The sequence below is a fragment of the Oncorhynchus gorbuscha genome, linkage group LG14, assembly GCF_021184085.1.
Source record: "Oncorhynchus gorbuscha isolate QuinsamMale2020 ecotype Even-year linkage group LG14, OgorEven_v1.0, whole genome shotgun sequence".
NCBI lineage: Eukaryota > Metazoa > Chordata > Actinopteri > Salmoniformes > Salmonidae > Oncorhynchus > Oncorhynchus gorbuscha.
The window spans coordinates 53564211-53708389 of NC_060186.1; the positions used below are offsets into that span (position 1 = coordinate 53564211).

The 144179-nt window shown below is 43.6% G+C and overlaps 4 protein-coding genes and 2 long non-coding RNA genes across 13 annotated transcripts in view; 3 read left to right on the forward strand and 3 right to left on the reverse strand.

Annotated features, from left to right (window-relative positions):
- Positions 1 to 11320: 11320 nt before the first annotated feature.
- Positions 11321 to 72665, forward strand: LOC123995106 (androgen-induced gene 1 protein-like). Of its 5 annotated transcripts, none has more exons than XM_046298438.1 (8): positions 39736 to 41365; positions 41759 to 42408; positions 42520 to 42560; positions 42669 to 42764; positions 48997 to 49098; positions 66406 to 66521; positions 70700 to 70863; positions 71877 to 72665. In XM_046298438.1, the coding sequence occupies exons 5-8, from the start codon at positions 49009 to 49011 to the stop codon at positions 71909 to 71911; spliced, it is 405 nt and encodes a 134-aa protein (XP_046154394.1). In that variant the 5' UTR covers positions 39736 to 41365; positions 41759 to 42408; positions 42520 to 42560; positions 42669 to 42764; positions 48997 to 49008; the 3' UTR covers positions 71912 to 72665. The 5 variants fall into 5 exon arrangements, with proteins under 5 accessions (XP_046154393.1, XP_046154398.1, XP_046154394.1 ...); XM_046298441.1 differs by having other exon boundaries at positions 39736 to 41256; XM_046298439.1 differs by lacking the exon at positions 39736 to 41365 and having other exon boundaries at positions 41397 to 42408.
- A 9319-nt stretch (positions 72666 to 81984) lies between these two features.
- On the reverse strand, positions 81985 to 85258 carry LOC123995107. The gene is made up of 2 exons (XR_006831782.1): positions 85204 to 85258; positions 81985 to 83761 (listed from the first exon to the last, which is right to left on the reverse strand). It is a non-coding gene; the product is annotated as an uncharacterized LOC123995107 (long non-coding RNA).
- Positions 85259 to 85876: 618 nt separating this feature from the next.
- Positions 85877 to 116577, forward strand: LOC123995108 (cyclic AMP-dependent transcription factor ATF-3-like). Of its 4 annotated transcripts, none has more exons than XM_046298443.1 (6): positions 85877 to 86723; positions 86832 to 86888; positions 112461 to 112544; positions 113619 to 113873; positions 114150 to 114257; positions 114578 to 116577. In XM_046298443.1, the coding sequence occupies exons 3-6, from the start codon at positions 112500 to 112502 to the stop codon at positions 114848 to 114850; spliced, it is 681 nt and encodes a 226-aa protein (XP_046154399.1). In that variant the 5' UTR covers positions 85877 to 86723; positions 86832 to 86888; positions 112461 to 112499; the 3' UTR covers positions 114851 to 116577. The 4 variants fall into 4 exon arrangements, with proteins under 4 accessions (XP_046154399.1, XP_046154401.1, XP_046154402.1 ...); XM_046298445.1 differs by having other exon boundaries at positions 112464 to 112544; XM_046298446.1 differs by having other exon boundaries at positions 85900 to 86723; positions 114602 to 116577.
- LOC123995109 lies at positions 97078 to 108618 on the reverse strand. The gene is made up of 3 exons (XR_006831783.1): positions 108412 to 108618; positions 105470 to 105919; positions 97078 to 97137 (listed from the first exon to the last, which is right to left on the reverse strand). It is a non-coding gene; the product is annotated as an uncharacterized LOC123995109 (long non-coding RNA).
- A 6476-nt stretch (positions 116578 to 123053) lies between the features above and the next one.
- On the reverse strand, positions 123054 to 124227 carry LOC123995897 (basic leucine zipper transcriptional factor ATF-like 3). The gene is made up of 3 exons (XM_046299565.1): positions 123966 to 124227; positions 123639 to 123749; positions 123054 to 123446 (listed from the first exon to the last, which is right to left on the reverse strand). The coding sequence occupies exons 1-3, from the start codon at positions 124038 to 124040 to the stop codon at positions 123261 to 123263; spliced, it is 372 nt and encodes a 123-aa protein (XP_046155521.1). The 5' UTR covers positions 124041 to 124227; the 3' UTR covers positions 123054 to 123260.
- Positions 124228 to 141032: 16805 nt separating this feature from the next.
- Positions 141033 to 144179, forward strand: part of LOC123995110 (feline leukemia virus subgroup C receptor-related protein 1-like) — an 8799-nt gene continuing 5652 nt past the window's right edge. Inside the window, exons 1-4 of the mRNA XM_046298448.1 lie at positions 141033 to 141916; positions 142093 to 142237; positions 142611 to 142751; positions 143315 to 143382. Of these exons, the coding sequence (XP_046154404.1) occupies positions 141254 to 141916; positions 142093 to 142237; positions 142611 to 142751; positions 143315 to 143382 (1017 nt within the window). The 5' untranslated portion in view covers positions 141033 to 141253. The remainder of the gene's footprint in view (positions 141917 to 142092; positions 142238 to 142610; positions 142752 to 143314; positions 143383 to 144179) is intronic.

Consider the following 144179-nt stretch of genomic DNA (forward strand, 5'->3'; position numbering starts at 1 on the left):
ATTTGTATAATGAATATTACTAACCCGATTAAACAACTTTTGTCCAATTGATCTCTGGAATAAGTTTAAAGTGTGTAATACAGTACTTCCGGCGCCGACTGAGATGGCCGCCTCGCTTCGCGTTCCTAGGAAACTATGCAGTTTTTTGTTTTTTTACGTGTTATTTCTTACATTAGTACCCCAGGTCATCTTAGGTTTCATTACATACAGTCGAGAAGAACTACTGAATATAAGATCAGCGTCAACTCACCATCAGTACGACCAAGAATATGTTTTCTGCGACGCGGATCCTGTGTTCTGCCTTACAAACAGGAAAACGGAATGGATCGCATGCAGCGACCCAATGAAACGACTCCGAAAAAGAGGGAAACGCGGCGGTGTTCTGGTCAGACTCCGAAAAAGGGCACATCGCGCACCACTTCCCAGTATTCTTCTTGCCAATGTCCAGTCTCTCGACAACAAGGTTGATGAAATCCGAGCAAGGGTGGCATTCCAGAGGGATATCAGAGACTGCAACGTTCTCTGCTTTACGGAGACATGGCTTACTGGGAAAACGCTATCCAGGGCGGTACAGCCAACGGGTTTCTCCACGCATCGCGCCGACAGAAACAAACATCTCTCTGGTAAGAAGAGTGGAGGGGGCGTATGCCTCATGACTAACGGGACATGGTGTGATGAAGGAAACATACAGGAACTCAAATCCTTCTGTTCACCTGATTTAGAATTCCTCACAATCAAATGTAGACCGCATTATCTTCCAAGAGAATTCTCTTCGATTATAATCACAGCCGTATATATCCCCCCCAAGCAGACACATCGATGGCTCTGAACGAACTTTATTTAACTCTTTGCAAACTGGAAAACATTTATCCGGAGGCTGCATTCATTGTAGCTGGGGATTTTAACAAAGCCAATCTGAAAACAAGACTCCCTAAATTTTATCAGCATATCGATTGCGCAACCAGGGGTGGTAAAACCTTGGATCACTGTTACTCTAAGACGCATATAAGGCCCTGCCCCGCCCCCTTTCGGAAAAGCTGACCACGACTCCATTTTGCTGATCCCTGCCTACAGGCAGAAATTAAAACAAGAGGCTCCCACGCTGAGGTCTGTCCAACGCTGGTCAGACCAAGCTGACTCTACACTCCAAGACTGCTTCCATCACGTGGACTGGGACATGTTTCGTATTGCGTCAGATGGGAATATTGACGAATACGCTGATTCGGTGTGCGAGTTCATTAGAACGTGCGTCGAAGATGTCGTTCCCATAGCAACGATAAAAACATTCCCTAACCAGAAACCGTGGATTGATGGCAGCATTCGCGTGAAACTGAAAGCGCGAACCACTGCTTTTAATCAGGGCAAGGTGTCTGGCAACATGACTGAATACAAACAGTGCAGCTATTCCCTCCGCAAGGCTATTAAACAAGCTAAGCGTCAGTACAGAGACAAAGTGGAATCTCAATTCAATGGCTCAGACACAAGAGGCATGTGGCAGGGTCTACAGTCAATCACGGACTACAAGATGAAATCCAGCCCAGTCACGGACCAGGATGTCTTGCTCTCAGGCAGACTAAATAACTTTTTTGCCCGCTTTGAGGACAATACAGTGCCACTGACACGGCCTGCAACGGAAACATGCAGTCTCTCCTTCACTGCAGCCGAGGTGATTAAGACATTTAAACGTGTTAACCCTCGCAAGGCTGCAGGCCCAGACGGCATCCCCAGCCGCGCCCTCCGAGCATGCGCAGACCAGCTGGCCGGTGTGTTTACGGACATATTCAATCAATCCCTATACCAGTCTGCTGTTCCCACATGCTTCAAGAGGGCCACCATTGTTCCTGTTCCCAAGAAAGCTAAGGTAACTGAGCTAAACGACTACCGCCCGTAGCACTCACTTCCGTCATCATGAAGTGCTTTGAGAGACTAGTCAAGGACCATATCACCTCCACCCTACCTGACACCCTAGACCCACTCCAATTTGCTTACCGCCCAAATAGGTCCACAGACGATGCAATCTCAACCACACTGCACACTGCCCTAACCCACCTGGACAAGAGGAATACCTATGTGAGAATGCTGTTCATCGACTACAGCTCGGCATTCAACACCATAGTACCCTCCAAGCTCGTCATCAAGCTCGAGACCCTGGGTCTCGACCCCGCCCTGTGCAACTGGGTACTGGACTTCCTGACGGGCCGCCCCCAGGTGGTGAGGGTAGGCAACAACATCTCCTCCCCGCTGATCCTCAACACGGGGGCCCCACAAGGGTGCGTTCTGAGCCCTCTCCTGTACTCCCTGTTCACCCACGACTGCGTGGCCACGCACGCCTCCAACTCAATCATCAAGTTTGCGGACGACACAACAGTGGTAGGCTTGATTACCAACAACGACGAGACGGCCTACAGGGAGGAGGTGAGGGCCCTTGGAGTGTGGTGTCAGGAAAATAACCTCACACTCAACGTCAACAAAACTAAGGAGATGATTGTGGACTTCAGGAAACAGCAGAGGGAACACCCCTATCCACATCGATGGAACAGTAGTGGAGAGGGTAGCTAGTTTAAGTTCCTCGGCATACACATCACAGACAAACTGAATTGGTCCACTCACACTGACAGCCGTGAAGAAGGCGCAGCAGCGCCTATTCAACCTCAGGAGGCTGAAGAAATTCGGCTTGTCACCAAAAGCACTCACAAACTTCTACAGATGCACAATCGAGAGCATCCTGGCGGGCTGTATCACCGCCTGGTACGGCAACTGCTGCCCTTGCAAGGCTCTCCAGAGGGTAGTGAGGACTGCACAACGCATCACCGGGGGCAAACTACCTGCCCTCCAGGACACCTACACCACCCGTTGTTACAGGAAGGCCATAAAGATCATCAAGGACATCAACCACCCGAACCACTGCCTGTTCACCCCGCTATCATCAGAAAGGTCAGTACAGGTGCATCAAAGCTGGGACCGAGAGACTGAAAAACAGCTTCTATCTCAAGGCCATCAGACTGTTAAATAGCCACCACTAACATTGAGTGGCTGCTGCCAACACACTGTCATTGACACTGACCCAACTCCAGCCATTTTAATAATGGGAATTGATGGGAAATGATGTAAATATATCACTAGCCACTTTAAACAATGCTACCTTATATAATGTTACTTACCCTACATTATTCATCTCATATACATATGTATATACTGTACTCTACAACATCGACTGCATCCTTATGTAACACATGTATCACTAGCCACTTTAACTATGCCACTTTGTTTACTTTGTCTACACACTCATCTCATATGTATATACTGTACTCGATACCATCTACTGTATGCTGCTCTGTACCATCACTCATTCATATATCCTTATGTACATGTTCCTTATCCCCTTACACTGTGTATAAGACTGTAGTTTTGGAATTGTTAGTTAGATTACTTGTTGGTTATCACTGCATTGTCGGAACTAGAAGCACAAGCATTTCGCTACACTCGCATTAACATCTGCTAACCATGTGTATGTGACAAATAAAATTTGATTTGATTTGATTTGATACAATGTCCTATTATCCATCTACAGGCTCACAGGGATATTGGTATCACACAGTACTCCACCACTAATTATACATTTTATTATTCCCCTATTTCTATTTTTAGATTTACATTTTAGTCATTTAGCAACAGGAGTAATTAGGGTTAAGTTCCTTGCTCAAGGGCACATCGGATGATTTTTCACAGAGTTGTCTCGGGAATTCGAACCAGCGACGTTTCAGTTATTGGCCCAATGCTCTTAACCGCTAGGCTAAATGCCACTTATTTTTTTAACATAAATGCAATATCAAATTAGCTTTAAAACGAATAAGTTTGTCTCTTTGCCACAAGGCAAAATGTGTAGAATTGCAGGAAATTGGCTTCAAAACTGCAAAATGTTCTCTCAGATGGTGGGCCTTTGAACTGTTCTTTCCCCGGGTCCGAGACTCCAGCCATGTACTGTAGACGTCACAGTGAAAATACCTGTAGGCTATTTTCATCGCACATGACTTGTGTTCTAATTATGAGGGGGTCCCGGATGAAGGGGTCCCCGGACTCAAAAGGTTTGAGAATCCCTGACATGCAGTACTTTGAGCTCCTACACATAATGCTTATTGTTAACTGATCCCTTCACAGATAGACCCTGAGACAAGCCCCTTGAAAGGCTTCGTCATTGTCTAATGGCCGAGACAGAACACAGCCAAGTCACAGCTTGTCCATTGAAGGCCTGTCCAAACACAGCATTTTGTACACAGTCATCAGACAGTCCACTTCCTGAAGTACACAGTCTCTGGAGCACATATCCTGCCTGTTGTCCTTCCCCACCATCATCGAAAGCATGATAGAGTTCCTGAGTAATACACACACACACGTGCACGAACACACACACTCTCTCTCCCCCTCAGGCACATCCCATGGCTGTAACCAGTGCCTCTGGGAGACAATGAGACCTTGACAGCTGATGGATTGCCTGTGCTTACCCACTTGGCATAGCCGCTCCCCTGTCAGGCTCCACACCTATTTGTACCCAGCACTAATCTTCTGCTATTGTGCAGCCTTCAGCTCCTCTGATTAACCCTAACACTTAGCACTGCGCCACTCACTGGAAACCCAGCGTCAGCGCCTCTCTCTCTTGCTGCCAGGAAATTACATAAGGAAATGTATGTGTTACACATGACAAAGGTCCGTTTATGTGAGTGATGAGGCAGGGAGCTAACGCAGCATGACAGGCATCCACCGGTGAATCCTCAACGAAGAGCTGCTTTCATCTCCTGCGCCAAGGCTGTAAAACAGCCAGTAAAAACTGCGCCAAGCGGACGGGTGACTTTGATCAAACAACCCAGGCTTCATCAGACATGCCTGAGAGAGTCACGTAGGCACATCATTTCTCACTGATAGGACAGACACATACAGATATGAGAAATAATTTGTTCCCATCATACTTAGTTTCCCTTACCACAGTTGTTGTTATTGAATGGGGTAATACTGTACCTGTGTTACCAAGAGTCCGACACATTTTTTTTTTATTCAACCCTATTGGTTGTATGGCAAGTGCCTCATTGTGTTAAGTCATGTAATGACACTTAAGAGAGTGCTCTACAGTTCTATGTAGTTTGATATAAGGCCTGTTGAAAGCTTCTCAGCTGAGGAGCTGTATTCTCTTCCCTATGGTACCAGACGGAGCTAAACAAAGACCCCTGGTGGTCAACTAGAATACTGACTCTGACAGAGCTCCAGTACACTTCAGTTCAAAAGAGGTACAGAGTATGTGTTTACTAGAGCAATCCCAAACAGTGTAAGTATGCCTGACGCGACTTAAAACGCCGGAAATAAAACAATAAATTGACTCAGAATTTGCTGGAGGTTGATAGCTGTTCACTTCTGGTCCGAAAGTTCTAGCGCTCCAAGAATCAACAGACCTATTAATCAAACTCTATGCTTGTGGCGATACTGGTTGTTTGTTTGAGTGGGGGAAGATTTGACGTACCCATCAAGGTTCTGAGGTCAGAGGCACCCGCTTCTGTTCTGGGAGCCAGTGTACCCCCTATTCCTCGGAAATTAGGTACATCTCGCTTTTCACGACCTCAGGACACTGGGGCTCTTGTGCCGACGCAAAGTTTTCCACAGTGGAACATTTGCGGGAGATAAAACGCTGGGCTATTGCAAGCACCTCTTAAACCCCTGGGACTATGTTTGTGTGTTTGAAGTTGGAAACTGACAGAAAGTGGTAAGAAATTGCAGCCTGGCAGAGGGATGCTTTCCACCCAGGACTTGGCACACATTTGACAGCTTGTTCTGCTTTCCTGGGCTCAGCGGGGTCAAAATATTCTCCCAATTACAGGCCTCTGTACACAGCCACTGATCCTGCTATTATTTCCCTTTCCTGTCAAATAGTTCCTGGTCAGAGTTTCCCCCCTTCTATTTAGGATTGTTTAACCTTAATTTGCAACACACTGAGTTTATTATAATATATAGTCTGTCACTACACGGTGTTAAACATCCTTCAGCTCTATAGGAACCGTGTGAATATTAGATATTGGTTTTAACCAGCTGTTTTTTCACATGGTTTATGAGCTTCAGTCAATCAGAGTGGCTGCTATGAAACCAGAACAGTCTAGGCAATAGGACCCACTTAGGTCATTTCTGTGATTTATACGAAACAAAATAATTGAACATGGCACCCGTCGTTGCAATCCTCTCAGTGAGCATGTAAAGCATGATACCGCAATGTTTTGATCTATGCGTAGTAAAGTTGTGTGCACTGCCGTCGACAGTGATGACTGCTCTTAACCAGTAACAGTGACCAGTGTACATTTAGCTCACGGGATCTCTTCCTTTATTATCCAGGTGGAATTTGTAAACGTGCTATCATGTCATATCGTGGTTGTAGAGTGCATTTTGACAGACAAAATGCACCCTGTCGCTGTGAATAATGTTTCCCTCAAAGTGATCTCTCTTTCCAGTTGAGCAATTCCCCGGTTTTATTAGGAACTTTGCCATGCTAAAATGAGGATGTTGCGGCTATTAGGCCATACAACCCAGCCGAGTAATTGAACAGATAAAGACCCAGCCCAGTCCAGCACTGCTCGGTAATCAGATACGCTTCTGTCGTCATACAGACACACGCGCTAGAAGGTTTGATGTCACGGGCAGGTTATGAGAATGCTATTTCCATTCAACCCTCACCTGTCAGTGTGTCTTTGTGGCACATTATACGTGCCACCTTTGTTTGCTTGTCTCTGAAGCTTTCACAGCCTGGTGTTTGTACAAGCAACACTTTCTTTTTGTGGTGCTCTTGTGTTCTCAGCCATTGTCGTGCGCAAACACACGCGTTTACCTTCCTAACGGCAGCCTACGGCCTCTTCACACATCACCATCAAAAGCCTGGCCTATAGACACGGTCCTCTGTCGTTGCCTCTCTCCATTCTCCACAACAGGTACATGGCTGAGCCCCCTTTCCTCTGGGGTCATTGACAGTCTTCTGTAAAGAAACAAATAAACGTGGAAATCGTGGCAAAACTATGGGTCCAGGAACACAATACAGTGAGCTTTCTTTAGAAGCCACATCCTTTAAACACAGTCATCAGAACAATGCTGAAAGTAGACAGAAGTATGTACAACATGCAACACTCCCATCCAGGCTAGTCAGAGGCTTTGGGACAATTAGCGGTTCTGCTCTGCTGTTCGTCTCATGTCATCTTTATCTAATCAAATGATCCATTCTAATCAGAACACGAGGCAGGCAGGGAGACCCTTGGCAGTGCTCTTTAACACTAATCCTACCGCCACTAGGTTAGTGATACTAATATCACTAAAGGTTGCAAAATACAAACAGGCAGAGATGAAAGCCATGATCAAAGTCAATCGATAAAACCATAAAAAAAACACAATCCCTCTCAATATCAAAAAGCACTTACCAACCTACAGGATTGTAATGCCGTAATAAACCAACAAACAGTGTAGCAAGTCCACATGGAAGACGCTTCCCGTTGGGCTGGACTACAGCCACTCCACTTAGATGACTAGCTTATCACCCATGTTTCCTCAGCCAACTGCCAGATGTGTTATTATGTAAGCCACCGATGTTTAAATCTGGAAGCATTTTCCCCCGGCTAAATAGATAGATAAATAAATATTTGTCATTACTAATCTGGATTAAAGCAGCGGTTTTAGCATGGGGACATCTAATTGCAGAAATGAGGACAATGGTAAGAGAGAGGCGGGAGACAACAGATGCGTGTCCTCATTCTCCTCATTAGATTGATTGGCCAGACTTTGATGTTTGCAAACAGACACAAACACCCAGGCCCATGGATGCCAGCGTTTGTATATGGGCATTATACCGAGGCAAACAAATTTAGGGCCTTAATGAGGCTTGGTGGCCTATTTCTAGGCCCTCGCCATGACGTGCCAGCTAGCCAGCCTGCCAGCTCACAGAGAGAGCTCAGTCACTCGCATGTTATAAGTGTGTGTTGAAATCTGTGTGAAATAGTGGGGGAAGAGAGGAGGGTTAATGTGCTGTAGCGTCAGACAAGATGCAGCCTTACCCTGGCTGCCAGACGATTAACTTGACCTTACATATACAGCTAAACTAGTGGGGGATAAGTGTCCATCTTCTGAAAGAGGACTCGGGTGAGAGGGACACCCTATCATGTGTTGTTTGAGGAGATTTATCGGCGGCAAGGGGGAGTCATTAAAGACGGATGCTTGGACGAGGACAGACGTTGAGTGGATTAAGGACTGAAACTCCCAGTTAACCCGACGGGAATTTGTGACAGCCACATTTAGGCTGCACAACACCTATGGCGTAATCCCAGTCTGTTTCATGTTGCGTGTGGGTTGGGTATCTACAGTCAACATAGAATGAAAAACATATTCAAGGAGAAATAACTGGATGATAGAAAGGCCACAGTATGTGGATGTGATGGACAGTTTGGAGTCTTGACTGGTCTGTGCTAAACCCACTGTCCTTTATAGTCCCAACATATAACACTCCTCAGAAGTGTTCCACTTCTTTAAATGCCAATGGTTACACTAGATCCTATCCAAGCCTGAGAGGGAGGGAGCCCATGCTGTGTTCACCCAGCACAGGCTACAGAAGCCTCTCACTAGCCAATACGTCACAGTGAAGAGCAGGCTGATTTTCTACTGTAGCCACCGAGTGTACTGAGAGGGCACAGCAAGCTGGATGAGTGTGAAATAGCTTGCTGTGAATCAGCTCTCCCACTTTAGGCAGACAGTGACACTGGAAACTCTCAAGCAAACACCCAACAGCTAACCACAAACCGTCAAGAGCCTGCACTCCAGCAGACCCCTGCAACTCTGCAGCAGGCCAAGAACACTTGCAGAGCAATTCAGAAAATGTTCTACACTCTACATGAAGTGAATGTACCTGACAGAATGTGTGTGAGTAACTCAGTCTACTGGAACAAAAATGTAGAAATTGTGCATTTATGGTAGTTGGGAGCTTTTGCGTTGCTGAATGAGGCAGGACTCAAATGCATACCCACAAAGCCTCTCACTAGGGTTATACCAGGATAGCCCATCCATACCATCTCTGCCTGCCCAAGTCCTTCCGTCAGCCTTCAAATCTTGTGCTGACTTTGGGAGGGACCGAGGCCAGAACCTGTAATCCCCAGCTTTCTATCCTCTTAATAGCTGGGATTGGAAACCATTTGTCTGCCTCCAGTCAGGGATTTTTACAGAATAAACCTCTTTGGCTGCCTTATCGCAACATAAAACTGATTTTAACAGGGGGGAGAGTTAGTCTGCCGCCTGACATCGCTCAAAAAGCTTAGAGACTGGAGCTGGCAATTATAGATTACAGTAATACTGTATGACGCAATGAACGTCTCAGTGAGAAATAACCTGGGTGTGTTTCTGTTCCAGAATGGTGTCTAATCTGATGCACTTGATTCACTCCTGATAGTTCCCAGGCCTATTCTCTTAGCTTTACAGATCCATTCAGCACTTTGATGTTCCTCCTCAGGTGATTCCATCACTCCCAAAATGGTGTTTTGCTTTGGTTAAAGTACTGTAGTTTTACAGCATCGATCAAAGATAAGAACCCGCTGACGGTATGTATAACACAAATATCAAACTTATAAAGAGCCTTGGGATCCTGAAGACTGCCAGTAAAGTTGTAAACAGATATAATCTGAACACCATTTGTATTTTTTTATTTCACCTTTATTTAACCAGGGAGGCTAGTTGAGAACAAGTTCTCATTTACATCTGCGACCTGGGCAAGATGAAGCAAAGCAGTGCAACACAAACAACAACACAGAGTTACACATGGAATAAACAAACATACAGTCAATAATACAATAGAAAAAGTCTATATACAGTGGGTGCAAATAAGGTAGGATAAGGGAGGTAAGGCAATAAATAAGCCGTAGTGGCAAAGTAATTACAACATAGCAATTAAACACTGGAGTGATATGTGTGCAGAAGATGAGTGTGCAAGTAGAGATACTGGGGTGCAAAGAAGCAAAATAAATCAAATAAATAACAGTATGGGGATGAGGTAGTTGGATGTGCTATTTACAGATGGGCTATGTTCAGGTGCAGTGATCTGTGAGCTGCTCTGACAGCTGGTGCTTAAAGTTAGTGAGGGAGATATGAGTCTCCAGCCTCAGGGATTTTTGCAGTTCGTTCCAGTCATTGACAGCAGAGAACTGGAAGGAAAGGCAGCCAAAAGAGGAATTGGCTTTGGGGGTTACCAGTGAAATATACCTGCTGGAGCGCGTGCTACGGGTGGGTGCTGCTATGGTGACCAGTGAGCTGAGATAAGGAGGGGCTTTACTTAGCAAAGACTTATAGATGACCTGGAGCCAGTGGGTTTGGCAACGAATATGTAGTGAGGGCCAGCCAATGAGAGCAGTATATGGGGCTTTGGTGACAAAACGGATAGCACTGTGATAGACTGCATCCAATTTGCTGAGTAGAGTGTTGGAGGCTATTTTGTAAATGATATCGCCGAAGTCAAGGATCGGTAGGATAGTTTGTTTTACGAGGGTATGTTTGGCAGCATGAGTGAAGGATGCTTTGTTGCATAATAGGAAGCTGAATCTAGATTTAATTTTGGATTGGAGATGCTTAATGTGAGTCTGAAAGGAGAGTTTACAGTCTAACCCGACACCTAGGTATTTATAGTTGTCCACGTATTCTAAGTCAGAACCGTTCACAGAGATGATGCTGGACGGGCGGGCAGGTGCAGGCAGCGATCGGTTGAAGAGCATGCATTTAGTTTTACTTGCATTTAAGAGCAGTTGAAGGCCATGGAAGGAGAGTTGCGTTGTGTCCCAGAGACCACAGTAAAGTTGTAAAACTCTTCTAGTGATAGTAAACTCTCTACCAAAGTATAATGTATTAGAATGTCTCCGCTGGAACTACACACATAAACCTGTAACTGTCTCTGTTCTGAAACTAAATTTATGTCAGAAGAAATATATTGTTTCTTATTAAAGAAGTCTGGTGTCAGGTCATAAATGGTGATTTTGTGTTGCCACATTCTGGTAGGCCTTCTATTGCTTAAAACTAACCCCCAAAATAAAAAAGACATTTCTGGTTAAAATATTATTGTACACATCTTAGCTAGCCTACACCATTCACTAGGCTATGAAGACATAATTGAAGGAGCCTCTTTATGCATGCAGAGCATCAAGCCGTGGTCTGGCCTCTCCTCATCTATGAGAGGCTGAGGGCTCTGTTTCTATGGCAACACCCCTCCTCCCCCCTCCCTTCCCTCACGCTCTGCGCGCACAACTCGTACGCACCCTCCTCTCTGTCTGCATCCCTTCTCCGAGGCAACGACCCCCATGCTCTGTGCGAGACCCATAGCAGCGTCGCTCTGTCAGGAGGATAAAGCAGGAGACGAGACAAGGAAACAGGGGAAAAAACATGGCGCTCATCCCATCTCAGGTGCTAAGGGTAGCCATCCTCCTGTCCTATTTCTCCATCCTCTGCAATTATAAAGCCATTGACATGCCCGCGCATCAAACATACGGCGGTAGCTGGAAGTTTTTAACATTCATAGACCTGGTAAGTGTAATATTGTTCTATAGAACGGCTCCTGGTCAGAAATGGTAGCACGTCATAGTATGGTATGCTACAGACGGTCAGTGACCTATCTCCAGTTGTTGATACCGCCCACCCTCGGTTGCGAAACGGGCCTAATATGTCTTATTATGATGTCCGCTACAATATGTTTTTTTTCCAGCGTTAATACGGATTCCTCACATTTTTGGGCACGTGTTAGACATAAAAAGCTCACACCCACTAAAAAGTGCCCCTCTCTTCTCGGCTGCTGCTGATGCGCGCAAGCGGTTTGCCTTCTGTTGCAACATTGTAATCATATCATGAATCACAATTAAGCAGCCAGCCGTGCCCCGTGGGTAACCGAGATGATGTTATTAAGATAACAAGGTCCCGAGCTCAAATTATTCCCCTGTTACATTATCACACAGCCGTCATTTTAACAGAATGTGGTTTGGGTAGTAAAACATGTTGTATGGAAACACCCAGGACGTTTTCTTTATCTCTCTTTCTGTCTTGCTTGTCTTTTTTTCTAGGAGCGGTTGTACTTTTGTTTTCTGAAATTAATTGTAATTTTCAGCTTTACTACTACTGCAGACCCACACACACACACACACACACACACACACACACACACACACACACACACACACACACACACACACACACACACACACACACACACACACACACACACACACACACACACACACACACTTTTATTGGGCCAGTCATTTTTTTTTTACCAATGACTCATGTTTTCCACATTAGAAGCCCACTGCTGAAGTATTTTACAACTATTTTTATGGCAATAGTGTTACATGCAATAACAGCGATAAAATGTGTTGTTATTGTGCATTACAACAGCTATTGATTTTGCCTGTCATAAATCCTGACACAACAAAGTAGGTGCGTGCGTGTGTGAGAGAGTATGTGTTTGTGAGAGTGAGTGAGTGAGTGAGTGAGTGAGTGAGTGAGTGAGTGAGTGAGTGAGTGAGTGAGTGAGTGAGTGAGTGAGTGAGTGAGTGAGTGAGTGAGGGTGTGTGTGTGTGTGCGTGTGCGTGTGCGTGTGTGTGTGTTCAATATTCCATCTTTAATCGTGATCCTACAGTAATAAGAAAAATGACAATATGAAGTCAATATGCAAATTCCAGGAATAGTCCTTAAATGGCCTCCTCTATTTTGCTTCTTATTTACTGTAATTAAATTGTACAATGTCTCTTCCCTTTATAATGGATCCTCTCATTCTGGCATCAATATGTTTTTTTCTTCTTCTCGGGAATACTTGTTTTAGCTCATACAAAATTTCCATGACGAAAATAATCTAACATGAAGTGACTTAGAGGTGAAAATATATTGACTTTGACATGAAACAGCTACAGTATGTACAGGTCTTTTAAATAACTGGTTTGGTTATTGGTAAGGATTACAATTGCTTTAAGCATTTCTTATTCTAAATGTTCTCAATTCTAAATTGAGTCATATTACCTGTTAGAGTGGTTGCTATATGGAGAAGTTATTGGAACAGACAACAAAAACATATCATCACAGCACAATCTCTATCCACAATGAGACATTCCACTCGCTCGCAGGCCGTTGTGCAGCGAACCAGACCTTTCCAAGGGGGAATGGGAAACTCTAGAAACAAGCTGTAGGCCTGTCATCCATGGATCTGTCAACACTAATTCTGTAACACTTCACTTACCTTGCTGTGATTTTAACCTGTAGATAGATTTTCATTGGGACTCAGTCATCCATTATTGAGTGTTTGGGTCAGATTTAGGTTCCCATCAGGGGGATACATTAAGAGGAGAACACAGGGCTGTCACATGGGGTTATACCACCAGTGACAGCTGGCCTTTGTCCACATCAATCAATAGACAGAACGAAACCTCTAACCCCTGTGTTTGGAGGAATCAAATGATCTGAAAAGGCTCGCTGCGGTTTAACATAGTGCCTCCGGCGCCTAGCAGACAGATTGTGAAACTGAACGTCTGTTTGGGTCATACCTTTGGTTTAAATTGTTCTCTCACTTCCAAGTTGTTCGTTGAACTTATCACTTTTAAGCCAAGTAAGTAACCGTATAGAGCAAGTGTCATCTACTCTATGTTATGTGTCACATGCACACACATAAGTAGCATCCGATAACTGCGCTGCCAGTGCAGAACCCCCCTGCCTTGCCCCACAGAGTCAAGAGTGTCAGGTGATGCTTAGAGTGGGGCAGGTGTGGACAGAGATATATTCTGTCTGGCTCGTTAGTACATATGAAGTGTGTCCCCGTCCCTGGGAGCATCCAGTACAGTTCTCTCTCTCTCTGCCTCTGGCCAGCACGCTACACAGCACGTGTAAAGAGGGATAGGGGGAGTGTAGGACAGTAGCTAATGTCTACGTTAACTAAGGAATGATGCACTACTGTACTCTCCTGTCAGCCTCTGCTAGCTGTGGAGGTAATTAGGTTCCTATATACATTACATTACTTCCCATTGTTCTATAAATGGCTAACTGATGTTTCCATAATGCTCTTCTCTAATGTAATATAGTTAATACACACTGGATATGTTCAGGCTTGTAATTATTGTATTGTACATGCGTCATAACTCCTATAGCTGGTTGTAAAGATAAACTGGCTCGCTCTTGTTCATGCAGCGTCCATTTTCTCCTTCCCAGATTCCCTCTGGCCCAGCTGTATACATTTGAGCAACACTTTATGACTTGCGCTCCAGTCCAGGAATTACTGTGGTTGCACCTAAGTGCCTGCGATACAGGGTAGGGAAAAGAGCCCGTAGAGCTAGTAAAGGGTTTTATACTTAGCAATTGGCATTCATTCCCTGTGAGAGCTCTGTTTTTCAAACCTGTTGCATTTGATCTTAGTGAAAGAGACCTGGAAGGCATTCGTTTTTAGCATAGCCTCAGGCTAACATGCTGTTACGGAGGCAGAAAAAACGAAGTAGAGGATATAAAGACAACTAAGAACTTCTGAGAAATTAAATACCTGTCTTGCGTGTTAGCTAGGTGTCATACTAATGCCGTTGCTGGGCACTACCCTGTCCTCTTTGCGAGGCAATTTTCTGACCAAAAAGATGTGGGTTCCTGGAATCCTAAATTAAACAGTGAATTAATGAGAATTAAAGTCACACTTTCCAGTCTGTTGGATTTTTGCTGTGGAGATAAAGACACCCTGTTATGTTCTCTTGCTCTTAATTTAATGCATTAATAATCTCCACCACTGCCACAGACTGCTCTTAGACTCACACAAAATGACATATGCTAGCTTAAGGGGATAGACATTGACAGGATGGGGTTTATGCAATTGTTCAGTTGTTATATAATGCTTATTTAAATACAAAATACCCTCTATGAATGTATCTATCTCCATTTTTTGTATTTATCTCTATACTTAACATGAATATTCATCGTATTTTAGAGAGCACCTCAATTGAACTCCTTTGTGATATACATTCTGTACATTGAGCTCCAAAAGTTTTGGGACAGTGACACATTTGTTGTTGTTTTGGCTCGATACTTCAGCACTTTGGATATGAAATGATACAATGACTATGAGGTTAAAGTTCAGACTGTCAGCTTTCCTTTGAGGGTATTTTTATTCATATCGGGTGAACCGTTAGGAAAGTCACCTTTTGTGTAAAGGCCTGTCATGGCTGGCTAGGTGTGTAGCGAGGAATCAGGAGCAGAGAGCAGAGAGGTCCAGGGGAAAAGTGCACTTTAATAAGGCACCAAAATGAAATGCCCGACACGCAGGGTGCAAACACTGACCAACCCAAGACAACGGGTAACAAGGTCCAGAGCACTAACAACAACATCAAAATAATCCCGCACAACAAAGGGGCGGTAAATAGGGAAGAAAATCAAGCACACACAAAATAGGAACAGGTGTCGCGCGGCACTCGCAGGCTTCGAGGGCGGCCTGGAGGGCGAGGTGCCGGGCGATCCGGGTGGAGGCAGTGGAAGTCTCTCAGGAGTGAAGGGTCCAAAATGTACCCCACCGGTACCCAGCACCTTTCCTCCGGCCTACAGGCCCCTCACCCGGTGTCTCGAGTCCAGAATGCTATGTACTGTGTATGCCGGGGACCCCCCGTTGTCCAGAGGGGGCGGAGGGACCTCAGGCACCTCACCTTCTTGTAGGGGACCAGCCACCACCGGCCTGAGGAGAGACACATGAAACGAGGGGTTAATACGATAATAAGCAGGTAGTTGTAACCTATAACACACCTCGTTTATCCTCCTCAGGACTTTAAATGGCCCCACACACTGCGGCCCCAGCTTCCGGCAGGGCAGGCGGAGGGACAGGTTTCGGGTCGAGAGCCAGACCCGGTCCCCCGGTGCGAACACGGGGGCCTAACTGCGGTGCTGGTCAGCGCTCTTCTTCTGCCGTTCCCCAGCCAGTCTCAGCGATTCCTGGACGGCTTTCCAGGTGTCCTTTGAGCGCTACACCCATTCCTCCACCTCAGGAGCTTCGGTCTGGCTCTGATGCCATGGGGCCAGGACCGGCTGGTAGCCCAACACACACTGGAAGGGAGACATGTTAGTCGAGGAGTGGCGAAGGGAGTTCTGAGCAAGCTCTGCCCAAGAAACATACCTCGTCCACTCCCCTGGCTGGTCCCGGCAATACGACTGCAGAAACCTGCCCACATCCTGGTTTACTCGCTCCACCTGCCCATTACTCTCGGGGTGGAAACCTGAGGTCAAGCTGACGAGACCCCGATCCTCTCCATAAACGATCTCCAAACTCTGGACGTGAACTGGGGACCCCGATCAGAGACGATGTCCTCAGGCACCCCATAGTGCTGGAAGACATGGGTAAACAGAGCCTCCGCAGTCTGCAGGGCCGTAGGGAAACCGGGCAACGGGATGAGACGGCAGGACTTAGAAAACTGATCCACAACGACCAGGATCGCGGTACTTCCCTGGGACAGGGGAAGGTCGGTGAGGAAGTCCACCGTCAAGTGTGACCACGGCCGTGGAATGCCGTGGAATGGGGAGGGGCTGTAACTTTCCTCTAGGAAGGTGTCAAGGAGCCTTGCTCTGAGCGCACACTGAGCAGATGGAGACATAAAACCTCACATCCTTCGCCAATGTGGGCCACCAGTATCTCCCCCTAAGACTCCACACTGTCCTCCCGATGCCAGGATGTCCCGAGGAGCCCAACGAATCAACCTGTCACGGACACCCCGCGGCACGTACTGAGCCCCCGCTGGACACTGAGGGGGGGCAGGCTCCAACCAAAATGCCCTCTCTATCTCCGCGTCCACCTGCCATACCACCGGTGCCATGAGACGTGAAGGTGGAATGATGGGGGTCGGCTCGATGGACCGCTCCTCGGTATCATATAGGCAGGACAGCGCGTCGGCTTTAGTGTTCTGGGAGCCTGGACGGTATGAGATGGTGAAACAGAACCGGGTAAAGTACATGGCCCATCTAGCCTGACGTGGATTCACTCTCCTCGCTACCCGGATATACTCGAGATTACGAAAGTCAGTCCATCTGAGAAAAGGGTGCTTATCCCCCTCAAGCCAATGTCTCCACACCTTCAGAGCCTTGACTATAGCTAACTCCCGGTCCCCCATGTTATAGTTTTGCTCCACCGGGCCGAGCTTCTTCGAAAAAAAGCACAAGGGCGGAGCTTTGGTGGCGCGCTTGAGCGCTGGGACAGCACATCCCCGACCCCCGCCTCGGACGCATCCACCTCCACTATGAACGCTAAAGAGGGGTCCGGATGAGCCAACACTGGTGCATTGGTGAACAGCCCCTTCAGATGACTGAAAGCTCTGCCCGCCTCTGCTGACAAGCGCAAGCACGCCGGTCCTCCCTTCAGCAGTGAGGCAATGGGAGCAGCCACCTAACCAAAACCCCGGATAAACCTCCGGTAGTATTTGGCAAACCCTAAAAACCGCTGCACCTCTTTTACCGTGGTCGGAGTCGGCCAATTATGCACGGCTGTAACGCGGTCACACTCCATCACCATCAAAACAGCTTGTTTGGAGAACACCCAGTTCTCAGCCTTGACATACAGGTCATGCTCCAGCAGTCGCGCAAGTACCTTACACACCAGAGACACGTGCGCGGCGCGTTTGGCATAATAGATCGGGATGTCATCGATGTACACCTCCCTGCAGTTCTCAGAGAATTTAATCTATGAAAGATTGGAAGACGGCTGGAGCATTCTTCAATCTATATGGCATGACGAGGTACTCATGCGCTTTTCCACTCATCTCCTCCCTGGATACGCACCAGGTTATACGCACTCCTCAGGTCCAGTTTTGTGGAGAAACGCGCCCCGTGAAATGATTCCACCGCCGTAGCGATGAGAGGTAGTGGGTAACTAAACCCCACTGTGATTGAATTTAGACCTCTATAATCAATGCACGGATGCAGACCTCCCTCCTTCATCACAAAAAAGAAGCTCGAGAAGACGGGTGATGTGGAGGGCCGAATGTACCCCTGCCCCAGAGATTCAGTGACATGTGTCTCCATAGCCACTGTCTCCTCCTGGGACAATGGGTACACATGACTCCTAGGAAGCGTTCTCCAGGAGGTTTATCGCGCAGTCCCCTCGACGTTGGGGTGGTAATTGGGTCACCTTCTTCTTACATAAGGCGATAGCCAAATCGGCATATTCAGAGGGTATGCGCATGGTGGAAACCTGGTCTGGACACTCCACCGTAGTCGCACCTACGGAAACTCATATACACCTGCCTGAACACTCCTCTGTCCACCCTCGAAGAGCCCCCTGTCTCCATGAAATCACCGGGTTGTGATGAGCTAGCCACGGAATTCCCAGCACCACTGGAAACGCAGGTGAATCAATAAGGAAAAGACTAATCCGTTCCTTATGACCCCCCTGCGTTACCATGTCCAGTGGCACCGTGGCCTCCCTGACCAGCCCTGACCTTAATGGTCGGCTATCTAAGGAGTGCACGGGGAAAGGTTGGTCTAACGACACCAAGGGAATCCCTAGCCTTAGTGCGAGCCCATGATCCATAAAGTCCCCAGCTGCGCCTGAATCGACTAGCGCCTTATGCTGTAGAGAGGGAGAAAAACCAGGAAAAGAGGTTAGCCGACTGGAAGCTCTGGGTGAGTCTGGTGCAGACTCACCTGGGGTGATCGAGTATTGCTCTGCCTGCCCTCCCGACTCCCAGACGAGCTCCTCCAGCACCGGTCGGCCGTGTGTCCTCGCCGACCACAACTGGTGCAGGAGGAAACTCCTCCTCCGGTCCCCCTCGTAGCAGCCCCCCCTAACTCCATGGGGATGGGAGCAGGAGGGCCGGGAGGTGGAAACGACAGGGCCTGTTCCGAACGCCCGCGGGCAGCCAGCAGGTTGTCAAGACGGATGGACATGTCCATCAGTTCATCCAATGAGAGAGTAGTGTCCCGACACACTAGCTCCCTGTGGACGCCCTCCCTGAGGCTACAACGGAAGTGATCCATCAAGGTCCTGTCGTTCCACTCAGCTCTTGCGGCCAAGGTCCGGAACTCCAGGGCAAAGTCCTGCATGCTCCTCGTCTCCTGTCACAGGTGGAACAGCCGGTCACCCGCCGCCCGGCCCTCCGGTGGGTGATCGAACACAGCCCGGAATCGGCGGGTGAACTCAGGGTAGTGATCTCTCGCCGAGTCGGGTCGGTCCATCGCCGGGTCGGTCCATCCTCTCCATCATTTCATCCATGGCGGACCCAATCCGGTGAAGAACGGTGGTGTGATGGAGGACCCTCTCCTCCATCGATGGGAGAGGAGGTGTGGCTGCTCCTGCTGATTCCATATTAGCAGGTGCGGGATTCTGTCACGGCTGGCTAGGTGTGTAGCGAGGAATCAGGCGCAGAGAGCAGAGAGGTCCAGGGGAAAAGTGCACTTTAATACGGCACCAAAATGAAATGCCCAACATGCAGGGCGCAAACACTGACCAACCCAAAACAAGGTCCAGAGCACTAACAACACCAACGATACAACGTGAACGTCAAAATAATAACGCACAACAAAGGGGCAGGTTCCATACTCGAAATAGGGAAGAACATCAAGCACACACAAAATTGTCATGCAGGTGAAGGAGGACCCAAACGCGACTTAACAGAAACAGAGTTTATTAATGTTCAAAACCGAATAACTGAAATCCTCTAGATTAGTAGAGGGGAAAACAACTGGAGAAGCCACAGACTGCATTCGGGTGGCAGGCCGTAGTCAACTGAGACACCTGCTCACACGCAGCGTCTGAAGAAGGCACAAAACACGACAGGACAGGGTGATACACAATCACGGCAAAAACACGACAGGACAGGGCGAAACGCAATCACAGCATGGAATACAAAACAAGGAACCGACGGAACAGGAACGGATCACAAAGGATAGGGAGTCTAATCAGGGGAAAAGGATCGGGAACAGGTGTGGGAAGACTAAATGATGATTAGGGGAATAGGAACAGCTGGGAGCAGGAATTGAACGATAGAGAGAAGAGAGAGCGAGAGAGTGAGAGAGGGAGGGGGAGAGAGAGGGATAGGAGGGAAAGAACCAAATAAGACCAGCAGAGGGAAACGAATAGCATGGGGAGCACAGGGACAAGACATGATAATAAATGACAAACATGACAGTACCCCCCACTCACCGAGCGCCTCCTGGCGCTTCGAGGAGGAACACTGGCAGCAACGGAGGAAATCATAGATCAAACGGTCCAGCACGTCCCGAGAAAGAACCCAACTCCTCTCCTCAGGACCGTAACGAAAAACGATAAAAAGGGAAACTAGGGTACTACTCTAAAAAAAAAAATGAGAACTAGGGACAGACTGAGACACAGCAAGGGCAGGGACAAGAACAGGAGAGATGCGATGGCAGGGAACAGACTGAGACCCAGCAAGACCAGGAGCAGAAGCAGAAAAAAATTACCAGACTTCTTCTGCGCGCAGTCTGAACACGCAGCCACGAAAGCGCGTGTCACGCTCCTGAGTCGGCCACCAAAAGCGCTGGCGAATAGACGCAAGAGTGCCTCGAACACCGGGATGACCAGCTAACTTGGCAGAGTGAGCCCACTGAAGAACAGCCAGACGAGTGGAAACAGGAACGAAAAGGAGGTTACTCGACGCAGTGTGCGTGAGTGCTTGCTTAACCTGTCTTTCAATTCCCCAGACTGTCAACCCGACAACACGCCCATAAGGAAGAATCCCCTCGAGATCAGTAGAAGCCACAGAAGAACTAAACAGACGGGATAAGGCATCAGGCTTGGTGTTCTTGCTACCCGGACGGTAAGAAATCACAAACTCGAAACGAGCGAAAAACAACGCCCAACGAGCTTGACGGGCATTAAGTCGTTTGGCAGAACGGATGTACTCAAGGTTCTTATGGTCTGTCCAAACGACAAAAGGAACGGTCGCCCCCTCCAACCACTGTCGCCATAGCGGATGGCGAGCAGTTGCCACGGTTACCCACATCAGTTGCGCTCCAGATGGCACAGGCGATGAGAAAAATAAGCGCAAGGATGAAACAGACTATTCTGGGATATTCTTATCTTACAACCTCGACAAAATTGTCTAGTGACCCAGGAGTAACGAGGATAGGAACGTAAAACGTTCTTTTAGAAGATCAAAAGCTCCCTGGGCGGAACCGGACCACTTAAAACACGTCTTGACAGAAGTAAGAGCTTTGACCGAAATTACGAATGAAACGATAGAAATTAGCGAAACCTAAAAAGCGCTGCAACTCGACACGTGACTGGAACGGGCCAAAACAACCTTAGCGGAATCCATCTGAATGCCTTCAGCGGAAATAACGGAACCGAGAAAAGTAACGGAGGAGACATGAAAAGAGCACTTCTCAGCCTTTACGTAGAGACAATTCTCAAAAGGCGCTTTAGAACAGTCACGTTGAACATGAATCTATGACGGAGAAAAAATCAGGATATCGTCAAGATAGACAAAAACAAAAATGTTCAGCATGTCTCTCAGAACATCATTAACTAATGCCTGAAAAACAGCTTTAGATACGGCAGAACCCGGTATCAAAATGCCCTAACGGAGTGTTAATTCTGATGCGCACGAGATGGTAATACGAAGGTCCAACTTAGTGCACCTGGCTCCTGCAGAAAAGGCTGATGACATGGGGATTCTTAACGTTATGTCATTCAGCCCTCGATAATCCACGCAGGGGCGCAGAGTACCGTCCTTCTTCTTAACAAAAAGAACCCCGCCCCGGCCGGAGAAGAAGAAGGCACTATGGTACAATATGAGTCAAGAACACAGACAAATAAAGAACGTTCGGGAGCCGACAGAGAGTATAGACCTCGAGGAGGCGTGGTCCCTGGAAGGAGATCAATACTACAATTACGACCGGTGAGGAGGAAGGGAGTTGGCTCGGGACCGACTGAAGACCGTGCGCAGATCATGATATTCCTCCGGCACTCCTGTCAAATCGCCAGGTTCCTCCTGAGAAGTAGGGAGAGAAGAAACGGGAGGGATGGCAGACATTAAACACTTCACATGACAAGAAACGTTCCAGGATAGGATAGAATTACTAGACCAATTAATAGAAGGATTATGACATACTAGCCAGGGATGACCCAAAACAACAGGTGTAAACGGTGAACGGAAAATCAAAAAAGAAATAGTCTCACTGTGGTTACCAGATACTGTGAGAGTTAAAGGTAGTGTCTCAAATTTGATACTGGGAAGATGACTACCATCTAAGGCAAACATGGGCGTAGGCTTGTCTAATGGTCTGAAAGGAATGTTATGTTTCCGAACCCATGCTTCGTCCATGAAACAACCCTCAGCCCCAGAGTCAATCAAGGCACTGCATGTAGCACCCGAACCGGTCCAGCGTAGATGGACCGACATGTAGTACAAGATCTAGATGAAGGGACCTGAGTAGTAGCGCTCACCAGTAGCCCTCCGCTTACTGATGGGCTCTGGCCTCTTACTGGACATGAAATAACAAAATGTCCAGCAACTCCGCAATAGAGGCACAGGCGGTTGGTGATCCTCTGTTCCCTCTCCTTATTCGAGATGCGAATCCCTCCCAGCTGCATGGGCTCAGTCTCAAAGCCAGAGGAGGGAGATGGTTGCGATGCGGAGCAGGGAAACACCGTTGATGCGAGCTCTCTTCCACGAGCCCGGTGACGAAGATCTACCCGTCGTTCTATGCGGATGGCGAGAGCAATCAAAGAGTCCACATCTGAAGGAACCTCCCGGGAAAGAATCTCATCCTTAACCGCTGCGTGGAGTCCCTCCAGAAAACGAGCGAGCAGCGCCGGCTCGTTCCACTCACTAGAGGCAGCAAGAGTGCGAAACTCAATGGAATAATCCGTTATGGACCGTTCACCTTGGCATAAGGAAGCCAGGGCCCTAGAAGCCTCCTCACCAAAAACTGAACGGTCAAAAACCCGAATCATCTCCTCTTTAAAGTTCTGGAATCTGTTAGAGCAATCAGCCCTTGCCTCCCAGATAGCTGTGCCCCATTCTCGAGCCCGGCCAGTAAGGAGTGAAATGACGTCTCTCTCTAGAGTATGTGGGGTTGGAGAGAGAACACAATCTCACACTGCGTGAGAAAGGAGCGGCACTCAGTGGGCTGCCCGGAGTAGCAAGGTGGGTTATTAACCCTGGGTTCTGGAGGCTCGGCAGGCCAGGGAGTAACAGGTGGCACGAGACGTAGACTCTGGAACTGTCCAGAGAGGTCGGAAACCTGAGCGGCCAGGTTCTCCACGGCATGGCGAGCAGCAGACAATTCCTGCTCGTGTCTGCCGAGCATGGCTCCTTGGATCTTGACGGCAGTGTAAACAGCGTCTGAAGTCGCTGGGTCCATTCTTTGATCGGTTCCTTCTGTCATGCAGGTGAAGGAGGACCCAAACGCGACTTAACAGAAACAGAGTTTATTAATGTTCAAAACCGAATAACTGAAATCCTCTAGATTAGTAGAAGGGAAAACAACTGGAGAAGCGGCCACAGACTGCAGGTCGCTTTCGGGTAGGCGCAGGCCGTAGTCAACTGAGACACCTGCTCACACGCAGCGTCTGAAGAAGGCACAAAACACGACAGGACAGGGTGATACACAATCACGGCAAAAAACACGACAGGACAGGGCGAAACGCAATCACAGCATGGAATACAAAACAAGGAACCGACGGAACAGGAACGGATCACAAAGGAATAAATAGGGAGTCTAATCAGGGGAAAAGGATCGGGAACAGGTGTGGGAAGACTAAATGATGATTAGGGGAATAGGAACAGCTGGGAGCAGGAACGGAACGATAGAGAGAAGAGAGAGCGAGAGAGTGAGAGAGGGAGGGGGAGAGAGAGGGATAGGAGGGAAAGAACCAAATAAGACCAGCAGAGGGAAACGAATAGCATGGGGAGCACAGGGACAAGACATGATAATAAATGACAAACATGACAAAAATAGGAACAGGTGTAACAAATGAGACAAAACTAACCGAAAAGAAAAAGGGATTGGTGGCAGCTAGTAGGCCGGTGACGACGACCCGAACTGGCACATCACAATGACAAAGCAACTTCGGCAGCTGCATCTGGTCCTGATTGACCCACACTGCATTCCTGTGATCGTCCTCGAGGCCAGTGTCGTTGCGCTGCTGGTGCAGATCCCTCTGGAACTTTCATTATGCACACCTGCCCCCCTATTCCCACTGATTAGTACCTGTATAAGTGTGGCCTTTGGTTTCCATTGGGCTGTCCATTATTGTTACAATGTCCGTTGGTGCGTGTGAGTACCTTTGCTATGTGTTTTGGCTTTCGTGCCTTTGTGGATTGCGCAGATTACGGGTCTCGTCCCGTGTGTTAATCATTGTGCGCTAGTGTTATTTATTCGAGGTACTCCTCGCTCTGTTGTTTTTGGTTTCTACCCTGTGTTTTGTTATGTGTTTGTTTGATCTTCGTCCCCGTGCCTTTGCACGGCACACCGTAATGTGGGCTTAATAAAATAAAAAAATTACACATTCCTGTGTCTGTCTCCCGACTCATTCATACCTACGTGACAATTATCCACAAAATCCTTAGTTTGAAAGCAACTGTTTCCCCCCACGTGGGCCAGCTTTTAGAAATGATTTCTAGCCAATGAGCTTCAGCCCCTTGCCATTTGAGGTACAGCTAGCTAGATGTACACACAGTAGAGCGAGAGGGAGAGCAATGGCGTGGTGCACATATCTATAATTTTCGAGAACTACTTTTGGTTCATGGGCGCTACTTTCAGAATTACTGGCTAAAAATGATACTAAAGTACCGGTGAATCCCTTTAAAATGTGCAGAAAATGCTTTTCTGTGACAACTCCTGGAGCAGCTATACTTTAAAAAAAGCACTAACTATTATGTACTCTGTGTGTGGCTGATCTGTCTGGAAGTACACATGATGTGATCTACATGTGTCTTCTCCTCCCCTTTTCTAGGTTATCCAGGCAGTGTTCTTTGGCGTGTGTGTGCTGACAGACCTGTCCAGCCTGCTGACCAAGGGAAGTGAGAGCCAGGAGCAGGAGAGGCAGCTTAGGAAGCTCATTGGCCTGAGGGACTGGATGATGGCCGTGCTGGCCTTCCCTGTTGGAGTGGTAAGTAGTAGTCACAACACAACGCGAGGCCTAGGGCATTGGAGTCTGCTCTCAGATCTGTTTGTGGTATATCGCCAACTCAACGACCATTGGTGTATAGCACACACAGATCTGGGACTAGGATATAGCACAAAATCTGAAAGTTAGTTCAAAGAGAAATGAGCAAAAAACACTGTGAATGTTCTACATTGTAAATAACTATGTTTCTTACTCTGACTGTCTAGATGCTTGAAACCACAGATCCACAACAAACAGATGCTTCCATTCTCATTGCCTTTTCAAGCATTATTCATGGGTAAAATTAAGATTTTAAAAAATTAAGATATTTGAACAAACAGATGCACCCGAATTAGCGACGTAACGATTCCCCCGATTCAATTGTTTAAGATGCATGTCACCAATTCAAACCTTACTAATCACCAGTTCAGTTTTTTTGCTTCATATTACATTCTTTCTAAAAAATACCTAATCTTTTGTGACAAATGATGCTTCTTCTGTTTCAGTGTCGAAATGCATGTAACTGTGTTGATCTACAAGTAATTTTGCGTGCCTAACAACACCAGACAATATCAGGAGCCTAGTCAAATTTCGCACTGTGCCCAGCTTCACGGGCTGACCAATGCGAGGTAGGCGGCCTGTTCCTGATCTTGCCCATCTGCGCGGCACCTTCAGCATTCAAATGCTAAAATGGCTGTTGTGGTTTTAGGCTTTATTAGTTGTGTAACAACCTAAGTCATTTGCTAGGTCATTGTTATCTATGAGTCATTGAAAATGGTGTTTTACCAGAATTAAAGTAAACTACCAAAGACAACTCATCTGGCAATAGCCTACCTGCTGAACAGGGCTTACAATAGCGGTTATTTTGATTGTCCAGGTTCAGCAATAGTTTTGATAGTTTTGCTTTAAACAATTGTTGTATATGTTCATTTTTAGATATATACGGTAAAGTGAATCATTTCAGAACAAGCAATCACTTTTGCGAGGTGAACTGTATGGCCGAATTGAAAGAAGAGAACATCTCTGTGTATATTTCTAAACGGTCAAAACCATTGAGATGTTGTGCCTGACTATGTCATAGCTCATTTGTAAACAATAATTATTGATATATTACCAGTGGTGTAGTGCTATTTGTTTTAGGTGAGGAAGAGCATTTTTCCTCAAAGTTTGTACCGACAGATGTAGCCAATGTAATGGCCTATCATTATAGAAAATGCATATGCTCCTTCGATAGCAAGGTCTGCATGTGCCCACACATATTGTCTCAAGAAAATGTTCTATTTGTAATACCCTCAAACGCCAAGTTAGGCATAAGCTACCTAATTTCAAAGTAGGCCATCATCACTGTCCATCGTACATTATCATTCTTCACATTTGACAAGTTTAACTTTCTACTTCCAAACTGCATCTCCATGTTAATAATTTGATTGATCTCAATCAGTTTCATGCATTTAGATCTTCTTGAATTACTGTTTCATGAGCGAATTAGAGCAGATGATGATAACACACTATTAGCCTGTCTTGTATTTTGTTTCAATCAAATCATATGTCCTGTCTAGTGGCACAGTTTTGGCACATTATATTTTTTTGTCTGACTACTCTGCTTCAGCTAACCATCCTGAAATCTCATTAGAAATGAAGAGGTGTTTTTGGTGGAACAGTAAACGTTACAGGCCTACGCTATGGTATTATATCTGGTTCTGTTATGTAAAATGCGAATTCATCATTATGTGATCTTGCAAGACATTGATTCAGCTTTGATCTAACTTTACTAAACGAGCACCATTGTGAGAAGTGATGATCTTCTGTTATAATAATAACAAAATATTACTATTATTATTATTAAGAGATGAGAAGGACTATTAGGCATAGGCAAGAGATCTTGATGAGTGTTATTTTAAGCGATTGGAGTGCCCTTCGGGGTACTGAAAGGATAGCGCCAGGATTGCGTAATGATGTTAAAGAAGTTGAACCAACTTGTGGTGCTGAAGGATAGCGCTGCCATTTGGTTCAGAAACAACAATAATTTGCAGTAGGCCTATAGCCTAATAGGCCTGTGACTATATGGTATAGCTATTTGTAGGCTATAGCCTAATGTAAATACAAATACATATAGCTTAATATCATTACACTGTTTGCGAGGAGAGCTTTATTGTGTGTTGGCATTTTCATTGTATTGTGTACCTTACACACGGCATCATAAATACACTTTGATTTGATTTGATTAGCTTAAACCCATGGTTACAATATACCCTATTACAGAATAAAACAGAGGTGAACTATCACTTCATATAATTTATTTGCATAGATTAAACATGCTATCAAATAAATTGACCAAGTAGTGAACATGAACCATTACTACGTAGAATTACAGGCCCTGCATCTCAGCCAATAGTCAATATAGGTTAAAGATCCAAAGCAGGGCTACAGCAACTTCCAGACAGGGTCCGGCTTTACAGTGGCCACTCTGGTTTGGGTGTCCTCGGCAGAATGGTACCACTGTAACCAAGAGGTCGCATATTGTTCTGGGTTCCACTGTGCAAGAGGGGTCCGCTTTTGTGAACATCAAGACAGACACACAGTGAATTTTTTTTTCAACGTTCTGATTGGCCAAAATGGTCAAGCCGACGGGCCTCCGCAGTGCACACACACAACACAGCCTGTAGTTTTTCCTCATTCTCACCACCACCAGAAAGAAGACAGGGGAGAAACCACCATTCACCTCTAGGCTGCTATACATATTTATTTGGTTTGTCACTCTATCGTTTTTCATGGAGTTTTAGTGGTAATTAAATATAATTTATAATTCATTTTCCAGAAATAGTTTTATCAGCTCAGTGTATTCTCAAATTGAAAAAAGTGAGGGCAGCACTACTCCCCTGTACATTACTAGCTCAAACACTTAATCTGCAAAAATGAATAGTTAATTAGTGGGTGATGGTAATTTCAAAACCAAAGTGGGGAGACAAAAAACAAGCTACATTGCCCCCTCTAATCTGGTAGTGGGGTGGTACAGTAGATGCCTAGTCTCCTGTATGGCTCAGCTCAGGTACCTACATAGTACATGCACCATAGACAACTGGTCAAACATGTCATTTGGAAATTTTGCACAGAAAATCTTTCCAGGTTTTTCTTTTTAAGAGTTATTGCTTTTTTTGCGAAAGAAGAAGAGTTGACAGAACTTAATTGAAGCATTCATTCTATCTTTATGACATTTATGACATTGTGGTGAGCAAAGGTTTATATTGTTTCTAGGACAACATATGACAGAAGAGAAGCTGCATGTATCTAATTACAGTATAGACAAGTTGACTAACAAATAACCATACTAAAATGTCGGAAATTATAAGCAGAAACATATGCTATCTACAGTGTATTTGGAAAGTATTCAGACCCCTTCCCTTTTTCCAAATCTTGTTATGTTACAGCCTTGTAAAAAATAGATTACATTATTATTTTCCCTCGTCAATCTACACACAATAACCCACAATGACTAAGCAAAAATAGATTTTTAGAAATATTTGCAAATGTATTAAAAATAAAAAACAGAAATACCATATTTACATAAGTATTCAGACCCTTTGCTATGAGACTCGAAATTGAGCTCAGGTGCATCCTGATCATCCTTGAGATGTTTCTGGAAGTTGATTGGAGTCCACCTGTGGTAATTTCAATTGATTGGACATCATTTGGAAAAGCACACACCTGTATATATAAAGGTCCCACAGTTGACAGTGCATGTCACAGCAAAAACCAAGCCATGAGGTCGAAGGAGTTATCCGTAGAGCTCCGGGACAAGATTGTGTTGAGGCACAGATCTGGGCCAGGGTACCAAAAAATGTCTGCAGCATTGAAGGTCCCCAAGAACACAATGGTCTCCATCCGTCTTAAATGGAAGAAATTTGAAGACTCTTCCTAGAGCTGGCCGCCCAGCCAAACTGAGCAATCGGGGAGGTGACCAAGAACCTGATGGTCACTCTGACAGAGCTCCAGAGTTCCTCGTTGGAGGTGGGAGAACCTTAAAGAAGGACAACTATCTCTGCAGCACTCCACCAATCAGGCCTTTATGATAGAGTGGCCACTCCTCAGTGAAAGGCACGACAGCCCGCTTTGAGGTTGCCAAAAGGCACCTAAAAGACTCTCAGACCATGAGAAACAAGATTCTCTGGTGTGATGAAACCAAGATTGAACTATTTGTCCTGAATGCCAAGCATCAGGGACTGGGAGACTAGTCAGGATCGAGGAAAAGATGAACGGAGCAAAGTGCAGCTAGATATTTGATGAAAACCTGCTCCATGGGCTCAAGACCTCAGACTGGGGCAAAGGTTCACCTTCCAACAGCACAACAACCCTAAGCACACAGTCAAGAGGGGTTTCGGAGGGGTTTCGGGACAAGTCTCTGAATGTCCTTGAGTGGCCCAGCCAGAGCCCAAACTTGAACATCTCTGGAGAGACCTGAAAATAGCTGTGCAGTGAAAAAAAGGAGAAAAAATAATAAGGCTGTAACATGTAGAAAAAAATGTAGAAAAGGTCAAGTGATCTGAATAGTTTCCAAATGCACTGTATATCAAAAACATCCTGCACCCCCTGTCAAAAAATCATTCTGCAGTCTGACTGTAGCCTACAGCACATTTTCTATATTTTCGGATTAGGGTCGGGTGTACATATAGTTGGGCGGTTGCCGATGGGTTATTCCATATCTCGCATTTTCCGTAATTGACACATATGCTTCGCTTTTCAACTAGCTAAAAGCTAGCTAGTTCGAGTCTGACTGTACAGTACTTCTGTTTGTACTACTGCACGGTAAAACAATGCACGAGTTGAAAATATTGAAAGCATGCAGTACACAGAACGCACCACAGCCTAGTGCGGCACCCCCATTCTTCCACGAGAAATTCCATCATTTGGAGCACCTCTCCAAAATCTCACATAAGTGTTGAATTGGGTTGAGATCTGGTGACTGAGACGGCCATGGCATATGGTTTACATCGTTTTCATGCTCATCAAACAATTCATTGACCATTCGTGCCCTGTGGATGGGGGAATTGTCATCTTATGGGGGAATAGTATGGTAGCCAAAATAATGTCCAAAATAATGGCTTGCCCAGCATTTTTATACATGATCCTAAGCATGATGGGATGTTAATTGCTTAATTAACTCAGGAACCACACCTGTGTTGAAGCACCTGATTTCAATACACGTTGTATCCCTCATTTACTCAAATGTTTCCATTATGCTGGCAGTTACCTGTATATGAGAAATAGAACCGAAACTCAACATCTCCAGACCTAATAACATATAAACAAGTGTCTGTTTTCCTCCTACCTCGCCAGACAAATGCTAGTCTTTAGTCTATATGTAGGTCAGACAAATCTAGGGTTGTCTCACACCTCGCAGGTGAAACAGCAAGGCTGGCGGAAAGGAAAAGTCCCCTAGCTAGCCTTCCGTCTGAGTTAGTGGACACTGTCGGCATTCTTTCCCTGCTGCATACCGCTGCCTGTGGCCTATCCTGGACTGCACTGTCCTCTGGGAGGGCCTTTGCATAAGCCTAGTAGGGACACCGACACACATTGTCTTGGATGCAGCACGGCCAATTTGCTTTGCAAATGCCAAGTCATCTATCTGGCTGGATGTCATGCTGTGGCCTTGGAGGCAACGGGCAGCGAGTAGCGGGACCAGAGGGCGGAGCCCTGGGAGAAAAAGGAAACACTGCATGTTTGTCTTACTTTTATATGCCCTTGTGTCCGTGATGGCCATCTGATAATTACTCGGAAAATATTTAAATTGGTTCTTTGCTGCTGCCTCTTTTCCTGTTAGCAGGGAGAGGTGATGTTTTAGTTTTATATAGTGAGGTGATGGTGGTGAGGGGCCAGGATGCCCAGGCAGCAGGTGCTGAGGGGTACATGCAGGGATGTGAATTTATAAAGTACTGGGTAAATATTTGAATTATAGTGGAAAGGTACTGGTTGCTAGTATACAGTTTTTCTTCCAGGCCTCAAGCCAAAAGAGAGGGAAATAAATTCATTTGTACTAACTTTGGCTTAGTAACTATGTAATAAGGAAGAACATTGCATGTCGTGTCATCATCATGATATCCATTTTTTACCATGACCTACAGTGCCTTCGGGAAGTATTCAGACCTCTTGACTGTTTCCACATTTTGTTACGTTACAGCCTTATTCTAAAATGGATTCAATTGTTTTCCCCCCTCATCAATCTACACACACTACCCCATAACGACAAAGCGAAAAACAGGTTTAGACATTTTTGCTGAAATATAAATAAGAAAGAAATTAAATATAAAATGTACATAAGTATTCAGACCCTTTACTCAGTACTTTGTTGAAGCCTTGAGTCTTCTTGGGTATGACGCTACAAGCTTGGCACACCTGTACTTGAGGATTTTCTTCCATTGTTCTCTGCAGATCTTCTCAAGCTCTGTCAGGTTGGATGTGGAGCGTTGCTGCCAAGCTATTTTCAGGTCTCTCCAGAGATGTTCGATAGGGTTCAAATCCGGGCTCTGGCTGGGCCACTCAAGGACATTAAGAGACTTGTCCCGAAGCCACTCCTGCGTTGTCTTGGCTGTGTGCATAGGGTTGTTGTCCTGTTGGAAGGTGAGCCTTCTCCTCAGTCTGAGGACCTGAGTGCTCTGAAGCAGATTTTCATCAAGGATCTCTCTGTACTTTGCTCTGTTCATATTTGATTTCATCAGACCAGAGAATCTTGTTTCTCATGGTCTGAGAGTCTTTAGGTGCCTTTTGTCAAACTCCAAGCAGGTAGTCATGTGCCTTTAACTGAGGAGTGGCTTCTGTCAGGCCACACAACAATAAAGGCCTGATTGGTGGAGTGCGGCAGAGATGGTTGTCCTTCTGGAAGGTTCACCCATCTCCACAGGAGAACTCTAGAGCTCAGATTTACCATTGGGTTCTTGGTCACCTCCCTGACAAAGGCTCTTCTCTCCCAATTGCTCAGTTTGGCCAGGCGGCCAGCTCTAGGAAAAGTCTTGGTGGTTCCAAACTTCTTCTTTAAGAATGAGGAACATTTGTAATAGATTTTAGAATAAGGCTGTAACGTGACAAAATGTGGAGAAAGTCAAGGGGTCTGAATACTTTCCGAAGGCATTGTACTGAAATAGGGACATGCATGTTATATACATCACAGGCCCTGCTTAACAGAGATCATGTGATGTGTGCTGTGACCTGTGTTCTTCTGCGTAGGTAGGCTGTAAGACATGAGTCATCAGAGCAGCAGAGCGGAGAGTGAGACGACGTGCTGCTCCTTAGATATCCTCCTAGAAACTAGGGACCAGTTGCTACACTCTTAGAAAAAACACATACCTCTGTGTAAAGGGTTATACCTGGAACCAAAAAGGGTTCTTCATAGGGTTCACCTATGGGGACAGCTGAAGAACCCTTTTATCGTCACCGTCACCGTCACAGAGCAGTGCAGTGTATGATGAGCCACTTGGCACCAGTCCCTGTCTGAGAGTTGGCCACACAGTTCAGTTTACACACCACACAATGGATGTCATGTGCACCGCAGCTAATGCCGGGAAATGAGCGCTCATTAGCGTTGATGCTGGATAATGGTAATATGCGTGTATCTGTAGTCTGCATGCTGCTCTGGTTTGTGTGTGTGTGTGTGTATTCTCACTGCATTGGTCAGGTGTGAATGTATCCCTGGCAGGGTCGAGCGCACCCCTCCATTCTTCCCACCTCTCCACATGATGATGAAAGAGGAGTGTGTGCCATCAGGGCACAATAGCGGGGACATTTCACATGCATCCATCTGAGGCGCAGATGGCAGACCAGGTAATTCCATCCCCCTCGGCTGGGCTGTGGATGGTTTGACTCCTGGACAGGCCTAGAGGCCCCTTACGGGGCCAGGTGTGGTTTCCCTACGGACCCGACGACATGGAGCCCATGCAGCTAAAAAGGCTGAGGGTGTGGAAATGTGAAATGTCTAAATAAACTACCTGTGTCAGACTGAATCCATTTACTCACACTCTGCACCTCGGAGAGGAAATAAGAAATTCTGTTTCTCACTTTCGAGGGTCTGTAATAAGCTGCACCCTCAGAGTCAATGCTCTCCATTCAGCAGACCTGTCTGCTTGCTGTGGCCTTGTAGTGCAGCCTGTTTATTTGGCCACAGTGGCAAGAGACTTACGGGAAATCGTAGATCCAGCTAAATAATGTGAGTACAAAGCAAAACAGGATTCTGTCAAATTCCTAAACGAGGTCGATTAATGCAAATAGGTTGGGTAGTTTGGTAGGGTCGGGAGCAGTTACAACTGTCTGGATCAGAAGGATTACAGGCAGAACTGGAATTCTTTCATCGAGGAAGCTGCTCCACTCCACAGAGCTGGAACTTCAAATACCCCTTTTCAAAGCCTGTACACTCGACAGTAACATGCTTGTTTTTGCTGTGCATTTGATCTCCTCACAAGCTTACCGCTGTCCTTCTTACAGGAGGCATACAGGGCTGGTGGAGAAGCGTCAGGATAAGAGACAAGGAGCGGCGAAGAAGTCACCTCTTAGGGATTAATTATGGTATGCTGATATTAAAACATTAGCCCCAGAACTGTCGCTTCGCTTCGCCTCACCCGGCATGGCAGGCTTTATTGCTAGCTCGCCTCGGTGTTAGTCGGAGAGTGACAGGCAACCTGGATGAAGGAGATAGCTAGTGCTCAGGTCACAGGCTGACATCTTTATGCTCCAGCACTGGTCCTTAGAGGGGTAGACTGTGGGGGCAGCAGGGTCAAGCTCAACCCAGGCCAGGCCAAGCAGGAAACCTCAGGGAGAGACAAGAGAAGAGCCAGGCCACAGAACCAGTGTGTTTCCTGGGTATATGATGACCTGAGGTGAATGGCGTGTCCAGAGGGCATAAAACAAGGGCGGAAAATGGTCTGGAAAACCCCAATAGACCATTACATTGCCTGTCAAATTATGAACATACTGTATTTGACTGAAAATATAATGTACTTCGATTTGTATTTTTATTACACTCATAGCTATTATGCATATCTCTTTTGTGGATAGCTTGACCTATATTATATTGGGATAACATGGGCAGCATGTAAACATTCATGGTTATTTGACACCCTGGGCCAAAAGCATCTCCGGCTCTCTGTGATATATATCCAAGTGGGCATACGACCTGATAAAGACGTATTTTTCTGGTTGAAATCTGGTCGGGACGTCTATAACTCGATCACAACCAGATTAAGACCTCTTTTCCATGATGTCTTTTTGACGTCATGAAAAATAAATCTTATTTTGGTTGAAATATGTTTTTTCATTGAAATCTGATTGAACAACTGATCAGTTATCTCAATGCTACTCAATTAATAGACACCAATCCATATAAATATGCACAGTGCATTCGGAAAGTATTCAGACCCCTTGACTTTTTCTGCATTTTGTTACGTTACAGCCTTATTCTAAAATGGATTAAATTGATGTTTTCCCTCACCACCCTCCACATGGTGGAAAAGCTAAAACTGTTTTTTAGAAATTTTAGCAAAATATATAAACCCCCCCCAGAAATATCACATTTACATAAGTATTCAGACCCTTTAATCAGTACTTTGTTGAAATACCTTTGGCAGCGATTACAACCTCGAGTATTCTTGGGTATGATGCTTGGCACACCTGTATTTGTAGAGTTTCTCCCATTCTTCTCTGCAGATCCTCTCAAGCTCTGTCAGGTTGGATGGGTAGCATTGCTGCACAGCCATTTCTCTCCATAGCCATTTCTCTCCAGATCCATTTCTCTCCAGGTCTCTCCAGATGTTCGACCGGGTTCAAGACCGGGCTCTGGCTGGGCCACTCAAGGACATTAAGAGACTTGTCCCAAAGCCACTCCTGCATTGCCTTGGGTGTGAGCAAGGGGTTGCTGTCCTGCTGGAAGGTGAACCTTAGCCCCAGTCTGAGGACCTGAGTGCTCTGGAGCAGGTTTTCATGAAGGATCTCTCTGTACTTTGCTCCATTCATCTTTCCCTCAATCCTGACTAGTCTCCCTGCTGCTGCAAAACATCCCCACAGGATGACGCTACCACCACCATGCTTCAACGAAGGGATTGTGCCAGGTTTCTTCCAGACGTGACGCTTGGTATTCAGGCCAAAGAGTTCAACCTTGGTTTCATCAGACCGGAGAATCTTGTTTCTCATGGACTGAGAGTCTTTAGGTGCCTTTTGGCAAACTCCAAGCGGGCTGCCATGTGCCTTTGACTGAGGAGTGGCTTCTGTCCTTCCACACTACAATAAAGGCCGGATTGGTGGAGTACTGCAGAGATGGTTGTCCTTCTGGAAGGTTCATCTTTTATTTTTTATTTTTTTTATTTCACCTTTATTAAACCAGGTAGACTAGTTGAGAACAGGTTCTCATTTGCAACTGCGACCTGGCCAAGATAAAGCATAGCAGTGTGAACAGACAACACAGAGTTACACATGGAGTAAACAATTAACAAGTCAATAACACAGAGAAAAAAGGGGAGTCTATATACAATGTGTGCAAAAGGCATGAGGAGGTAGGCGAATAATTACAATATTGCAGATTAACACTGGAGTGATAAATGATCAGATGATCATGTACAGGTAGAGATATTGGTGTGCAAAAGAGCAGAAAAGTAAATAAATAAAAACTGTGGGGATGAGGTAGGTGAAAATGGGTGTGCTATTTACCAATAGATTATGTACAGCTGCAGCGATCGGTTAGCTGCTCAGCTAGCTGATGTTTGAAGTTGGTGAGGGAGATAAAAGTCTCCAACTTCAGCGATTTTTGCAATTCGTTCCAGTCACAGGCAGCAGAGTACTGGAACGAAAGGCGGCCGAATGAGGTGTTGGCTTTAGGGATGATCAATGAGATACACCTGCTGGAGCGCGTGCTACGGATGGGTGTTGCTATCGTGACCAGTGAGCTGAGATAAGGCGGAGCTGTACCTAGCATGGCCTTGTAGATGACCTGAAGCCAGTGGGTCTGGCGACGAATATGTAGCGAGGGCCAGCTGACTAGAGCATACAAGTCGCAGTGGTGGGTAGTATAAGGTGCTTTAGTGACAAAACGGATGGCACTGTGATAAACTGCATCCAGTTTGCTGAGTAGAGTGTTGGAAGCAATTTTGTAGATGACGTCGCCGAAGTCGAGGATCGGTAGGATAGTCAGTTTTACTAGGGTAGGCTTGGCAGCGTGAGTGAAGGATGCTTTGTTGGGGAATAGAAAGCCGATTCTTGATTTGATTTTCGATTGGAGATGTTTGATATGGGTCTGGAAGGAGAGTTTGCAGTCTAGCCAGACACCTAGGTACTTATAGGTGTCCACATATTCAAGGTCGGAACCATCCAGTGTGGTGATGCTAGTCGGGCATGCGGGTGCAGGCAGCGATCGGTTGAAAAGCATGCATTTGGTTTTACTAGCGTTTAAGAGCAGTTGGAGGCCACGGAAGGAGTGTTGTATGGCATTGAAGCTCGATTGGAGGTTAGATAGCACAGTGTCAAATGACTGGCCGAAAGTGTATACAATGGTGTCGTCTGCGTAGAGGTGGATCAGGGAATCGCCCGCAGCAAGAGCAACATCATTGATATACACAGAGAAAAGAGTCGGCCCGAGAATTGAACCATGTGGCACCCCCATAGAGACTGCCAAAGGACCGGACATCATGCCCTCCGATTTGACACACTGAACTCTGTCTGCAAAGTAATTGGTGAACCAGGCAAGGCAGTCATCCGAAAAACCGAGGCTACTGAGTCTGCCGATAAGAATATGGTGATTGACAGAGTCGAAAGCCTTGGCAAGGTCGATGAAGACGGCTGCACAGTACTGTCTTTTATCGATGGCGGTTATGATGTCGTTTAGTACCTTGAGTGTGGCTGAGGTGCACCCGTGACCGGCTCGGAAACCAGATTGCATAGCGGAGAAGGTACGGTGGGATTTGAGATGGTCAGTGACCTGTTTGTTGACTTGGCTTTGGGTATGGACCTTAGATAGGCAGGGCAGGATGGATATAGGTCTGTAACAGTTTGGGTCCAGTGTGTCTCCCCCTTTGAAGAGGGGGATGACTGCGGCAGCTTTCCAATCCTTGGGGATCTCAGACAATATGAAAGAGAGATTGAACAGGCTGGTAATAGGGGTTGCGACAATGACGGCGGATAGTTTCAGAAATAGAGGGTCCAGATTGTCAAGCCCAGCTGATTTATACGGTTCCAGGTTTTGCAGCTCTTTCAGAACATCTGCTATCTGGATTTTGGTAAAGGAGAACCTGGAGAGGCTTGGGCGAGGAGCTGCGGGGGGACTGGAGCTGTTGGCCGAGGTAGGAGTAGCCAGGCGGAAGGCATGGCCAGCCGTTGAGAAATGCTTGTTGAAGTTTTCGATAAACATGGATTTGTCGGTGGTGACCGTGTTCCCTAGCCTCAGTGCAGTGGGCAGCTGGGAGGAGGTGCTCTTGTTCTCCATGGACTTCACAGTGTCCCAGAACTTTTTGGAGTTGGAGCTACAGGATGCAAACTTCTGCCTGAAGAAGCTGGCCTTAGCTTTCTGACTGACTGCGTGTATTGGTTCCTGACTTCCCTGAACAGTTGCATATCGCGGGGACTGTTCGATGCTATTGCAGTCCGCCACAGGATGTTTTTGTGCTGGTCGAGGGCAGTCAGGTCTGGAGTGAACCAAGGGCTGTAGCTGTTCTTAGTTCTGCATTTTTTGAACGGAGCATGCTTATCTAAAATGGTCAGGAAGTTACTCTTAAAGAATGACCAGGCATCCTCAACTGACGGGATGAGGTCAATGTCCTTCCAAGATACCCGGGCCAGGTCGATTAGAAAGGCCTGCTCACAGAAGTGTTTTAGGGAGCGTTTGACAGTGATGAGGGGTGGTCGTTTGACTGCGGCACCGTAGCGGATACAGGCAATGAGGCAGTGGTCGCTGAGATCCTGGTTGAAGACAGCAGAGTTGTATTTGGAGGGCCAGTTGGTCAGGATGACGTCTATGAGGGTGCCCTTGCTTACAGAGTTAGGGTTGTACCTGGTGGGTTCCTTGATGATTTGTGTGAGATTGAGGGCATCTAGCTTAGATTGTAGGACTGCCGGGGTGTTAAGCATATCCCAGTTTAGGTCACCTAACAGAACAAACTCTGAAGCTAGATGGGGGGCAATCAATTCACAAATGGTGTCCAGGGCACAGCTGGGAGCTGAGGGGGGTCGGTAGCAGGCGGCAACAGTGAGAGACTTATTTCTGGAGAGAGTAATTTTCAGAATTAGTAGTTCGAACTGTTTGGGTATGGACCTGGAAAGTATGACATTACTTTGCAGGCTATCTCTGCAGTAGACTGCAACTCCTCCCCCTTTAGCAGTTCTATCTTGACGGAAGATGTTATAGTTGGGTATGGAAATCTCTGAATTTTTGGTGGCCTTCCTGAGCCATGATTCAGACACGGCAAGGACATCAGGGTTAGCAGAGTGTGCTAAAGCAGTGAGTAAAACAAACTTAGGGAGGAGGCTTCTGATGTTGACATGCATGAAACCATGGCTTTTTCGATCACAGAAGTCAATAAATGAGGGTGCCTGGGGACATGCAGGGCCTGGGTTTACCTCCACATCACCCGCGGAACAGAGAAGGAGTAGTATGAGGGTGCGGCTAAGGGCTATCAAAACTGGTCGCCTAGAGCGTTGGGGACAGATAATTAGAGGAGCAGGTTTCTGGGCATGGTAGAATATATTCAGGGCATAATGCGCAGACAGGGGTATGGTGGGGTGCGGGTATGGCGGAGGTAAGCCCAGGCACTGGGTGATGATGAGAGAGGTCTTATCTCTGGACATGCTGGTTGTAATGGGTGAGGTCACCGCATATGTGGGAGGTGGGACAAAGAAGGTATCAGGGGTATGAGGAGTGGGACTAGGGGCTCCATAGTGAACTAAAACAATGATAACTAACCTGAGCAACAGTATACAAGGCATATTGACATTTGAGAGAGACATACAGCGAGGCATACAGTAATCACAGGTGTTGAATTGGGAAAGCTAGCTAAAACAGTGGGTGAGACAACAGCTAATCAGCTAGCATAACAACAGCAGGTAAAATGGCATTGACTAGGCAACGGGGCCGACAGATAAAACAAACAAGCAGAATGGAGTACCGTGATTAATGGACAGTCCAGCGTGCATCAGCTATGTAGCCAAGTGATCAGAGTCCAGGGGCAGCGGTGGATGGGTCAGGAAGAACTCTGGAACTCTGTCAGATTCACCATCAGGTTCTTGGTCAACTCCCTGACCAAGGCCCTTCTCCCCGATTACTCAGTTTGGCCGGGCGGCCAGCTCTAGGAAGAGTCTTGGTGGTTCCAAACGTATTCTATTTAAGAATGACGGAGGCCACTGTGTTCTTGGGGACCTTCAATGCAGCAAACATTTTTTGGTACCCTTCCCCAGATCTGTGCCTCAACACAATCATGTCTCGGGCTCTATGGACAATTCCTTCGACCTCATGGCCTGGTTTTTGCTCTGACATGCACTGTCAACTGTGGAACCTTATATAGACAAGTTTGTGCCTTTCCAAATCATGTCCAATCAATTGAATTAACCACAGGTGGACTCCATGTAAGTTGTAGAAACATCTCAAGGATAATCAATGGAAACAGGATGTACCTGAGCTCAATTTTGAGTCTAGTAGCAAATAGTCTGAATACTTTTATAAATATCTGTTTTTTATTTTTAAATATTTTAGCAAAAAAATTTTTTTTTAAACTGTTTTGTCATTTATGGGGTGTTTAATTTAATGAATTTTAGAATAAGGCTTTAACGTAACAAAATATGAAAAGTCAAGGGATCTGAATACTTTCTTAATGCATTGTACATACTGTATTGTTTGGGATCATTCACCCATTGGATATAAGACACTAGAACCATTAAAATGATTGAAATTGGAGTAAATGTTATTTTTCAGCAGGGTTTGCATGATTCAGCTTAAAACATTTGGCAAACGACAGCTGGCAGAGCGCACCAAAGCGGGTTAAGGTCTCATGGCATACTGGACCCAGTCAACACGTTGGGCTCGTGCCTATTCCATTTTAGACTTGAAGGACTCGGCATGGACTTGGGGGGCTTCGTACGGATGAGCTTTTCCCGCGTCCTGCCGAATCATATTACTCTGGGCTCCGGCTAATGGTACTCGAGCCGAGCCCATTTCAGGTTATCCGGCCCGATTAACTTTTTCAGGAGTAGGGCCATTTTAGGTTTTTATTCGGCAAGGGATGAAATACCAATATAAAAAAATATTTTAAAAAATATATATATTTCACCTCTAAGTCATCGAATTTTCTAGGTCATAAAATTTGTGTCAGTCTCTGCGTCCTATAGCTATCAGAGATGGTCCCTAATTTAGAGAATATTCATCCTATAAATGCTTTTGCTTTTACTAAAGGCTATGGCAGCTTTTGTTTTACAGTCCACCCAATTAAAAAGTGCTCATTCCTTTCCATAACATTGTTTCTAGGTTACCAGCATATAAGATATACATGCACAATAATAACTTTACAAAAATGATCTGCTAACTTGCTGTGTGTGTTGGCTTCTATGGTCATCTTTTGTCTGTGTTAGCTAATTGCACTGTTTATTGTGCTGCACATGTTCTTCTGTTCCACTGTATGCCATTTTGATGTTCTATTATGACTAACAAAAAAATATCTGAATTTAACAAATAACACACAGGCCTATTTTTTTCTATATCCTACTACAATTTACCAGGATTGACAAAATCCTATTTTTATCGCATTTATTTTAATCACTAATTAGTCAAACATGATTGCACCTGAATTTGATCCTGAAAATATGATTATAATATTTCCCCTTAAAGCTTTTAAGCAATTAACATAATGCAGGCAGTAATTGTATTTGAATTTCAATGGCTAAATAAGGAGGTAGGCATATCAGTTCCAGCTGAAACTTGGATTGGAATCTGTGCTTCATGTGCAGCAATAGATCTCTCCGTGCAGCAGGCAGCCTGCTTGCTTCAGCATCAACATTCCATAAGGCCGTTGGGACAGAGCACCGGGCAGGCTACACAACAACACAGCTGGAAAAGAATGACAGTTTCTCAATGTACACCAAAAATATATATATTTGACTGCTAAGTGGCAGTCCCTGTTCTCCGGCATTTCTGTTTTACTGCTGTAAGTAAAGCGGTGGTTTGTTGGGGAAAAGAACGTCAAGGAAAGGTTCGCATGCTAGCTAACTTTAGCTAACTAACATTATCTCTCTGGCTAACCCTCCGTTGACATGGTACGTTTTCATTTTGATAAATGTTTAGTTAATGACAGTAAATGTGCGTGTATGTGTGTTCTCTGTGTGAGAGAGTGTGTGTGTGTGAGTGAGAATGAGCGAGAGAGAGAGAGATGATGATCACAATAACTTATAGAAAATATAGTTGTCATGTCAACATTGTGACATATATAACAAACATTGATTGTGTGTGTGAGACATTGCAAGCTAGTCTAATTCTTGAAATGTGTACCCCCCCATATGGATTTACATTTTTTCTTAATTCATCAGAGATCCTTGTATTTTGTATTTGACAATATGATACATTTTGCTATACCTGCTCCCCCTTAACACTCATTCACATGTTGCACCTGTCAACTGCCTTTTTCAATTTTTGATTCTCTTTTTTTGCAGGAATGTTCCCACTGGACACACACTAGTTGAATCAATGTTGTTTCCACATCTTTTGAAATGAAATTACGTTGAACTAGCGTGAGATAGACGTTGGATTAACGTCTGCTCCCAGTGGGGTCCAGCTTGGATGGAAGGGTAGAGGTGGTAACAAAGGAAAGAAGTACAGAAGTTACCCAGCCTGCTGACTAAGACATTTAAATGGCCTATCTCTCACTCTCCATCTGTCTGCCTGACTGCCAGATTGCTGAGGGGCAACATAGTCAATGTACTTGCTAAGTCTAACTTAGTGAAGACCTTAGGCAATGGTTAATCATGATTTGTCTCGGTCTTTAAAGTTCCTGAAACATGTCAATGACGTGATGCACGGCTTCTACACCAGTGCTTGGCCACACACTCAGTTACCAGTGACCTATTCTACTACATCCCAGGGATAGGAGTGAGCAGACCAACCCGTCTGACAGTTTTGTGTGGAAAATTTTGTTTTTGTCTATTTGAAACTCTGATATTCAATGTGAATTGATTCCTACTAATCAGCTTTGTAAGAGCTAGGTTTGTACTAGCTATGCTGATGATGGTTAACATTTTTTCATTAAATCACTGAGACTGGATTCCCCAAGAGACATGCTATTCAGCTGCCCATGATTGCCTGAGTAAGTAGATCCAAATTGCTGTCAGTAGATCAAATTGGAATAGCACCACTTCTAATAATAGAAGTTTGTAAAGCATATAAAATCCTATTTTAACGAACTTTTTTTTTTCAGGTGCAAAACTGTTCTGATTCAAGAGATACCTACCTCCCTTGGTGAGTCATGTAAAGTTTCTACCATTTCTCTCTTGCTCATTCTTAACATTTAGAGATATTATCCAACTACTGTTACATTTTTCAGTCCTTTTTCTTAAAATGTTTCAGATTAATTCATTGGTCATCAATGTTCCACTTCAATATAAGGGCCAGAGGAGCAAGCATGCCTTTGCTACCACTAGTGTGTGCTCTTCATTGTAGTTGGTAAGTAAATATGAGCAGTTGAGACATTTGACATAAACAACAGCTATATTTACATCAGATTTTCATGTGAATATTTGCAAATACACATAAAAACAATATGCACATTTTCCAAACAGAGTTTAGTTTCCATCAAATTGACTTTTTGGTGATGAATGGCTGTGCGTGATGACGTAGTAAACATAACTTTTGCGGTTAAATTCCCTTGTACCGAATAAGAAATACAAGTTAAATGGGTTTCCGTTGCATTTTCAACTCTACTGATAGTTTTGTCACAACAAATGTTGCGTTATACCGTGAATGTGCCCACTTTAGTCTTGGCATGTGCACTCAAGCCAACAGCTGGCAGATACAATGTGGGCAGGCTACCTACAGTGCCTTCAGAAAGTATTCACACCCCTTGACTTTTTCCACATTTTGTTTGTTACAGCCTGAATTTAAAATGGATTAAATGTAGATGTCGTTTTTGCACTGGCCTACAAACACTACACCCCATAATGTCAAAGTAGAATTTTGTTTTTCAGAAGTTTTACAAATGAAAAGCTGAAATGTCAATAAGTATTTAACCCCTTTGACATAGCAAGCCTAAATGAGTTCAGGAGTAAAAATGTGCTTATCAAGAATAATATGTTGCATGGATTCACTGTGTGCACAAATAGTGCTTAAAATGATTTTTGAATGACTACCTCACCTCTGTACCTCACACACAGAATTATCTGTAGGTCCCTCAATCGAGCAGTGAATTTCAAATACAGATTTAACCAGAGACCAGGGAAGTTCTCCAATGCCTTGCAAAGAATTGCACCTATTGGTAGATGGGTAAAAAATAAATGAATATCCCTTTGAGCATGGTGAAGTTATTAATTACACCTTGGATGGTGTATAAATACACCCAGGCACTACAGGCGTCCTTCCTAACTCAAGTTGTCTGAGGAAGGAAACCACTCAGGGATTTCACCATGACAGTTACAGAGGTTTTAATGGCTGTGATAGGAGAAAACTGAGGATGGAACAACATTGTAGTTACTCCACAATACTAACCTAAATGACAGAGTGAAAAGAAGGAAGCCTGTACACAATAAAAAACATTCCAAAACATGCATCCTGATTGCAATAAGTCACTAAAGTAATACTGCAAAAAAATGTGACAAAGCAATTAACTTTTTTGTCCTGAATACAAGAGTTATGTTTGGGGCAAATACAACACATTACTGATTACCATTCTCCATATTTTCAAGCATAGTGGTGACTGCTTCATGTTTTGTGTATGCTTGTAATCGTTAAGGACTGGGGAGTTTTTCAGGATAAAAAAATAAATGTAATGGAGCTAAGCACAGGAAAAATCCTAGAGGAAAACCTGGTTCAGTCTGCTTTCCACCAGACACTGGGAGATGAATGAATTCGCCTTTCAGCAGAACAATAACCTAAAACACAAGGCCAAATCTACAATGGAGTTGCTTACCAAGAAGACAGTGAATGTTACTGAGTGTCCGAGTTATAATTTTCAGTTAAATCTACTTGAAAATCTGTGGCAAGACCTTAAAATGGTTGTATAGCAATGATCAACAACCAATTTGACAGAGCTTGAATAATTTTGAAAAGAATAATGGGCAAATGTTTCATAATCCAGGTGTGGAAATCTCTTACAGACATACCCAGCAAGACTCACATCTGTAAATGCTACAAAAGGTGCTTCTACAAAGTATTGACTCAGGGGTGTGAATACTTACAGTATGTAAATGATACAGTATTTTTTTCCAACTTGTACTTTACTTGCATAAAAAGGTTGGATGGAAACCAATGTTAATGAAACATTTTTTGTACATTCTGACTGTTGAAGATAGTTTTACAGTGTATTACTGTTCTGTCATATCCTGCATGCCCACATTATGCCAAATCGTTAATTTATTTTCTTATCTTTTTATGCTTACAGTAAGTGTCATGAAAAGTCAGAACACTCAGGAGGTTGTGTTACGGGCCCTCTGGAAAGTCCTAAAATGTGCCCCTGACTGTCGTGGTGGAGGAGGACACAAAGTATGTACAATGAGTATACAAAATATTAGGAACACTTTCCCATATATTGAGTTGCACTTCCTGTGGGGCCCCGGTTAGTTTAGGTAATATGTACATGTAGGTAGAGTTATTAAAGTGACTATACATAGATGATAACAGAGAGTAGCAGCAATGCAAATAGTCTAGGTAGCCAGTTGATTAGGTGTTCAGGAGTCTTATGGCTTGGGAGTAGAAGCTGTTTAGAAGCCTCTTGGAACCTAGACTTGGCGCTCCGGTACCCCTTGCCGTGCGGTAGTAGAGAGAACAGTCTATGACTAGGGTGGCTGGAGTCTTTGGCAATTTTTAGGGCCTTCCTCTGATACCGCCTGATATAGAGGTCCTGGATGGCAGGAAGCTTGGCCCCAGTGACGTACTGGGCGGTTCACACTACCCTCGGTAGTGCCTTGCGGTCAGAGGCCAAGCAGTTTCCATACCAGGCAGTGATGCAACTAGTCAGGATGCTCTCAATGGTGCAGATGTAGAACCTTTTGAGGATCTGAGGACAAATGCCAAATCATCAGGAAGTCGAGTATCCAGTTGCGGAGGGAGGTGTTTAGTCCCAGGGTCCTTAGTTTATTGATGAGCTTTGAGGGCACTATGGTATTGAATGCTGAGCTGTAGTCAATGAATAGCATTCTCACATATGTGTTCCTTTTGTCCCACCGCGCGGTATGCAAATTGGAGTGGGTCTAGGGTTTCTGGTATAATGGTGTTGATGTGAGCCATGACCAGCCTTTCAAAGCACTTCATGGCTACAGACGTAAGAGCTACGGGTCGGTAGTCATTTAGGCAGGTTACCTTAGTGTTATTGGGCACAGGCACTATTGTGGTCTGCTTAAAACACTTTGGTATTAGACTTGGACAGGGAGAGGTTGAAAATGTCAGTGAAGACACTTGCCAGTTGGTCAGCGCATGCTCGGAGTACACGTCCTGGTAATCCGTCTGGCCCTGCGGCCTTGTGAATGTTGACCTGTTTAAAGATATTACTCACATCGGCTGTGGAGGACGTGATCACGCAGTCTTCTGGAACAGCTGGTGCTATCATGCATGTTTTAGTGTTATTTGCCTCGAAGCGAGCATAGAAGTAGTTTAGCCCGTCTGGTAGGCTTGTGTCACTGGGCAGCTCTCGGCTGTGCTTCCCTTTGTAGTCAGTGCATCACAACTTTACATCACATTCAGAGGCACTTAAATCTTTTGTCTTGCCCATTCACCCTCGGAATAGCACACATGCACAATCCATTTCTCAATTGTCTCAAGGCTTAAACATCCTCCTTTAATCTGTCTCCTCCCCTTCATCTACACTGATTGAAGTGGATTTAACAGGTGTTATCAATAAGGGATCATTGCTTTCAGATGGATTCATCTGGTCAGGCTATGTCATGGAAAGAGCAGATGTTCCTAATGTTTTGTACAAGTTGCTCTTTTTTGAAGACACCTTGAATCTATAACTGCCACAAATGTCTTAAACTCGTACCATGGAAATACATTTAGTCAGCTGAGTCCAAAGTTTCTTCAGGAATGTTATTTTCTAGTTTTCTTTAAAATCTCAAATTGATAAAGTTGTGATGCACTGATTCTGTTCATTGCAGATCTGACACATCACACGAGTCTTCAAGGCGGCCACTACGCTCCAGATCGTCTTCTGTGCTCAGAGGTCCTTCATGAGGATTTACCCCATCACACCACTCTTATTAATGATGAATAAAATAAAAAGCAATGAGCCTTTATATACTGTGTCCAATTCTTTCTATGCATGTAATGTCTGTGGGTGAATTATGAAACAATTACTGTATGCAGATGTGCAAAATGTTTTGATGTATATTTGTTTTTGCCATTGCTTGATATATTTTAAATGTAAGAATATGTGGCATATTGAAACATTAATTGGTCCCTATAGAAACCCATAGAAATGTAATGAACCATGTATTCAATATCAAACTTCATCCTCTGCAATATGTTTTACAGTAGGTAATAAGCTGTAATCAGGTGGTCATTCAGGTTATGATGTCTTAACTATGACCAGTATATACAGTGCTTTCACAAAGTATTCATACCTCTTGACTTTTCCACATTTTGTTCAAATCCTCACCTCACGCACAATACCCTGTTAATGACAAAGTGAAAACATGTTGATAGAAATGTTTGCAAATTGATTGAAAATGAAATACAAAAATACCTCATTTACATAAGTATTCACACCTCTGGGTATGTCCAAGAGCTTTTCACATCTGGATTGTACAATGTTTGCACATTATTTTCTTCAAGCTCTGTCAAGTTGCCATAGATTTTCAAAACGATTTATGTCAAAACTGCAACTAGGCCACTCAGGAACATTCAATGTCATCTTGGTAAGCAACTCCAGTGTATATTTGGCTTCGTGTTTTAGGTTATTGTCCTGCTGAAAGGTGAATTTGTCTCTCCATGTCTGTTGGAAAGCAGACTGAACCAGGTTTTCCTCTAGGATTCTGCCTGTACTATTCAGTCTCGTCTTTGCCGATGACAAGCATACCCATAACATGATGCAGCTACCACCAGGCTTGAAAATATGTAGAGTGGTACTCAGTGATGTGATTTGCCACAAACATAACGCTTTGTATTCAGGACATAAAATGTATTTCTTTGCCACATTTTTTGCAGCTTTACTTCAGTGCCTTATTACAAACATTGAATATTAAACATAATGAATATGTTCATTCTGTACAGGCTTCCTTCTGTTCACTCATATAGGTTAGTATTGTGGAGTAACTTACAATGTTGTTGATTCATACTCAGAGTTTAATGGCTGTGATAGGAGAAAACTGACTGTTTTAATGTCACCATTGGCCTCATGGTGAAATCCCTGAGCAGTTTCCTTCCTCTCCTTCCTCTGAGTTAGGAAGGACGCCGTATCTTTGTAGTGACTGGGTGTATTGATACACCATCCAAAGTGTAATTAATAACCACCATGATTTTAGATGATTTTATCCATCTACCAATAGGTGCCCTTCTTTGCGAAGCATTGGAAAACCTCCCTGGTCTTTGTGGTAGAATCTGTGTTTGAAATTCACTGCTCGGCTGAATTTATAGATAATTGTATGTGTGGGCAACAGAGATGAGGTATTATGTGACTTGTTAAGCTGTGTACTCCTGAACTTATTTAGGCTTGCCATAAAGGGGTTGAATAATTATTGACTCAATACATTTCAGCTTTCCTTTTTACATTTTTTTATTTACCATAATTCCACTTTGACATTATGGGGTATTGTGTGTAAGTTATTGACACAACATAAAAATTGAGGCTGTAACACAACAACAAAAAGTCAAGGGGTGTGAATACTTCCTGAAGGCACTGTAATATAGCCCATCATATAGTGGTCACAATTATGATCCACTTGTCATATGGTGGTCAGTAAAAATTACATTTTTATTCAACCAGTTTGAGAGCAGAATAAGTTTTCTTAAAATAGAATAATTTGGACATCTTTTCAACCAGGTTTTGCCCACTGGGATATAGGGTGATATACTGTATGACAGTGCCTAGCTGGATGGTGTGAGCCATGACATGGCTCAGGGTGCTGTACATTTGGGTGTGTAATGGTATGTGTGTCACATATTTATAGACTCGCCACGCATTGTTTCAATATTCAATCATAGTATTTCCATGTCAACCAATATGCTTATGTGAAGTGCAGTGAAATCTAACTTTGAATTAATCCTAAACATGACTTTTTGATGAATGGGTTTTCTGAAAAATGTAAGCTCTATTGCTGTTTTACATAAACATTTTATCTTCTCTATGTGGATTATCTGTTTGATTGTTTATCTTTGTGATTCATGATTGTTTGATAGTTAATCTTCTTTTCATGTAACTGATGTCATCACTGTGTCTACTCTCTTTGTCCTCACTATGTCACTCTATGTCCTTACTATGTCTCTATGTCCTTACTATGTCTCCTACGTTCTCACTATATAGCCTATATCCTCACAGTCTCTTATATCCTCACCTTGAATCCTATATCCTCACTATGAATCCTATATCCTCACTATGTCTCCTATGTCCTCGCTATGTTTCCTATGTCCTCACTAGGTCTCCCATGTCCTCACTAGGTCTCCCATGTCCTCACTATGTGTCCCATGTCCTCGCTATGTCTCCTATGTCCTCACTATGTCCTCACCATGTCTCTATGTCCTTGTCTCTCTGCAGTTTGTGGTGACCATGTTCTGGGCCCTATACTTGTATGACAGAGACCTGGTGTACCCCAGACTTCTGGACAACTTCATACCCCAGTGGCTCAACCATGGCATGGTGAGTACTGTCTGTTTACTATACTGTTCCGAGCGTTACACTGTTGATTATTTAGCGTGGTTAGTACAGGGTGTTTAGGTAGCTAGAATACGATAAAGAAAATCATTCATTTTTGCTCAACATGGGGTCCAAAAGACAAATGTTATTTAGTCCCAAAGATAAATGTTATTTTCACACTTCTCTGTGGTAATATTTGTTATTGATCATTATAATTTACAAACATGTTATCAAGTAGAGGTATGTATTATAGACCATAGAGCATTTTTCCATTTTCCCCACTCTATTTAAGAGCCCACTCAGTAAATAAATAGACATTTGAAAGCATATCTGGAGCCCCAAACACATCAGTCACAGTGGACAATGGGCAGCTAATGGTGCCTAAACGCTTCCCATAATAGCAGACACAGTAGTGAGGCACATCTTGTTCCCCCCAATAATCTTCTCTATGGTCATGTTGACGTCAGCAGTCAAAACAATGGGAAGAGGTTGTGTAACTAGTGATATCTATCAGGTGGAACCGAAGCCCTCCGGCTGCCACAATTAGATGAAAGGCTTGTTATTCTAGCTGGTTACACTGGTGATTGATGGATGTGTTCGTTCGGTGCGTGTGCGTGTGCGTGTGTGTGTGTGTGTGTGTGTGTGTGTGTGTGTGTGTGTGTGTGTGTGTGTGTGTGTGTGTGTGTGTGTGTGTGTGTGTGTGTGTGCATCCCTGCGCCCGTGCTGCATGTCTTTTGGCTCCACAATCACATCCCAATCCTGCATCAAGAGTCGAGCCTCCAGCTGTGTCCATACACAGTGTATAAAGAAGCCTCAATGGATATCTTGATGGATGCGACATACTGTAGTAGTCTGTCACTGCTAGCAACCAATAATAGTACACAGACTGGTTGCTACATAACAATAACTGTTCACAAAGACTGTGGGAAATTCTGTGTAAGCAATTTGGGTGTATGTAAATGTCCAAGGCATTATGTATGATGATATTAATTGGTGTTTAATGGGCCATACTACAGAATATCAGCATAGATTTGGCAGTCAAACTGTGGAATAAAGCCTTGTTTTGATTGTAACTATGGATATGTGATCTTACCATTCACGTGAGAGATAAATCCGATCATTTTCCAGCGGCACTATGCAAAAATGCCGGTCTAATTTCCTCAAGCGTATTACCCCGACCCATATCCACTTCAGCGCGTGCCGGGAGTGTTGTTTGTTGTGTGTGTTGGAGTCTGTGTTGCTACGGTCAATTCAAGTCCCAAATGCTCCGATTAAATACAGACCAAGAGTCTTTAAGTCAGGACGAGATGGTACCCCGCGCCTCAACAATCATGTGGACCAACATGGGTTTAACCCAGAACAGACACTCACAGAAGGTGATCTGGCCTCCAGTCCTGCTAACTATTTTACTAAAGGCTGACCCCAGGGAAAACCCACGACGGGTCCAACAGCTGAAAACAATTCATGATATGCAAAGCCTCCAGATACAGTATGTGAGTGCTGAGCACCGGACGGGTGACGACTGCAGCAGCAGAGTTATTACTCCACAGTAACTATTTTCCTGCATTTCATGGTACCGCATTTGTTTGTTTACCCCCGCTGCCACGGCAACTGTCTCCAGCTCCCCTCGGTATGAGGAGAGAGTGACCGAACCCTGTTACTGTTTGGCAGCCTGGCCTGTGAGTGCTATTACAGTTCACTACAGAGCAAGAGAGTGTGGCCTGGTTCAGCCCTGTATATACACTGTGTGTGTGTGTATGTGTATATATATATATATATCTTCACACCACACCATCTTCACACCAGTCTCAACGTCAACAGTGAAGAGGCGACTCCGGGATGCTGGCCTTCTAGGCAGAGTTCCTCTGTCCAGTGTCTGTGTTCTTTTGCCCATCTTAATCTTTTATTTTTATTGGTCAGTCTGAGATATGGCTTTTTCTTTGCAACTCTGCCTAGAAGGCCAGCATCCCGAAGTCACCTCTTCACTGTTGACGTTGAGACTGGCGTTTTGCGGGTGCTATTTAATGAAGCTGACAGTTGAGGACTTGTAAGGCATCTGTTTCTCAAACTAGATACTAATGTACTTGTCCTCTTGCTCAGTTGTGCACCGGGGCCTCCCACTCCTCTTTCTATTGTTGTTAGAGCCAGTTTGCGCTGTTCTGTTAAGGGAGTAGTATACAGCGTTGTACGAGATCTTCAGTTTCTTGGCAATTTCTCGCATGGAATAGCCTTCATTTCTCAGAAAAAGAATAAACTGACGAGTTTCAGAAGAATGTACTTTGTTTCCGGCCATTTTGAGCCTGTAATCGAACCCACAAATGCTGATGCTCTAGATACTCTACTAGTCTAAAGAAGGCCAGTTTTATTGTTTCTTTAATCAGAACAACAGTTTTCAGCTGTGCTAACATACTTCCAAAAGGGTTTCCTAATGAACAATTAGCCTTTTAAAATGATAAACTTGGATTAGCTAACACAACGTGCCATTGGAACACAGGAGGGACATAGTCGGAACAAAGTCGTTTTCAACATTAACAATATCTACACTGTATTTCTGATGAATTTGATGTTATTTTAAATGGACAACAAAATGGGCTTTTCTTTCAAAAACAAGGACATTTCTAAGTGACCCCAAACTTTTGAACGGTATATGTATATATATATATCTCCTCCTCACACTGCTTATCACGTGGCGTCTGTTTTGACCATTCAAATACACCGGCAGGCGGTGGGATCTAACATAGCAAAGGAAGGCCTTCGGGAGGTATTTTGTACCCTGTCTACCACACAATGAAGCCTTGGTGCACACAGGGAGCGAGGTGTTGATAGAAACCCGGTCTCACCTTTCTCTCTGGGTGGGAGATACGACAGACCATCCGGACACAGTCCCTGACACAGTGCACTGCTGCACACAGCCCTAGAGATAACGTTTATTCAGGGAATGCACAAAGAGAAGACAGAAATGTTTTATAGACTCGGTAAGGAGTGGTCTGATTACGATGCTGTTGGTACAGCGTGTAGTACTGTCAAAATTATATCCCACTGAATAACCTAATAACGTTCTGTTCATTTATGCAGAATATCCCTCCCTGAATATTAATTTCAAGTTCACAAAGTAAAGCGAGACGTGACTTGCAAAGTGCAGATCTGCCGTCAAGAGATTTGCCTTCAAGAATTTACACAAAGGCAGAGAAAATAAACCAGTGTGAATTCCGGAGCATTTGCAACCAAAGTGGGAATGGATGGGACAGTTTTCCTCAGCACACGTTTTGATGTTGTCAAACCCGGTGCTGCATGTTTGACAAGCTTAACAGGACTCCCTTAATGTGGCTCTGACAATTAGGGCAGAGTCATTTCATCGCCACTTGAAGAGTTCGGTGTCGCGCGTTCACCGCGAGAGTTCCACCGAACCATCAGGAGGCAGTTTACCTGCGTCAAACTCACTTTGACAATAATCCACATCTCCACTATGTAATTAGAGGGCTGCCGAAAGAGGGCTGTCACAGAGGGCCTCTCTCTGTCTCTACTGTAATGTTAATGCCAGACATCTCCCACAGCCCAGGTTCAAAGCAGCTCAACGCGCGTCAACACGGAAGTAAACATCTCACATTTTCCCAGAGGGATACGTGTAGGGATGGAACTCGATACCAATGTCCCGGTTCTCAAAAACAACAATGAGAGAGACAGAAACTGACTAAACAATAGAAAAGATTGAGAGAGAAACTGACAAGTTGCAAATTTGAAGGTATTCTTGTTCGGCCCCTGTGGAATTAGAAGGAAGCCTTTATCCATCTCTCGCTCTGTCTGGGCCACCTTATATTTAATTCAGCAGGTCGCTTCAGGGGACATTTAAATGACACTGTGCCTTGAGATGGACCTCATTGTGCACTGGGGCCTTTATGAATGATTATCCCTGGTAAACACCCCCTATGTTGGCCAGGCCTTTAGTTGCGCTGCCATGTGTAAAGCCGGAGAGACAATGTGATACACCACAGCACCCTTTTCATAAGAGCAGCTCTCTGATTCGCCCAACATCAACTATTCATGTCCCTCCTCTTTAACTCTGCGTGTGTTCCCTCTCTATGTTCCTTTGTCATGTGCCAGTGGAAATGCATTTGGATTATTTGAAAGAGTTGGTCACACATGGTTGTACCAACAATGTAGTTATACGTGCATTTTCAATATCCCCTCCTCATTCCCGTCTGTTTATCTATCTAATGTGATTTTTCTCCCTCACTGTCTCTCATTAGTTTCGAAGTTAGTACAGTGATTGGACTGAAGAGGCTGTAAACTCTGTAGACTGCCTCTTAAACTGTCTCTGAACTATTTGCGGCGTTTCAGTCCAATTCCTTGTGCTGGATTTGCAGGCAGTCGTTAAGAGTGGAAAATAGCAGTGCCCACAGACAAATGTGGAATAGGCCTTTCGCAGAGGAGAAGATTGTCTCTAACTGTAAGCCCCTGCTGTGACTTTGGAATTTAAGACTGGGACAGAGGAGATATCCATTTAAAGTAAGACTTAACAGTCCCTACTGTAACTCTTGTGAAAGTAGAGGTCTCTCTTAGTAGGGCTACGACCGATCAACATCCCTTCCAATATACTGCTAGGATGATTCAGGCTTCCAATGCACTCTAATGGTGTCCACGTTGTTGATAATGACATGTGTGGTTTACCAACACCTAATGAGTTACATACAGTCCCAGACAGCTTTCAAGTACTTTTCTTTTTAGTTGTATTTATTTTTATTTTTTTGACAATGTGTTTTTTATTGTTTTTCCACGGCGCCCCACAAACAACACAACACACAAACAAAATGGCCACTATACAACACATTCCCCAAGGTGATCAACATACGGTTTCCACATAACTGACAAAACCCAGCGGCATCACTAGATAGGTCAGTTTTCCACTTTGTTATTTTTGCAGCAATTAGACTTAGATCACAAAACTTACTCTGATATTGTTCACCAATATTTACATTTCCCAACAGACATAATTGTGGAGATGGATGGATATATATTCCTAGACACAATGAAATGACAGCACATACAGCACATACAGCACATAATCCCAGAAGGGTGTCAGTTTATCACAGGACCACAACATCCTTTGTGCTTTTTGCATCTCTAACAGAGATGTGACATTTCTGGGTGCGTTACATGGATTTGGGCAGGAGTGTAGGAAGTCCTATGAAGGATCTTTAAACTGCAGTAGTTTATGTCGTGTAACTTCAACCAATGCTATTACCCAGACCAAAGAGAAGACACTTTTACTACGAGAAACAGAAGTGTTTGTGTTAAGTCAACTGTTTTTCAGAACTCTTGTAGACTTCACATTACGTACCGTATGCACACTTGGATCCCAAGCTGTTTTAGGTGCAACCTCAAGAACGCAAACACAGATGAGGCGAACACCCCATTCATAATGAGAAAGACGTAGCGTAGCCCACTGTTAACCAGACTTCCCCCATTGTTACAGCACTGCACCTCCCACCTAAATCATTCAGTCATGTTCGGAACTCTGTGGTGCTTCCTCTGTCTTGGACTGATAAAACACCTCACTGTTACAGTCCAGGTAAGACAGAGGCAGCTGAAATAAGATTGCCCTCTGGTGGGCATTGTCCATAGCTGCCTGGCACATGAATCAAAGTTTATTAGCTGACATGACACATATTTTATTGCAGGTATAAAGGCAATTGTGGGTCCTCCTACATTTGTACCTTGACACATATCATTTCGACCTGTTATAGGGCCTAGTGTTCCTTGCGTTATCTGATGACTAGGCCCATCACTCAGGGCAGTCCCACAGAATTCTCCATGTAGTGTCATAATGTAGATAACTCTTTTGTGGGGCGTTGTAATATAAGATGTTAGGTGTGACGAGATAGCAGCACAGCGGTGTATGTCTCTGGATTGCAGTCTAGTAGTAGGATCCGTAGAGGTATTAAAGGTAGTTGGGTATAATCATTGCGCTTCGTTAGACATACCAGGGTACTTGAGAGTGCATAACACTGTCCCATAACCTGACTGAGCATGTATGTAACAACCAAACCCAAAACCACACTCACTATACCTTGCTTCATTTTCCACTGCTTGTTCATGTTTTCTCTGTCTGCCATTATACAGTCATGTAAGTGTTCGCTTTTACACGCTTACTACCTGCAGCCTTTTGCAAAATCTGGAAAGTGACAGATGGGATCTGTATGTTATTACTGGCAGGTGTTCAGTATCTCACGAAGGACATAGTGTAACCCAGTCTTACGTAAGACATGCTCAGTCGGGGCTGGGATGGCAGAGGGAGGAGAAGACGAGTGAAGAATAAGAGAAAGGCAGGCATACGTTATTTTAGGACTCAGCTCCCCCAGGTTCTTCCAGAGAGCAGAATGGGCCAGTTTCATTGTGATTAACGCCCAGTAAAGACAAGTCGGTCACAACAAATAATTGAGAATGGTAAGAGGCATCGTTGACAACACAAGGCCAGAGGTGCTATCTAGCCTGTGATCAATAACTCTACTATTCTAGAGGGTGGCATTCCTTCACCCCTTTTCCCTTCCTATTTAATCCCTCCATCCCAGTGCAGGCCTCTCCCAACTGGCCTGTCATGTCCTCAGGGTTAGGTCAAAGGTCATGGCCCAAGCTGGCATCAAGAGTTAGGCACATCATCACTACACAGCGTGCCCACTCTAGCCCAGGGAAGTCCTAACACTGGTGCCAGGCATTTTCATCCAGGACTGCCTGTCATAACATGAGATAATCACATCAAGACTGCCAGCAGAGCCCAAGATATATCATTGCATTGTTTCCAATGGGAACAAATGAAGCATATTGGGCATGACAAGCAAGCAGGTGGGCAGAGCCAAGCACCAGCTAGCAAGATTCTATTGGGGCATTCTAGCATGTATTTGCATATTTCCGTTAGTGGAATGCCTACTCTAAATGCCACGTGTGTAATAACTCAAAACGCCCTTGCACTCCTAAACAATACAATTTTTAAAACTTGTACAAAGGGTCAAGTGAAGTCTAAAAAACTGCGCTCTGTTCGTAACATATTTTAGGTTTTGGGAACAGAAAACTGTATTGAGATTTAATATTTAATCGATGAGAGAATAAGCAGAGAGTCAGCCAAGTTTCATCTAGCTCCATCTCCTCCCACTTCCCGCCACTGGACTTCCTCTCATCACCATATTTGGTGGTGAGAAGATGTTCTAAACGGATGCTTCAGATTTATACATCCTGTGAGACATCTGGCTCCTATCTGTCGTACAATGCAATCATCCTCTTCTCTCCTTCCTAATGGGAGACATTACACAGCAATCCAATCCCCAGTGGGAGAACCAAACGGCCCTAGCTTTCATTTCTCCACACTGATTATGCTTCAATGTAATTAGATGTTGAGGGGAAGTCAAATGCCATCATTTTCAGTGGATAAGGAAGGACATCTTTAACCTCTGCTCTGTAGTAAGTCATCATATCAAAAGTCTCTGCGTACTGTTTTTCATGCCTCGGTCAATATCCGTCAAGATTCTCCCAAGAGGTGCATTTTTGTACCTCTGTGTCATAAAAACGCCAGCTAATGCTTCCTGCCTATCTCCTCCCTCCACCCCTAAACTCCCACCCCTTCACACACCCCGCCTGAAATGTACATTAGGTTAAGCCCGACTTCTCAAGCTGGAGGAAAGCAATGCCTCTCGAGAAAATCTTCCTGTTTAGAGCTTCGTCCTGGGAAGACCCGTAAAACCAAGAGGAGCGTATTAAAACATGGTGTAACATTTTTCACGGAAACCTTGTGGGCCTGCCATGAACTGTTCTTTATATCACACACAGACGTTGGAGGGAAAACAGAGGGAGGGGATGGTGGGAGTGTTGTGGAGGAGTGCAGAAGAACAAAATAACCTGGCATCATTAGCTACTCAGCAGTGAGCCTCTCCCCGTCAACTTAGACTTGCTTATTTGGTTTAGGAGATGTTGGCCGTGGCTCAAAGGTTTTCACATCTGCTGAAATTTGTTCGGTTCAGGATTCCAGAAAACGGGTTTCTGAGCGCAGATGAGCGAACCAGGGAGCGGCCAAATTCACCGGGCGTCAGGCGGTTTTGAGAGCGTTCTCTGTCTGCTATAGTTACGCTAAAAGAGTTGCGCATCACAACAGACTTGTAAAAATAGCAGGTGAACAGCAAATCCGCACAGCACGTGTCAGGATGGTAGTCAGTCACACAGACGAGCATGTGTTGTTGTTCCATGCATGGAGCAGATTTTTAATATAGCCCATCAGACAACAGTGTGATGTCACAATTAGAGGTCCATCTGATACTACAATCATTCAAATGTCGCTAATAAGCTGATTTGAAAGTATGACAGTCATTCCATGTGTAATGTGATAGGACAACAACCTCTCCCTCATCGTCAGTAAGACAAATGAGCTGATCGTGGACTACAGGAGAAAGAGGGGAGAGCACGCCCCCCCACCCCACCCCCATCCACATCGACGGGGCTGCTGTGGGGTGGGTCGAGAGCTTCTAATTCCTTGGCGTCCACATCAAGGAAATTACAAGATCCACACACACCCGCACAGTCGTGAAGAGGGCACAGCAGTGCCTCTTCCCCTTCAGGAGGCGGAATATTTGTATTGCATGGGCCCTCGGATCCTCAGAAAGTTCTACAGCTGCACCATCGAGAGCATCTTGACTGGCTGCGTCACTGCTTGGTATGGCAAATGTACCACCCTTGACCACAAAGCGCTACAGACGGTGGTGCAGACATCCCAGTACATCACTAGGGCCGACTCCCTGCCCTCCAGGACCTCTATATCAGGTGATGCCAGAGGATGGCCCGAAAAATTGCCAAAGACTCCAGCCACCCTAGTAATAGACTGTTCACTCTGCTATCATCCGGTAAATGGTACCAGAGCATCGGGCTTTTGGACAAAGAGGCTCCGAGACAGCTTCTACCCCCAAGCCATAAGACTGCTAAAAAGTCAATTAATGTTACCCAAACTACCTGCACTGACATTTCCCTAGGATATATATACAAACCATATACACACACTCACTCACACACACTACATTGACACTCCCACACAAAACCCACACACATTCACTACATACAGTTGAAGTCAGAAGTTTGCATACACCTTAGCCAAATACATTTAAACTCAGTTTTTCACAATTCCTGTCTTAGGTCAGTTAGGATCACCACTTTATTTTAAGAATGTGAAATGTCAGAATAATAGTAGAGATAATTATTTATTTCAGCTTTTATTTCTTTCATCACATTCCCAGTGTGTCAGAAGTTTACATACACTCAATTAGTATTTGGTAGCATTGCCTTTAAATTGATTAACTTGGGTCAAACATTTCAGGTAGCCTTCCACAAGCTTCCCACAATAAATTGGGTGAATTTTGGCCCATTTCTCCTGACAGAGCTGGTGTAACTGAGTCAGGTTTGTAGGCCTCCTTGCTCGCACATACTTTTTTAGTTCTGCCCACAAATTGTCTTTCGGATTGAGGTCAGGGATTTGTGATGGCCACTCCAATACCTTGACTTTGTTGTCCTTAAGCTATTTTGCCACCACTTTGGAAGTATGCTTGGGGTCAAGACCCATTTGTGACCAAGCTTTAACTTCCTGACTGATCTCTTGAGATGTTGCTTCAATATATCCACATAATTTTCCTTCCTCATGGGTACCATCTATTTTGTGAAGTGCACCAGTCCCTCCTGCATCAAAGCACCCCCACAACATGATGTTGCCACCTCCGTGCTTCAAGGTTGGGATGGTGTTCTACGGCTTGCAAGCATCCCCCCTTTTCCTCCAAACATAATGATAGTCATTATGGCCAAACAGCTCTATTTCTGTTTCATCAGGCCAGAGGACATTTCTCCAAAAAGTATGATCTTTGTCCATATGTGCAGTTGCAAACCATAGTCTTTTTTTATGGCGGTTTTGGAGCAGTGGCCTCTTCCTTGCTGAGTGGCCTTTCAGGTTGTGTCGCTATAGGACTCGTTTTACTGTGGATATAGATACTTTTGTACCCGTTTCCTCCAGCATCTTCACAAGGTCCTTTGCTGTTGTTCTGGGATTGATTTGCACTTTTCGCACCAAATTACGTTCATCTCTAGGAGACAGAACGCGTCTCCTTCCTGAGTGGTATGACGGCTGCGTGGTCCCATGGTGTTTATACTTGCGTACTATTGTTTGTACAGATGAACGTGGTACCTTCAGGCGTTTGGAAATTGCTCCCAAGGATGAACCAGACGTGTGGAGGTCCACATTTTTTTTCTGAGGTCTTGGCTGATTTCTTTTGATTTCCCCATGATGTCAAGTAAAGAGGCACTTTGCAAAGAGGCAGTTTGAAGGTAGGCCTTGAAATACATCCACATGTACACATCCAATTGACTCAAATGATGTCAATTAGTCTATCAGATGCTTCTAAAACCATCATTTTCTGGAATTTTCCAAGCTGTTTAATGGCACAGTCAACTTAGTGTATGTAAACTTCTGACCCACTGGAATTGTGATACAGTGAATTATAAGTTAAATAATTGATCTGTAAACAATTGTTGGAAAAATTACTTGTGTCACGCACAAAGTAGATGTCCTAACTGACTTGCCAAAACTATAGTTTATTAACAAGACATTTGTGGAATGGTTGAAAAACCTAAGTGTATGTAAACTTCCAGCTTCAACTGTACACACACACACACACACACACACACACACACACACACACACACACACACACACACACACACACACACACACACACACACACACACACACACACACACACACACACACACACACACACACACACACACACACACACACACACACACACACACACACACACACACACAGACCTACACAACAGAAACACACATACACACATGCACACTCACACACTTTTACACTCATCATATGCTGCTGCTACCCTGTTCTTTATTTTACTCATGTTATTTAGTCAAATTGCCTTGCCTTCATGTACATATCTACCTCAAATATCTCATACCCCTGCACATTTATCTGGTAATAATAGGGAGGTGGCAGGTATCCATGGTCGACAGGTGTCCAGCTGACAGCTCCTCTCCGGGAGGGCCTTGGGCCCGCTCTAACCCAGCTCTCATCACCCGCTGGCCTGGCTACTGCCTCTGGAGCCACAGACACATACACACAGTGGTGGTGAGCTGAAGGGGCCTGTAGGGGCATGAAGCTGTTCCCCGTCATCAGAGACACCTCTTCCAGTGTCGGAGGGTTAAAGAACAGCACTGCAGAAAAGATCATTGATATTTGAGTCTGCGTTTGATGTTTATTTTTTGTTTTTTGACTTTCTAACAAGATGATGAGGGCTATGGACATCTGCAGACTCAGCAGAAATGAAGGCCTTTCTTAAAGCCGCAGCTCTGACTCGCTCCTGACTGACCTTATTTAAGTGAAAACAGAGAGGCAACTCATTGTTAAACATTTTAATGTAGTGCTCTCAGAGCCCTCCCTGCCGTGTAGATGCTTACCGCGGGGGAACATTTTGACGGGAGATTTAGCTGAAAAGAATCTGATTCTACCTTGCTGCCTGGGCCAGTTGTGTGTGAAGTGGGAGAACAGATGTGCACGGTGTCTGAGAGAGACAGATTCAGTTAGCCGGAGAGAACAAACCCAGCTTCTCCAACAAGCCAGAGAGGGAGGGAGTGAGGGAGTGAGTGAGTGAGTGAGTGAGTGAGTGAGTGAGTGAGTGAGTGAGTGAGTGAGTGAGTGAGTGAGTGAAAGAAAGAAAAACAGAAAGAAAGAGTGAGAGAGAGAAAAAAAACTGAGTGTTCAATGGTATTGATTCTCTGCCAGGAAAACAATCCTTTCCCGTTTGAAGTGTTCTCTGCTCTGCTATTTCCTTCTGGTTTGCAGACTGCTGGGGGATTACTTAAAAAATATCGATAATTGCAGGTCCATTTTTCTGGACGCTAATATTTCAGGGCAGTCGGAGGCCCAGGGGTGTACAATATCATGATTGAGTCGCCGGCCACATTGAGCCTGGAAAAGTTACTAGGTTAAGTTCCCCCGTCCAAACCCTGTCATTAAAACGGGTGCATAGCTGGCTCACTAGCTCATCCTTGACAACTGGGAAATATTTACTCATCTCGACCTAGTGAACGATGGCCATTTCACAGCTTGCTTTTTTTGCCCATTGTTCCCAAAGCCGGTGTAAATCTTACTGCGTGAGTAAGTTGGTTAGAAAAACACAATTTGTTATTTTGTTCAAATTACAAACTCCTTGAGTGTGTCTCTGCTTTTGCAGTAAATTTCCAAACATCTGTGATCATGTGGCAGCAGGTGAGGTGTTATACTGAACGCTGGCTCCTCAACAGATAATGAGATAAAACATTCATTTCTCATCTACTACTTGCCATTTTCGGAGCAACGTGAACCCGCTCCTCTCTGCTCTTTCTATTTGTTTGTTTTTTGACATGGCCTATCCTGTTTTAGCCCTGGACCGCTTGAGTGAATTGCGCTTGTTTTGTAAGAGGGGATTTTCCACAGACAGTGCTGGCATCCAGTCTTAACCACAAGCATCTGAGAGCTCCTCAATCTGGTGGTCAGAGAGAGAGAGAGAGAGAGAGAGAGACTGCCACGTTAGATTAATGGGGGGGGGGGGGTGAAAAAACAAGTCTAAAATAAAACATGATGGGGGGTTGCTTGCTGACAGGGAAATAGGGGCTATGGGGACATGTGAGCCCTCTGTTGACTGGGAGCTGCTCAGAGTGTGGCGTGGAGCAGGAGGCCAGGCCAGGAGAGGGTTGGGATGGGGGAGTAGGGAGCAGGGAGGGAGCAGTGTGGGGGGTGATGGGAGGAAAACTCTAGACCCGGCCTTGGGAGGAAGTACTCTTTCTGTCACCCTATACCCTCTGGGAGCCCTCCACCAGTCCAGCAGGCATCCCATCCTGCCACAGCAAAATAACTGTCGTAAACAATCCCACAATTCCCAGATAGCAGCACACACACACACACACGGCCTGGCCTGGGAGGGAGGGGACAAGGGGGATAGCTCATGACACTATGTGCACAAGGAGAAATGACTTAAGCATGTCCGGCGTCTTTATTGGCCCTGATTAGAAAGGGAACTGAGAGCCCAGCCAATAATTCATGCTCCATATGCTCCATATGTGACAGAGGAGGTGGAGGAGAGGGTCGCTCTCACCTCACAGTGTTAGTAACCTACTGCAGGGTAACTCAACATTGGGGGGGGGTTAAGAAAAGCCACCGAATCCCCAGTGATTGTGCATACGTATGTACACCTACGTATGTCCCCTTTGTCACTTAAAGTCATTGCCACAAAGACCACTGGAACCAGTTCATTTGTGCATGGACAGTCTGTTATGTAACTGAATCAGTCTGACACAAATGGAAAGGCCAGAGACGTTGTGGGTTTAGAAATGCTCTCTCTTATTGTCTATTTATTTGTTCTCTGGCTGTCCATTGTGTGTGGTTATGGTAATTACGATGCTTTGCATAACATACACTCAGAGGTCTTCAAAATACTCCCCCAGCGCTTTTGGATAGCAGTAGCAGACAACAATGAAAATAGAAGCACCAGTAGCTGAGGTCTCGCACTCCTGACCGCAGGGTGTCGAGTTCAAATCCCGACCAGGCTACAGCTGTGAATTTGACCCTAATTGCTCTGTGGGGAAACGGAGAGCTTGAGTAGCTTCCAGGGTATCTTCACTGTGGACCAGGGCATCTGCCAAGCAACATGTTCAATGGAAATCATAGACCTCTCCATTGCATGAATGAAGAAGCATTGTCAGGGAGCATGAGAGCAAAGCTCATCATGGACAAGGTTTTCATGTGGCAAGTCAAAGGAGATTACGTGTGAGCACTGGCGGGGAGGGTTGTTCTTGGATCTTGTGTCAAAACCCGGTTCCTTCACTGGCCTGAGTCTGTTGTGGGAGAACTCTTCTCAGCAGTGCTAACCAAACTCTTTCCCCTGGATCACTCCACCTAATCCTGATTGGCCCGTAGGTGATAGCCATTAGTGCTCAAGTAAACCCAAGTAAACCCATACTGTAAATATAGAGGTTATTCTTGCCTCAACTTTTTTTGTTGTCTGAAAAAGAATGTCAATGTCTACGTTTTTTTTCTATTAGAGAAAGAGGAGATTGAGAGATTGAAAACAAGTGAGGGAAAGACAGATATATAAAACAGTGGGCAAGAGCACTTTCAGATCCAGGAGAGTAGAGTAGAGCAGTGGACGAGCTCTTCTCTGTCTCCTGACAGGGAGGACGTAATGTCTCTGAGGAGATGAGGCACTTCTTACCATCATTATTTGCACCTGCAGCAGCTGCATAGATCTGCCGAGTGTCATGGCTCACTCCCAGGCTTTAACAGCGACACGTTAGCTTTAGGTGGGCTAACGAGGTGCCTTCAACTCTCAATCTCTAGTTTCATCCTAACAGTCAACGGTTGGCGGTTTAGGTCACTGGAACGTTGCTTGCCTAACACTCTTCCCAGAAATGTGGCTGGTTGAAAGATTTAAGGCGTATGAAATTCTATTGTTCATCTCCAAGATCAACAGTCAGTTTGTCTTAATCTTGTTATCGTACCAACAACAAATGACAAACAGATTGTAGTTTATGTAAATGAATACATATGTCCCCAGGTGTAACAGAGATTAACTTTGAAATGTGCCAAATACAGCGTGTCTGATGGTCTGACACGGGTATATAGTTAGATAGATTATGTCATTATGGTCAAAGAGTGAAGGGGAGTGAGACAGAGACAGAGAGACAGACAGAGACAGACAGACAGAGAGACAGAGAGAGACAGACAGACAGAGAGACAGAGAGACAGACAGAGACAGAGAGACAGAGAGACAGACAGAGAGACAGACAGACAGACAGAGAGACAGCAGACAGAGAGACAGACAGAGACAGACAGACAGACAGAGAGACAGACAGAGACAGACAGACAGAGAGACAGAGAGAGGCAGACAGAGAGACAGACAGAGAGACAGACAGAGACAGAGAGAGGCAGACAGACAGAGAGAGACAGACAGACAGAGAGAGACAGACAGACAGACAGACAAAGGCAGACAGAGAGAGACAGACAGAGACAGAGAGAGGCAGACAGAGACAGAGAGAGACAGACAGAGACAGACAGAGACAGACAGAGGCAGACAGAGACAGAGAAAGGCAGACAGAGACAGAGATAGAAACAGACAGAGGCCAGCTGTGAGGAAATACTTGTCATTGTGACTGAGGTCGTAATAAGGAACACACGGTTACAGCATTACAACCATTATGGCATGGGGATACTCACTGGGATGTGTGTGTGTGTGTGTGTGTGTGTGTGTGTGTGTGTGTGTGTGTGTGTGTGTGTGTGTGTGTGTGTGTGTGTGTGTGTGTGTGTGTGTGTGTGTGTGTGTGTGTGTGTGTGTGTGTGTGTGTGTGTGTGTGTGTGTGTGTGTGTGTGTAACTCAATAGAGTGATTAGAAAGCTTCATTTGTGTGACCATGACATGGTAGAATAGGTTCTGTTCTGCTGTAGTGTGGTGAGAGGCCAGTAAGATGTGTAATACATACCACTGAATAACACTTACTAGCACATTAATGAGGAGTTGAGGGTAAAAAACAATGTTTCTGAGCTGAGGTGCATCAAGCCAACATGTCAGGTATTTAAATAACAGGTTAGAATGGAACATGGCTCATTTATAGCCACTGATGTGATGTGGTGTACATTGGGTCAACTGAGGCTAGACAGGTGTGGGAGGAGACTTTTCGGTTGGTCTGAATGTAAGAAGGCTGCCATCTAGTGACGGGTGTAAGTAATACATACATGGAGAGGCCAGACAGGGTCCTCCAATGATCTTTTTATGAGATAAGCACCATTGGAGCACTGTAAGCTTTGTTTTAACGTCCCAGCATAAAGGCTGCCCACATGCCGCTGACCAAAGCACACTGAATGACATTCTCACCACATGGTTATATGGGCCGAGCCATTACCATTCACATTAACATGAAACAATTTCATTTTTGGATGAACCACATGCATGGTAATACTGTATTATGAACCCAGGCCACTTCTAGCCCACTCAGTGGAAGTGTATGTTCAGGGAGCTGATTCATATTTCAATTAGCGCAAGAGGGAGGTCTCCGCACTGTGACCCTCCACATCTCCACCAGATGGTTACCACAGCTCTAGAGAGACTGTCATTAGCTGCCATTTGCAATTAGTCACATAGGACATTTCCTTCACGGCCACCCAACCTGTGCCTTTGTCAAGGCCAATGTGGTTTTCAGTCTGTTTCTGCTTGATACCAACTTATTTGGTACGACAATGATTAAATAATTGGCTGAAGCAGAAACAGACTAGAAACAAGGTTACCTTTAGTATACTGCCCTGTAGATATTAGCCTGTTACCGAGCCCGATCCTGTTACGATGTGCTTTCAAACCCAGCACTCCTATTTCTACTCAGCTGTGCGCAGACACCTAGACACGGACACACACAGGGGTGTAAGGTAACGGTTCTATTCCTGACAGAGCGCAGGTGGTCTATAAGAACAGCAGGTGAGTCGTGAGCACGTTGATTAATTTTAGCCGTTCGTCAGGGAGCTGTCGCGTTCCACTGCTCTGTGTGTAGTAAGCGGGACAGGGTGGGTTCTACCGGGCCCAAGTGGTCTGCTGGTTCAACTAGGTGAAATAACATGGTGAGAAATAGCAGCACGACCCGCACAGTAAATATTAAAGGGTGTTAATAGTTCATGTTGTCTGCTGTAGGCCCCGGGGCCCCCACTCCTCTGCAAACACATCTGTGCCACGCTGGAGACGCAGGAAGACTCTAAAAAAAGATTGGATCCTTTCAGCACGTCGGAAAACAGGTGCCACATCGCGAGCCAAAGCAAGCAAGATTACTGAACTCTTGAAAAAAGTGAGGTGTGTCAGCGAGAGAACACAAGAGGGGAGCAGCGGGGATTTGAATCATAAGACACTCTCTCTGGAGAGCAGAGCACGTCATCTGTTTAATATCTCCCACACATGGCTCTAGAAAAAAACTTCATTACCCTCTTATGACCCTGCACTCTGTGTCCCAGACTGACAGAGCTTCTAGACTTCCACTGTTTACATGAGCCCATCTACAGTATGTCTGCCTGAGTACCTCATCATAACATCACTCTCTGTCTCTCTCTCTCTCTCTCAAATCCATTCTGTGTGTTACTAATGTGTCATGTCTCTATCGTTGTCACTGAGCCTGAAGTGAGACAGGCGGAGTGTCGCTTATAGTAGCTAGCTGTCTGAACGTGGCTAACGAGAGTTCTTTCTCTCTGTGTTCTCTGCTCCAGCACACCACCGTCCTCCCCTTCATCATCATTGAGATGAGGACCACGCACCACCAGTATCCCAGCAGGCCTTGTGGACTGATAGCTGTGTGCAGCTTCGCTGTGGGATATGTTCTATGGTAAGAGCCCCCTTTTCTTCCCACAATGAGAGGCTGGACTCTTTTTTGTTGTTGTTGCTAATTGATAAGAGACCATAAGATGTTATTGTCCGTTTCCACTTAACTTTGGTTTTTAAATACAAGAACATACTGTACAGAACAGAGAAACATCACTTTATAAACACTGCATAGTAAAGACCAGCAGGCCCGCCCCTCCCCAGTGAGCATGTTATCAGGCTAGCTGGCTACCTCTCCTCTCCAGGCCCATGGCTCTGGCAGCTAGCTCCACTTCAACACCTGTTTCTCATGGCTCTGTCCCTCCACACCCTCATGATGGATGGCCCTCTCCCAGCATGATGACACACAGTCTCTCGCAAATCTCCTGCAGATAAAACAGTCTCTAACCTTTATCAGTCAGGAAAGAGAGAATGCGAAAGAGAGAGAGAGAGAGAGAGAGAGAGAGAGAGAGAGAGAGAGAGAGAGAGAGAGAGAGAGAGAGAGAGAGAGAGAGAGAGAGAGAGAGAGAGAGAGAGAGAGAGAGAGAGAGAGAGAGAGAGAGAGAGAGAGAGAGAGAGAGAGAGATCTGTCTCTGGTCTGGGAGAGAGGCCTGCCTTGTGACAAAACATTCTACTGAACCAGAGAACCAGACCCTAATCCTGACACGGCACGGCAGATGTAATGCTCACGGAAGAGGGAAGAACAGGAGAGGCTGGGAGCTGGAGGAGCCCTCTACTGCAGCTAACCAGGGCCGACAGCATGGAGAAAGGGTTTCCAGAATCACCTGAAATGTAGGAGTCCCACTAGAAGTGTCAAGGCCCCCACCTCTCTCTGTATTAATCCCTGGCTAAAATGAAGAGGATTATATCCCCACACGTCTCACAGGGTCAGAGAATCTGTCTCGCTTCCCTCAGCAGGAGAGGGAAAGTGCTGGAGCTGGGTAAATCCCTAGTCTGCCTTACATGGGGATTACCCAGCCATGGAGTTACAGAGAGAGAGAGAGAGAGGGGGAGGGAGAGAGAGGAGGAGGGAGTGAAAGAGGGATAGAGAAAGATGTCAAGCCTAAAGTAGGACGAGTTATGCTTCAGTGGCAGACGATCTGATCTGTGTACAGTTTTGTTAGTCTGTCAGACACCATCAATAATACAGACACAGGTAGGCTCAATAATTAGGATTTTCTAAAATCAGGAAACTGAGGAAATGCTATGTTACTAAAAGGAACATTGGGATTTTCCCCTGAATCCATGGAGTCAGTCGGAAAAAATATATATTGTGGCTTACGAAAGAAGCATACAGTACATCATAAATGAGGGGAGAGGTCAACGGATGTAACTGTTAGATGAACAACCTTGTTTGTCCCCACATGTGCAAATGGAAGACCTAATATTCCCATTCAATTAATTGCCCAATTGTTGAATTCAGCTAATTGAAGCATTTGCATAATTTACCATATTACTCACAGCTTCTCCATGTGGTCTAAAGTAGTCTAATCACTTGATATTAGTGAGATCACCTGTATTGTGGAGCAGCCTAGGGCCAGGGTAAGGGCCAGGGTAAGGGCCAGTCCAGTCTCACCCTGAGTGATAGCTTGGGAATCAGTGAGCTAAGGAGAGGCTGTGAGTGGACCAGCTGACACACTACTGTCACCTGTCACTAATGTGCCCTTGTCCAGTACTGTATGCTCTCTCTCTGAGACCTCCTCTGGCAGTTTCTCTCTCTCTCTCTCTCTCTCTCTCTCTCTCTCTCTCTCTCTCTCTCTCTCTCTCTCTCTCTCTCTCTCTCTCTCTCTCTCTCTCTCACTCTCTCTCTCTCTCTGAGATATCCCCTGGCAGTTTCTCTCTCTCTCTCAATTAAATGTTGATTTAAGTAGCTTTATTGCAAGTGAAATGGATAAAACAAAAGTTAAATGAACAAAAAATATACAGTAAACATTACACTCTTTCGCTCTCCCTGAGACCTCCCGTGGCAGTGACTCTCTCTCCCTGAGATATCCCCTGGAAGTCTCTCTCCTCTCCCTGAGATCTCCCCTGGCAGTCTCTCTCTCTCCCCCTGAGATCTCCCCTGGAAGTCTCTCTCTCTCTCCCTGAGACCTCCCGTGGCAGTGACTCTCTCTCCCTGAGATCTCCCCTGGAAGTCTCTCTCTCTCCCTGAGATCTCCCCTGGCAGTCTCTCTCTCTCCCCCTGAGATCTCCCCTGGAAGTCTCTCTCTCTCCCTGAGACCTCCCCTGGAAGTCTCTCTCCTCTCCCTGAGATCTCCCCTGGCAGTCTCTCTCTCTCCCCCTGAGATCTCCCCTGGAAGTCTCTCTCTCTCTCTCTCTCTCTCCCTGAGACCTCCCGTGGCAGTGACTCTCTCTCCCTGAGATCTCCCCTGGAAGTCTCTCTCTCTCCCTGAGATCTCCCCTGGCAGTCTCTCTCTCTCCCCCTGAGATCTCCCCTGGAAGTCTCTCTCTCTCCCTGAGATCTCCCCTGGAAGTCTCTCTCTCTCCCCCTGAGATCTCCCCTGGAAGTCTCTCTCTCTCTCCCCCTGAGATCTCCCCTGGAAGTCTCTCTCTCTCTCTCTCTCTCTCTCTCTCTCTCTCTCTCTCTCTCTCTCTCCCTGAGACCTTCCGTGGCAGTGACTCTCTCTCCCTGAGATCTCCCCTGGAAGTCTCTCTCTCTCCCTGAGATCTCCCCTGGCAGTCTCTCTCTCTCCCCCTGAGATCTCCCCTGGAAGTCTCTCTCTCTCCCTGAGACCTCCCGTGGCAGTGACTCTCTCTCCCTGAGATCTCCCCTGGAAGTCTCTCTCTCCCTGAGATCTCCCCTGGAAGTCTCTCTCTCTCTCCCCCTGAGATCTCCCCTGGAAGTCTCTCTCCCTGAGACCTCCCGTGGCAGTGACTCTCTCTCCCTGAGATCTCCCCTGGAAGTCTCTGTCTCTCTCCCCGAGATCTCCCCTGGAGGTCTCTCTCTCTCCCTGAGATCTCCCCTGGAAGTCAGTCAGTCAGACTCCCTCTCTCCCTCCCTCCCTCCCTGAGATCTCCCCTGGAAGTCTCTCTCTCTCTCTGAGACCTCCCATGGCAATCTCTCTCTCTCTCTGAAGTGTCTCTCGCTCTCTCAATTAAATGTCAAAGTGAAATAGATAATAAACAAAAGTGAAAAGCAAAAAATGTACAGTAAATATTACACTCTCTCCCTGAGACATCCCCTGGCTGGCAGTCTCTCTCTCTCTCCACAGATGGTACTTCCAATGTCCTCTGCTACTGTTATGTATCAGTAGCACTTTATGTTCAAAAGTGTACAATGAGTATACCAAACATTAGGAACACCTTCCTAATATTGAGTTGCACCACAACCACCTGGATTCACCTGGTCAGTCTGTCATGGAAAGAGCAGATGTCCTTAATGTTTTGTACACGGTGTATGTTACATTCATTTCAGTGGTTCAGCATAATTTAGGGCCGGTATGTTTTTAGAATCATCATCTCACTATAAAAAAAATGAGTCTCTGGATTCCTACAGTAAGGACACACACACTCACACTCAAATGACCAGACTCCTAACTTTATGAAAAGGAAGTGGCTGGATACTATAGAAGGCAGACAGACAAAGGGACATGGAGAGTGGGTGTACTACAGCTACAAAGGATCTCCACTTTGGCCATCTTTGAGCCTCTATTGCATACACACAATAACATACACACTATACACATGGATTTTGTAGTGTAGATATGCGGTAGTGGTGGAGTAGGGGCCTGAGCGCACAGTGTGTTGTGAAAATTGTGACTGTAATGTAATATTTTTTAAATTGTATAACTGCCTTCATTTTGCTGGACCCCAGGAAGACAGCAGCTAATGGGGAACCATAGTAAATGCAAATACAGACAAGTGGGTATAATTGAGCAATAAGGTGTGGCTAAGGGCTGTTCTTATGCACAACGCAACACAGAGTGCCTGGATACAGCCATTAGCCGTGGTATATTGGCCATATCCCACAAACCCCCGAGGTGCCTTATTGCTATTATAAACTGGTTACCAACATAATTAGAACACTAAACAAGCAATTTTTGGTCATACCCATGGTATACTGTCTGATAAACCACGGCTTTCAACACAACCAGCATTCAAGGCTCAAACCACCCGGTTTATAATATAAACAAACTCTTTACTCTCTTTCCTTATATATCTCTGTCCTCTATCATCTCACCCCTATCTCCCTCCCTCTGTCAGGATGTGCTGGGTGCATCATGTGACCGGCGTGTGGGTCTACCCCCTGTTGGAGCAGATCAGTCCCCTGGCAAAGGTGGCCTTCTTCTCCTGCCTCACTGTCCTGATTAACATCTACTACGTCCTGGGAGAGGTCCTCAACAGCTACATCTGGGACGGCTCCAAATGTAAGCCCTCAGCACGTCTGGCAGCTGCTCCCTCTGTGTGTGTGTTCCACAGTGTGGAGCGGGATAGCACGCTAAGGGCCTCTACTAGCATGAATCCTTGTGGTTTCAGAGCCTCTAGTGGTGCTCTCAATCACACACCAGCACTCACCCACGAGTGCAAACGAGTTCAAAAAAGTGTACACACACTAACACACACACTAACACACACACACACGCAAACACAAGTACACCGTTGAGCTTACACACACACACACATACACATTCCTGTACCTATTTGCATTTAAAGTGCGGGCTGGGAGGTCCGTGGGAGGAGAGCTATCTGCTGCGCTACAGATGGGGTAGGAGAGAAGAGTCGAAAAGCAGACTGACTGCAGCTAGCAGACAAATCCCTCCATCCCTCCTTCTCCCACCTGTTTAACACTGACCCACAAATCAACACTACCCTTCTGTTTCCTCTCACACCCTTCCACGTCCTACAATCTGCTCACTCCTCCCACATCTCTCTTTCCTGTCTAATTCATCTTCACCCCTCCCGTTTCCTCTTCTCCTTTCGTTCCTTCTCCTCCACCCGTTCTCTCCTCTCTCCCTTTTGCTTGTTAGTCCCTTCTTCCTCTCCTCTTTCTCCCTCCTTTCTTTCCAATCCCCTCCCTCCTCTCCCTGGTCTAGTCCTGCTGTGATTTCATTCATTTCTCTCTCCCACAGCTCCTTCCCTCAGAGCTCATATTCCCATCTCACCACTCCAACATAACCTCAATACACCCAAATGGGACATTTAATGATAGCTACAGTATATGAGGCCAATTGGTCTGCTATGAATGTTCAATTTGGCATTTCATTTTGGATGGAGTGACTACAGAGTCATATTAGAAATGATGGTCTCTGAAAATGTACAAACTCTTTAGTATTCCTGTTCTTTGTCTTACACAACTTCATATTCCCCCCTCAACACCACTGATTGAAGTAATGATTAAACAAGAGAAAACCTTGCATTGACATTCATCTCTGTCTTCCAGGTGTTATAGACACAGACAAGGCTAAAGCTGACTGAAGGCCATTGCGGAGTAGGAACACTGCATTGTGGGTCGCTGCAAAGACAGGCCCAATCCCAACCCGGACAGCATAATAACAACCTCTATGTAAATAAATTATTTTAAAAAATATGTGGGAATATGATCAGATTTTTTTCTCTTTTGAAAATAACCTTTTGGGCTTTTAAAGTGCTGAGTCCTCCTCTTGAAGTTGTTGGACTGTAGCTAAGACCTGAGATGCCTGTTTCCCGTCAATGACAAGGTGGGATATGAATTCACCACTTTGCTATGGACTAGGAGGTATTACGATGACATTACATTTACTCACGTATTAGTATTTACTATTTAATCATCCTGTTTATCCATCTCTACGACTCAAGTATTATCTGAACACCGAGTATACTGCATTAAATGGAATGAACTTATTGCTATGGGTGTGATATTAATCTTAAGATGCTTAGGCACTCCGGCAGAGTTAGCAAAAGCCTTGTATCAGGATTAGCTTTCTCTTCTTTTTCTCCCTTTTCACTGGAGAGCTTTCTAGCGAGGGCATCTCGCCTACAGAGTGGCATGAATGACAGCCTTTTCCTGGTTGTGTAGTGTCTAACAGCTGTACCATAGAATGTTATTTTCTAGGACAGCCAGACTTGTGAGCTCCACTGTTCAAAATTACCCTTTCTTGTTTTTATGTTTTTGTAAAAAGGGATGACAGCGTTTGACTCTTGAAGTGTGTATGGTCTTTCAATAAAAAGGTGTTAAGTTATTTCGAGCGAGTCAGATGTGTTTGTGTGTGTGTGTGTGTGTGTGTGTGTCAGTCAGAGTCTCACTACAGCTCTTCTCTTCAATTAAAAAGATAAATCACCACACTTGTGATTTAATGTTTGGCCTATATTTTCTCTGGCATTTCTGTCTGTCTTCTTTAGACACAGACTCTGCCCTAACATAACAATTCCTTTGTGCAGTGCTGGACAAGCTCTTAACGAGAAACACACATTCTAGCCCATAAGAAAATGGGTTAGCTCGACAGACTAAATAACCAGAAGCTCAATACAAAAGAAATGTACCCATAATATGCCTTTTCATTCACATCACAGCTATTCCAAGGCGCTAGTAACTCTGGGAGACAGACCTCAGAAGGTCTCATGAAATAATATGTTAGCCTCTAAATGAAAGTATACCACAGTAGCATAATAGATAAATGGGATAAATTCTTTATGAGTGGCTGTAAGTTTGTTTTGACAGTGATATGATCTCAGCTGCTATTTATCATTTTTAAACAGGCCGTCATTGTATTACAACCCTATAAAATGTTTTAAACGTAGAGCCAAAACTGCAAAACACAACCGTGTACTATCCTGCATCTCCTCTCTACCTATCCCCACTTCTTAGAAAACAAAACCTCTAAAAGTTTGCAACCAGCCAGCTCCCGTAATAGTAGCCGTCAGCTCAATTATATGGAAAATTTAAACCCTTCTCATCCATTCCTCTGCAAACACAGTCGTTTGTAGTGAAACAGAAATAGGTGCTCTTGACAACTGTGGTTTTTCATCCTGATAGATAATGACATCTTTGCCGGGTAAGTTGTTTGTATACATTTTTGTCATGGTGGAGTGTGTGCACCGTCGCAGGCTCTCTGTCAGCTTGATAACGAGAGAACGACACTTCATAGTCTTCTCATTAACACTGCCGGTCCCCCATGTGGAGGTGACAAATTGAATGCATTTTGAAGGATTTTTTGCTGGCATACATTAGCATAGTAATTGGGAAGTAAACGGTGTTTGGTAAGCAGGAGAAGCTTGAGCAACATTGCAAGGCTTAGTCACAGCCAATCAAAAGTATGATAACTACAAACTTGCAGGCGGAAATGCCAGAGTCTGAGCACAAATAACATTACCGCTCAACGCGTACTGACATTAGTGGAAGTAAAAGCAGTTTAAATGCAGCCTTTCTGTTCTCCAGGCCCCAGTGGGTGGAAAATCATAGAGTGACACCAAGCAGCTCATTCAGCGGGCACAAGATGGAGGCCCAAATATAGCCCTGCATAGTGGCTCCAAGCACTCACTGTGGTGGCACTCAACCCCTGCACCCTCCAAGCGCAGAAAATATGGAGCACAGATCCTTTGGCAAGGTGTGTGTGTGTGTGTGTGTGTGTGTGTGTGTGTGTGTGTGTGTGTGTGTGTGTGTGTGTGTGTGTGTGTGTGTGTGTGTGTGTGTGTGTGTGTGTGTGTGTGTGTGTGTGTGTGTGTGTGTGTGTGTGTGTGTGTGTGTGTGTGTGTGTGTGTGTGTTTCTCTGCCGGATGTGTGGGGGCAGGCGGCTGAGCATGTGTACTGTGCCAGTCTTAGGCAGGGATCCTGAGTGGTTCTTTGGCCGTAGCAGCAGAGCTCTACATGAGTGACCTTCAAGGGGGGTTGTATGGTCAGAATGCAGCGAAGGGCATGACATCTCTCATCTAACACGCCACTACTGCAAGCATCAAACATTTAAAACCTTTATGTAGGAATGAACCATAACACACAAAACCAGAGGGAACTGGAGGGAGGTTATTATTACATGATTAAGATCAATAACATGACAGCATGTAAGGGCCTAATCACTGTTTGTAGAAAAAACTCAAAAGACAAATTATCTAAAAAAAACTCTCAAAGACAAATTATCTAAAAACCTGAGGGATGGAGCTGGAGAAAAGAAAGCACTCTCAAATTCATACACAGTGACTCGGTCAATAAAACAAGTGGTCATATGAAGCAGATGCTAAGCTACTGCGACTGTTTTGCTAGTACAGACTGGAATATTTTCCAGGATTCATCCAAAAGCATTGAGGAGTACACCACATCAGTCACTGGCTTCATCAATAAATGCATTGATGACGTCGTCTCCACAGTGACTGTACGTGCATACCCAAACCAGAAGCCATGGATTACAGGCAACATCCGCACTGAGCTAAAGGGTAGAGCTTCTGCTTACAAGGAGCGGGACTCTAACCCGGAAGCGTATAAGAAATCCCACTATGCCCTCCAACAAACAGGCAAAGCGTCAATACAGGACTAAGATCGAATCGTACTACACTGGCTCCGAAGCTCGTCAGATGTGGCAGGGCTTGCAAACTAGTAGACTGCAAAGGGAAGCACAGCCGAGAACTGCCCAGTGACACGAGCCTACCAGACGAGCTAAATTACTTCTATGCTCGCTTCGAGGCAAGTAACACTGAAACATGCATGAGAGCATCAGCTGTTCCGGACGACTGTGTGATTACGCTCTCCGCAGCCGATGTGAGTAAGACCTTTAAACAGGTCAACAATCACAAGACCGCTGGGCCAGACGGATTACCAGGACGTGTACTCCGAGCATGCACTGACCAACTGGCAAGTGTCTTCATTTGCATTTTCAACCTCTCCCTGTCTGAGTGTAATACCAACATGTTTCAAGCAGACCACCATAGTCCCTGTGCCTAAGAACATAATGGCAACCTGCCTAAATGACAACAGACCCGTAGCACTCACGTCTGTAGCCATGAAGTGCTCCGAAAGGCTGGTAATGGCTCACATCAACACCATTATCCCTGAAACCCTAGACCCACTCCAATGTGCATACTGCCCAAACAGATCCACAGACAATGCACTCTCTATTGCACTCCACACCTGGACAAAAGGAACACCTATGTGAGAATGCTATTCCTTGACTACAGCTCAGCATTCAACACCATATTGCCCTCAAAGCTCATCACTAAGCGGCGTGGCTGGGGGCTTCCGGTGACGCAACTTAGGAAATGGCTGCCGAGTTTTCCACCCCCCTAAATTCAAGTATTTACTCTGAGCATTATAATAACTTACGCAAAATGGAAAAATAGGTAAAGGTAGCGGAACTACCCATAACAAGACAGCAGAAGATATAATCGGCGATGAACCCGAGATGGCTAACGCTAGCGCAAATAAGATAGCAGCAGCAAAATAACCCTAGTTTCGTGAGGTAATGAAGGAGGAATTGGGCGAGGTGCTCACAGGCTTACGAGAGGAACTTCGAGAAGATGTAAGAAAATAACTGAATGAGTTCAAGAAGGACATTAACCAGAAACTTGAAGAAAACAAATTAGAACTTCACAGCATATCTACAAGAATGGGGGACGCAGAACAGCGCATTGGGGAAATGGACATATGGAACATTGCAGTCATAAAAAAAGTTGAACAGTCACTGAAAAGCCAACACGTACTACAGGCAAAAGTGACAGAACTCGAAGGTTTCTCACGTCGAAACAACATTAGACTTTATAAAGTAGTAGAGGGCGCAGAAAAAGACTACGCCCAAATTTGTGGAGGGTCTATTCAAGGGCATACTTGAAGACGACCCTGACCTGGGATTCGAGAGAGCACACCGAGCTCTGGCCTCAAAACCCTCCAGCGGCGCCCCACCAAGATCCATAGTAGTACGGTTCCTAAAAGTCTCAGTCAAAGAGAAAGTCTTACATGCAACCTGGAAAAAGCCTGTTAACTTCCAAGGCCAACGAGTGTTCTTTGATCATGACTACGCGGGAGAGATACTGAAAAGAAGGAAAGAATACACCCCCATTAAGAAAGCACTTAAAGAGAAGGGTATTCGCTTCCAAACACCATTCCCGGCAAAAATGTGGGTATTTCTGGAAAACAGCCCGGTTACATACGAGCATGCAGACGAGGCGGCTGAGGACCTGAAGTCAAGGGGCTTCCCAGTGGAGTATACCGCCAGGAGAAAGGCAACATCACCAGCGGAAACACTTGAGCAAGCTCTCCCATGGATCGTTGTCGACCAGCAGGGTCATGGAGAAAGAGGGAAACCATCTCGGCGAGAGGACGTTCACATCCGAGAGAGACTCAGGCATTTCCAACGGGAAGATGGAAGAGACTGAATCAGATTTAACAGAATGAATAGTTACTGCGAGCTGTTAAGACTTTGGGTTGTTACGGTTTACATTGCAATAGGTAAAATATCTCCCCTATTTTCCCTCAATGCTGAACAAAGGTGAGTAGCCAAAAGGCATGTACTCTTTATGAACACACTAAGTAGTGTCACATTAATAACATATATATTAGCTAAGGATTAATGACACATTGACGGGGCGACAGAAGGGCATATCAAGGGGAGGATTCATGATATGCAAGCATGACCGATATAGTTTCACTTGTAATTAACCGATGTGTATAAGCGACGAAATAGGCACCCTTATTATTTTCAGTTCCAACAGGTCTTGTTTGTGACTACGTCACGCATTTTCATATCTGAGCGAGGGGCCCATCCTGCGGACAGGCTCATCCCCTCAAACCCCAGAGGCAAGAGACAATCCTCTGACATGGGAGTCCAAATATCAAAGTATTTTCCCACTTTGGTTTACTTTATTATCATTGATTTTTAGGCTCATGTTAAGCAGGCAGTTAAGCAGGCAGTTATGGTGCACAGGGTTTTATTTATATCGATGCATCATCGGGAATATAAGGTCATAAGTCTCAATGTAAACGGACTGGGGAGTGACATCAAGAGAAGTAAGGTAATAGCAAAGCTGAAACGGGAGAGAGGTGACATACTATTCTGACAGGAAACGCACTTAACCACACCTGAACACGAGAAACTCAAGAAAATGGGATATAGGAACACTTTTTTTTTTCTTCTTACAAAATGGGAAGGGGAGTTGCAATCTTGATCCCAAATTCAGTTAAACTCAAAATGATGTCATAAATAAAAGACAAGGAGGGTAGATTTATACTTGTTAAATATAACCTGGATAACAAGGAAGTTACATTATTTAATGTATACACACTCCCAGGGAGTGACATGGTCTTCTACAGGAAGTTACATTATTTAATGTATACGCACTCCCAGGGAGTGACATGGTCTTCTACAGGAAGTTACATTATTTAATGTATACGCACTCCCAGGGAGGGACATGGTCTTCTACAGGAAGTTACATTATTTAATGTATACACATCCCCAGGGAGTGACATGGTCTTCTACAGGAAGTTACATTATTTAATGTATACGCACTCCCAGGGAGTGACATGGTCTTCTACAGGAAGTTACATTATTTAATGTATACGCACTCCCAGGGAGTGACATGGTCTTCTACAGGAAGTTACATTATTTAATGTATACGCACGCCCAGGGAGTGACATGGTCTTCTACAGGAAGTTACATTATTTAATGTATACGCACTCCCAGGGAGGGACATGGTCTTCTACAGGAAGTTACATTATTTAATGTATACGTGCCCCCAGGGAGTGACATGGTCTTCTACAGGAAGTTACATTATTTAATGTATACACATCCCCAGGGAGTGACATGGTCTTCTACAGGAAGTTACATTATTTAATGTATACGCACTCCCAGGGAGTGACATGGTCTTCTACAGGAAGTTACATTATTTAATGTATACGCACTCCCAGGGAGTGACATGGTCTTCTACAGGAAGTTACATTATTTAATGTATACGCACTCCCAGGGAGTGACATGGTCTTCTACAGGAAGTTACATTATTTAATGTATACACACCCCCAGGGAGTGACATGGTCTTCTACAGGAAGTTACATTATTTAATGTATACACACCTCCAGGGAGTGACATGGTCTTCTACAGGAAGTTACATTATTTAATGTATACGCACTCCCAGGGAGTGACATGGTCTTCTACAAGAAGTTACATTATTTAATGTATATGCGCCCCCAGGGAGTGACATGGTCTTCTACAGGAAGTTACATTATTTAATTCCAGGGAGTGACATGGTCTTCTACAGGAAGTTACATTATTTAATGTATACACACCCCCAGGGGTGACATGGTCTTCTACAGGAAGTTACATTATTTAATGTATACACACCCCCAGGAAGTGACATGGTCTTCTACAGGAAGTTACATTATTTAATGTATACACATCCCCAGGGAGTGACATGGTCTTCTACAGGAAGTTACATTATTTAATGTATACACGCCCTCAGGGAGTGACATGGTCTTCTACAGGAAGTTACATTATTTAATGTATACACATCCCCAGGGAGTGACATGGTCTTCTACAGGAAGTTATATTATTTAATGTATACACACCCCCAGGGAGTGACATGGTCTTCTACAGGAAGTTACATTATTTAATGTATACACACCTCCAGGGAGTGACATGGTCTTCCAGGAAGTTACATTATTTAATGTATACACACCTCCAGGGAGTGACATGGTCTTCTACAGGAAGTTACATTATTTAATGTATACACACCTCCAGGGAGTGACATGGTCTTCTACAGGAAGTTACATTATTTAATGTATACACACCCCCAGGAAGTGACATGGTCTTCTACAGGAAGTTACATTATTTAATGTATACACACCCCCAGGAAGTGACATGGTCTTCTACAGGAAGTTACATTATTTAATGTATACACACCCCCAGGGAGTGACATGGTCTTCTACAGGAAGTTATATTATTTAATGTATACACACCTCCAGGGAGTGACATGGTCTTCTACAGGAAGTTACATTATTTAATGTATACACACCCCCAGGGAGTGACATGGTCTTCTACAGGAAGTTATATTATTTAATGTATACACACCTCCAGGGAGTGACATGGTCTTCTACAGGAAGTTATATTATTTAATGTATACGTGCCCCCAGGGAGTGACATGGTCTTCTACAAGAAGTTACATTATTTAATGTATATGCGCCCCCAGGGAGTGACATGGTCTTCTACAGGAAGTTACATTATTTAATGTATACACACCCCCAGGAAGTGACATGGTCTTCTACAGGAAGTTACATTATTTAATGTATACACACCCCCAGGGAGTGACATGGTCTTCTACAAGAAGTTACATTATTTAATGTATATGCGCCCCCAGGGAGTGACATGGTCTTCTACAGGAAGTTACATTATTTAATGTATACACACCCCCAGGAAGTGACATGGTCTTCTACAGGAAGTTACATTATTTAATGTATACACATCCCCAGGGAGTGACATGGTCTTCTACAGGAAGTTACATTATTTAATGTATACACGCCCTCAGGGAGTGACATGGTCTTCTACAGGAAGTTACATTATTTAATGTATACACATCCCCAGGGAGTGACATGGTCTTCTACAGGAAGTTATATTATTTAATGTATACATGCCCCCAGGGAGTGACATGGTCTTCTACAGGAAGTTACATTATTTAATGTATACACACCTCCAGGGAGTGACATGGTCTTCTACAGGAAGTTACATTATTTAATGTATACACACCTCCAGGGAGTGACATGGTCTTCTACAGGAAGTTACATTATTTAATGTATACACACCTCCAGGGAGTGACATGGTCTTCTACAGGAAGTTACATTATTTAATGTATACACACCCCCAGGGAGTGACATGGTCTTCTACAGGAAGTTACATTATTTAATGTATACACATCCCCAGGGAGTGACATGGTCTTCTACAGGAAGTTACATTATTTAATGTATACACGCCCTCAGGGAGTGACATGGTCTTCTACAGGAAGTTACATTATTTAATGTATACACATCCCCAGGGAGTGACATGGTCTTCTACAGGAAGTTATATTATTTAATGTATTGCCCCCAGGGAGTGACATGGTCTTCTACAGGAAGTTACATTATTTAATGTATACACACCCCAGGGAGTGACATGGTCTTCTACAGGAAGTTACATTATTTAATGTATACACACCTCCAGGGAGTGACATGGTCTTCTACAGGAAGTTACATTATTTAATGTATACACACCTCCAGGGAGTGACATGGTCTTCTACAGGAAGTTACATTATTTAATGTATACACACCTCCAGGGAGTGACATGGTCTTCTACAGGAAGTTACATTGTTTAATGTATACACGCCCTCAGGGAGTGACATGGTCTTCTACAGGAAGTTACATTATTTAATGTATACATGCCCCCAGGGAGTGACATGGTCTTCTACAGGAAGTTACATTGTTTAATGTATACACGCCCTCAGGGAGTGACATGGTCTTCTACAGGAAGGTGTTTGATTTAATTGCCACAGAAACCTCTGGCACTTTTATCTGTGGAGGGGATTTTAACACAGTTCTAAACTCAAATTTGGACAGCACAAATCAAAATAGGAAAATGAGTCTAGTTGCTAAAAAGATCAATAGGATACTGCAGGATCTAGGACTGCTCGATGTATGGCGTGACACCCACAAGACCGATAAGAAATATACTTTTTACTCAGCCCGCCACACTGAATACTCTAGGTTTAGAATACTTTTTCATGTACAGTGCAGATAGACACAGGCTTAAGGATTGTATGATTGGGCACAGCGTCTTATGAGATCAGATCATAATGGAGTTTACCTAACTCTACACCTTGATAGCAAACCAAGAAATACTATATGGAGACTTAATACAAACATGCTGAATGATCCAGCATTCAAGGAATCAATCAAGACTGAATTTAACATCTATCTGGAGAATAATGATAACAGGGAAGTATCTCCTGCTACATTGTGGGATGCAGCTAAGGCGGTTATTAGAGGAAAGATCATTGTCACATCTCTCATGAAAAATATTAAAGCACAGAAACTGCTGAAATTACAGGAAACCCTAAGAAACTTACAACAATCAATAATAATCAATACAAAGTCCCTCTTATACTACGAGAGATTCAAAAGGTAAAACAGGAAATTGACCAGATTTATAGAGAAGTAGAGAAAAAGCTTAGGTTCCTGAAACAACGGTATTATGAAGCAGGCTCAAAGGCAACCAAATTACTAGCATGGAGACTCAGGAAACGACAAGCACAGAATACCATTTTCAAAATGATAGACTAGAAATAACTACTGAAGAAAATAATAAAGTAACATCTCAACAAAAAGTCAACAAGTCTCCAGACACTGATGGCTTCCCTTCAGAATGGTTCAAGACCTTCAGAGAACAACTAACACCTCTACTTAAGGCCTATTTTAACTGGACTCTGAGGGAGGGGGGTCTCCCACCGTCATGGAGAGAGGCCATCATATCTGTAATCCCAAAAGAGGGTAAAGGTAAGAAGGAATGCAGTTCATATAGACCTATCGCAATTCTTAACACAGATTATAAACTAGAAGCATCTATAGACAAAAGAACAGAGAACATACTCCCAGAATTTATTGACGGAGATCAAACTGGTTTCATACAAAATAGGCAGATACAGGACAATATAAGGAGAACACTACATGTCATGGACCACATTACTCAGAATAAGACAAGTGCATTATTAATCAGCCTAGATGCAGAAAAGGCATTTGATTCAGTGGGATGGGATGACCTATTCCAAGGAAGATTTGGTTTCAACAAAGAAGTGATACAGTGCATCAAAACACTGTATTCATGTCCGACAACTAGAATAAAGATAAATGGACATTTGACACGAACGATCAAATTAGAGCGAGGGGCAAGACAAGGCTGTAATCTATCACCCACGCTCTTCTCCTTGTACCTGGAACCATTAGCACAGGCAATAAGACAGGACCCAACCTTAGAGGGAATAACAATAAGAGGCAGTAAACATAAGATATGCATGTATGCTGATGACGTTCTGTTATTCCTTAAAGACCCAGGCTCAAGTGTACCTAGACTGATGGATGTTTTACAAACATTTGGAACATATTCAGGGTATGTGCTTTACATACACAAGACCCAAAACGTAGTATATAATTATACCCCACAGGAAGAGCAGGTATAACTTCCACTGGACCTCTTTAACCATTAAATATATTGGAGCATATCTACCAAAGGTACACCCAAAATGTATTGCATGAATTACAATCACATCAACAAGAAAATATATGATGACCTATAGGTGGAATTCACTTCCCTTAGATCTTCGTAGTAGAATTGAAACAATCAAAATGAACATCCTGCCAAGGTTACTGTATTTGTTCCAATCACTGCCCATACAAATCCCACCTAAACAGTTGAGGGAATGGGATAAACAGATATCAAGGTTTATCTGGAACAGTAAGAGACCAATAATTAGATATACAACATTACAATTACCAAACAACTGTGGAGGTATGGCCTTACCAAACCTAAAAGAGTATCGTGTGTCAGCCCAATTGAGACCTCTGGTGTGTTTGTGCAATTCATAATACGAATCCAAATGGAAAGACATTGAAAATACTTTGACGGAGATTCCCAAAACTGACTGTATGGGTAATAAGGACATGGTAATAGAAATATACAATAGACAAAATCAGTGGATAAATTTCTCTCTGAAGACATGATTTAGGGTAGTTAAGCAAAATAATTTAGACAGAGAGATCAAACTGCTGAGTTGGCCCGCATACGACCTCAGCTTCATCCCGGCAACTCAGGACAGCAGATTTAAACAATGGACGCAGAAAGGCATCACATCATTCAGTACAATTATAAAGAATGGGGACCAAGATAACTTCCAGGACCTAAGTAAAGAACATGGCTTGGATAAACAAGATTTTTACAGATGCCTACAAGTCCAACACTATTTCTTAAGGGAGGTAAAAGTGACTGACCCTCGAGCACCTCAAATGAATCCAAGTATTCACTAACACATACAACTTGGGGAGTAAAAAAAGACATTTACAAATCTCTACTTGGGTATTCAATCACCAAATAAACATTCTACAAACTATATTAAAAAGCAATGGGAGGAGGAACTTAACATTGAAATAACTGATGAAACACGGTTGAACAGAGACTCAACAAAGCTCCACCAACTCAAGGTCATGGAGAGAATTCTGTTGGAAGAATGTTATTTCTTCATAACACCTAAACTGAAATCAAAACCAACTGGCTCACTACACCCTTCTTGGAGAGAATGTGGGCTATCAAGGGTGGATCACTCTCATATCTTCTGGTCCTGCTCCGCAATCAAAACTTACTGGGGAGAAATAAGATCGAATATTGGAAAAATAATGGGATTTGACATCGAACAAACATTCATTTTTTTGTACATGGGTGAAATACCTGATGACTTACACAATAGAGAAAAGTACCTCTTGAAGGTCCTACTGGCAGCCAGTAAAAAGGTGTTAACTAGGAAATGGCTCCAAAAAGACCCTCCCACCGTGACCCAATGGATAGATATTGTAAAATAAATATACCACATGGAGCGTATGACCTTTGCTTTAAGAACTCAACAGGAGAGAGGCCGGGAATACTGGGAAAAATGGGTTTCGTACATGGAAAAGGTCTAATTCAAAGATGTCAATGTAACTAATATGATGAAGATATGACGTGCATTGTAACTGCCAGATCTTTTTTGTTGTTCTTTTATTTTACATTATTTGTACTTTATTTGTGTTCCTACAATAAAATTAGAGATATATATTTTTTTTTCTTTTAAGCTCATCATTAAGCGAAGGACCCTGGGACTAAAGTCCAGGATCCAGTTGCAGACTCCCTCTGCAACTGGATCCTGGACTTCCTGACGGGCCACCCCCAGGTGGTAAGGGTAGGTAACAACACATCCGCACCCTGATCCTCAACACGGAGGCCCCTCAGAGGTGCGTGCTTAGTCCCCTCCTGTACTCCCTGTTCACTCATGACTGCACGGCCAGGCACAACACCATCATTACCTTTGCCAATGACACAACAGCGGCAGGCCTGATCACCAACAATGATAAGACAGCATATAGGGATGAATCTGGGTTTGGCGAATGCCAGGTGAACACGTCGTGCCCCAATGCATAGTGCCAACTATAAAGTTTGGTGGAGGAGGAATAATGCTTAACGCTACAGCATACAATGACATTCTAGACGATTCTGTGCTTCCAACTTTGTGGTAACAGTTTGGGGAAGGCCCTGTCCTGTTAACAGCACAACAATGACCCTGTGCACAAAGCGAGGTCCATACACAAATGGTTTGTCGAAATCGGTGTGGAGGAACTTGACTGGCCTGCACAGAGCCCTGACCTCACCACCAAACACCTTTGGGATGAATTGGAACGCTGATTGAGAGCCAGGCCTAATCGCTCAACATCAGTAGGCGAACTCACTAACGCTCTTGTGTCTGAATGGAAGTCCCCACAGAAAAGAGTAGAGGCTGTTATAGCAGCAAGGCACTTTACAGGCCATGGATAGTGTCCACTGTCCACTCAAACTATGCTCTAAGGGTATAAAACACTGTCAATAATATGAAAATAAAAATGAGTGCTGGCTGATGCAAAAGGCTGAGCGAATAAGTGAAAAGATGAAAAAGTACATTTGATTTCTTTGTCAGACAAACAAATCCATAGGACCCATGGTTGTGTTCCAAGTCTGTTTCAGGAGAACCCTTTGTTAGCTACTCCCTTTGCCTTATGTTCGTTCTCTGCTCCTCACCTCATTACTTAACGAATATTGCCCCCTGCTGGATAGCAACAGTATCTCACTCCTTGCAAAGTTAAACAAACCATTATCCAAAGCGTATTTTACCTGTAAAGGAGGTGGAGATTATTATTAGCAGATCATTACAAGTAGTTTGTTGTAATAATTTACTGGTGGGACTGTCCTGCCTTTAGTCGTCACTGTTTCGTTACTTTTGTTTTACTTCTTCATAGTGAAAACGCAAAAGAAAATGTTTGTTTTTTTGTTTCTCTAACGCTAAATATGAGGAACGAAACAGCTACCACAAACGGCGCAATGTCCTGCCCCTATGCCTATGTCAAACTTAGCATGTCAAAGACATTAGCCATCCATCTCTGTAAGTCGAAGACACATGGCTGAAAGTATTTTCTAGAAACGACATACTTTTCCACATTCTCTATCCCCATGTTAGATGTACAGTCTGAGAAACTACATCAATTAGAAGATGCCACAAACACACACGAACTACCAGAATGCTCAAGCGACAGCCTTATAACACCATCACTGCCTGGAACAATTTCATGGCGCTTGGGTGCATTGAGGGGGAAGATAATATTGGACGGACCACTCAGTAATTTACAGATGATTGCAGAAACACCGATGAATCGTTGTCGCTTTGCTTAGTGTTCTGCTTCACACATGCATGTTTGACAGCTAGCAGCCACCTAGCCAGGGAGAGGCTATACCAAAGACAGTGCATTATGAAGATACCTGGGCACACTTGTAGGCGACGTCGGCTAGCAAAACTCATACGTAGAATCACGTTATCGGGTCGTCTCGCGTCGAACTGCGCATATGCAGGTCGTCAACTCAGAGGCACTCTTTCTATATAAAGTTGTTTTTGACGAAAATGAAAACGTGTCAGTTTGTGATTCTCACGGGTTTGGAGTCATAACAAGTTCAACTACATAAGACATTGGCTCGAATCTAAATGGTTCCTTAGGATTTCGAGAAAATTAATGAATAAGTAAGATCCTATCTTTGGCTATACGGACACACCTGGTGCCCAAATTGATGACGTATCTAAGTATATCGCGCAGCTGAGTCAGGTGTGGAATTTTGCAATTGTTTTAGATGCTGCTTGATTATTGAGGAACGTGTCAAGACCCGGGCCTTGTTTCAGAAAGCAAGTTTAACTAACTCTGAGTTTAAACCTGAACTCTGGGTTGACTGACTCTGAGCTGTCAAACTCAGAGTTTTCGGTTTCAGAGCAGGTGATAACAATTAGTTAAATCAAAGCTTGGTTAACTTAACCCTGAGTTAAACACGTGTATGAGGAGCTAAAGAGCCATCATCAATGGAATGCAGATAACATGATTAATCATGGCAACAGGAGAAAAGGTATCGAACCTCCTACTTCTCCCCAGTGGAGTTTGAAATGTTAACGAGCGCGTATGCAGAATATGTGCATATATTTAAGACCAATAAATAAATGCCGTAGCAGCAGCAAAATAACGTGAGTTTGCGTGGCAGAAAATTGCTGACCAAGTCAATGCGTGAGTATTAATTTTAAGGAGTTTTATCTCGTGTTCCACTTATTCAACGTTTTATATGTGTGCGTGTGTACGTGCGCGCTTAATATTATTGCATGTCCAACCCAACAGGCACAAAACCTACTTGGCAGCCACTGAAGATGAAATATACAAATATACTTCAAACAGGTAAAGTATAATTTCATTACAAGAAATGGTGATGTTGTTAAGCCTACCAAATTAAACAGCATTCAGTGGCTACATTCAACCTATAATATATTTAAGTAGTTAGTGACATTTTCTAAGCAAAAAATGTATGTTTTTCAGCCATCCCAACACTGCCAGTATTTGAAAGTAGCACCTAAATTCCTTTGTACATACATGTCTCTGAATTTGTGCTTACTGGACATGTTCAAATTTGACCTCAATTATAACCAATAGAAAAAGTCTTGAGGGCTGAAAAACGGGTGGGGGTCCACCACCACTCAGAGGCTGAAGAGATGGCCCTCAGTCAAAACGGTGGGTGACCTATTGATGAAGGTATCTTTGGAGGAAGCTCATTAACTGATTTAGTGCTTCATACTAAATACATTAATCATTGCTTAGACTGATACCTGTAATTCTGTGGCATTCTTCTTTGACTCTTGTGAGTCTGTGACTTGGGAACGCCACAAGTGTACAGTAAACGTTTCAGTGCAAGAGTCACATTTCTGACAGCCCAACAAGACGGTTGCCTTGGAAATATGCTCAGCGTCACCAATGTTATATAGGAAACTCCCATTGGCAAAACAAAAACTGCAACAAATTAATTTATTCCGAACTGAGAGCATGTCCACAATGTGTCATATGAACGATATGAGGGCTGAGAATATTGTTCAGATGAATGATCGCTTGAACGTTTCTGTTTTTCTGCACAAACATAATCCGGGAATGATAAAACATCCAAGCGGGGCATGATCACCCTCTCCCAACTGAGAGAGGGTGGTATTTGTGCTTCAATTTCAACTAGCTCTTCAAGAAAAGGACACGCCATGTCTGACACCTTAAGTCTGCAGGCTTCAGCTAAAGAGGAGGAGAAACTCTGGGCTAGTTGAAAACCTGCTCGCTGGTAGGTTAGCACCACGGAGTATGTTGCCATAGTAACTGACTCAGAGTTAAACTGAACTGGCTTTGTGAAACCCAGACTTTCCTTCAACTCTGAGTCAAATAACTCTTGAGTTTTCACAAAACCCGCTTTCTGAAACGGGGCCCTGACCCTCAGAACATACCTACAATTAACCCTGTCGACTCATCAGTAGGAAAGACAATGGAGCTATACGAGCCTTGTTTCAACAGGAAACTTACTGGAATGGTTTTATTGATGATATCTGTTGGAGAAAAGGTTTGGCTGTTGCCACATACCTACTTAACACAATTAAGGAAGTTTCTTCTTAAATTATTCAGAAATATTATCCTGCCAACCACTATAAAAATATTTAAAAAATACAAATTCAAAATTGTGACTTTTGTAAATGACCAAGCAGAAGCATTTGCACATTTTTGTCATTGTATTCATGTAAGGAATTTGTGGCAAGACATCAGTAGATTTATAATTTAACACATTTATGATTATTTTATACTATTATGGGGAGATGTGCTACTTGGATTATTTTCTTATGATAGATATACGTTTAAATAATTTTATTAGATTAATTTCATTATTATTTTGGCCAAATTTCATATTCGTAAATGTACAAACAAAACACATTTTCTTACCTTGCAAAAATAAATTGAACTATTTTAAGACCATTAAATACTCTACCAACAAAACAGCTGTTAGAACTATAATGTGTGTATGTCCCATAAGGACCTTGTGTAATGTGATATTGTACCCCCTAGCCCAATTGTCCTTTGTATGTGTGTGTGTCCCATGTACTTTTTGTGTTAATAATACAATTACAACATGTTTTAAAGAGTAGTGAGGAGACTAATCTGTTCGGTTCAGTCAGTCGGCAACAACTTGTAAAATAAAGTGACGTTTATTTTGATGGGTGAGGGGAAAAAGTAAATTGTAATTGGTCACCACTTACTTGTACATATCTTCCTCAATTACCCAGTACCCCTGCACTTTGCCTCAGTACTGGTACCCCATGTATATTGCCAAATTATTGTTACTCATTGTGTATTTATTCCTCGTTATTAATTGTCTTTGTATTGTTGGCAGGGACCAGATTAAGAAACCATAGGCACCCAGCCTTTTACATTTACATTTACATTTAAGTCATTTAGCAGACGCTCTTATCCAGAGCGACTTACAAATTGGTGCATTCACCTTATGACATCCAGTGGAACAACCACTTTACAATAGTGCATCTAAATATTTTAAGGGGGGAGGGGGGGGGGGTGAGAAGGATTACTTTATCCTATCCTAGGTATTCCTTAAAGAGGTGGGGTTTCAGGTGTCTCCGGAAGGTGGTGATTGACTCCGCTGTCCTGGCGTCGTGAGTAAGTTTGTTCCACCATTGGGGAGCCAGAGCAGCGAACAGTTTTGACTGGGCTGAGCGGGAACTGTACTTCCTCAGTGGTAGGGAGGCGAGCAGGCCAGAGGTGGATGAACGCAGTGCCCTTATTTGGGTGTAGGGCCTGATCAGAGCCTGGAGGTACTGAGGTGCCGTTCCCCTCACAGCTCCGTAGACAAGCACCATGATCTTGTAGCGGATGCGAGCTTCAACTGGAAGCCAGTGGAGAGAGCGGAGGAGCGGGGTGACGTGAGAGAACTTGGGAAGGTTGAACACTAGACGGGCTGCGGCGTTCTGGATGAGTTGAAGGGGTTTAATGGCACAGGCAGGGAGCCCAGCCAACAGCGAGTTGCAGTAATCCAGACGGGAGATGACAAGTGCCTGGATTAGGACCTGCGCCGCTTCCTGTGTGCGGCAGGGTCGTACTCTGCGGATGTTGTAGAGCATGAACCTACAGGAACGGGCCACCGCCTTGATGTTAGTTGAGAACGACAGGGTGTTGTCCAGGATCACGCCAAGGTTCTTAGCGCTCTGGGAGGAGGACACAATGGAGTTGTCAACCGTGATGGCGAGATCATGGAACGGGCAGTCCTTCCCTGGGAGGAAGAGCAGCTCCGTCTTGCCGAAGTTCAGCTTGAGGTGGTGATCCGTCATCCACACTGATATGTCTGCCAGACATGCAGAGATGCGATTCGCCACCTGGTCATCAGAAGTGGGAAAGGAGAAGATTGTGTGTCGTCTGCATAGCAATGATAGGAGAGACCATGTGAGGTTATGACAGAGCCAAGTGACTTGGTGTATAGCGAGAATAGGAGAGGGCCTAGAACAGAGCCCTGGGGGACACCAGTGGTGAGAGCGCGTGGTGAGGAGACAGATTCTCGCCACGCCACCTGGTAGGAGCGACCTGTCAGGTAGGACGCAATCCAAGCGTGGGCCGCGCCGGAGATGCCCAACTCGGAGAGGGTGGAGAGGAGGATCTGATGGTTCACAGTATCTTTTAAATAGTATCTTTTAAAAACGCATTTAATTCAATTCTACGTAATTTGTATGACAGAAGACATTAGCTGATTTTTATTTTTTAATGGCACAAATGACCAAAATGAGTGGCTAAAAATTGGGATTGAGGATTGTTTTTATATACTGGTTGTACAGACCGACTATTCTTCTCTTTCCAAACAGTGCATTCTTCCAGCGATTGTATTTTGAAATCTGCAAAAGGCAAATCGACAGCGTAACCAACCATATATATATATATATATGCTTTGTGGCCATAGATAAATCGGATTATAAACTATATATATATATATATATATATAATCGATATAGTTTCTAATCGATATAGTTTATAATCCGATTTATCTATGGCCACAAAGCAACAAACTGTACTGCGGCCTTCCCGACTGTAGGCATGCCGATTACTGCCAAAATAAAGGAAACACTTGAGTATAAACAAGTGATATAAAGTATATGTTATGGTGTGGGGTGCATTTCGATGGAATGGTTTAAATCCACTTGTAGAATCTATGCCAAGGCGTATTGAATCTGTTCTGGCTGCTCAACACCCTAAAAACACTGTCGGTGTTTCCTTAATTTGACCAGAGCCTTTCCTGTATGTGCTTCTGATAACGTAATCCACATTTATTTTATATAAACTGTTGATCCTCTATGGCTAAATTATGCTCTATGGTGTATTTTGAACATTGAGAGCGGGCTTCTGTGGGTGGATAATTTTTATTTATTTTATGTTTTGCCTCTTGGGCACCTCCCTGACACACATTTTTATTTATTTATTATTCAGTTTAAAATGTAGGCCTACTACTGCTGCATTCACGTACAAAAATAAACGTACAACTGAATAATTCTGAACAATCTCCCAAGTTCCAACTTTGGCAGACAAGTTTCAAATTGTAGTTGAATTTTCTAGGAACAAACACAAATTACATTAGCTAAAAAAATACATTTAAGTACAGTAGCTATCTGAGAAAGGCTCATCAGGACAACTGACTGATCCATTCGTCTCCACTAGACTCGCTGAGCGAAACACGTCACCAATTTAGGCACCAGGCGTGTATGCCTCTCCACACCTCCATCAATTTAGTGTCATGTGCGCTGTGGAAAATAACACACTTGGGTGCTTTATTTATTGTATTTTACAAATATGCAATCGTCAATGTTTTCGTCTACTTGGAATTTCCTGAAACGCCACAAAATTAAATGTATTTTCGCAGGGACTTTTGTCGGATTTAACAGAACGTTAATTGCTAGCCAGGAATGTTTACTTGTTTGGGTTTGATCAGATGTATTTTATGTCAACTATGACTATTATGCATTTATGAAGCTACATTATCTAAATAGTTATAAAATAAATTGCATGAAATATAATCACAATAAATCTAATTAGCTGATGGCCGTAACGTTAGCAAATGTTGGTGCAGTCGTTCTAGCTAGCTACATCCTGCCTATCTGTTCCAGGTGTGTACTTTCTTGGTAAATATGCCCAAAAGAAAATCAGAGCTATACAGGAGCGTGAGGCATCAGAGTATATCGCTCAAGCCTGACGTCAGTTCCACTTCGAGACTAACCAGAGAACGTGCAACATGACAGGTAGGCTACAGATAGTCATCTCACCTTCAGACTATTAACAGTAACAGGCCCTGAAATCTCCTGCAACAATCATGTCAAATGATTGCGATACTGCTGTGTTGATGATTCATATTTGTGCATTTTGAAACCCTGTTGATTTTTTTTAAATGTATAGTGTTGTCAATGCTCCCTACCTTAATTAAGAGAAGCCATTTGACATAATCTGAACTCAGAACCTCACAGCACCGCTGAAGAGCATGTACATACGTGGTCATGACTTGATAGCTCAGCAAAATTATTAGTTTATTAATGACATCCCCTGTTTCTCATCTAGACCAGCAAATAAACTTTAAATATGGGAGGACCTGAAGATTATCAGTGTTATTATTCTTCAACATGAATTCATTTAAATCAATAACTAAAGTGATTTAATCTGTCATATGGTAGTAATCACCCCCAGGTTTGACCCAAAGTGTCGTGGCTGTGTACAGTGTGTTGATATGTTGATTGTTTTACACCATGTTCAGTTCAATATCATTGGTGGCTACTTATACATGGACAATTCTGCCAGCAAGAATTGAATGGTAAGCCTTTAAGCTTTAATGTCTTGTACCCTATGGGGCAGCTTCAATTCCTAGTTACATATTAAGCCTACATTCAGCACCTCCCATGAACTGCAGAAATGAAGGAGTGGACATTTTACTGGTAGACCTGGACCTCTTGGCCTTCTCTATATGTCTGCATGACACTGGACATCACAGACGGAGGAAGAAATGCACTTATTCTCTGTACCAAGTCACAAAACTCAAGAGGATCGGGTCCTTGGAAAGTTACTGTTCCCTGTCCTTGGTGGGAGAACTGTGTTCCATTGTGGACTGTAGGTTTCTAAACTGCTGCCTTCTTTACCTGGATACTTCAAGGTCAAAGACCCACTGCATCTTCTGTCGTTCTGCCCTTAACCCACTGTTAACTGCCTTGCTCAGCCGTCATTGTAAATAAGAATTTGTTCTTAACTGACTTGCCTAGTTAAATAAAGGTTCAATCTTAAGAACCTGAGTTTTTGACCTTTACTGATCTGTTCCCCCAAGGCTTAAATAGTCAGCCAGAGCCCACCATGAATCAGGTCATTTTCCTGTGTCATTATGAAGAAAATCCTGAAAGCCTTATCCCACTTTACATAGCTGCTTTGGTACATTAAAGCAGAAATCTGCCAAAGGAGCCACTGACTGCCCCAGGAGCATTTGTTTTGAGGAAATGAGCACCCAGCATTGTGGTGTAAAAAAAATCAACGTACATACTCTGCTGTTCTATCGCTCGTGCAATGATGTCCGAGGGATTTTGTTGGTGTTTGAAGTCTTTGTTGTTATGTGTTCCACCAAGTAGGTGCCTTTTTGAGTAGTTTAACTTTGCGAGAAACTTTTAGAGAAAAAAAGCCCCAGTTTTACAGTATTTCACCAAATTTTAACATTCTTCAATAAAGAGCACACATTCTTAATTATTTTACAAAATCAACAGATAAAAATCATAGCAAGTGCCAAACAAAGTGCCTTCATCTTAAATCAGCCATGAATCCCCTTGTGGCGGGGTAATGGAAGCTTGTGTGCAGCAGGAAAGGGCAATTGAATTCAAGTGTACAATATTTCTAGCCTGTATCTATAGCTAACAGGGGTTACATGTTGTGCTTGACCCTTGCTGTTTTCCACCACAAAACACCAGGTTTGATTTATTTTCTTGTATTTTTAAAATTTAATTACAAATAACTTAATCCTATATCAGCATTTTGACATGTCCATCATTGTCTCACGTCAGATCAGTGCAGATGGCTGTCTCACTGATCTGAGACAGGGAGATGTTACAATGCTGAATTTTGGCATGCCTATTATTTTTTTTAAATGCAATATTTATGCACAATTTCTACTTAAAATATCAAAGGGCACTTCTATCCTTTGACCAATATCGCAAATGAACTCGGCATTTTCACTGCTATGGATCGCAGCTTTAAGCATAAAGTGAACCAAGTGTCAGTTTGAGTCTAAACAGATTAGTCTTATAGTTTTTCCATTCTATTACTGTTGTTGAGGAATCAGTGTACAAAACATTAGGAACACCTTGTCTTTCCATAACTGCCCAGGTGAACCCAGGTGAAAGCTATGATCCCATATTGATGTCACTAGGTAAATCCACTTCAATCAGTGTAGATGAATTGGACGAGACGGGTTAAAGAAGGATTTTTAAGATATCCAGTGCTGTGCCATCTAGACTGCAATTCCCCATTCAACCTCTAGGTTTACTTTCTGTTCAACAATGTTCAGTACTTCACTACACTATTGACTTCATCTACTTTGTCTCTGTCTTTGAAATGTCAATGTTTTTTCTTATTAAATCATGGAAATTGGAAATGTTCTCATATTTCTGTTAGGGAATGGGGGTGGGCCTTAAAGTTAACCTTGAAGTTTGTTTGGGTACTTGAAGTGAGAATGTAGGCCTGTCTCTTTCCTCTTTGTAACATAACATTCTGAATAACAACAGAATGTACTGTAGCAGAAAATGTACTGTAGTACTGTAGCATTGACATTAACAATGATAAAATATCACGATTTAATATATTCAGTGTCTCTTTTGATTTGTGTTTCCTAATATAAATGTAGGTAACTATTTTATGGACCACTTTGCTTCAGGGTCATACTGTCGTTTCTTTAAAGTTCCTCTGCTCAGCAGCAGAGGGCAGCACATGACAATAAGGACTAACACTACTGGACTCCCATTGCGTCAATACTGCCCCTGCCAATTAACATGTATGATGGATCAAGTAGGCTACATCTCTATTAAATGCTTTTGGGACAAACACATTTGATTAACTTTCTTGGTCTTATTTCTTTAATTTACAAATGTATCTCCCACCATGATTTATAAAGTTAAAGCTCAAAAGTGACATAACATTCAATATTTTGTGTACTTGTTTTTGAAACATCATTTATTACGAGTTCTAGAAAATACTGATGGTAAACACAACCTTGTTAACTTTTGTTTCCCAAAATTGTAAAGTATTTGTTGTAATTTAGAATATGTTAAGTTGCCACGATATACCAAAAACAATTAAAAGGGATCATAAAAGACTTTCTTTACTTACTACTATGTTCATATCAGGTGAAACATGTCACACAAATGACTGATGACTGGCTGAAAGACATTGGTAATAAGACTGTGGGAGCTGTAGTGTAGATTTCGGTGCAGCCGTTGATATTATTGACGGTCATTTGTTATTGGAAAAACTCATGTTATGGCTTTACAACAGCTCTCATTCCAAGATATGTCATATCTATTAGAACACAGAGGGTTTTCTTTAATGGGAGCTTCTCTGACGTAAAACATGTCAAGTGTGGTATTCCAAAGGGGAGCTATCTTTGCCCTTTTTAATGTTTCCTCGTTAATGATCTACCACTGGCCTTAAACAAAGCCTGTGTGTCTATGTATGCAGATGTTTCAACACTACAGAGTGCCTTCTGGATGTATTCACACCCCTTTACTTTTTCCACATTTTGTTGTGTTACAAAGTGGGAATAAAATGGATTTAATTGTACTTTTTCGTTAACGATCTACACAAAATACTCTGTCAAAGTGGAAGAAATTCTAACGTTAAACATTTGTGAAAAATAAAACACATATCTTGATTTAGATAAGTATTCACCCCCCTTGAAATAAGTAATGTTAGAAACACCTTTGGCAGTGATTACAGCTGTGATTCTTTCTGGGTAAGTCTTAAGAGCTTTGCACACCTGGCTTGTACAATATTTATTTTCTTTTTTTCTCTATCTTAAAGCTCTGTCAAGTTGGTTGTTGATCATTGCTGGAATGCATTTTCAGGTAATGCCCTAGATTTTCAAACCGATTTTTAAGTCAACTTTAACTAGGCCACTCAGGAACATTCAATCTCGTCTTGGTAAGAAACTCTGGTGTACTTTTGGCCTTTTAGGATATTGTCCTGCTGAAAGGTGAATTTGACGTCTCAGTGTTTGTTGGAAAGAACACTGAACCAGGTTTTCCTCTAGGATTTTGCCTGTGCTTAGCTGTATTCCATTTTATTTTAATACCCCCCCTAAAAAACTCCCTAGTCTTTGCCGATAACAAGCATACCCATAACATGATGCAGCCACGACCATGTTGAAATATGAACAGTGGTATTCAGTGTTGTGTTGGATTTGCCACAAACATAGCTTTGTATTCAGGACAAAATGTTCATTTCTTCACCACATTTTTTGCAGTATTACTTAAGTGCGTTGTTGCAAACAGGATGCATGTTTTGGAATATTTTTATTCGGTGTAGGCTTCCTTTTCACTCAGTCAATTAGGTTAGTACTGTGTAGTAAATACAATGTTGTTGCTCCATCCTCAGTTTTATCCTTTCACTGTTTTAAAATCACCATTGGACTCATGGTGAAATCCCTGAGCAGTTTCCTTCCTCTCCGGGAACTGAGTTAGGAAGGACAACTATCTTTTTAGTGACTATTTATTGATACACCATCTAAAGCCTAATGAATAACTTCATGCTTAAAGGGATATTCATTGTCTGCCTTTTTATTTTAACACATCTACCAATCGGTTCCCTTCTTTGCGTGGCATTGAAAAACCTCCCTGGTCTTTGTGGTTGAATCTGTGCTTGAAATTCACTACTTGATTGAATGACCTTAAAATTATCTGTATGTGTGCAGTATAGAGATCAAATCAAATTTATTTATATAGCCCTTCGTACATCTGCTGATATCTCAAAGTGCTGTACAGAAACCCAGCCTAAAACCCCAAACAGCAAGCAATGCAGGTGTAGAAGCACAGTGGCTAGGAAAAACTCCCTAGAAAGGCCAAAACCTAGGAAGAAACCTAGAGAGGAACCAGGCTATGTGGGGTGGCGGGTCCTCTTATGGCTGTGCCGGGTGGAGATTATAACAGAACATGGCCAAGATGTTCAAATGTTCATAAATGACCAGCATGGTCGAATAATAACAAGGCAGAACAGTTGAAACTGGAGCAGCAGCACAATCAGGTGGACCGGGGACAGCAAGGAGTCATCATGTCAGGTAGTCCTGGGGCACGGTCCTAGGGCTCAGGTCCTCCGAGAGAGAGAAAGAAAGAGAGAATTAGAGAGAGCATATGTGGGGTGGCCCGTCCTCTTCTGGCTGTGCCAGGTGGAGATTATAACAGAACATGGCCAAGATGTTCAAATGTTCATAAATGACCAGCATGGTCGAATAATAGTAAGGCAGAACAGTTGAAACTGGAGCAGCAGCATGGCCAGGTGGACTGGGGACAGCAAGGAGTCATCATGTCAGGTAGTCCTGGGGCATGGTCCTAGGGCTCAGGTCCTCCAAGAGAGAGAAGGAGAGAATTAGAGAACGCACACTTAGATTCACACAGGACACCGAATAGGACAGGAGAAGTACTCCAGATATAACAAACTGACCCTAGTCCCCCGACACAAACTACTGCAGCATAAATACTGGAGGCTGAGACAGGAGGGGACAGGAGACACTATGGCCCCAACCGAGGACACCCCCGGACAGGGCCAAACAGGAAGGATATAACTCCACCCACTTTGCCAAAGCACAGCCCCCACACAACTAGAGGGATATCTTCAACCACCAACTTACCATCCTGAGACAAGGCTGAGTATAGCCGACAAAGATCTCCGCCACGGCACGGCCCAAGTGGGGGGGGGGGGTGCGCCAACCCAGACAGGATGACCATAGAGATGGGGTAGTCATTCAAAAATCATGTCAACCACTATTATTGAACACAAAATGAGTCCATGCAACTTATTATGTGATTTGTTAAGAACATTTTTACTCCTGCACGTATTTAGGCTAGCCATAACAAAAGGGTTTAATATTTTTTGACTCCAGACATTTCAGCTTTCTGAAGGCACTGTACATGTCAGTGTCCCAAGCTAGTAAAATCCCTGAAGCCCTAAACAAAATGTTGCAGTCAGTTGTAGAATGGGTTGCTAGGAATAAACTAGTCCTGGTCATAACTAAAAACCAAAAACATTGTATTTGGTACAACTTATTCCCTAAGTACTGGACTTCAGCTGAATATGGTAATGAATAATGTGGCTGTTGAGCAAGTAGAGGAGACTAAACTTCTTGGTGATACCTTAGATTGTAAACTGTCATAGTCAGGGTGTATTGATGATATTGTTGTAAAGATGGGGAGAAGTATGTCTGTGATAGAGGTGCTCTGCATTTTTAACATTCAACCAAACAAGTACTGCAGCCTCTGCTTTTGTCACATCTTGACTATTGCCTGGTTATATGGCCAGGAGCTGCAAAGAAGGACCTAAGAAAGCCCAGAACAGCATGTCTTTCCCTTCACTGTACACAGAGGGCTAAGGCATGTCTTTCCCTTCACTGTACACAGAGGGCTAAGGCATGTCTTTCCCTTCACTGTACACAGAGGGCTAAGGCATGTCTTTCCCTTCACTGTACACAGAGGGCTAAGGCATGTCTTTCCCTTCACTGTACACAGAGGGCTAAGGCATGTCTTTCCCTTCACTGTACACAGAGGGCTAAGGCATGTCTTTCCCTTCACTGTACACAGAGGGCTAAGGCATGTCTTTCCCTTCACTGTACACAGAGGGCTAAGGCATGTCTTTCCCTTCACTGTACACAGAGGGCTAAGGCATGTCTTTCCCTTCACTGTACACAGGGCTAAGGCATGTCTTTCCCCCTTACACAGAGGGCTAAGGCATGTCTTTCCCTTCACTGTACACAGAGGGCAGGCATGTACACAGAGGGCTAAGGCATGTCTTTCCCTTCACTGTACACAGAGGGCTAAGGCATGTCTTTCCCTTCACTGTACACAGAGGGCTAAGGCATGTCTTTCCCTTCACTGTACACAGAGGGCTAAGGCATGTCTTTCCCTTCACTGTACACAGAGGGCTAAGGCATGTCTTTCCCTTCACTGTACACAGAGGGCTAAGGCATGTCAGTCCCGCCTGACTCAAAGTAGAGGAGAGATTGACTGCATTATATCTTGTAAGTAACATCAATGTGTTGAAAATTCCAAATTGTTTGTATAATCAACTTACATACAGCTCTAAAAACCAACACTTACCCCACCAGACTTGTCACCAGGGGACTCTTCACAGTCCCCAAATCCAGAATGTACTCAAATCAACGCACCGTGTTGTATCAATCGATTGTTCAATGGAACCCAATTCCAACTTGGATCACTCAGGCAAGTAGCAAAGTTATCTTAAAAAAACAAGTGAGGCAAAACCTCCCGGCACAACGCCACTGACCTTGTATGACCTATAAACCTGTATGTACAGGTAACTGCCAAAATAATGTAAACACTTGGGTGAATGAGGCATACAAAGTATATTGAAAGCAGGTGCTTCTACACAGGTGTGGTTCCTGAGTTGATGAAGCAATTAACATCCCATCATGCTTAGGTTCATGTATAAAAATGCTGGACAGGCCATTGTTTTGGCTACCATGGCTATGCCCCCATAGGATGACAATGCCACCATCCACAGGGCATGAGTCATCACTGAATGGTTTGATGAGCATGAAAACGATGTAAACCATATGCCATGGCCGTCTCAGTCACCAGATCTCAACCCAATTGAACACTTATGGGAGATTATTGGTATTATGCATTTTGTCATGTTTTTGTGTGGACCCCAGGAAGAGTAGCTGCTGCTTCTGCAAGAGCTAATGGGGATACAAAATACCAAATATGAACAGTCTTTTATTTCTGTTGCAATGAAAGAAGGCATGTTCGTCACACACCCACTCATCAGTGCGTCTAGTGATTTGGAAGAGTAGACTGCTACTAGACTGTGGTTTTACATTGTGCTATTTATGTCCTCAACACAGCCGGCGGTTTATGGAACATAGACATGAAAGAAAATGAATTCCTAAAGAACAAAAGAGTGTAAGATTGTGACTGATCTGGTGGTGCCATTATGGCACTTTTCTAATGGCCCTAGTCAAGGTTCCCAGAGTTTCATAACAAAGCTTTCCAGTCAGAGATCTGGAGCAAGGCTAAATAAAGGACAGTGTGTACTCAAGTCTGTGGTTAATATGGGCTAAGTGATGGCAATCCTTTGCCAATTGTGTGGCATGGGGAGAAACTGGTTTAGTCATACTGACGGACGCAGTTTTGGTGCCCAAATAGAGGGGTAGTGTAAACGTCCATAATGGATGCTTTGTTACATAAAGCAATTACATGTGCTGAGTAATTGTTAGGGTGTTTTCCACAAAGCACATTCACAAACAGCTCACCTCCAATCACGTGACTTGTTGTGAGTGTGCCCTTTCTTGTATGCTTGCCAGCTAACAGGAAATTCCCCTATCACATGAGTGTGGTCAAGAAGCTGAAGGCATGAAGGCAGACATCCTGGAACATTATGGGAGATACGTCTGGTAAACATTTCAGAGATGTTGCATCAGGCATTGTCCCTGCTCTTTCCTACTCTGAGAATGACTAAGCAGGTTTATATATTAGAATGTAATGGTACTAGTTTGCATAACTTATTGCAATAGCATGTTGTTACAGAGCATATTCTAGAAAGATTGCGGTTTAACATGGGTTCGCTGGTCAGTCATGTCCCTTTAGTTTTTTTCAGGAAAAAAATGTATGGCTTTGTTAAGAACTCAAACCTTGTATTCTTTCTCGATTAAACTGACATTGTCACACAGTAAGGCTGGACAACAGTAGCTACTAACAGATAACACAAACTAATACATTATGGTATTGTATTGTAGATATCAGTGACGGTCTGTTCCGTTTAAAATTAGGGAGGACAATGTTTTTTTAGGAACGCCTTTTCTATTACAGCATATTGGATGACTGTTCATTTTCCATTCATCCAGCTCAATATAACATCGATAGGTTTAGGCCAACTACTACATGATACCCAAATTTGCCTTACACCGATCATGAGGTTGCTACAACTTAGCCAACAAATGACAGTTTACAACAGGATAACAGATCAAGAGCCAAATTGGAGTAATCAAGGTGACAGGGACTCATTCAATATCGCATTGCACTCGCTTGCCTGCACCTAACTGATCTGAAATGTAATCATTAGTTTCAGTTTCATTCTGTTTGGTTCCGTTTAAGATACGTTTTGCAATAGAATCTGTGAAATGAATACAACCTTGATCATCCGCACACACAGTTCACTTTCATAGCAGCCACATACAGCATCATCACTTTGCTAGTTGTATAATTCATTCTCGCATCTACACACTCCTCCTATTACATTTTCCCTAAGCTTGTGGACTTCAGTGCACAACACAATTGTGTCCAGGCGCAAAAACCTCTTCAAGCCAAACCTTCACACCATAAACCCTAACAGCTACACCGCCTACATCGTTGTCACCACATTAACGATATAGTCAACAAACTAGAACTAACATGTTAGTAAACCCACAAACCAATCCATTTGTACAATCACGCTGTACAATGTACTGCAAGCAGTTTAGCAGTTACACCGGTGGGCCCCGGTGACAATACATTAATTAAACGGAAAGCTTACCTTGACTTGGAAGAGTTTTAGTGTTGGATAGCCTTAGCCAGCTTGGTACCATAAATAGCATGTCTCTCTGTTTGAGTCAGGTTGTTGAGTAGGAACAATTATCTGCGTTACCTAAGTAAGTGAAAAGTAAACTAAGAAGAAGAAAAAATACACCGATATCTCTTTCTCTCTCTGCTGCTTCTTCTTAATTTTTTCGAAAATATATATATATATTTTTTAATTGTTCAACTATTGTCTTTTTGTCTCTGAGTCAACTACTCACCACACTTTATGCACTGCAGTGTACCTTCATTGCAAAACAGTTATTTGGTGACGTGAAAATAATTAGTTTAGTTTAATATTTTTTATGAAATTCACTAAGTAGGATGGTCCTCCCCTTTCTCCTCTGAGGAGCCTCCACTGGTAGATATTGATGTGTATGCTGCAATAAAATTAGTGTAGTACATAAGTAAAAATGTGAATGTTTTATGACCCAATTCAGACCAATAATAAAAAAGATTGTTTGTAACACAATCTCTAGCGTTTTGTCACTAGTGGGTTACATTTGAATATCTGTTCGACTTAACTTAATCCTTCAATCTTAAATGTCTGCTTATCCAGCAATTAAGGGTGAGTCATCACAACTGGCAATGAATCACCAGAACCTTCCCTGTCAAAAGATGTGGCTCACCATTCTTCCTATCGAACCCATAACAATAACAACCCTTATCACAGTATCACAAGCCTCTACTGAGGCTGTGGTTTCAAGTGAAATAGGCTATTTATTATCTCTTTATCACATAGGCCTACAGCATGTTGGGAGAGAAATGGTTCCCAACTTCAACTGTAGGCTACCGTAGCTTTATAAATAATAATGAGAAGTATTTCAAACTAATCTAAAAGCAATGTAATCTAAACCATGTGCTAGACTTGTTTACCAGCCATGTGTCTTTGGCAGCCCTTATCAGAGGGTTGGCTGTAAGCGTGCTAACGGAGCAGCCTGTTCAAAGCAGAGTCCATTTGCTCAGGCCCTGTGTTTTGTGTGTGTGTGATTGATTTCTTAAACCAGTCCCTGGAGTAATCTCTGACCTAAGTTCTGATTGGTCCCGGGCCAGTGTTCTCATTAACTATTCACAGAGTGCTGTGATGATGCACGCTGCAGTCACACTACAGATTAGAGAGCTGATGTCACCTCACCTGAGGAATCCTTTTGGCTAAAGACCCCATAATGGCAGGCTCGAACAATGAGCATTCATTTGATCCCTACTTCAAAACAGTGAAGTTACAAAAAAAAATCACATGGATGTTCGTATATGAAGCCACTTCGGCAAGTTGTAAAGAGTGAGTTATTGTAATAATTCATTAGAAATTAATGCCAGTAAATCAGTGATACACTCTAGATATATATATCTCTCTGGATATACTGTCCCCGTCCATACAGCCATCAGTATTCTCCGTATATCATGCGGACAGGAAGAAAGAACTCTCCGGAAAATAGAACGACGGAGGTGTATGTTTCATGATTAACTATTCATAATGTGATTGTCGTAAAGAACAGGAAGTACAGTCCTTTTGTTTCCCGATCGGGAATACCTCACTATCAAATGCAGACTCTTTGGTTATCGTCACGGCAGTGTATATTCTCCTACAATGAACTACACTGGTCTTTTTTTTTTCTTTTTTTAAGGGGGTAGATCAGCTTTAATAGTGCAGATTGTAACTTCCATCAATGAAATTGTCAGCACTGGCAGCTTCATTAAATGGTACCCGCAAAACACCAGTCTCAACGTCAACAGTGAAGAGGCAACTCCGGGATGCTGGCCTTCTAGGCAGAGTTCCTCTGTCCAGTGTCTGTTCTTTTGTCCATCTTAAACTTTTTTTTTGGGTGGGGGCAGTCTGAGATGGCTTTTTCTTTGCAACTGCTGCCTAGAAGGCCAGCATGCCGGAGTCGCCTCTTCACTGTTGAAGTTGAGACTGGTGTTTTTCAGGTACTAATTAATGAAGCTGCCAATTGAGGACTTGTGAGCCGTCTGTTTCTCAAACTAGACACTCTAATATACTTGTCCTCATGCTTGTCATTATGTGCACCGGGGCCTCCCACTCCTCTCTCTATTCTGGTTAGGGCCAGTTTGCCATTTGAGCCTGTAATCGAACCCAAAAATGCTGATGCTCCAGATACTCAACTAGTCCAAAGAAGGACAGTTTTATTGCTTCTTCAATCAAAAAACAGTTTTCTGATTTTCTAATGATTAGCCTCTTAAAATGATAAACTTGGATTAGCTAACACAACATGCCTTTGGAACACAGAAATGATGGTTGCTGATAATGGGCCTCTGTACGCCTATGTGGACATTCCACTTAAAAAAGCATCTGTTTCCAGCTAAATTTACAACATTAGCAATGATTATACTGTATTTCTGATCAATTTTATATTTAATGTTATTTTAATGGACAAAACATATTTTTAAACAAGAACACTTCTAAGTGACCCCAAACTTTTGAACGGAAGTCTATATATATATATATATATATAGTTGAAGTTTTAATACACATAGGTTGGAGTCATTAAAACTCTTTTTTTCAACCACTCCACACATTTCTTGTTGACAAACTATAGTTTTTTACAAGTCGATTAGGACATCTACTTGGTTTACAGACAGATTACTTCACTAATAATTCACTGTATCACAATGCCAGTGGGTCAGAACTTTACATACCCTAACTTGACTGTGCCTTTAAACAGCTTGGAAAATTCCAGAAAATGATATCACGTCAATTAGCCTATCGGAAGCTTCTAAAGCCATCATTTGAGTCAATTGAAGGTGTACCTGTGGATGTATTTCAAGGCCTACCTTCAAACTCAGTGCCTCTTTGCTTGACATCATGGGGAAATCAGCCAAGACCTCAGAAAAATAATTGTAGACCTCCACAAGTCTGGTTCTACCTTGGGAGCAATTTCCAAACGCCTGAATGTACCACGCTCATCTGTACAAACAATAGTATGCAAGTATAAACACCGTGGGACCACACAGCCGTCATACTGCTCAGGAAGGAGACACACGTTCTGTCTCCTAGAGATGAACGTACATTGGTGTGGAAAGTACAAATCAATCCCAGAACAACAGCAAAGGACCTTGTAAAGATGCTGGAGGAAACAGGTACAAAAGTATCTATATCCACAGTAAAAATGAGTCCTATATCGACATAACCTGAAAGGTCGCTCAGCAAGGAAGAAGCCACTGCTCCAAAACTGCCCTAAAAAGCCAGACTACAGTTTGCAACTGCACATGGGGACAAAGATCGTGCTTTTTGGAGAAAAGTCCTCTGTTCTGATGAAACAAAAATAGAACTGTTTAGCCATCGTTATGTTTGGAGGAAAAAGGGGGAAGCTTACAAGTCGAAGAACACCATCCCAACCGTGAAGCATGGGGGTGGCAGCAGCATGTTGTGGGGGTGCTTTGCTGCAGGAGGGACTGGTGCACTTCACAAAATAGATGGCATCATGAGGGAGGAAAATTATGTGGATATATTGAAGTAACATCTCAAGACATCAGTCGGCATGTTAAAGCTTGGTCGCAAATGGGTCTTCCAAATGGACAATGACCACAACCATACTTCCAAAGTTGTGGCAAAATTGCTTAAGGACAACAAAGTCAAGGTACTGGAGTGGCCATCACAAAGCCCTGACCTCAATCCCATAGAAAATTAGTGAGCAGAACTGAAAAAGTGTGTGCAAGCAAGGAGGCCTACAAACTTGACTCAGTTACATCAGCTCTGTCAGGAGGAATGTTTCAAATTCACACAACTTATTGTGGGGAGCTTGTGGAAGGCTACCCAAAACGTTTGACCCAAGTTAAACAATTTAAAGGCAATGCTACCAAATACTAATTGAGTGTATGTAAACTTCTGACCCACTGGGAATGTGATGAAAGAAATAGAAGCTGAAATAAATCATTCTCTCTACTATTATTCTGACATTTCACATTCTTAAAATAAAGTGGTGATCCTAACTGACCTAAGACAGGGAATTTTTACTAGGATTAACTGAAAACTGAGTTTAAACGTATTTGGCTAAAAACATATTTGGCTAAGGTGTATGTAAACTTCCAACTTCAACTGTATATACTGAATTCTAGTCAAGGCTCATCCTATATAACTACTGCTGTACACACCTTTTCTATTCATATTCTGTCTGTCACGAGTCCGACCGAGGGTGGCTTCCATTCCCGGTCGGGTGGCACTCTGCGGTCGTCGTCACCGGCCTATTAGCTGCCACTGATTGTCTTTCCTCCCCCTCCTTGTATGTTTATTGGTAGCAGCTGTTTGTGATGATTAGTTGGGCTTCTTTAGACAGCCGGCCCGCCTGTTGGTGATGATTAGTTGGGCTTCTTTAGACAGCCGGCCCGCCTGTTTGTGATGATTAGTTGGGCTTCTTTAGACAGCCGGCCCGCCTGTTGGTGATGATTAGTTGGGCTTCTTTAGACAGCCGGCCCGCCTGTTGGTGATGATTAGTTGGGCTTCTTTAGACAGCCGGCCCGCCTGTTGGTGATGATTAGTTGGGCTTCTTTAGACAGCCGGCCCGCCTGTTTGTTGTGCGGGATTAATCATTGTAAGCTTCGGCTCTGTAGTAGACGAATGTGTTAGTTGCTGGTCATGCATTTTTCAGTTGTACATTTTTCATTCCCTGTGTTTGGGGCCGTTATTATTGTGAGCACCCTGTTGGTGCAATTAAAGAGCACAGCATTGCACTCTCTGTCTCCTGTGTTTGACTCCACACCCACGACACCCAGAGCATTACACCATCCATAAACCATCATATACATGTACACTACCGTTCAAAAGTTTGGGGTCACTTAGAAATGTCCTTGTATTTTTGTAAATTCGTTCAAAAAATTTTTTTTTGTGCCCATTAAAATAACATAAAATTGATACGAAAATACAGTGTAGACATTGTTAATGTTGTAAATAACTATTGTAGCTGGAAACGGCTGATTTTTTTTTTTACGGAATATCTACATAGGCGTACAGAGGCCCATTATCAGCAACCATCACTCCTGTGTTCCAATGGCACGTTGTGTTGTGTTAGCTAATCCCAAGTTTATAATTTTAAAACGCTAATTGATCATTAGAAACTTCCAAAAGGGTTATGTTAGCACAGCTGAAAACTGTTGATCTCATTAAAGAAGCAATACAACTGTCCTTCTTTGTACTAGTTGAGTATCTGGAGCATCAGCATTTGTGGGTTTGATTACAGGCTCAAAATGGCCAGAAACAAAGAACCTTCTTCTGAAACTTGTCAGTCTATTCTTGTTCAGAGAAATAATGGCAATTCCATGTGAGAAATTTCCAAGAAACTGAAGATCTCATACAATGCTGTGTACTACTCCCTTCATAGAACAGCGCAAACTGGCTCTAACCACAATAGAAAGAGGAATGGGAGTACCCGATGCACAACTGAGCAAGAGGACAAGTACATTAGAGAGCCTAGTCCTCAACTGGCAGTTTCATTAACTTCTTGGAACACCCATCCCATTAGCGGGATCATTTTCGTCAACATCCGCTGAATTGCAGAGCGCCAAATTAAAATTAAATTACTAAAAATATTTAATTTTCATGAAATCACAAGTGCAATTTAGCAAAACACAGCTTAGCTTGTTAATCCACCTGGCTTGTCAGATTTCAAAAAAGCTTTTAGGCTTTTTGGCGAAAGCTATCCAAGCGTTTATGTGAGGATAGCTCTCAGTAGACAAAACATTACAAACACCTAGCAGCAGAGTAGATTAGTCACGAAAGTCAGAAAAGCAATAAAATTAATCGCTTACCTTTGATCTTCGGATGTTTGCACTCACGAGACTCCCAGTTTATATAATAAATGTTGCTTTTGTTCCATAAAGATTATTTTTAAATCCAAAAACCTCCATTTGGTTGGCGAGTTACGTTCAGAAATCCACAGGCTCGAGCGGTCACGATGGGGCAGACAAATTCCAAATAGTATCTGTAAAGTTCGTAAAAACATGTCAAATGTTTTTTATAATAAATCCTCAGGTTGTTTTTACAATAAATAATCGATAATATTTCAACCGGACCGTAGCTTTTTCAATAGGAGCGAGAGAGAAAATGTCTGCTCCAAGCTGCTCACGCATGCAAAACTCTGCTGGCACTCTGCTGGCACTCAGTCAATGATGCGGTGTGATCTTTCTCGCTCATTTTTCAGAATAAAATCCTGGAAATGTCTAAAGACTGTTCACACCATGTGGAAGCCATAGGAAAAGGAATATGGTTGATATCCCTTTAAATGGAGGGAAAGCATACAATAGAACCGAGAGGTTTCAGGAAAAACAGCACTTCCTGAATGGATTTTCCTCAGGTTTTCGCCGGCAATATCAGTTCTGTTATACTCACAGACAATATTTTGACAGTTTTGGAAACTTTAGAGTGTTTTCTATCCTAATCTGACAATTATATGCATATTCTAGATTCTGGCCCCGAGAAATAGGCAGTTTCATTTGGGTACGTTTTTAATCCAAACATCAAAATACTGCCCCCTACACTCGAGGTTAAATAGTACCTGCAAAACACCAGTCACAACGTCAACAGTGAAGAGGTGACTCCGGCATGCTAGCCTTCTAGGCAAAGTTTCAAAGAACAAGCCATATCTCAGACTGGCCAATAAAAAGAAAATGGGCAAAAGAGCACAGACACTGGACAGAGGAATTCTGCCTAGAAAGCCAGCTTCCCGGAGTCGCCTGTTCACTGTTGACGTGGAGTCTGATGTTTTGCGGGTACTATTTAATGAAGCTACCAGTTAAGGACTTGTGAGGCGTCTAACCTTTTAAAATTATAAACTTGGATTAGCTAACACAACGCACCATTGGAACACAGGAGGGATGGTTGCTGAAAATGGGCTTCTGTACGCCTATGTAGATATTCCATTAAAACAGCCATTTCCAACTACAATAGTCATTTACAACATTAACAATGTCTACACTGTATTTCTGATCAATTTGATGTTATTTTAATGGACAAAAAAATAGCTTTTCTTTCAAAAACAAGGACATTTCTAAGACACCCCAAACGGTAGTGTACAGCCTTTTTAGCTAACATTAGCTCTCACCCATGATTCTGCAACTTATCCACTGCTTCCAGGTAAACAAGCTACAGTACTGGCGCTGCGTGTGAAGAAGGTGTTGCCAAGTTCATGTTAACCAGTCTACAAATTACACTGAAATAATACAATGCAGGGAGCCTAGCTGCAACAGGAAATGAGGTCAGGGCCTGTGAAGGGCTTGGGAATCCTAGTCGCGGCTTGCCCTCTGCTGCCTGCCCTGTCTGTCTGCATGCCTAGGATGAAAGTCCATTGAGTGGGAGGGTGTTGCTATGGCTGCAGCCGGGTAAACACAAACACAGGGCTAGGATCTGGGCTGCGTTCAAGGGTGAGCGCACTAGAGGATGTAGTACTGATTTAACTGGGGCTTGCTTTATTAATAACTATGACTTCTGCCGTCCATGCGCTATGCCAATGTACAGTGTTGAGAAAGCTACAAACGATTATTTAAAGGCTACCGTGTCAGTCAACGTCTTGAACGTAGTGAGCTCATCTCGCCAACTTTGGCTTTGTGAAAGTGCATCGTCACCAAGTGTCACTGAGCCTATTTACATCTAGACTAATTTTTGCCCTCACCTTTGCCAGCCATTGCTCACAGGATCCTTTTAGCTGTAATTGTGGTTGCGATGAAGGGCAGTACATGTTACTTCCTGATTTCAGTGACCTTTGTAACAGAGGGAAGTTACTGCTAACCATCCTTTAATATTTATATTAAAGACCATCCTAAATTAGGGCCTCGTAATACTGAGGCCTTGAACAATGTCTCTGAATATCCGCTAGGGTTTCCCTAGATCTCATACTGTATGTATCAAATTATCTGGGGAATTCTATGACACTCACTGTTCACTATACTCATTAAGACACCTCATGGGTTATGGCCTCAGCAACACTAGATAACTATCAACTAACCAGCCATGATGGACCAAGAGACATGTCAACACATTCTATAAAGGAGAAAAACGAAATGAAGACACTTCTGAAGCCCCTCTTAATAAATATGGTGGCATTAGCCCTACAACAATGCTATGGTTTAATGTTGTTGACTAATAACATTAATAATAATTAATATAATATTCAATGGTTGTTTAAATATTATTATGTAATACATGTATTATTGTTATTTATATTAGTACTACTACTATTGCTCCTAATTCATTCATTTATCTTTATATTGTTGATTATGTTTGCCTATTTCTTCAGCAAATGTTCACAAAACAGGTTCCAAACAATCATGGCTGACTGCATCAGTGAATTCTGGCTACTAATGATGGTGGGGGATGTCTATAAACTATACATCCACCAAAAACGAGACCCTACAATTTGTGTTAAATGTTTGTATTTCGACGTTAATGCTGAATAGTAATATTACATACTTTTTTAGATTGGAGCGTTTCTCGGTGCAGGTGGATTGCAGTTCATGACTAATGTTCTGCACCTTACGGGAATGTGGTGGTGATTCACTCAGATCGAAAGTGGTTCTTGTATAGCCTGACTGCCTACCCCTCGAACCTAGTTAAAATTATTTCTACCTTTTCTCTGATTCGTTTTCCCACATTCCAGCTGGTTGCCTATAATGCTAAAGGCAGGATCACTTCCCGGAAACGATTACGTATTCTGTGCCTTGTCAGACTCAACAAGTATCGACATTTTTTCAAGTAGGGAGAACCATGTTATGTAGGGTATATCACTATGGAGTATAAACATTGGAACGTCTATTGTAGCTGTCACATGACGAAATACAAGTTAAAGTGATGCCACAACAAAATAAATAGTGAAAGTATCCTATAATGAAACAAAATTAAGGGCAAAACATGTAAATGTATAGCCAAAATAGTCTACATATTACCCCTATTGAATAAACAAACAGAATATAATATAAATGTATACTAAAATACATGAAAATTCATCAAAATCATGACAGGCTGTATGGAATTGATTTAATATCTTGCAAAACAACTTACTCAACCTAAACTTTCCAAACTCTCCTGTAAAATGTGGCTCCTGTAGATGCATCACTACAGACCCTGGTTTGATTCCAGGCTGTATCACAACTGGCCATGATTGGGAGTCCCGTAGGACTGCGCACAATTGGCCCAGCTTTGTCCGGGTTAGGGTTTGGCCGGGGTAGGCCATCATCAATTAAATAAGTAACAAACATCAACGTTTTGTGGAAGTAAACCAGCAAGCCATAAAATTGTACGGACACAAGTTTAGTAAATCAATTTGCTTTGTCATGATGGATGGACATTTATAGTTGCACAACATGAGTTAATGTTTAGCCTCTCTCCATCATTTGCTAAAGAGATTTGGGGAATGAGAAACAGCCCGGAGAGATGCCTGTGTGTTTCACACTTAATGAAACTTTGTGACCGACTAGTCCTGCTTGCTTTTCACACGGTCCACAAACTGTGGTCACAGCTCATAACAAGAAGAGGCTAAAGTGTGGCAGAATGACAAAACATCCTGCCTTTTCCAGAAACTTCTAAATTGATGAATAAGAGGACATAACTTAAGGAAGTAAAATGTCTTCATAAACCATGAGGAACAAAACATTATCAACATTTCCTATTGTCATATTCAATTGAGAGTCATTAAATGATATAGCAAGCCAGATTTGATCATACAGTATAAATAGCAAGTGGGGTTAGTATGTGATGTATCACAGACCAACATCTTGTTGAGGGTCGGGCATGACCCTAGACCTTTGAAACACCTGTCTGCATGTGTGGTGAGACGTAAAATACTATGACGTGATTATATCTTGGGAGTCCAGGCTGTCTAGATGCATTGGGTGATGTTGTATGTTTGGAAAACTGCTCATGGCCTTTGGCTCAGCGTAACTGTTTATATGCCTTGAACTTTCTGAGAGTGTATACAACATGTATCAACAACACTCAAATAACCATGACACATAAAGGTCCCGATGATCTCATCATACCAGATAAAGTCAATCAAATCAATACATTTTGGTATGAAGAATCACTTCAAATTTACTTTGAGGTTTTGGTTAAACCTAAACATGCTGCCTTTCCAGGGAGAGACTGGCTGACCTGACTATCATCAGAAAGCCGCACTTCACATCAACTAGAGGAATGCAGTACTCGCTTACTCCAAACACATACCACCATTCTCCCAGAGGCCAGCACAGCTTGAACAGAGGCAAAACTATAGTGAAACACTTTCAAGTGAGCCACCAGTACCTATGAACAATTATCAAGATTTCAAAAGCTATTTCATATTTTAAAATATAATTTTAAAAATATCTTCATCCATCCTCACTTTATGTTTATGACATACAAAACACAATAAAACTAAAACTTACCTTGCCCCCTCGCAAAAATATTGAAACCTCTTGAAATGCAAGTATGACTTAGAAGTTTATATCTTATATATAAATATATAAAGTAAAACGTTTAACTAGCCCAAGAAACTAAAACTGATCTATGTGTACCCACAACTGAAAGATTTTCCAACTAAGAAATTAAAACAGTGAACCCTATATTACTTCAGTCTCACTAGCATGGTTTGCCACAGTTTCCTATCAGTTTAATCTTGTTTTGGAATCAAACAAAGATACCATGGAATGAATAGTGGGGATTTTATGCCTGTTATCAAGTCCTCCAAATATCAGTTTTTCCATGAGACCTAAATGAACTGTCCTCTGTAAGATTGAGACCATAGCTCATGCATGATATATATATAAAGTCCTGACACTTGGCCACCCATAGCATTCAAGATTTGTAATTGACTTAAATGAATAACTATGTAATAAACGTGTAATTAACATCAGATATGACCTCTACAATTATAATATTTCAATAATCTAAGTAATTTAGGTATAAGTAATACATAACATCCAAAAGCAACACACAGCACACAAACAAAAAAACAAAAATTACACTACCTTGAAAGGCAAATCCTTATTTTGAAAATATTACTGTCGTTCAATGTACATTTACTTCATTCAGAAGCTAAATTCAGAGGCAATATGCTACTTCATGGAAGCTCCCTGATAAACTATGTTTTATTATTAATAATGTTATTATTCTTTTTGCTAGTAGCGGAGACATACCCTTGCACTGAATGCTAGAGATGATATGACTGATATGGTAACAGGGAGATGGACAAGCCCCTCGCTGAAGGTATGTATGGCTTTTACATAGACTTGACGAAAAAACACCTCTGATCATTCAACTATTACGTCTGTATTTGCTCATTATTATGAAATGTTACGACTTAAATTCCTTGTGAGTAAAGGGGGTTGAGCCTGCCCTTTTATGGTGTGCTACAAAGGGTTGCTGGATTGCATCATCGCAACTAAGCTTCCACAGTGCTATAAATAGGATGACGTCACCACGACCGGCCCACCAACTAGTAAATGCCGAAGAGTCCACTATAAAAAGGGGTGATGCAACGCTCAGTCGACAACTGTAACTTTCCTAACAGAACAGAAGAGTCTCACACCCAGGAGCCGAATAAATGCCTTTCAACGTCTAACACAATTTATTCACTGAAAACATAATCAGGTAGGTCTATTTTCTTAATAAGAAGTTTCTTCCGGTGTTGGATCGAAGTGTCAGAAGATCCGCCTAGGGTGCCCACAACAGCCGAAATGTTGCATAGTTTAAGACGGACCGATGTCCATTCATAAAGAAAACGGGTTTAAATGCACAATTCTTCGGCTACTCGTAACTTTTGTTTTTGTGAATTAAACTAGTTTATTTATATTTGTCTTATTAGTTATTTTGAAACTTGAATTATAAATGAACTGTACTTACCCGACGACTGGGTAGATGTTACATTTACTGTCCTTAAAAGTGACACGCATTGTTACATTGTTTAACAGGGATGTAATTTGCCGGTATTGTTACATTGTTGGGTTACATTGGGCTACAATGTAGAAAACTTTAACTGCTGTGTCTGGTGGAATTGTAGCGACGTAGCCTCTAAGCCTAAGGTATCACACCCATAACAGAGAACACGCTAGCGTTCTTTTGTAGGCCTATAAAATATTCCAATGGTATACATTAGCAAGAAACTATATTTTTTGACGTGAATACACCTTTTCTATAAGCTTTTATTAATCGTCTTGCTCACTTGTCAAGATGTTGCTGCTTATCTGACGTTCTATTCAGTCCAGTGTCCAAGGGTTGTTGTCTTGCTTTTGTTTCGATTTTAGTACGCGTTACGTGACAGAGCACCACTTTTTGTTTCAGTTGTTCATAATGATGCTTCAGCATCAGGGATTCAGCCTGTCCGAGATCAGTGCGTCAGCCTTTGTGCCCTGCCTGTCCCCACCTGGAACACTCACGCTCGAGGACTTCACCAACTTCACTCCCCTGGTAAAGGAGGAGTTGCGCTACGCTATTCAGCACAGGCGGCTGTCCAACGGACTGAGTACCGATATCATGAGCGACTGTGCAAGCTCAAGTTCAGACAGACCGTCAGAAGCCACAAGTGTCAAGAGACTGGTAAGGATGTCGACATTAGCCGCGTACTGTAATATCTACTCCTTTTCACTTATTTGTTGGCCCGCACAAAGCCAATAGTAATTCTTACATAGTAATAAATCTTATAGGGGATTTTTTTTTGTATAGGCCTATGTTTTCACCGAATTGTGTGAGACAGTGGTAAATTAATTCGTAGCTATACAGAACACTGTAATTACATGTTTACCGACACATTTTAGCACACTAGTTTGGTGCTGTTATTCGAGGTTGTTCATTTTCCCAATGTGTGTTTATCAGGCGACCCCGGAGGAAAGCGAGAGGAGGAAAAGAAGACGAGAAAGAAACAAAGTAGCTGCTGCCAAATGTAGGAATAAGAAGAAGGAAAAAACGGATTGTCTGCTAAAGGTAAGTTCAATATGTATTTTAAAGGGCAGTACAGCCTTATTGGGATGGAGAGAGATTATACATGTTACCCAGAGGCTGCCAGACAGTGTTATATTATGCAATATCTTTATTTATTCAAAAGGTTTTTCAAATAAAGTTAGAGCCTCATGAATGTGCCTCAGTGATACTTTCTATTTAATCTCCCATCATTTTCCTATGATTTAAGTGAAGGGTAGAGGTTCCCCTTTTTTATGTAAGGGCTCAATGTAATTATTTGCATACAAACTCAATTACACTAAACATAATTGAGTATTCAAAAGATGTACCAACATGGTTAACAGGATCTGACCAAACTACTATTCCAGGAGTCTGAGAAACTAGAGTTGGTGAACAGTGAGTTGAAGGCCCAGATTGAGGAGCTGAAGAACCAGAAGCAGCAGTTAGTCTACATGTTGAACCTCCACCGGCCCACCTGCATCGTACGGGCCCAGAACGGCCAGACCCCTGAGGACGAGAGAAACCTATTCATCCAGCAGATCAAGGATGGAACCCTGCAGATGGGTCAGCTTGATCACCACCACACCTCAGTGTCAACTGCTTGTGGCCATCTCTGATCCACCCACTCTGGGGTAGTAGGATACTACTTACACACTCAAGCACTCACCTTCCCCTGGCTACTGCACTCTGTACCTGCATCAAGTGAAGGCTCTTTCAGGCCATCAAAGCAAAGGAGCTTTACACGTTCCGCTCCTCAACATAGTGACTGCAGCTGGGTTGGTGATAAGAGGAAGGACTGGACAGCACAAGGACGGACACCCCGTGTTCCACCTAGGGTGGCTTGGGCTGTTCCGGCACATAGGGCGAATGTCAAAGCACTAAAACATAGAAATACATCTAATGTATTTATTGTTTCCTTAAATCTTTTACAATTTTATTTGAGGTAAATTACTGTTTCTCTATTTTTGTACTAAAGCATGATGTCAAAGTGGTAAAGGCACATGATTTCACTGGTCAGTTGAGATATATGCTTGTTGAGGAAAAATACTACTTGTATAAGCTATCTTTATGGCACACAATACACGTGGAGAGATATTAATGGCTGTGTACTGTGTGTGACATTGATAGCTGTGTTTTTACTGTCATATTGAAAGTTTTTTGCATACGTAGGTATGAAGTGTTTGCTGTTATTGAATATATTCTGTATTAGCTCTGGCTATAGCTCACTTTCTTCCCCCTTGACTAGCCTAACAAAAACCTCTGAAGCTGCTACTACTACCACTAACTCAGACAATACAGGTGTAGTTCATATCACAGGAACCCTCTAATAAGAGGACAATATAGGGAGTGCATGTAATGTTGATTCACTTAGATAGCATTTCATTTAACTTACTGACAGACAATGGCACTGTTAGACCCGGAACTCTTTTCTTGAAAATCAGTCATTACATTTCTGTAAGCTGGTGTATTCTGACTAGACCCTGATTTCGTAGTGATCTGTCGTATTTTCTCTGAAATGTTGAAGTTATGCTTGTGTGTTTCCTATTACATTTTGTTCATGTGTATACAAGTGTGTATTTACTGTATAACATATATGTAAACCAACTTACACCTCCCTATTGTCTTCAAAAAGGTGTTTGTTTGTGTTATTGAAGCTGGACTTATCAAATAGAACCACTAGGTATAAGTAGCTAGATATCTAAGTGGAATTATTTAGCACTATGCTTGTCTGAGGTTCTCACTTTGAAGTCTTGGAAGATGACATGAATTGCCTCAGTGTTTGGCTGCAATTACCAAGTCACTGCCAAACAACCCCCTTCCCTCTTCCCTCAGTCCATTGGTTATGCTGCCACTTCCTCTTGGTAGGCTCATTGCGCAAACAACACATTTTTATGATCAATAGTAGCTTTTGTCTCTATATTCATGTGTGGTTTATGGTAAGGTACTGTTTATCTGTGTGTGTTTGTGAGTAAACGTTTGAGAGGAAGACGGTGAGAGACGCAGGCGTCCATGTGTTTTATTTGTTTTTGTGTAGTTCAGAGTTTCGTGTTCAAACAGGCATGCTAGTCATGGCTGGGGGCTTACTACTGAAATACTTCATTTGAAGGATGACACGCCTGTTTTATGTTCTTCAATACCTGTCTTGTTTTTCTGTTTCACCTTCCATTTTCTTCTCTCACTTAAACATTGTTCACTAAAAGTATTCGTGTAATGAGAAATATCACATTGTATCAAGTCCGGTAAAACCACAAGATGAAACCAATTAAGTACTCAATTCTATTCTGTCTTTTGATTTTTCTGTTTTTGATACTTTGTTAATAAATATATATATATATACTTCAAATATTTTTGTTTTCTATTGTTTCTGGGGAAGGATTCACATCATTTAAAACATATTTTTTTCAATGGCATGGTATTCAATGGCATGGTATTCAATGGCATGGTATTCAATGGCATGGTATTCAATGGCATGGTATTCAATGGCATGGTATTCAATGGCATGGTATTCAATGGCATGGTATTCAATGGCATGGTATTCAATGGCATGGTATTCAATGGCATTGGTATATCGACATTGCATAGTTGTGATGCAAAATAAATATTCATGAACATGTTTAGCATCTCAGCACATTATTTGTGTTGGCGTTCATCTGAGGACAAGCCAGGACATGTCTCCCTCCAGAAGACTCTATTGAGGGCGGGCCAGGCAGGGGAGAGACTGGAAGAGTGTGTTCTCCTGTGCCTGGCCTGCTCAGTATAGTTCACTGGGTGTTATCTGATGAGATAGGCTGTGACATAATGTTTCACTCAGAACAGAAGTATCCCTCACTCCACCCCATCGTTTTGTGGTCCATATTCCATAAAAAGTCATATCCCATTTTTCTGATGGTGGTTTTTGATAACTACACATGAGTAACTCAATACTCATAACAGCCAGAATGCAGCCAGACTGTGGGACGTCTTTATTCTTGTCACAGACTGCTACGGTAGATCAAATTACTGACCGACCAGCGGTTTTCCTGTAGTGTTTCTACAGAATCTTCTTCCGTGTTTCTCTAGAACATGATTGTGAAACATGGATAATACTTAGATAACTGATTACTCTGACACATTTCCCTAAACACGTTGTGACTCTTGCGGAGGCTGAGGTATGTTATTATCCTGTATAGTGCCTTCAGAAAAAAAGTGCGTTATAAAGTGGAATTGAATTGTCATTTTTGTCAACGAACTATGCTCTGTAATTGTAATTTGTTAAGACTATATGAAAAATAAACCACTAATATATCTCTTACATAAGTATTCAAACCCCTGAGTCAATACATGTTAGAATCACCTGTGGCGGTGAGGACAGTTGTGAGTTTTTCTGGGTAAGTGTCACGCCCACCCTGACCTTTTCTTTATATTTTGGTTAGGTCAGGGTGTGACTAGGGTGGGTACGCTAGTTTTGTAATGTCGAGGGTTTTTTTATTGTCTAGGATATTTGTATGTCTAGGGTTTTGTAATTCTATGTTAGCCTGATATGGTTCCCAATCAGAGACAGCTGTTGATTGTTGTCTCTGATTGAGGATCAGATTTAGGTAGCCACTTCCCTTTGGTGTTTGTTGGGATCTTGTCTATGTGTAGTTGCCTGTCAGCACTCGTTTGTATAGCTTCACGTTTTGTTATTTTGTTAGTTTGTTCAGTGTTCATCCTTTAAATAAATAAGAATGTACGCATACCACGCTGCGCCTTGGTCTGATCCATATAACGAACTTGACAGTAAGTCTCTAAAAGCTTTCCACACCTGCATTGTGAAACATTTGCCCAGTATTCATTTAAAAATTCTTCAAGCTCTGTCAAAATGTTTGTTGATCATTGAATATACCTACTGGTTCAGGTCTTGCCATAAACTTTCAAGTAGATTTAAATCAAAACTGTAACTTGGCCAAACATTCACTGTCTTGGTAAACAACTCCAGTGTAGATTTGGCCTTTAGGTTATTGTCCTGCTGAAAGGTGAATTAATCTCCCAGTGGCTGGTGGAAAGCAGACTGAATCAGGTTTTCCTCTCGGATTGTGCCTGTGCTTAGCTCCATTCCATTTATTTTTTATCCTGGAAAACTCCCCAATCCTTAATGATTACAACCATACCCATAACATGATGCAGCCACCACTATGCTTGAAAATCGCTGCAAACAGAATGCATGTTTTGGAATATTTTTATTCTGTACAGGCTTCCTTCTTTTTACTCAGTCAATTAGGTTAGTATTGTGGAGTAACTACAACGTTGTTGGTCCATCCTCAGTTTTCTTCCTATCACAGCCATTAAACTCTGTAATTGTTTTAAAGTCACAATCGGCCTTCCTTACAGATAATTGTATGTGTGGGGTACAGAGATGAGGTAAAAACATGTTCATCTCTAATATTACACAGTGAGTCCAATCAACTTACTGTGTGTACTTCTGAATTTATTTAGGGCTTGCCATAACAAAAGGTTTGAATATTTATTGATTCAAGACATTTCAGCTTTTCATTTTTAATTCATTTGTAAATATTTCTACAAACAATAATTCCACTTTGACATTATGTGGTATTGTGTGTAGCCCAGTGACAAAAAAAATCTAAAAATGATGGCTGTAATACAACAAAATGTGGAAAAGTCAAGGAGTGTGAATACCTTCTGAAGGCACTGTATCCCATCATATCTGTTCCTTCAGCCTTGCAGCACTCAACTCATTCTCATGCCACAGATAATAAAACATGATCAAACATTTACATCAAGTACCATTTGCAATGCCTCTCAGTTGCTCTACAAAATATAGAACAGGAATGATGCAACCCTTACAGAAATGTGAATTGTCTCAACATTGCAATTCATGCAATGATAGGGAGCCCTACTTGACATCCTGACCTGCTTCCAAGATTACAAAATGGGCGTGACATTTGAATGAATCCCCAAAGTTTTCTGGGATTCCTTATGTAGTACAGGACAACCACAAGCATCCACACATGAACTGATTGATGGATGCTGTAAATCAATATCTATATCATAAATCCCCATCCAGATATCCATTCTCCTCTGAGCTGTGTCAGTTTGTTGATAAACTGACCTCTCTCTGTCAGGGTCAGATGAGTCATCATAGTGGGGTTGACACTGTGTCATGAAGCTCTGGGTGATGCAAGACAAGAAACCATGCTGTGCCCTTACAGGAAATATACTATGAGGAAAGCTTCTCAGACATACAGTATCATGATGTTCAGTTCATGTGGAAAATTGATGCAATACATTCATATGAGAACAGCATGCACTCAACAGCAATTGTAGGTCCCTTGTGAAATGTTAGTTCCACTGCTGCAGAGTTGTCATTGTGTTTTAATTCCAGCTTAATGCCAACCACCAGGGTCAGCCCCAGGCATAAGTGGTCGCTCCCATTTAGTTTTAGGAATCAGTCAGTGTCTCAATTTACTGTTGAACATTAGAATAGTAGAATACACAAGGTGCAATTTAAAAATGTGCTTCAGCAGTTATGTCAGTAACTAACTAAGGTTTCCATTCCACCTTTTTATGCCTGTAAAGTGCATGTCGGATGTAAAGTATCTTGACCGGCCTGATGGAAACAGCACATTTTTCAGTAAACTTTCCAAACGTAGACAAAACAAAAATACTCTGAACAAGGTGGGATCTTTTTTTGTCAGTAAAAATAATTGTGGGAAATGTTGGTGGAAAAGCTTTTATGCACATATTGATATAATAGCCATCATATCGAACTAAACTTGGGAGTCACGAGATGACATGTTGTATGGTACCCCCACTATGACTTGTCGGGAAAGCATGCAGTTTATTAGGCTGCAGATTAAATCAATTGTGAACTTCACAAGATGGTGAAAGTTCAAGGTTGATGAGCTTGACACTCCTTTCCAATAAATATTGAGGGTCTTATTCTGGTGACATGATTTTCAATGCTTGGCTAGAGCATACGTGCCAATACCAAAGTGGGAAAATTCCCTATATAACACAAACAACTCAGTAGAGTTGAAAATGCGATGGAAACTCATTTAACTTATTCGGTACATGGGAATTTGACCGCAAATTGTTTTTTTAATGTGCACTATTGTCATCACGCACAGCCTTTTACCTGAAACAAGTCAATTTGATGGAAACATCTCTGGTGAGAAAATGTGTATAGTGTTTTTATACAGATGTTTGAATATTCACATTCAAATCTGTCGCCAATTGGATGGAAACCTAGCTACTGACGGTCACTCAATTAGCCCATGCCAGCTTCATATTGGTAAATTAGTCTAGTCAGCTATCTAAACTTGTAATCATGGCTGAATTATTGACCAGGCAGGAAGGGTACTTCCAAGGGGCCCCATTGATTTTGTTAGTCACTCTCACTCAGATAACATATTAGTATGGCATAAGTCATGGCAAAATGTGTAGACCGCAAAAACAATTCTCTCCACCCTATGGCAAAATGTGTAGAATTGCATGAAATTAGCTGTAAAAAATATCATTTTTTAATTCCGCCCCATGGCAAAACGAATAGAAATCCATTAAATTAGTAATAAAATTGCAAAACCCCCATGGCCAAACATGTAGAATTGCAACAAACTTGCTATAAATGTGCAACATTTTCCCTGCGCCCCATGGCAGAATTAAACTCTAAAAAAAAAAAAAAATTCTCTCCATCATCAAGAGGGGGGGCACTCAAATGTTTTTCCCCTGAGGTGGATGGGCTCCCCAATACAATTTTGCTTCAGGCCCCCAAAAAGCTAGGCCTGCCAACCACTGTGCTTTTGACAATGTCATGCTTGGTTTTGAATGGATGTTCAGCTTCAGCAAAGTCTGGATATGTACCTATGTCCTTTTAGAAGCAACAAGGTGTAGAAATTAATGGGTAAGGCACTGCATCGCAGTGCTTGAGGTGTCACTACAGACCCGGGTTCGATCCCACGCTGTGTCGCAGCCGGCCGGGACCGGGAGACCCATTTGCCCAGTGTCATCCGGGTTAGGGGATGGTTTGGCTGGCCAGGAAGTCCTTGTCCCATCGCGCTCTAGCAACTCCTGTGGCATGATGGGCGAATGCACGCTGACTTGGTCACCAGTTGTACAGTGTTTCCTCCAACATATTGGTGAGGCTAGCTTCCGGGTTAAGCGAGCAGTGTGTCAGTCAAGAAGCACGGCTTGGCAGGGTCGTGTTTCGGAGGAAGCATGGCTCTTCATCTCTCCCGAGTCTGTACTCTCCTGAGTTGCAGCGACGGGACAAGACTGGGACAAAGATTGAGGATATGTCACACTGGGCATTCCATATGCAGGAGCTACGCATCTAGAATATTCATTGGCAAACAAAATGTCTTCCTCCACCACAACTTCTCAACTTGAGTGGGAAGGTATAGGAAATTGTACACAGTATATTCCACAAAAACATGTTTCAGTTCCTCTGAAAGTTCATGCCCCATACATTTACACAAGAACAACAAGGGACAGGGAATGCATCATAATGTAAATGTGAAATATTTTTGTCTCATGGTTCAGTCACTAGAGTGCAGTAAAATGACTATTTTACCAAATCTGACAGCCATGGGGCACACACAGACAATGACGATCATTTTTTTTTAAGTATGCTGCTTTTATGCCGTTAACATTGATATTTTTTCATTTGAATGTAGGGTATCTATTGTATACCTGCCAATGGGGTGGCAGGGTAGCCTAGTGGTTAGAGCGTTGGACTCATAACCGGAAGGTTGCAAGTTCAAACCCAAGAGCAGAACAGGCTGTTCCTAGGCCGTCATTGAAAATAAGAATTTGTTCTTAACTGACTTGCCTAGTAAAATAAAAAAATTAAGGAGAAGGAAGTGATGTAATTTTCCAGTAAGGCTACACAATGACTTATACTGAAAGTGAAGTCATGTTAACCTGAATGTGTAAACTAATATTTGTACAGAAGAGCATGTTATGTGAAATACCACATCATGCCCCAATATCTCCTGGATGGAACAGAAAGTAGTAACCTGTGTTGTTTATGTCCAAGCAATCTGTGCTCATTTGAAAGTTAGAAGAGAAAATGACTAACAAGTGTGTGTTACTTAAATGTGGGAAATAAACCATTTTGTAAAAGAGCGATCCACACAAAAGGCTTTGTGATAATCACCACAATCTCCCTCAAATACAGTACACTGAAGTCAATAGATTCCTCTGGCATGAAAAGCACTGCCTGTGTGGCTGGAGAGACTTTCGCTTCTCTCATTGGTCAGCCTGTATTTCTTAGAAACAGCCTGGCCAAATACTAGACTACTGGGAATGTGTACATCCATCCATAATAGCGTTGGAGAGAAGCCTGCAGTCATGTGATCAAGATAGACTATAACGTACTGTAGATCATTGACGTTGACCAGAATGCAGCATTATTCAACATCACACATTTTTTTAAATGTTTGAGAAGGTGTGAGGTTAGTGAGTGTTTACCCACATTATGGGGAAGAGAGAGTGGGTAACCTCAACAATGTAATAACATGAGTTAACCAAAATAGTGTAATATTACTCTACTCCTGATATTTGGATTAAGTGATTTGATTATCTAATTGATCAATTAAGTGTTGAAATTCATAAATACATTAGTACTAGCCAGTGGATAACCTGTTTTAGAGTAGGGAATAAGGAACCCCCCCCAAAAAAAAAAAACAAACATGTTTTATGGTTTATTGTTTCTGGTAAAGGAGAAGTTCCCACATAGCCAAACCCAGATACCGGAACACCAGTTGAAAAACACACGTGACTAAAGGTGCGGTAACCACATTTATCAGACTGAAAGGGAGATGGTCTCATGGGAGTGGGATATGCAATGTATTTGCAATTTATTATACAACACATTTTAAACAGGACAAGCCATTTGAACATCTGAAACAAAGCTCATTACTTCAACCTATAATTATTTGATTACAACTTGATTCAAGCTATACAAATCTAATTGACACAGAGAGTACAAAGTCTGTTTACAAGTCTGCCATGTTGGTTTGTCTCTGTGACCTTTGCATGGTATGGTGGCTATCTGGGCAGACTGGAGAGGACCCCTAGATCTCTGGGCCCAGATCCCAGGGTGGGAACACAGTGCCTGATTAGACAGAGAGGCTCATGGGCCTTGAGGGCCTCAGTCAGACGCATTTGCTCCTCAGACAGAAACTGTACCTCCTTCTTCAGCAGCCTGTTCTTCTGATCCAGACACTCATATGCCTGTACGGGACAACTGGGCTCAGTTACTTTATAATCTTACTAGTAGAGTAGAATACAAGTTGAATCCACTTGATTCAGAGAATACGTGTGACATTGATAGCTGTGTTATTCCTGTCATATAAGAGAAAAGGTTAGACTATGCCAAGATAGTTGTGTGACGATAAGCAGTCTGTTACGCACGTACAGACCCACCTTATGCAGCTCATCTGCTCTCTGTGTCTGTCTGTTTCGGCTCTTCTGTGCTGCCACCCTGTTATTTTCCCTTCTTTTAAGTCTCCAGTCATCATCGTCATCACCAGAGCTCTGCAGCAGAGGTACAGAATGCCACATTGCATGTCAGTCAGAATATCACACAACGCTGCTACTCCCTCCCTGATTAAGCTTTGTGTGGTCATCCAACACAATGACGCGGATTACTATTCCATTTGTCAACAGTGATAGTGACAAAACAATCAACACAGGAATAATTGTGTAAACCATTCAACTTTAGCCTACTATTTTTGTGTACTTGACACTTACCTCGCATCTTTGAAGCATAAAACTGCTTTGATCATTGATTTGCAAAAAGCTGCGAGAAATATCGCAGTCAGACATCCCAGACGCAATAATAAGTTTAGCCTATATCGATTATTTAAAATATGAAATGTATTTAAAAAACAGGTCGCCTTTGAACGTTTTATTTCAGGTAGCAAGTTCCAAGATATAGAGTCTACAAAAGTGATACGGATTTGCATGCAAGAGACAAAGAGTTTCACTTGTTCAAAGTGCACTTGCAGCTTCATTGAAGACGCCAATATTTATTTTAAATCACGTGCTAAATAGTGTGTGACGCCCTTTGAGCGTTGGGACAAGAGCAAAGCAGCACATACTTTATTTGTTTTTAAAAGTGCTTGTAAAAATGTTTAAAATAGATTTAGGTTTTTATTCAAATCAACATGCTTTATACATTTTCTTTACATTTTAGGACCAGATGCTCGTTCCCACAATGTTTCAGAAAGTTTAACATTTTTAAATGTTATGTTTAATCCGGCTGTATTCTTATATTCTCATAAGCCTACAACTGAGGATGACCTCAACGTCGTGACAAATGTTGTATAAAAAATAATACCCAAGCAAAAAAGGGGACTGTTTTGAAAAGTGATTCTATAGAGGTGTATACATTGTACATACAGTATGCAGTTTCCGTTATCCACCACGTGAGGGCGATATTGTATCACAGACTTCTGCGAACATAAACCCCATCACCGTTGGTAAATACTACAGTATTGCATCCTTCCAATCACAATAGGAACATAGTTGTTCCTGCAGAAATAGGAGCATAGTTGTTCCAGAGCTCTGCCTGCTCTATGGCTCTCTTGATGGGTGGTCTGGTCCTCCTAGCTGTCTTGTCCTCTCTGTTGGGCCTGCTGCTGAACACCTCCCCAAACACCTCCAGAGACTTGGTTGTGGGACGCATGTTCAACACCTGTCTCAGGCCCTTAGCCCTCTGATGCACCACCTGGAGAGACTTTACATCAGACACATCTGTCACCAGTCACTCTCAACCGTGGTCATATATGAAACATACACTTATGTTGGATAGAAGAGGGTGTAATGGGAGCATAGCTGCGGCCTCCAACCGCAAGGCACTACAGAGGGTAGTACGTATGGCCCAGTACATCTCCGGGGCCAAGATTCCTGCCATCCAGGACCTCTATACCAGGCGGTGTCAGAGGATGGCCCTAAAAATTGTCAAAGACTCCAGCCACCCTAGTCACAGACTGTTCTCTCTGCTACCGCACGACAAGTGGTACCGGAGCGCCAAGTCTAGGTCCAAGAGGCTCCTAAATAGCTTCTACCCCCAAGCCATAAGACTCCTGAACAGCTAATCAAATGGGTACCCAGACTATTTCCATTGCCCCTCCCCCTGTGGCCAGTTAGTCTTGTTTGTCAAGTCAACCAGCGTTTTTGTCTCAGCTCCAGCTTTTCCTAGTCTCTTTTTCTCACCCTTCTGGTTTTGACACTTGCCTCTCCTGACTCTGAGTCCACCTGCCTGACCACTCTGCCTACCAACCTGTAACTTTGCCTCACCTCTGGATTATTGACCTCTGCCTACCCTGACACTGCCTGCCGTCCAGTACCTTTGCCCCACCTCTGGTTTACTGCCCTGCCTGCCTTGACCTGTCTATTGCCTGCCCCCGTTGGATTATTAAACCATTGTTAATTCGACGTTGTCTGCACCTGGGTCTTACCTTCATACCTGATAGTAAGAACTGGCCATTACTGACCCAGCAGACCCAGACCAGTTGTGCAATGTTATCTCCTCCCAAGGAGCCTCAATTGGTAGGCACGAGGAATTGCTTCGGGGTCTTATGGAGGTGGTCCCAATGTTGGCTGAGCGCCATGACCGGGCGTTGGACATGCTGCTGGAGCAGTTCTGCGGGTTGTCTAGGGGGCAGCCCGCCAGGGTGGTAACCCCACCGCCCCTCTGTAACTTGGGAGTCAGCAGTGCCACCCCACCAGCCCCTCCACCTTCCTGGGAGCCCCGTTTACCTCCCCCGGAGCGCTTTAATGGAGAGCCGAGCAACTGTTGGGGGTTTTTAGCTCAGTGTAGCCTCATTTTCGAGTTTCAGACCTCCTCTTTCCCCTCACATTGCTCCAAGAAAGCGTACCTCATCACGCTGTTTCCAAGCCTATGCAACTAGGCAGAGCTGGGCTGTTGCCAGCGGAACGGCAACATAGGACCAACACAAGGAGCTGTCTGTATTACGGGACTTTTGGTCATTTTGTGTCCTCTTGCCCGTAAAAGACCAGGCTCACCGGTATGAGCAAGTACTCTGGTATGGAGAACTTTTCTGCTTCTCTTACTCGCACCCCTTTTCATGTCATTCTGCTGCGGGGAGATCAGTCCAAATCTCTTCGTGTCCTCATTGACTCTGGGGCCAACGCCACACTGGCTTTCGAGCCATAGGTTGGGTTACCCATAACACCACTCCTGGCTCCAGTGACACAATCCCCTCATCAACTGGTGTACGGGTGCAATCATGGGCTGGAGTCTGATCTGCCACGCCCATTGTCTGAAGTCAGCGCAACCTGCCCCGAGACGTCTTCCTGGGGGTTTGGATGTTGCTCCTGCCCTGTCCGCCATTGCGCCGGAGAACCAGGACCTCTGGGAAGTGTTCAACAATTCCCGGGCCACTTCCCTTCCACCGCACCAGCCCTATGACTGCAGAATTGACCCCCCTAGCACCATGCCCCCCTGGGGATGTCTGTCGGAACCAGAGACCAAGGCTATGGAAATCTACATTGGGGAATCCCTAGCTACAGGATTTATCTGTCCCTCTTCCTCTCCCGCTGGCGCAGGGTTCTTCTTCGTGGAAAAAAGGACAAGACCCTGCGCACGTGCATTGACTACCGAGGACTTAATGACATTACTGTGAAGAACCGTTATCCTCTACCACTCATTTCCTCAGCCTTCAACCTGCTCCAGGGGCCACTGTTTTCTCCATGCTGGATCTACAAAACACCTACCACCTGGGGTGGATACGAGTGGAAGACCGCCTTCAACACTGCCAGCGGCCACTACGAACAGCTGGTCATGCCCTTTGGCCTCACCAACGCCCCTGCAGGCTCTGGTGAATGACATGTGAACCGGTTCATTTTCATTTGGATCGATGACATCCTCATCTTCTCCCGCTCTCCCCAAGAACACCTGCTCCACTGACCGGGCTGACCGGACGTTTCGAGCCCTTAACCACCGCTTCAACACTGCTCCTATCCTGGTTCATCCTGACCCTTCCCATCAGTTCGTGGTGGAGGCCAATGCTTCGGATGTCGGAGTGGGGGCTGTCCGGTCCCAACGTTCTGCCCTGGACCTTAAGCTGCATCCCTGCGCCTTCTTCTCCCACTGCCTCAATGCCATGGAGAGGAACAACGATGTGGGGAATCGGGAGCTTCTCGCGGTGAAGATGGTGTTGGAGGAATGGAGGCAATGGCAAGAAGGGGCAGAACATCCGTTCATTTTGTGGACGACTACAAAAACCTGGAGTATCTCCACCCCGCGATGTGCCTCAACTCCAGGCAAGCGAGATGGGCCATACTTTTTACCCAGTTCAACTCTTCCCTCTCCTACCGGCCGGGGTCCAAGAACGTCAAGCCGGATGCTCTTTCTCGCCTCTATAACCCCACGGCTACCAACCCAAAGCCCGAGACCATCTTTCCCACCTCGTGCCTGGCGACGGCACTCAGCTGGGGTATAGGGAAACAGGTCCGGGAGGCGCACCGGTCTCCTGGTGGACATGGTCTCTGACCGGGGTCCGCAATTCTCGTCCGGGTTCTGGAAGGTGTTCTGCATGCTCATTTGGTCGTCGGCCAGCCTGTCCTCCGGATTCTATCCCCAGTCCAACGGCCAGTCGGAACAAGGCCAGTCGGAACAAGCCAACCAGGACTTCGCTGCCTAGTCGCCGCCAACCCTACAACCTGGAGTCAGCAACTGGTATTGGTTGAGTACTCCTGCAACACCATTCCTTGCTCTGCCACTGGTCTCGTACCCTTCGGGTATTCCTTGGGATATCAGCCTCCGCTCTTCCCCAAACAAGAGGAGGAAGTCAGCAATCCTTCTGCCCAGATGTTCAACCGCCGCTGTCGCCGTACCTGGAAGAGAGCCTGGGCCGCTCTGTTGAAGACCACTTCCAGGTATAGGCAACAAGCGGATTGCCACCGGACCCCGGCTCCATGCTATCGGCTCGGGCAGAGAGTATGGCTCTCCACCCGGGACCTGCCCCTCTGGGTGGAGTCCCATATACTTTCCCCCCATTTCATCGGCCCGTCCCCCATCTCTAGAGTCATTAGCCTCACTGCTGTTCGTCTTTTGTTACCCCATACCCTCCGTATTCACCCTATTTTCTATGTGTCTAGGATTAAGCCTGTGTCTCCCCCTTCTTCTGTTTCCAGGCCCAGCCCCCCTCCCCGTGTCATTGATGGTCATTTTCCAAGCTGTTTAAAGGGACAGTCAAGTTAGTGTATGTAAACTTCTAACGCATTGGAATTGTGATACAGTGAATTATAAGTGAAATAATCTGTCTGTAAACAATTGTTGGAAAAATTACTTGCACAAAGTAGATGTCTGCACTGACGTGCCAAAACTATAGTTTGTGAACAAGAAATGTGTGGAGTGGTTGAAAATGAGTTTTAATGACTCCTACCTGAGTGTATGTACACTTCCGACTTCAACTATAGCTGTTGACTTCATCACAGACCTTCCTGAATCCTCTGGTAACACCACCATTCTTGTTATAGTAGACCGTTTTTCAAAAATGTGTCTGGTTCCTCTTCCTCATTTGCCATGGAATTGGCAGAGTGTATGTTCCAGCAGATGTTCTGTCTGTATGGCATTCCAGAGGACATCATCTCTGACCGCGGGCCCCAGTTTGTCTCCCGGGTGTGACAAGCCTTCTGTGACGGACTGGAGGTCACCTTCAGCCTCTCCTCCGGGTACCACACCCAGACCAATGGGCAGACGGAACATCTGAACCAATAAATAGGGAAGTACCTTCGCCAACAATGTTCTGCCTCGCTACACGACTGGAGCCGGTATATGGCCTGGGCCGAATACGCTCAGAAATCACCCATGCACTCATCCCTCCACCTTACTCAGTTTCAGTGTGTCCTTGGTTACCAACCCCCAATATTTCCCTGGGAGGTGGAGCCTGGTACTGTCCCAGCTGTCGACGACTGGTTTCGGCGTAGTGAGTGTGTATGGGAGACCGCTCACCGGCATCTGCAGGAAGCCTCTAATTGACAGAAATGCTTTGCCAACATATGCCGCCGACCTACGCCACTCTTTCACCCTGGACAGCGTGTGTGGCTCTCTACCAGAGACATCTGGCTCTGCCTCCCCTGCATAAAGTGCTGTCCTCGCTTCATTGGTCCCTTCAAGATAACCCATTTCATCAACTCTGTCACGTATCGCCTCCAGTTACCCTGTCAGTATAAAATCTCCTCGTCCTTCCACGTGTCTCTTTTAAAACCGGTCACCTACAGTCCTCTTCATCCTCCAGTCTCTACCTGCAGTGTGCCCCCACTGTTGGACGTTGGAGGGGAAGCTGCCTACACCATACAGGCCATCCCTGATTCCAAATGCCTAAGAGGTTGCATCCACTACCTAGTGGACTGGGAAGGATATGGGCCTGAAGGCCGGTCCTGGGCCCCCGTCCAGGACATCCTCGACCCAGAGATGATTCAGGCATTTCACCATAACCGTATGGATCGTCCTGCTCCCCGACCTGGGGGTTGACCCCCGAACAGACCCACTGGACATCAGCCTCGACGCAGAATGCCGGGTCAGTCCACGACCTCATCGAACCAGCCTGCCAGACCTAGGTGTCCGCCTCTGCTCCCCCACCCGTCCACTTCAGGCCAAAGAGTTAAGTCTTGCTTTCATCAGACCATAGAATCTTGTTTCTCATGGTCTGAGAGTCCTTTAGGTGCCTTTTGGCAAACTCCAAGCGGGCTGCCATGTGTCTTTTACTGAGGAGTGTCTTCCATCTGGCCACTTTGCAATGGTGGAGTGATGTAGAGATGGTTGTCCTTCTGGAAGGTTCGCCCATCACCACAGAGGAACTCTGGAGCTCTGTCAGAGTGACCCTCAGGTTCTTGGTCACCTCCCTGACCAAGGCTCTTCTCCTCCGATTGCTCAGTTTGGCCTGGCGGCCAGCTCTAGGAAGAGTCTTGGTGGTTCCAAACTTCTTCCATTTAAGAATGGAGGTCACTTTGTTCTTGGGGACCTTCAATGCTGCAGAAATGTTTTGGTACCCTTCCCCAGATCTTTGCCTCGATACGATCCTATCTCGGAGCTCTACAAACAATTCCTTCGACCTCATGGTTTGTTTTTTTCTCTGACATGCACTGTCAACTGTGAGACCTTACATAGACAGGTGTGTGCCTTTCCAAATAATTTCCAATCAATTGAATTTACCACAGGTGGACTCCAAGTTGTAGAAACATCTCAAGGATGATCAATGGAAACAGGATGCAGCTGAGCTCAATTTTGGGTCTCCAAACAAAGGGTCTGAATAATTATTTGCATAAGCTATTTCTGTTTTGATCTGTAATACATTTGCAAATATGTCTAAACCTGTTTTTTGCTTTGCATTATGTGTGTAGATTGATGAGGACATTTCTATTTATTTAATCCATTTTAGAATAAGGCTGTAAGCTAACACAATGTGGAAAAAGTCAATGGGTCTGAATACTTTCCGAATATACTGTACTGTAGGCCTACTCATAGAATTGCATGGAAAAGCCACTTATCAGATCACCAGTCCTATGCAGCAGGTCTGTCTGGCTCTGCACCATGCTTAAACGTACATGTCATATTCTGGTGTAAAAACTGTAAGATGATGTGACTTCTGTAAAGCAAACAAATTAGACGTATTAAGCCTGAGCTCCCGCTTGCTAAACTCTATGTGAACTCTCACAGAACAACTTCTTAAATCCCTAACAATTCTCCCTGCCTGCTGATACCCTACATGATCTATACCCTTTGCATGAGCTTTGGAAGGAATGCATGTCTGTCATAAACCATTTTTCACAATGTTAATTTGGTGGAGTCCAGAGAGGCAAGTATTAGGACAAAGTCAACAATGTCTCAATAACAGCGCAGAGTAAGCTGGTGGGGACAGGGCGCTCTAGCTGAACATTCCCAGCATGTGTTTTTGTGTGGGACTGACTGACTTTTGGCACGGGCTGGGAAACCTTTGGCCTACCAGCCACTGTTCAACTGGTTTACAATAAGCAGGGTCCTTCCTACTTTGCACTGCCCAGTACCCATTTCAGATTTGTGCTAAGGTTATGTTTTGCCAATAGACTGAATCATTGACATTTCTGATATTTTTCTGTTGACCCTCATCTGTTAAACTCTCTCTTTTTATTATTTTGATTACAGATTGGTCTTGACTTCACACCTTGGTATGCCCCCACTTTTCAGGATAGATAAGAGCAGTTGACTGTTTTCAACAAGCAAATACGAATGTACAAGGAGCTTTGCCAGTATTAGTTCATCGTGGATAGTGCCTTGATCCATATTGCTATGTGTACTAGGCACGCCATTACATGAATGTTATCAGATTGTGGGCAAGTGCAATGAGCAGTGTCCTTGGCAGGGATAAGAACAGGCTTTGCATGGAATGTCTCACTGTAACTGGATATTATGGAGCGTTATTATTTGTAACCAGTATATTTCTCCTGACCGTTTCTTGTTGTGTAACCAAAGTTGAGGGCATTTCCTCTGTGACGCAGGAACATCCATTCCCAATCAGCTGCAAAGGTCACCATAGATACTCTGAAAGAACAGTGTGGGTGTATTAAAATCAGGTTTGCATAAGAGGACTGCCTGATTGCTGAAGTGATGAATGTGTTTTTAGAAGGCATCAGTGGCCGTGGAAGAAGTGCAGGCAGGGTACTTCTTCTCCTTCTCTCCAGCTGTCTCTGCAGGAATGAACAGGTGAGCGATAGTTGTTCATTAACCTGCAGTAATCCAGTAATCTCTCAGTACTGTATGTCCTCATTGTTATAGAAACCCCTTACCTTTTCTAACCCCTTGATCTTTGAATATGCATACAAAGCTCTTGTATCAAGTTTTAAAAAATGGTTAAAGGCTGCTTTCACTTTGCCAAATGCTGTGTGCATTTTCTGCAAAACATAAAACTCTGAAACGGCCGTATGGTGTGATAAAACCAGACATGATTTTTGATAGTTCCCGTTGAGTCCCCTTATAATGACTGTGTTGTTACTGTGTTGTTACTGTGTTGTAACAGAGAGCCAAACCTGATTCCATTGGAACACCTGTGTCTGGAGACAGACTCTCTTGTCTTGGAAGCAGAAAAACATGTGGGTTATCATCATTTGGAGTGCAACATTATGGAAAGCAGCAACCTGGTTGTTTTGAATCGTTAAATGTACTATATATCTCCCCTCTCCAGTACAGGAATGAACTTAAGAACACACCTCTTGTCTGTGAGTGCATTGCTCAAGTCAATGTAATCACACCTCAAATGGTTATTCATGCCAGCACAGAGAATGCCCACTGATTGTTCCTTGGGTCACACACATCACACTAAATGAATAGGTCTAATTCTTGGCTTTTTGTAAATTAATTCATATTGTGTTCTCTCATGCTGTATCTCTGAAAATGAAATAGTGAAATAAAATGGAGACTGGTGTTTGTGCATGTTGATGGATCCTTGTATGTATAATTGAAGTGCCATTTAATTCAGGTTCATACCAGATGGGCCTTTTGTTCCTCTGGTTCATAGGTCTATTTTTATTTAACCTTTATTTAACTAGGCAAGTCAGTGAAGAACACATTATTATTTACAATGACAGCCTACCCCGGCCAAACCCTAATGATGCTGTGCCAATTCAAATCACATTTTATTGGTCACATACACGTGATTAGCAGATGTTATTGCGGGTGTAGCGAACTGCTTGTGCTTCTAGCTCTGACAGTACAAATTACACAACATATACCCAATACACACAAATCTAAGTAGGAATGAATTAGGACTGTATACATGTATGGACGAGCGACGTCAGAGCGGAACAGATTAAGATACAGTAGAATAGTATAGAATAAAGTATATACATATGAGATGAGTAATGCAAGGTATGTAAACATTACTAAGTAACTAATATACCGTAGAAGTATAGACAACAGTATATCCATTTGAAATGAGTAATGCCAGATATGTAAACATTATTAAAGTAACTAGTGTTCCATTCCTTAAAGTGGCCAGTGATTTCTAGTCTATGCCTATAGACAGCAGCCTCTAATGGGCTAGTGATGACTGTTTAATTTGTATTTATTCTTATTTTATTTAACTAGGCAAGTCAGTTAAGAACAAATTCTTATTGACAATGACAGCCTACCCCGGCCAAACCCGGACAATGCTGGGCCAATTGTGAGCCCAATCACGGCCGGATAGGATGCAGCCTGGATTCGATACAGGGACTGCAGTGATGCCTCTTGCACTGAGATGCCGTGCCTTAGACCGCTGCGCCACTCGGGAGCCCAGTCTGATGTCCTTGAGATAGAAGCTGTTTTTCAGTCTCTCGGTCCCAGCTTTGATGCACCTGTACTGACCTCGCCTTCTGTATGACAGCGGGGGGAACAGGCAGTGGCTCGGGTGGTTGATGTCCTTGATGATCTTTTTGGCCTTCCTGTGACATTGGGTGCTGGAGGGTGGGTAGTTTGCCCCCGGTAATGCATTGGGCAGACCGCACCACCCTCTGGAGAGCCTTGCGGTTGCGGTCAGTGCAGTTGCTCTACCAGGTGGTGATACAGCCAGACAGGATGCTTTCAATTGTAAAAGTTTGTGAGGGTTGATGAGGCTCTGTTGCACCTTCTTCACCACACTGTCTGTCTGTGTGGTCCATTTCAGTTTGTCAGTAATGTGTACGCCAAGGAACTTGAAGCTTTCCACCTTCTCCACTGCGGCCCGTCAATGTAGATAGGGGGGTGCACCCTCTGCTGTTTCCTGAAGTCCACGATCATCTCCTTTGATTTGTTGACGTTGAGTGAGAGGTTATATTCCTGGCACCACACTCCCAGAGCCCTCACCTCCTCCCTGTAGGCTGTCTCGTCATTGTTGGTAATTAAGCATCCTACTGTTGTGTCTTCTGCAAACTTGATGATTGAGTTGGAGGCGGGGAGTACAGGAGGGGGCTGAGCACGCATCCTTTTGGGGCCCCAGTGTCGAGGATCAGCGGAGTGGAGGTGATGTTCTGGCCTGCTCGTCTCCCTACCACTGAGGAAGTACAGTTCCCGCTCAGCCCAGTCAAAACTGTTCGCTGCTCTGGCTCCCCAATGGTGGAACAAACTTCCTCACGACGCCAGGACAGCGGAGTCAATCACCACCTTCCGGAGACACCTGAAACCCCACCTCTTTAAGGAATACTTAGGATAGGATAAAGTAATCCTTCTCACCCCCCCCCCCCTTAAAATATTTAGATGCACTATTGTAAAGTGGCTGTTCCACTGGATGTCATAAGGTGAATGCACCAATTTGTAAGTCGCTCTGGATAAGAGCGTCTGCTAAATGACTTAAATGTAATGTAAATGTAAATGATGTTTCCTACCGTCACCACCTGGAGGCGGCCCATCAGGAAGCCCAGGACCTAGTTGCACAGGGCGGGGTTCAGACCCAGGGCCATGAGATTAATGATGTGCTTGGAGGGTACTATGGTGTTGAATGCTGAGCTATAGTCACTAAACAGCATTCTTACATATGGAATCCTCTTGTCCAGATGGGATCGGGCAGTGTGCAGAGTGATGGCGATTGCATCGTCTGTGGATCTATTGGGGCGGTAAGCAATTTGAAGTGGGTCTAGGGTGGCAGGTAAGGTAGAGGTGATATAATTCTTGGCCTATCTCTCAAAGCACTTCATGATGTCAGAGGTGAGTGCTACAGGGCGATAGTCATTAAGTTCAGTCACCTTTGCCTTCTTGGGTACAGGAACAATGGTGGCCATCTTGAAGCATGTGGGGACAGCAGACTGGGATAGGGAGAGATTGAATATTCCCGTAAACACACCAGTCAGCTGTGCACCGCCCTATGGGACTCCCAATTACGGCCTAATGTGATTCAGCCTGGATTCTATTCAGGGACTGTAGTGACGCTGCTTGCACTGAGACGCAGTGCCTTAGACCGCTGCGCACTCGGGCCAATGTGGGTCTTTTGCTCCTCTGGTCATACCAGGTGGCCCTTGAAAAATATAAAAATGTCACTATCCATGAGTTTTTATTATTAGCCAACACATGGTTTCAATTTGAGCAGAATTTTAAAGACCACGTTCATGGTGGGAAAAACATGTCTTCGCATAATCAAGAAATCCTGACAGTAAGCAGACACTAACATCAATGTCTATGGTCACACATAAAATCAGCAATCAATGGCTATGACGATGGCAATGCTTACGTCTTTGCGCCTGGTATTTGGTGTCCTGCTGTCCAAAATGGACCGTTGCTCCGGAGTCTCTGCCCTGGAGTGACTTGAAGTCGCAGACGATTTGCAAATGACAGTCAAAATGTATCTTCTCTGTTCATTCCCATAACCAAGCTTTCTAACACCACTGTAGCAGTGGCAATTTCAGCATGTAAATATTGGTGGGGCAAACTCAACATTTTTTTTAGATGCATGCCAGCAAAGCCACTACACAACAAAACACACAAAAAAATGAATTGCTGTAACGGTGAAAAATGGTGCCCAAAAACTGTTAAGTCCTACAGTACAAAATGCTCTCCTGACAGTGGAGCTTTCCTTCAGCACCATGGAGTGACTCCTTACTATGGCTACACCTGGCCATCAGCAGAGCCTCGTCTGGCAGCGAAACAGTTCATTCAGCCTCATTTACTGCTTTAAAAAAAAATCATAGCTGATATGCCTGACTTGCAGAAACAAATGTGGTTTCTACTGACTACTTGTGGATAAGTCGATAAGAATCACATTCTCCTTCAATAATAATGAACGTCAACATAGAGTTCTGACTTTTGCACCATACACAAACATTAGTACATTTATGTTGAGTAAATTCATAAAGTTTGTTCTTGTACCATTAACACTTAGCTCCAAGTATAAGCAAGTGCATGCAAACGTGCTGCGACGAGGTAGGCCTATTCGTTCTGCACTTTCAAAATGGACACAGAAATTCTGATAGATGTTGGTACAGAAGATTCAGCAAGATGTTGAGGCCTTAACTTTACTCTTCTTTAAGTCAGCACAGAGGAAGAGAGAGACGCAGATAGCCGACCATTTGAAATATTTTATCAGGCCTATGTGGTTTAAAAGGGACGGAAAATATGATCCACTTTTAAAGACAATATACTGACCCATAGTGCATTGCACAAACAAAACAACCCTCGCTATATCAACTGGAATTACATGGGTCATATTACTGAACTTTTTGTTGAAAACATATATTTGAATGTGAAGAGACTGTCACATGGTAACAGACCCAACAACATTATATGAAGAAAATCACATGAGCTAATTATAACACAAAGCAAGCAAATCAATTAAATCCTTCCAACACTGCCTAAATCTATCAATACAATACAGTACTAATGAGATAGACCTATATAAGCAATAGGCCTATAACAATTGAGATGTACAAACTATGCCATGAGGAAACAATGAGCGGATTAGAGGCAAGCCGTAATTTCGAGGAGCAAGTTAAGACGGACGTAGTCAATATAACTATTTGTTCAGGACTTTTGAAATGTACAGTGACAGAATTCAGAACATGGGTCGCTCTTACAGTTTTATCCCTGTACACCAAGTCAGAACAATATATAATGGGGGCAAATGAGCAGACAATGAAAGCTTTTACAATATTAGATTACATTTCTCTAAAATAGGCTATATGTGCACCACTTATTCAGAACAGTAGGCAAAGTTCTGAGGGGGAGAGGGACCAAATTATTAGGGTGAGACACATTGTCACGCCCTGGTCGAAGTATTTTGTGTTTATCTTTATGTATTTGGGTCAGGCCAGGGTGTGGCATGGGGTTTTTGTATTGTGGTGTGTTTTGTCTTGGGGTTTTGGTATATAGTGGGATTGTAGCTAGTGGGGTGATCTAGCAGAGTCTATGGCTATCTGGAGTGGTTCTCAATCAGAGTCAGGTGTTTATCGTTGTCTCTGATTGGGAACCATATTTAGGCAGCCATATTCTTTGGTTGTTTTGTGGGTGATTGTCCTTAGTGTCTTTGTTCCTGTCGCTGTGTTAGTTGACACAAGTATAGGCTGTTTCGGTTTTCGTTTCATTATTTACATTCTTTGTTTTGTAGTGTTTAAACATGGATCGCAATCTACACGCTGCAGTTTGGTCCGACTCTCCTTCACCAAAAGAGAACCGTTACACACACGGGCTACTAATAGTTTACTACATAACATACACTTAGTATTAATTTCTTAGCTACAGTATGCATATCTCCCTGGTATATTAAATCATGTATGTAGCAGCATACAATACATTTTTTGGATTGTGCTATGCTCACTTGAACAGGAAGGTGGCACGGCGGTCCTTCTTGTGGGCAAATTTTGTCAAAGTCTAGCACTCTGTCACGTTCATCATAACGAGGAGACCAAAGCGCAGCGTGATAAGAATAAATACTTTTTAAAATGAAGAATAAACACTGAACAAACTATACAAAACAACACGACCGTGAAGCTATGTGACACGAGAACTGACATGCAGCTACACATAGACAATAACCCACAAAACCAACATGGAAAATGGCAACCTAAATAGGATCCCCAATCAGAGACAACGACAAACAGCTGCCTCTGATTGGGAACCAATTCAGGCCACCATAGACCTATATATACCTAGACAAACCAAAACCTCATAGATGTACAAAAAACCCTAGACAGGAAAAAACACCTAGAAAATACAAAAAACACCAAGACAATACAAAAACTAAACCAACCACCCTTGTCACACCCTGACCTAACCAAAATAATAAAGAAAACAAAGATAACTACGGTCAGGGCGTGACACATTCTCTGGATTCATGATGATGACTGCTTGTCAAGCTTGCTAGCTAAGATTTTGAAATTATGATGTTGGCATGATCAGTCCAATCAACGCTTCGGTAGATATAACGTGATTTCACATAATTTTATCTGTTGGTCAATGATATTTATCTGTTGGACAATGAGCCTTCTTGGATGGGGACTTTGAATGTAAATCTATGGCAGCACCTAAAGGGGCTTGAATTGCTTAGCTCGCGCTGTAGATTCTGTAGTCACGTAGTGTCCCCATGAGTGATAGAACACTCAACCAATCACTGTGCAATTAGAGAAGATTACAAACACATATGCGTTGTATTTTCTGATGGCTGCCCCTCAACCACAAAAAGCACTGAGCTAGGCTGAAACACCTGCATTTTGGACCTGCCTTATTCAAGAAAGCAAAAAAGAGACCACGTTTGTATGCAGCTTTATTAACTCAATATACAGTGCATTCCGAAAGTATTCATACCCCTTGTCTTTTTCCAAATGTTGTTAAATTACAGCCTTATTCTGAAATGGATTACATTTTTTTTATGGTTAATCAATCTACACACAATACCCCATAATTACAAAGCAAAAACTGTTTAAAAAAATAAATACAAATAAAACAGAAATACCTTATTTACATAATTATTCGGACCCTTTGCTATGAGACACGAAAATTGAGCTCAGTGCATCATGTTTCCATTGATCATCCTTGAGATGTTTTTACAACTTGATTGGCGTCTACCTTGGGTAAATTCAATTGATTGGACATGATTTGGAAAGGCACACACCTGTCTATGTAAGGTCCCACAGTTGACAGTGCATGTCAAAGCAAAAACCATGCCATGAGGTCGAAGGAATTGTCCGTAGAGCTCCGAGACAGGAATGTGTCGACGCAAAGATCTGGGGAATGGTACCAAATCATTTCTGCAGCACTGAAGGTTCCAAAGAACACAGAGGCCTCCATCCTTCTTAAATGGAAGAGGTTTGGAACCACCAAGACCCGTCCTAGAGCTACCCGCCAGGCCAAGCTGAGCAATCAGGGGACATAGACCTTGGTAAGGGAGATGACCAAGAACCTGATGTTCAGTCTGACAGAGCTTCAGAGTTCCTCAGTAGAGATGGGAGAACCTTCCAGAAGGACAACCATCTCTGCAGCACTCCACCAATCAGGCCTTTATATTAGAGTGGCAGACGGAAGCCACTCCTCAGTAAAAGGCACATGGCAGCCCGCTTGGAGTTTGCCAAAAGGCACCTAAAGAACTCTCAGACAATGAGAAACAAGATTCTGTGGTCTGACGAAACCAAGATTGAACTCTTTGGCCTGAATGCCAAGCGTCACGTCTGGAGGAAACCTGGCACCATCCCTATGGTGAAGCATAGTGGTGGCATCATCATGCTGTGGGGATGTTTTTAAGCGCAGGGACTGGGAGACTGGTCAGGATCGAAGGAAAGATGAATGTAGCAAAGTACAGAGAGATCCTTGATGAAAACCTGCTCCAGAGCACCAGGACCTCAGACTGGGGCCAAGGTTCACCTTCCAACATGACAACAACCCTAAGCACACAGCCAAGACAGAGCAGGAGTGGCTTCGGGACAAGCCTCTGAATGTCCTTGAGTGGCCCAGCCAGAGCCCGGTCTTGAACCTGATCGAACATCACTGGAGAGACTTGAAAATAGTTGTGCAGCGACGTTCCCCATTCAACCTGACAGAGCTTGAGAGGATCTGCTGACAATAATGGGAGAAACTCCCCAAATACAGTTGTGCCAAACTTGTAACGTCATACCCAAGAAGACTTGAGGCTGTAATCACTGTTTCAACAAAGTACTGCGCAAATGGTCTGAATAATTATGTGAATGTGATATTTCATTTTTTATTTTTAATACATTTCCTCAAATTACTTTGTCATTATGGGGTATTGTGTGCAGATTGATGAGAAAAAAAACTATTGAAACCATTTTGGAATAAGGCTATAAAGTAACAAAATGTGGAAAGAGTCAAGGGGTCTGAATACTTTCAGAATGTACTGCATTTTGTTTTTGACATTGTTAGCAAACTGATATGTGACACAGATGAATGCCAAAATAACATGCAAAACAGGCCAATATATATATATATATATATATATATATATATATATATATATATATATATATATATATATATATATATATATATATATATATAGCTACACAGGTGGGGCTAAAACAGCTGGGGTTCTGCTCCACCTGCCCTGAATGATGGGTCGCCACTGCGCTATAGCAAATAGCAGCCAAATTATGTGGTGTATAACGAGGTGTTGTAATGGGCGCTTTTTTGTTGTGCCTTCTACCCCGCTGCGGCCTCCGTGGATTTAGACACCTGAGAATTTCGCTCAACAAAGCTAACTGTGACATCGTACAGATCCAATTCAATTACTAAATGTTTATAATTCCTAATGATACGGTGGAAGTGAGTTACGTGTGCCAGTGGCCCTTGAAAAGTAACCTTTTGAAAATGGGTAAATCTGAGGATGAGTTGAAGACCCACGTTTGGAAGACCCCTGGCCTAATACAAGTGTAACATCCCATCTATACATCTGTTGTAGCTATTAAGGCCTACAATTAACTGAGCAAATATATATTTTTAGGCCAATGTCATTGAGGTGGATGGTTTCATTACACATTGTCTAAACGTTAGCTTTCTAGTGCGAGTGTCCAATAGGCTCGGCAGGCCGACTGGATTTAACTAAGATTCGGATTAGGGAGAGATAATTGAGGAGACCATGTGTCACTAACGAACGATACCACCTTTGAACAACCTCAATGCTATTTAGGAAATTATGCAGTTTATTTGAATAAACAGCAAATTATTATCACAATATTTGTTCTTCATCTACCATGCATAGAGACCGGTACGAATATAACCGTACTGTAGAGTTAGGGCTACTATAACACCTTCCCTCCGGAGAGCCCTCCAAATCCTGCATTTTGATTGGTCAGAGTCATCATCGGAAGGCCTCCATGTGTGAGTTGTGTGATGTAAATGCACCCTGCCCCCATCCCCTGCGCATCCACTAAAGCGCCACCGACATAAGCTACCATGCGAAAGAAGGCGCTTTATATGAGAGCCAATAATACAGATAGCCAACAACATTTTTAAAGGGACTTTTCTAAACGGTATGAATAGTTGTTGTATTACCTACTAACTGAATGTTGGCTCTGCCCTACTTTGTGTAAACGTACTTCCTGACTATAAGGTATAGAGAGATAGGCAACGTCGGCCCAGCATCATGGTGGCTGGCGAGTTAGTACAGGAGCATTTGCGGCTTGACAACGCATCTGAAATAGACATCAAGACGCCGGTGCATAACGGAGTAGTCCTAACCCGGGATCAGTACTCCGACCTAACGAATGGAGCGGCACATCTGACAGAACTGGACTCGAAGGCGTTGGAACAGGAGATACCTCCAGATGAGAATCAGGCTATGCTTCCTGGAGATGAAAAATGTATCGAAACTAAGCTCTTTTGGAGAAGATTCGCCGTTTTAGCTGTGTTCAGCCTCTACTCCCTCGTCAACGCATTTCAATGGATCCAGTACAGCATCATCACCAACATTTTCGCCCACTTCTACAATGTATCCAGCGACAAGATCGATTGGCTGTCAATTGTATACATGGTGGCGTATGTGCCTTTGATCTTCCCCGCAACATGGTTACTGGATAAAAAAGGACTGAAATTGACAGCCCTTATGGGCGCGGGTTTGAACTGCGTCGGTGCGTGGGTGAAATGCGCCAGCGTCCGGCCCAATCTTTTCGGTGTGACAGTGACTGCACAGATAATATGTTCCGTAGCCCAAGTCTTCATCCTCGGGCTGCCCTCTAGGATTGCATCAGTGTGGTTTGGCCCGAAGGAGGTGTCTACCGCATGTGCAACAGCCGTGCTAGGTAACCAGGTGTGTAGGCCTATTGAGTCACGTGATGAGGGTCTCCTAATGAATCCTTTAGCCTAATCACATTGTAAACGCTACAGGCTAATGCTGTGTACATGTTTACTGCTGTATAAAAAGGACATTTCTGTATTTTGATGGAGTATGTGTGACATTGATGAATTTGTCTGATCCCTCTTTAGCTGGGCGTTGCTATTGGCTTCCTGCTCCCCCCTGTCCTGGTCCCCAACACCGTGGAAGACATAGAGCTGATGGGACACAACATCAGCGTTATGTTTTATGGGACGGCTGTAGTCTCCACTGCTCTGTTCATCTTGACTGTAATTGGTAATTCAGTTGAGACGAGCGTTTTCAGGCCATCTGGAATGGTACTCTGCAGAAATGCACCCGGTGGACAGCACATCATAGACACTGTAGCAACAAACTTATTGGTCCAGACGACTGCACTTACGGATACCATACAAACATACCAACCATTCAAACATACCACTGTAAACCAGGATTGCACAGGAGTCATTGCAGTCATATGCTACTGAGTGCTTTTGAAGCAAGAAACAGAGAAACACTTGTCCATTATGTTGTAAAACTGTAAATACAGTGTTAGTGTTGACTATGCCACTTCTCTCCGAGGCATAAAATACAGACACCCACTACTTTCCAGACAAATGTGTTGATGTTGTCTGTGTCTCTTTGCTCCTAGTCATGGAAGACAGACCCCCACTACCTCCCAGCCAAGCTCAGGCTGTCCTACTTGACTGTGCTCCTGAAGACTACTCCTACCGACAGTCCATCATCAACCTGTTCAAGAACAAACCTTTCATCCTACTGCTCATCAGTTATGGTGAGACACCTGACTTATAATCTTCCCTTATCTTACACCTTATCTTGTAACTACACTATAACTATGGTATTACTTCTGTATTACATGCAGTAACCTAAAGCTTCTGAAAAGTTATGGTGAGACACCCGAATACTTGCCAGTAGCCTGGACTCAGGTCTGTGCTTTAGCTAACTCCTCTATTGTATTGGTTGTCGTCACAAAGTTTATGACATGACAATGAAAGTTTGAGGCGTTGAATAAAGCACACACAGATCTGGGGCTAGGCCAATTATCCTGTGTGCTGTCCTTCAAAGTCTCTTGTTGTATCATTCTGTCCATTCCACTGATTGTTTCCTGGGCATAGTTGTTCATTATGAGATCCTTCCGTCTTTAACCCCATACACTCCAAGGCAGACTGAAAGCTCAGTCAGTGCTCAGTCCGGTTATTAGCTAATCCTTTCTTAAATTTGAGTTTCTTTTGTTGGTGTTCAGTGAAACGTCATGGTTTTGTGTGTACTATACAGATTATTGAGGTTTATCACTATGTCGGGATAAAACAGTCAAATAAATACATTTTCTTTTAGGTATCATGACTGGTTCTTTCTACTCCGTGTCAACACTTCTCAATCAGATGATTATGGCTTGTTACGAGGTAAGTGGAGGACAAAATGTGTGTGCCAATTACGGAAAATCAGGATTATTTGATGGGTTGATTTACTACATTCATAGCTAGATCGAACACAAGCTCTGGAACGGCACAGAAGTAACACACTTAATGGAGAAGGCGTTCTCTGTAAACAGATGGAGTTAAATGAGAGCTCAAACCACGACAGGGCACGAATCCATTGTCTCTCCTGTTTGTAGTTCATAACCACTTTTCACGCATGCCTGCTACCCTTGGAGGAGAGAGACAGTCAGGGTTGGTTTGAAAGACAAGCAACATTCCGTGAACTCTAGTAGCAGCCTCCTCTCACTGTAAAATGTCAAAGGAGGTAAACATCACTTTCCCACCAGACTTTCCATAAATCCCTGAACTGTTACCCCCTGAACCAACAGACCATGTGACCAGCTTTAAGGTTATACTGTACGTGCATCCAGCTTGGCTGTCGAAAACGTTGGTTATTAAAGTATTGCATCTGAGCTCCTAGAGCGTGCGGCTGTCCTTTCTAAAGTATGCATGCATCCAGGCCATTTTTTGTCTGGTGTCCTCTTGAGCCTCCAGTTTTAGCTTATGGCCTAAACTCACCAAAGGCAAGCATGGGAGTGGTGTATGTGATCTATTTTTGAATGCATTGTTTTGAATTATAATGACCCAACTGTGGGCGGGTGGGTTGTCTGCTTTGACGCCTCGCTCAGTGAGAAAGTGTCTCTGTTTTTGCGTTTTATCGCAGGCGCTGCAGTCACACACGAAAAAACAATACAAATGTTGTCATTATTAATGTTTTTTTA

What these genes read in the sequence shown, in the direction of transcription:
- LOC123995106 (XM_046298437.1), top strand. Translation starts at nt 11,425, where the DNA reads ATGGCGCTCATCCCATCTCAGGTGCTAAGGGTAGCCATCCTCCTGTCC. An exon ending in TTTTAACATTCATAGACCTG is followed by an intron (nt 11,566 to 24,949) that starts GTAAGTGTAATA and finishes CCCCTTTTCTAG; the next exon opens with GTTATCCAGGCAGTGTTCTT. An exon ending in TGGCCTTCCCTGTTGGAGTG is followed by an intron (nt 25,106 to 48,996) that starts GTAAGTAGTAGT and finishes GTCTCTCTGCAG; the next exon opens with TTTGTGGTGACCATGTTCTG.
- LOC123995108 (XM_046298443.1), top strand. Translation starts at nt 112,500, where the DNA reads ATGACTGATATGGTAACAGGGAGATGGACAAGCCCCTCGCTGAAG. An exon ending in GGACAAGCCCCTCGCTGAAG is followed by an intron (nt 112,545 to 113,618) that starts GTATGTATGGCT and finishes TTTTTGTTTCAG; the next exon opens with TTGTTCATAATGATGCTTCA. An exon ending in AAACGGATTGTCTGCTAAAG is followed by an intron (nt 114,258 to 114,577) that starts GTAAGTTCAATA and finishes CATGGTTAACAG; the next exon opens with GATCTGACCAAACTACTATT.
- LOC123995897 (XM_046299565.1), bottom strand. Translation starts at nt 124,040, where the DNA reads ATGTCTGACTGCGATATTTCTCGCAGCTTTTTGCAAATCAATGATCAA. An exon ending in TTATGCTTCAAAGATGCGAG is followed by an intron (nt 123,750 to 123,965) that starts GTAAGTGTCAAG and finishes CCTCTGCTGCAG; the next exon opens with AGCTCTGGTGATGACGATGA. An exon ending in GAGCAGATGAGCTGCATAAG is followed by an intron (nt 123,447 to 123,638) that starts GTGGGTCTGTAC and finishes TGTCCCGTACAG; the next exon opens with GCATATGAGTGTCTGGATCA.